The 144,179-nt window shown below is 39.8% G+C and overlaps 3 protein-coding genes and 1 pseudogene across 5 annotated transcripts; 3 read left to right on the top strand and 1 right to left on the bottom strand.

The window, feature by feature from the left end:
• Window positions 1–25,383: 25,383 nt before the first annotated feature.
• rnf38 (ring finger protein 38) lies at window positions 25,384–73,560 on the top strand. Its single transcript, XM_061988227.2, has 13 exons — window positions 25,384–25,545; window positions 27,927–28,547; window positions 47,656–47,717; window positions 67,047–67,249; window positions 67,340–67,694; window positions 67,765–67,926; window positions 69,544–69,714; window positions 69,791–69,976; window positions 70,069–70,172; window positions 70,251–70,335; window positions 70,478–70,599; window positions 70,680–70,779; window positions 72,152–73,560. The coding sequence occupies exons 2-13, from the start codon at window positions 28,007–28,009 to the stop codon at window positions 72,212–72,214; spliced, it is 2,154 nt and encodes a 717-aa protein (XP_061844211.1). The 5' UTR covers window positions 25,384–25,545; window positions 27,927–28,006; the 3' UTR covers window positions 72,215–73,560.
• A 2,859-nt stretch (window positions 73,561–76,419) lies between these two features.
• Window positions 76,420–114,951, top strand: LOC133624555 (interleukin enhancer-binding factor 3-like). 3 transcript variants are annotated; one of them, XM_061988213.1, is made up of 20 exons: window positions 76,420–76,548; window positions 76,819–76,964; window positions 84,329–84,440; window positions 92,153–92,343; window positions 92,464–92,626; window positions 96,236–96,386; window positions 102,534–102,625; window positions 103,016–103,111; window positions 106,160–106,271; window positions 106,348–106,445; window positions 106,533–106,641; window positions 106,733–106,867; window positions 106,965–107,155; window positions 109,858–109,962; window positions 110,045–110,176; window positions 110,291–110,440; window positions 110,549–110,675; window positions 110,767–110,805; window positions 114,114–114,491; window positions 114,572–114,951. In XM_061988213.1, exons 2-20 carry the CDS (start codon window positions 76,864–76,866, stop codon window positions 114,676–114,678), a joined length of 2,589 nt encoding a protein of 862 aa, XP_061844197.1. In that variant the 5' UTR covers window positions 76,420–76,548; window positions 76,819–76,863; the 3' UTR covers window positions 114,679–114,951. The 3 variants fall into 3 exon arrangements, with proteins under 3 accessions (XP_061844197.1, XP_061844199.1, XP_061844200.1); XM_061988215.1 differs by having other exon boundaries at window positions 76,426–76,548; window positions 76,834–76,964; XM_061988216.1 differs by having other exon boundaries at window positions 76,474–76,492; window positions 76,834–76,964.
• A 1,049-nt stretch (window positions 114,952–116,000) lies between these two features.
• LOC133570292 (opioid growth factor receptor pseudogene) lies at window positions 116,001–117,219 on the bottom strand (annotated as a pseudogene).
• A 6,291-nt stretch (window positions 117,220–123,510) lies between these two features.
• On the top strand, window positions 123,511–134,523 carry acp5a (acid phosphatase 5a, tartrate resistant). The gene is made up of 5 exons (XM_061988217.2): window positions 123,511–123,700; window positions 123,776–123,975; window positions 124,051–124,175; window positions 133,735–134,080; window positions 134,142–134,523. Exons 1-5 carry the CDS (start codon window positions 123,613–123,615, stop codon window positions 134,373–134,375), a joined length of 993 nt encoding a protein of 330 aa, XP_061844201.1. The 5' UTR covers window positions 123,511–123,612; the 3' UTR covers window positions 134,376–134,523.
• Window positions 134,524–144,179: the final 9,656 nt, after the last annotated feature.

The following is a 144,179-nucleotide window of genomic DNA, read 5'->3' as shown; positions in this document are numbered from 1 at the left end:
GGGTTTAAGTCTTGGCATCCCCCTCTCTGCTCTGAGCCCAGTGTATGCCACGGCTTTGCATCTCTGCTGCATACACACAAATCAGCCTCACATTACAAGATAAAGACACATTTTGAAAGATTTAACTGATTAAGGACCACATGGTGAATCACTTTTGGATGAATCGAGTCCTTCTTACAACGGCGGGACGCGTTCATGTTGACGCCCCTCGGACTGACATAAGCGGCTATTGACATAAACAAAACTGAAACAGAAACTAGCATCTTTTATTATGGGCGATAATTTTGTTGACGTCGTTTTCCTCCATGTGTGAGTTTTATCCTCAATAATAATAATAATAATACATTTTATTTGTAAAAGCACTTTACATTGAACAAGCAATCTCAAAGTGCTACAGTGGGGGTGAGTTTTTCCTTGCCCTTATGTGGGCTTTGTACCGAGGATGTCGTTGTGGCTTGTGCAGCCCTTTGAGACACTTGTGATTTAGGGCTATATAAATAAACATTGATTGATTGATTGATTGACAGTGCATTTAAAAAATGAAAAAAATAAAACTACAACAACAAATAGCTGCTCCTAACGAGTAAAATAAATAGTAAAATTAAATAAAAACTAGAACAGCCTAATAGCTAGAACTAGCACACAAAAATCTATCAAAAGGCTTTTTTTAAAAGAAGGGTTTTTAAGCCTTTTTTAAAAGCATCCACAGTCTGTGGTGCCCTCAGGTGGTCAGGGAGAGCGTTCCACAGACTGGGAGCGGCATAGCAGAAAGCTCGGTCTCCCATGGTTCGGAGCTTTGTCCTCGGAGGTTGGAGGAGGTTAGCCTGTCCGGAGCGTAGGTGTCGTGTGGAAGATTTGGGGGTGAGCAGTTCTTTGAGGTAGAGGGGGGCATTTCCATGGAGGCACTGGTGGGTTAGTAGGGAGACTTTGTATTCAATCCTGAGTGGAACAGGAAGCCAGTGAAGGGATTTGAGAACCGGTGTGATGTGGTCGTATTTCCGCAGATCAGGATCCTAGCAGCACTATTTTGTATGTACTGCAGCTTCTGGATATTCTTGCTGGGGACCCCGACAAGAAGTGAGTTGCAGTAGTCTAGCCTGGAGGAGACAAAGGCGAGGACGAGCCTCTCGGCATCAGAGCGAGTGAGTGAGGGGCGGAGTTTTGCAATGTTCCTGAGGTGGTATATTGGTATCGGCTGATCTCACTCATGGATGTTCGGAATCGTCAGCATAAAACCTTGATAGGAACATCCCTAAGGCCCCGTTTACACTAAGCCGAATAAGGTTATCCAGGGTAAATCACACCTAACCTTATCCTTGTCAACACACAACAATGCCACCGTTTAAGACCCCCGCCCTCCTCCGTCCGCCGCGCCGGCGCAACGCGGAAAATGCACACGTCATATTAACCTCCAGTGTTGCTTTGTGTGCAAGTTCTTAAATGTAACTTATCTGAACAATATCAAGTGTTGTGGTATTTCAATTAACTGGAATCCAGTGTGCCGTGGGGCCCTATTGTAGTGAATCACACCTGAGCCATCATGAATTAATAAAATATTTATTAGACACGTAAACAATGTTATAAAGAACATTTTACATCAATCAAACTAGGGATCTAGATATCTGGTCAGGACACTCCTCACTCTTTTGCCTTCACCTTCATTGTCGATTCGTTTTTGGTGACTTTATAATATAAAGTCACCAAAAACGCGGACTCAACGTCTAGGTCCAGAATATATAAACCTTATATACTCTGGACCTAGACGTTGAGTCCGCGAAATACATGGCAGACAATAACTGATACAGTCTGCTTTGGCAGTCCAAATGCATTCGCTGTTTTCCGTAGTCTTCCCTCAACAGCCAGGTAATACAAAGCACGCACTACCTTTTTTATCACATCCACGGTAGCTCGCATTCTCGTTGTCTCTCCTTCGACAAATGGACAAAGTTTTTCGCTGAGTAGAATCTCAGCTGACCTGGACATTTGAAAGTTCTCTTGCCGTCCGCGAAGTGTTGTATCCCAAATAGCTGCAATTGCTTTCTCTTAAGGCAGTGGTCCCCAACCTTTTTGTGACTGCGGTCCGGTCAACGCTTGAAAATTTGTCCCACGGACCGGGGTGGGGGGTTTATGGTATTTTTTTTTAGTTAGTTTGTTTGTCATAAAAAAATACCCTCCCTAATTTTTTTGTATCTATTTATTTAATTTTTTTTATTTCTTGTGTGGCCCGGTACCAATCGATCCATGGACCGGTACCGGGCCGCGGACCGGTGGTTGGGGACCACTGTCTTAAAGTATTCATGTGTGATTTCCACAAGCATCTGTACATGTAGAAGAATGAGAAACACGGGCATGTCTGAAAGACTCGCCTTCATATTTCCAGTGGTTAGCTCCGAGTTACGAAACCGCTTTATTATGAAGCTGGCTGTGGCGCGTTCTTTCTGACATCACTTCCTGTGTGGGTGTGGTCTTTCTGGCGTCACTTCCTCTCCGAACTCAGTTTGTAAACGATCAATGAGTCCATACAAAGCTAAGTGCCGGAGAGTCAAGAAATACACGGCGCACTTAGGCGTGTAAAAAATTGTCCGAGGAGGGGGACCTTAAACGCTGGCTGAAACGGGGCTTAGGCTAAATAATTAATCGTTTAACCCTGTAAGACCCCTTGTTGTAAAATTACAACGTTACCTTTAACCATCCTAAAAAACAATGTTATATATATATATATATATATATATATTATTATTATTTTTTACCACATTTACATAGTCATTGGGTCCTATTGTTCAATCTCACAAGGCTATTGGATTGTACATTTGTTTCTAAGTCACGCCTTCTGGCCATGAACTCACACAACCTCTCAAGGTTTCCTTCGAACAACCTCTATTTGTTTCATTGGACTGGATTCATCAGATTCAAGTAAGTAAAATGTCTTTTATATTTTTTTTGGTTGTTATTACAATGTCTAGAGCAGTGGTTCTCAACCTTTTTTCAGTGATGTACCCCCTGTGAACACTTTTTTACTTCAAGTACCCCCTAATCAGAGCAAAGCATTTTTGGTTGGAAAAAAAGAGATAAAGAAGTAAAATACAGCACTATGTCATCAGTTTCTGATTTATTAAATTGTATAACAGTGCAAGATATTGCTCATTTGTTGTGGTCTTTCTTGAACTATTTGGAAAAAAAGATATAAAAATAACCAAAAAATTTGTTGAAAAATAAACAAGTGATTCAATTATATATAAAGATTTCTACACATAGAAGTAATCATCAACTTAAAGTGCCCTCTTTGGGGATTGTAATAGAGATCCATCTGGATTCATGAACTTAATTCTAAACATTTCTTCACAAAAAAATAAATCTTTAACATCAATATTTATGGAACATGTCCACAAAAAATCTAGCTGTCAACACTGAATATTGCATTGTTGCATTTCTTTTCACAGTTCTTTTTGACAGACATTTAAAAAAAATCTCACGTACCCCTTGGCATACCTTCAAGTACCCCCAGGGGTACGCGTACCCCCATTTGAGAACCACTGGTCTAGAGCATGTGCATATGTAGTTATTGTGGAACAGATGCAATGAAATTTCATTTAGAGCTTGTTATATAATTGTTGCAATTATACAACGCTGGGTGAATGTGGTAGTCAAAATAGCTGGCTTGTTACAGTGGGCTCAAACAGGTTGTATTCCCTCCACTACATCACTGCCTGAAGTATTTTCTCCATACATGGATAGTATACATTTTACCCTTGTGTTGTGTTCTGGTGACTGATTTAAAAAGTTGTATCTCTAAAAAATGTAGTTAATTGATTAGCCCGACCTAAAATTCCATGACTTTGTCCAAGGATATCAACAGACAATTCAGTTCTGGGGAAAGGAATGTTCCTGAATGTGTGGATGTAACGGGGGTATGCATGTTTTCCTTTTAGTGTGATAATTAGAGCCATTAAACCATTTACATTTACATTGATGGAATTTGGACACTTTTGTCCAAAGCGACTTACCAGGCAGACACTATTGTCTACCCTGAGCACTCGGTCCACCACCTGTTGCTGATGTGATGCCACGCAACAAGATTCCAATCCCTGTTGACGTCATTACATTTTGTAAACAACATGACAGTATCTGAGACGGAAAAGAAAGACAAAATATGGAAACTCAGACTCTGGCTTGATTCATTCAGAGAGAAATGCCTGCAGGTGGTACCAGAAGAGCACAACTCTGTGGATGAGATGATGATGCTGCAGACACTGCAATACAGGATACGGTACAACAACACACGATGCAGAAAGTGTGATGTTCGCCTTTGTTTTACAGAAGACAGGGACTGTTTTTCGGACTTTCACCACCAATGAAAGTCTTCATGACAAAAGCGTTTTTTAAGAGTTTTATCTTGTTTCATATTTTTTATTTTTGTAATAGATGACTTCATAAAAATATAATTAATGTGTGATTATTATTAATGGTATATACCGTTATAGGAATAAGTAAGCAATCAACCCTGCAAATGAACCCTTAGTTGTTCGGAAAACGTGAGTACAAATACAGAAGTTCTGCTCCCATCAAAGCCCAATGTTGCAATATTACAACATTTCTCTAAAAACATACATAAACATTTTTTTTAACTCTTCAATTTCTGCATCAAATGCCTCCTACAACAATATCTGAAAGGTCAAACTTTTTTTTTTTATAGGTTTTTCTATATTTGGGTCTTACAGGGTTTTAAGGGGTTAAACAACTTAGTGTAGACATGGCTTGAGTCTAACTACAATGACAGTAAAGTTGTCGTACTTGTGCAAATCTTTCTTCAGTAAATTCCAGGGTAATATTACTATGCTTTTTGAAGAAGAAGTGGACGATATTGAATTAAAGAAATAAATCATTGGGGAAAAAAGATGAAGCTTGTGTAGAAGTTTGTGTGTAGCACTATTATAATAATCTATATCCCATATTGAAGAATAAAATTAACGCCAGCCAAGGACATTAAAATAATACATAACGACGAACATTTATCCATGAAAATATAGAAAAGCTGCTGATGGTGTTTTTGACGTAGAAGTAGCTCGCTGGAGATACCGTAGAAGTCTGTAGATTATCATCACATTACTTTATAAAACGACTGTAATTGTTTGTATTACATTCTATTGTATTATCTTTATACAATGTTCATCATCAAGAAGTTAGAATTGAGTTTGAGTTAATTTGGAACATGCATGCATACAACATGATGCGTCACAATTTCCAGTTCCTCTATTCAACATGTTCGAAAAGAAGTAGGAAGAAGCAGAGCCTATTTAATCCTACCCTTTTTCCTTTGCATAGCAGTTGCTAAATCTTTTGTTCACTTCCTGTTCTCAATTTATTCACAATATACTCCATAAGTAATAACAATAAAAATGAATAAATAAATACATAAATAATACTTGATGAGGTAAGTTATATTTCATATGGTGAGATGAGTAAATTTATCTTGAAAATGAATGGATGGATGAGATAAATAGAAATTGAAATTTAATAGAGAACACTGAAGCGGTAGCAAATGGATGGATGGATGGATTTAAAATAGGTGTATTTTGAGTTACGAACTTTACCATGGAACCAATTAATCTCATAAGCCAAGGCACCATTGTATAAAATAAAATAGCTCCCCTTTCAGTGGGCCAACAGCATCTAGACAATGGACATACGTGTATATATCATTATTTTTAATACATGTAGGAGGAACGGTCATTTTTCAATGAAAAACTGCATGAAGCCTGGGGTTGATCATGAAAATTCTGAGTTGCCTTCCTGAAAATGCTTCACCAGGCCTCCACTGTTGCTTGTTTGTCGGGTCTTTCTGCCCTAAGTTGTTGTTTTCAGTAAGTGAAAAATATGTCATGATATCTGCGATATAATCTATATTGTGGTAGTGTCTCGTGGCAAAATCCTAATGGCACTTTCCAAACTTCCGGACCTAACTGAATTTTGAGCAGAGTCCACCAGGAGAAACTTTTCTGGGGTATGTTTGTCACTATATCCCCTCCGTGACAGTATAAAGACTATAATCCTCTACTTAGGCTGTCGGTGGATGGAAAAGTAAGGAAAATAAGTCCTTGTTTTTCACTATTAATCTGCCAAAGCCTATCAATCTCTGTATCCTTCTATATGGTGATATTAATGTGGAATGGTGGCTTTATTAGTAAGGTTGATGTGAATGATGGGGTCAGTCAGATGGCAAGAAGCGTTATTATCCTGTTTAGCAAAACAATGTATCCCGACTGTTCTGTATGGAAATTTTAACTACTGAGAAAAACTATCTCAAACAAATAATTTTAGAAAAACTTAATACAAATATTTTTTCATAATTTTGAAGCATGTACATCACAATTTAAAAAAATATTATTTTCGCTATTAGCAAAATGTTTTTTTTTTCTTGACAATACTGTAATGATAACTAGAAAATGCTGTTTAGGGAGAAATGCTGAAACTATTAAACTATCCCACCCCCCCAAAAAAACCAACCTCACATGCGTGAAAACTTCATACAAATATGTTTTTATTATTTTGGAGCATGTAAATCATAAAAAAAAAAAAAAATGTTTCGTTATTGCCACAAATAAAATTGATTTTCTTGACAATAATGATAACTATAAAATGCAATTTTGGATTAAACTATTAAACTATTAAACTACCTCCACAAAAAAACCAATCTCAAACACGTGAAATTTACAACAACAACAAAAATTTAAACACTTCATACAAATTGGTTTTTATTATTTTTATTATTTTGGAGCATGCAAATCATAAAAATAAAATAAAAAAATATTGTTATTGCCACAAATAAAATAGATTTTCTTGACAATAATGATAACTATAAAATGCAATTTTGGACGAAATACTGAATAGCTGAAGCCAAACTACTAGAAAAAATAGTCTCAAACACATAACATTTACAAAATTTAAAAAAAACTTGATGCAAATGTGTTTTCATTATTTTAGAGCATGCCCATCATAGTAATCAAATGATTATTTTCATTATTACTAAAATTAAGATTTTTATTTTATTCTTTTACAAAAATCACATCTAGAATACGCAATTCCGGGAAAAATGCTGAAAAGCTGTAGCCAAACTGAAATGCTAACAGTCAGCATATCAGCCAAATAGCGTCAATGAAGAGAATATTGCTATTCTAAGGCACGTATCAGCAAAATTATCTAAAAATTCTAATGTGTTTAAGATTTTTTTTTAAAGATAACGTGTTAATGTTTTTCAAAAAAGATGACAGTGATGTTAAATGTTCATTTATCCATTTCATTGTCATTTAAATGTATTTTTCATTATTTTTTGCTTTTAAAACTATGATTATTCTTTATAAAACATGTTTTTGTGTTCATATTTTTGGATGTCTGCAGTGTATTATTTGGATTCACATGATTTCTCTTGGGGAAAGTGGGAACGGATTTAAACGGACTTAAAGCGTAGAAAGTACATCGAGGGAGGGAAATATTTTGTACTGTATACACATAGCTACTAATCTATATTGTCTATTATCTAATTTTGTAAAAAGAAAAAAAGTAAATCATCAGTCCACATACAGTCATGGTCAAAAGTTTACATACACTTGTAAAAAACATAATGTCATGGCTGTCTTTAGTTTCCAATAATTTCATCTGACCACAGAACTTTCCTCCACAAAGTCTTATCTTTGTCCATGTGATGTCAGATGAAACAAAAATCGAGCTGTTTGGCCACAATACGCAGCAATATGTTTGGAGGAGAAAAGGTGAAGCCTTTAATCCCAGGAACACCATCCATACCGTCATGCATGGTGGTGGTAGTATAATGCTCTGGGCCTGTTTGGCTGCCACTGGTGCTTTACAAAGAGTAAATGGGACAATGAAGAAGGAGGATTACCTCCAAATTCTTCAGGACAACCTAAAATCATCAGCCCGGAGGTTGGGTCTTGGGCGCAGTTGGGTGTTCCAACAGGACAATGACCCCCAACACATGTCAAAAGTGGTAAAGGAATGGCTAAATCAGGCTAGAATTAAGGTTTTAGAATGGCCTTCCCAAAGTCCTGACTTAAACATGTAGACAATGCTGAAGAAACAAGTCCATGTCAGAAAACCAACAATTTTAGCTGAACTGCACCACTTTTGTCAAGAGGAGTGGTCAAAAATGTATCCAGAAGCTTGCCAGAAGCTTGTGGATGGCTACCAAAAGCGCCTTATTGCAGTGAAACTTGCCAAGGGACATATAAGCAAATATCAACATTGCTGTATGTATACTTTTGACTCAGCAGATTTGGTCACATTTTCAGTAGACCCATAATGAATTCATAAAAGAACCAAACTTCTTGAATGTTTTTTGTGACCAACAAGTATGTGCTCCAATCACTCTATCACAAAAAAATAAAAGTTGTAGAAATTATTGGAAACTCAAGACAGCCATGACATTATGTTATTTACAAGTGTATGTAAACTTTTGACCACGACTGTATTTATTTGGATTGTACAACCCATCCACAAGTTATCATGGAATTCAGCAAACTAACAAACCACCCAACCAACCAACATGTGTTAAAACAATACCTCTCTATTTTGTGCTTCATGGGTAAATACAGTGGCGCCTAACCTGAAGAGTTCTCCAACTTCAGATTAGTTTGAGATAAGAACGATCCCTCTGCTAATTGTTCTGCTTTAAGTTGCATTAGTTGACATAGCAAATTTTACAAAAAACCTGTAAGATCTGTCCGAAACATCTGATCGTGCTTGCCAGCATTAGTTCATAGCTAGAGATCGACATAACTTTGTTTTCCAACCATGGGAAGAAAGACATTGAGTTGAGTTGAGTTGAGTTGAGTTTGAGTTTATTTCGAACATGCAAGCATATGTAACATGATAAATCATCATTTCCAGTTTGTCTTTTCAACAATGAGTGTGAAGAACAGTACTGGGAAAAATAAGTGGATGATATTCTTTGAATTTAAGAAGTAAATCATCAAAAACATGCCACAGACATGCAGACTACCGAAGCAGACTACCTGCTTCGGTAGTCTGCATCCTACCGAAGCAGGCGGATATCAAACTAATATCCATCTAAACCAAGGGTCGGCAACCCAAAATGTTGGAAGAGCCATATCGGACAAAAAATACAAAACAAAAAACTGTCTGGAGCCGCAAAAAATCAAAAGTGTTATAATGAAGGCAACACATGTTGTAAGTGTCTATATTAGCTATATTAGCCTACTATCAAAGGCTGACGCAAATCTTTGTTGACAGAAATGTTGTATTTTAATTTTTATTCTACACATTTTTACAACATTGGAAATGATTAGTAAAATTGAGGCTTCTCACAGGATGAGATAACTTCTGGAAATTACTGACTCAGAATGGTCAAAGGTATAGATGTGTGTGTCCAAGTTTAAGTAACCCAATTTTAACCCAACTGTCACGGCGCGGATTCGAACCCGCTTTTCCTCGGCAGCTGGAGCTGCCGGGACCTCTGCTGGCAGCACACTTGGACACGCCCCTGCTCACGCTGGGCACAGCACGCCCACGCAGCGACAAGGCTGCAAGCAATTTCGCATCAGCACACCTGGGCCTGATGAGAGGGAGCAACATAAAAGCCAGCGGACCCAAAGGACCTTCGCCAGAACGTAGCCAATCTTCCTGAGTAAGCATCACGTCTGGCACCACTCCCTCGTTCCTTGCTCGCCTTCTTTGTACTCTTCCTCGTTCCCGTGTTTGATGTCCCTTGTGTCTTCCACAGTGTCTTCCCTGTTGCCTGTGATCGTGTCCTGCCTCACGACCTCCACCTGGATCTCTGCTTGCCTCCCTCGACCCTTGACCTCTGCTTGGACTCGGACATCATTGCCTCTCTCCAGCCCCCGACTGCTTGCCTCCCTGCTGACTGCCTCTTCGCCTTGCCCCTTGGATTCGACGAACGATTCATACAACACGCACCGACAACACCCCCTGGTAAAACTTACATTGTTAACACTACACATCGTCTGCACTCATTCACTTGTGGTAGCATACACACCCCACACACTCATCAAGGTTTTCAATAAACCTGATAAACCGCAGTTCTGCCTTGGTGTCGCCTCCTTCTCTTTGCCCGGTACACACCAACTTATTATTAGTTATTTTAATTCAACATTTTGAGTACATTTTTTCAACTCAATTTTTGCATTGAATTATTTAACCAAAAAGTTGAGTTATGATAAATTAATGTTGGGTTATTCCCAGCCTAACCATTGGGTTGAATTATTTAACCAAAAAGTTGAGTTATGTTAACTTAATGTTGGGTTATTCCTAACCAAACTATTGGGTTGAATTATTTCACCCAAAGGTTGAGTTATGCTAACACAATGTTGGTTGATTCATAACCCAACTGTTGGGTTGGATTAATTTAACACAAAAGCTGAGTTAATGCTCACTACAGTGTTGGGTTATTCCAACCCCAACTATTGGGTTGCGCAATTTAGCGCTCCTTGACCAATAGTTGGTTAAAAATTATACATTTACTGCTGGTTTGTCCTACTCCTTCCCAACTACTGATCACAATTATTTTCATTCCATTAAAATATACTCAAAAGAAAGATATGAGTGACATTTTTTTTACAAGAATTGCCGTGTATGGTTATGGTAGTTCTGTACAGCATGCTCAAAAATGTTCATATACATAAGATGTGTGATTGTAAATAATGTTAATGAGATTAATCCTTAATAAAATTCCTTTCAAGAAAAAAGTACCTTTTTAATTAAAAAAAACAAAAAAAGCCTTTTACTCAAAAATGCGTTACTCATTGAAAAACAACCCAAAAATGGTTCAGTTTTTAAAACCCAGAAATAGGGGTTCCTGTCGCTGGCCGGCTTGGCTTCGTGGGGCCGGTGGTCCCTTGGTCCCTGCTGTTTGTTGGTTGGGCTCTCTGGGTGGCTGGGGCCGTACTCTGGCTCCCACACACACTGGGAGTCAAATATATTGTACATACAAATACACATATATACTCACATACAGACCGTTATTCATACATACATACATACATAGGTACCTACGCTCCCGCATACATACAGAAATACAGTACATACCTGCAGTACATAGTCAAAGTCCGTACATCCACAAGCACATTCACTGTACAAACATACATATACACATACTGTATATATACATTCACTGTACAAACATACACATACACATACTGTACATATACATTCACTGTACAAACATACATATACACATACTGTACATATACATTCACTGTACAAACATATATATACACATTCTGTACATATACAAGTACATATACATACATACACTCATGCATATAAATTAACGTTGTTACCCTAGGGTAAACTGGGTAACACATGGCACACTGACGAAGCTTAACCTATTGTTACTATAACAATCTACAAGGTTAATATAGCTGGCTTCTCTTTCTTCCCCTCCATTTATCTGCTTTCTTTTGTATCTCTAGTTATCATTACATAAATGTATTGTTGCATTTGAACAACTGTATTGTTGATAATAGAGGTAAATTATTGGTATTATTTATTATCAAAAGTGCTATTTCTATTGGTATTTGTATTGCTCCATTTGTAGTGTAATAATGCTCATTGTCATTTCTGTATTATTATTCATTTCACTAACTGCTTCTTTGCTATCACTTTTACCATCATATTTGTACATATCCTATTTGCTAATGTTGCTCTATTGTTGTTGTTATTGTTGTGTTTGCTGTTGTTGTTTTTCTCAGCCTGTCTTATCCCCCTCTTGTCTCCACAATTACCCCCTCTGTCTTCCTTTTTTACTCTTTCTATCCCCTACTGCTCCGGCCCGGCTGTACCAAATAATATAAATACATTTAATAAAGCCAAATACAAATAAGGCAACAAGAGAAGTATCCCACACTTTTTTTTTTGTAAAGTAAATTTGTACAGCCAATATGGGCATCTACATCAACAATATGATTAGCCTGAGAAGCTGGACAGGACAAAAAATTAAAAAATTTAAAAAATAAAACTAAAAATTAGAAAAATGGATTGCTCTTCATAAAAATAACTCAAAAATTGAACCCAACACTCGCGACTCATATATTGGGTTAGCAAAATAACCCAGCATTTTTTAGTGTGTAATAGGACTATGTGCGGGGCAGCACGGTGGGAGAGGGGTTAGTGCATCTGCCTCACAATGCGAAGGTCCTGAGTAGTCTTGGGTTCAATCCCGGGCTCGGGATCTTTCTGTGTGGAGTTTGCATGTCCTCCCCGTGACTGTGTGGGTTCCCTCCGGGTACTCCAGTTTCCTCCCACTTCCAAAGACATGCACCTGGGGATAAGTTGATTGGCAACACTAAATTGGCCCTAGTGTGTGAATGTGAGTGTGAATATTGTCTGTCTATCTGTGTTGGCCCTGCGATGAGGTGGCGACTTGTCCAGGGTGTACCTAGCCTTCCGCCTGATAGTAGCTGAGATAGGCTCCAGCGTGACCCGAAAGTGAATAAGCGGTAGAAAATGGATGGATGGAGGACTATGTGCAATAATACCAGCACATTAACTTACTAGACCAAACGAGATGTGTATTTTCTTCCTTCAGCACAATTACTATATGCAACAATCTATTGGGGCGGTATTGCTCGGTTGGTAGAGCGGCCGTGCCAGCAACTTGAGGGTTGCAGGTTCGATCCCCGCTTCCGCCATCCTAGTCATTGCCGTTGTGTCCTTGGGCAAGACACTTTACCCAACTGCTCCCAGTGCCACCCACACTGGTTTAAATGTAACTTGGATATTGGGTTTCACTATGTAAAGCGCTTTGAGTCACTAGAGAAAAGCGCTATATAAATATAATTCACTTCACTTCAATCTAGCACTCCATCTGCCTTTAACTACTATGGTCACTTTGTTCCTGATCTGCCCTGATCTTAGGTCATCAACCTGCCGCAGACTGCAGATGGAACCGAGCTTTTAGCTACAATTTGGCACATTTATATTGTATATGTTTATTAATGAGCATTGTCCCATGTAACAAATATGTAACACATATAGCAAATGGCGACTTCCTATCAGGAGTTTTATAATACATCTATAACCAAGCTTATCGGTGTGTCTGGTGGGACTGGCGAAAGTTAAGTAGGAGACAATGCGGTCGGTTATAAATTATTTAATGTCTCTGTGCGGCCCTGTAGCAAATGCATCACAGAACGGTGCCGGTCCCCGGACCGGTGGTTGGGGACCACTGCTGTACACAATCAGTAAAATGTGAATAGATACTGCATGGACAATGCAGTATACAACATGGCCGCAACCAACTTCAACATTCTCTTAGCTGGCTTCTGTCGGTGACTCCTATTGTTTACATCTGCTTGGGGAAACAGAGAGGCAAGCAGAAGGAATGAACCTAATGTGTTGCTTCATGCCTGTGCATTCTTGGCATAGTTCCTTGCCCTTTTTTTTAATTTTTGACTGTGTGATTTCTTTTCTTGCTGTAATAATGAAGCCAAGGGTCCACAGCCGCCAAGTCCCATCGCTCCATTCTGGCAAAGCCACAGAAAGATTACTTTCTTCTTTCTACTTTCCTATTCTATTGCTTTCCTTACGTCTCTGGGTCTATTGGGGTTATTGGAACTTTGTGTTTTTTTGTTTGTTTTCTATGGTTGGTCTGCCTCTTTGTCCAAATTTCTCCTCAATTCTCCCCCATTCTCTTTTACAATGAAACACCCACACCCACCATAGTCTCAGTTTCCCTGTCAGTCATTCACAGTCAGTGAACTGGTTTAGCAGGCAGGGTTCAGGTGGCATCCAGAAACACATGGCTCCCAATCCGCCTTCTGCTGTGTGTTGGAATTATCTTTTCTGCAAGCATTATGTCTACTCTGGTGTAGGCATGTGCAAATTGACCTAGAAATGCTGAATAGGTCTTCTTTATGTTTCTTGTTTGACAAAACCTGACATTTCCAATGCTAAAATTGAATGTTATCAAGCATATGTCAATTCAACATCAATAAACAATTAGGTATTGGTGAAGGCCCTGACTGCCACACAATATAAAGCAGGGCTATATAGCTGGTGGGCCCAGGGGCCAAATCCGGCTTGGGAATGACACCATGCCAGCCCCAGAGTTCAGTTCAAAACTTTTTTGCAGCAAATGCTTAAAAACCGTATAGTGCACATGTTGCATAGAGGAACTTGAACCACTGTAAAAACATTGGCAGCTCCTTGCATTGACATTTTAACATTGCTAGCAAACGTGTGATTTACATAACTGACGCGTTCACAAAGGCCCTTTTTTTGTCCGATACAATTTTTGCTCCGTAATATGATTTATGTAACTAAAGTGTTGCTGTATCTTGTTTACTTCAGATGTAGTCAGTAGTCATTTGTTCAACTTCTTTAGTTGCATTATTGTTTTAGCAAAAAATGTTACGGGAAAATCAAACATATATTTCTTATTGCAAGTTTGTCCTTAAATAAAATAGCGAACATACTAGACAACCTGTCTTTTATTAGTAAGTAAGCAAACAAAGACTCCTAATTAGTCTGCTGACGTATGCAGTAACATATTGTGTCATTTTCCATTCTATTATTTTGTCAAAATTATTAAGGACAAGTGGTAGAAAATGAATTAATAATCTACTTGTGCATTTACTGTTAATATTTGCTTACTTTCTCTTTTAACAAGTTATATTTTGTTAAAATGTAATAATCACTTATTCTTCTGTTGTTTGGATACTTTACATTAGTTTTGGATGATACCTCAAATTTGGGTATCAATCCAATACCATGTAGTTACAGGATCATACATTGATCATATTCAAAGTCCTCATGTGTCCAGGGACATATTTCCTGAGTTTATAAACATAATATAATTTTTTTTTAAACGAAAGAAGATGTTGTGATGCCAAAAAATATCGACGTAATCATAGTAGTAACGACTAGATACACTCCTGTACTTGGTATCAATACAGTAGATGTTAAGTGTCGATCCACCAATGGCGTTTGTTTACATTTTGACGCCGGTGAGCTATGGTGTGTAGTGAAGCATGTTTAGCTATTCCTCGTCCTGCAGGGATGATACTTGTAAGAAACTTACTTTATTTGTCGCCATGGAGGCGAGGATTAGTGATTTTCTGTCTACACACTGTGTCTGTTTGTAAGTACTCCAAATACCAAGTACCACAAATTTGGGTACCAATCCGATATCAAGTAGTTACAGGATCAAACATTGGTCATATTCAAAGTCTTCATGTGTCCAGAGACATATTTTCTGAGTTTATAAATATAATAAAAATTAAAAAGAAATGGCGGTATAGTACCGAAAATGATTCATTAGTATCGCAGTGCTATACCAATAATGGTATACCGTACAACCCTAAACTAGACTTAACTAAATCCATTTTGGGGACTAAAATATGACTGAAGGCATTATCATCAAAAGACTATGACTAAAACGGCTGTCAAAATTAACACTGCTTGCATGTTGTTGGTGGTGGCAACATAAAACTAAACGCAAAAAAACACTACATTTTCCTCCCTGTCTCTCAAGTAAATTGGAATGACACATCAAGAACCCGAGCCCGTGCAGAATTCTTCCACTCAAACAAAAGCCGGCTCCTTTGTCTGCACCGCGCACTTCTATCTTATCGGCGCCATTCATTCCGCCACTTAAATGGGAATTTAATTAGACCGGAATATCAACATTAAAACACATATCTGCACCCCACGCCCCCTCCCCCTTCACACTCTTTGTTTCCCGTCTACAGCTGGTGAGAGTATGGTCTGTGGCTGCCCCTCCCCAAGCTTTGGAACAGGCCAATAAGAGAGCACGTCAGCAAAATAGAGCCCCTTCCTCCAACACACACATCCCTCCTTTCCCCTTACCACTCACTCCATCCATTCCCTACCCCATCCCCCAGAGGCCTCCGTGCACCCCATCCCCCTTTCCCACTACCTACTACCCCTAACCCACTTACTCATCCCACTCCCATCCCTCCACTTTCCTTCCAGCTCCCCAGTTTTCTGCTTTCCTCCCACTCACCCCTTTTCCTGGACACCCTTTCATCAGGCTCCCTCCCACTCGCCATTTTTCCTCATTCCCAGCTCTGCGGCGTCTCCCCCTTCCCTTTCTACGGCCTTATCTTTTAAATATCAGTCGCACACTGGGTAAAAAATTGATCCTCCCCGCCTGTCTGTGGCCGCTGCCACAGCGCATTAGCCAGTGTGTGTGATGTGTGAGTGTGTGTGCATGTGTGTTGATGCTTGAGGGAGAGAAGAGGGGAGGGAGGAGGAGAGAGGCTTATTTGCATATCATCAAAGTAGAAAGGCGGAGTGTAATGAGGAGAGAATGTCTGTTATGTGTGTATTAGGTGTGGCGCTGATGGATTGGGATTGAGTGTGAAATTCATGAGTGGAACTAAAAGTGTTGGGAGTTGAGGTGGTATGAGCCAGGGTTAAGTATACACACATAAAAGTACCTACTTTCCATCCATCCATCCATTTCTACCACCTGTCCCTTATTGGCCCTAGCACCTACTTTGTGCTTCAAATATTGCGGCTTCACCACATCGCAAATTGATTGGGACTTTCAATCATATTTCGTATTTTTTTGGTCCTGAATCGAACATTTTCAAGCTTAAACATGGCTAAATAAACTGAAAGTATCCATACTGCAGTAGTATATTTATAATGTCTATTTTCTATTTCCTGCTGGATCTACTCTCTATTTTATGCTGCTGCTGTCACATATACTGTATATACTGTAATATTGTACATGTGTTGTATATATTGTATATTGTATATATTGTATATATGTTATAGACATAATATAATATATCTGTATATATATTATTCTGTACACATATTATGTATATATTCGTATATATGTTAGATTTTTTGTCGCTATATTAGTCTATTTATACCTGCATTGTCCTTTCCATCCTTACACTTTCCATCATTGTAACTGAGCTACTGTGTTGAACAATTTCCCTTGTGGATCATTAAAGTTTGTCTAAGTCTAAGTCTATTGGTCACTAGAGGAAAACAAACCAATCAGAGAACGCTGCTCAGTATCGTGGCCACCTATTGGCTTATCCTCAGGCTCTGTTTACACTAAGCCGGATAAGGTTATCCAGAGTAAATCACACCTAACCTTATCCGTGTCCACACACAACAATGCCACCGTTTAGGACCCCCTCCATCCGCCGGCGCAACGCGACATAATATGCATGCGCGGAAAATGCACACGTCACAGTCACCTCCAGTGTTGCTTTGTGTGCAAGTTCTTAAATGTAACTTATCTGAACAATATCCAGTGTTGTGGTAATTCACTTAACTGAAATCCAGTGTGCTGTGGGGCCATATTGTAGTGAATCACACCTGAGACATAAATTAATCAAATCTTTAAAAGTACACAATGTGACAAAGAACATTTTACAACAATCAATCTCGGAATCTAGATATCTGGTTAGGACACTCCTCACTCGTTTGCCGTCACCTTCATTGTCCATTCGTTTTTGGTGACTTTATATACTCTGGACCTAGACGTTGAGTTCGCGACATACATGGCGGACAATAACTGATACAGTTTGCTTTGCCAGTCCAAATGCATTCACTGTTTTCCGTAGTTATTTTTCCCTCGATGGCCAGGTAATACAAAGCACACGCTACCTTTTTTTATCACATCAACAGGAGCTCGCATTCTCGTTGACTCTCCTTCGACAAATGGACGAAAGTTCTCTTGCCGTCTGAGAGATGTTGTATCCCAAATAGCTGCAATCACTTCATCTTAAGTTATTCATGTGTGCTTTCCACAAGCGTCTGTACAGACGGAAGGAGAAACACGGGCATGTCTGGATGACTCGCCTCCATATTTCCAGTGGTTAGCTCCGAGTTACGAAACCGCTTTATTATGAAGCTGGCTGTGGCGCATTCTTTCTAAAGTCACTTCCTGTGTGGGCGCATTCTTTCTGACGTCACTTCCTATGTGGGTGCAGTCTTTCTAGCGTCACTTACTCTCCGAAATCGGAGATTCAAGAAATACACGGCTGACTTACCCGTGTAAAAATTTGTCCGAGGTGGTGGACCTTAAACGCTGGTTTAGTGTGGCTGAAACGGGGCTTAGGCTAAATAATTATTCGTTTAAGGGGTTAAAGGCCTACTGAAATGCGATTTTCTTATTATAAATGGGGATAGCAGGTCCATTCTATGTGTCATACTTGATCATTTCGCGATATTGCCATATTTTTGCTGAAAGGATTTAGTAGAGAACATCGACGATAAAGTTCGCAACTTTTGGTCGCTGATAAAAAAGCCTTGCCTGTACCGGAAGTAGCAGACAAGTAGCGTGACGTCACAGGTTGTGGAGCTCCTCACATCTGCACATTGTTTACAATCATGGCCACCAGCAGTGAGAGCGATTCGGACCGAGAAAGCGACGATTTCCCCATTAATTTGAGCAAGGATGAAAGATTTGTGGATGAGGAAAGTGAGAGTGAAGAACTAGAGGGCAGTGGGAGCGATTCAGATAGGGAAGATGCTGTGAGAGGTGGGTGGGACCTGATATTCAGCTGGGAATGACTAAAACAGTAAATAAACACACGACATATATATACTCTATTAGCCACAACACAACCAGGCTTATATTTAATATGCCACAAATTAATCCCGCATAACAAACACCTCCCCCCTCTCGTCCATATAACCCGCCAATACAACTCAAACACCTGCACAACACACTCAATCCCACAGCCCAAAGTACCGTTCACCTCCCCAAAGTTCATACAGCACATATATTTCCCAAAGTCCCCAAAGTTCCGTACGTGACATGCACATAGCGGCACGCACGTACGGGCAAGCGATCAAATGTTTGGAAGCCGCAGCTGCATGCGTACTCACGGTACCGCGTCTGCGCATCCAACTCAAAGTCCTCCTGGTAAGAGTCTCTGTTGTCCCAGTTCTCCACAGGCCAATGGTAAAGCTTGACTGTCATCTTTCGGGAATGTAAACAATGAAACACCGGCTGTGTTTGTGTTGCTGCAGCCGCCCGCAATACACTGCTTCCCACCTACAGCTTTCTTCTTTGCTGTCTCCATTGTTCATTGAACAAATTGCAAAAGATTCACCAACACAGATGTCCAGAATACTGTGGAATTTTGCGATGAAAACAGACGACTTAATAGCTGGCCACCATGCTGTACCAAAATGTCCTCTACAATCCGTGACATCACGTGCCGGCGTCATCATACCGAGACGTTTTCAGCAGGATATTTCGCGCAAAATTTTAAATTGCACTTTAGTAAGCTAACCCGGCCGTATTGGCATGCGTTGCAATGTTAAGATTTCATCATTGATGTATAAACTATCAGACTGCGTGGTCGGTAGTAGTGGGTTTCAGTTGGCCTTTAAGCGACTTAGTGAAAACGTGGCCTAAAAGTGTTGGGAGTTGAGATGGTATGAGCCAGGGTTAAGTATACACACATAAAAGTACCTACTTTGCTCTTCAAATATTGCAGCTTCACCAGATCGCAAATTAATGGAGATTTTCAATCATATTCCAAATTTTTGGACCTAAATCGAACATTTTCAAGCTTAAACATGGCTAAATAAACTGAAAGTATCCATATTGCAGCAGTATTGGTCACTAGAGGAGACCAAACTAATCAGAGAACGCTGTTCAGTATCGTGGCCACTGATCGATTGTAGCTGAGATAGGCTCAAGCGCCCCCGCGACCCCAAAGGGAATAAGCGGTAGAAAATGGATGGATGGATGGATGATTGGCTCAATGGGTCCTGAAATCAAGTACATTTCATCAACGTAACCAGTTTAAAAACCAGTGAAGAATTTCAGAATATAAAGTCAGTTCAGGCTCATTGTCCTTCATTCAAATTGCCCATAATCTACGGCTTTCATTTATTTTGGGTCTGAAATGTGTGCGGTCCCCTGGACTCGTTTCACAAGCAAGGTTCCCCAGAAAATCAAGCCCATTCCAAACAAATCATCAGGACTCCTCTTCCTCCTATCCGGGAGATCGTAAATAGCCGCTGCCTGACCAGGGCTCAGAAAATCTGACCCCCACCAAGGATTGTTTTCACTGCTGGACTCTGGAAAGAGTTTCCGCAGCCTCCGTAGCAGAACTTCCAGGTTCTGTAACAGCTTCTTCCCTCAGGCCATAAGGCTCTTGAACGCATCATAATAATCCCCTCAATTTCAACCACAAACGGATTAACTGGCTGGAATATAAAGACAATATAACATACATCCGTAAACGTGGATGCATATGCAAAAGTGCAATATATTTATCTGTACAGTAAATCTATTTATATCTGCACTTTATTGCTCTTTTATCCTGCACTACAATGAGCCTAATGCAACAAAACTTTGTTGTTATCTGTACTGTAATGTTCAAATTTAAATGACAATAAAGGAAGTCTATGTCTAAGTCTAACAGGCACAAGACAATAACATTACATTGAGAACTTGTTGAATTAGGTCCTGACGTTGAGCAACTCGAACATAACGTAGAAACAACATGTTTTTTGACAATGTTTAATCATTGTTGGGTTCTGACATTCATTTGACCATTGAAATTTGGTCATTTCCCAAACAATATTCTACAACATATGTACAACGTTGAAACAACGTGCTTCCTGACGACGTTTATTCCATGTCAGGTTGTGACGCGGATTTGACCTTCGGAATTTGATCATTTCCTAAGCAACAACGCGGAGCCAGCGTTTAACGTCAACGCTATCTCAATGTACATATATACAACTATTTTGCAACGCTGTTTCGAAGTCAGCTTTAAAATACATGTACTGTATGTATAATCAATGTTGCAACTATGTCTTGTGTCTACTGGGTTGTTACTTTTAAATGCCGAATATTATACTCATTCATTTTGTGCTTAGCCATGACTAAAATTAAACAGACATGCCGAGTCATACCAAAGACTATAAAAATGGGACCCACTACCTCCCTGCTTGGCACAGAGCATCAAGGGTTGGAATTGGGGGTTAAATCACCAAAATGATTCCCGAGCGTGGCCACCACTGCTGCTCACTGCTCCCCTCACCTCCCAGGGGGTGAAACAAGGGGATGGGTCGAATGTAGAAGTTAATTTCACCACACTTAGTGTGTGTGTGACTATCAGTGGTACTTGGAAATCTGAGCCGCTGTGACTTGTGCAGCCCTTTGAGACACTCGTGATTTAGGGCTTTATAAGTAAACATTGATTAATTGATTGATTGATTTAACTTTAACTTGATTCAAACTCACCAGTCTGAATATGCCGTGAAGACACTAACAAGTCCCATATGATGGCGTTAATAGGGATTTTTGTCGTTTTGTACGACATATTCAAAGCATTCGCCGCCCGTTTCTTTGCTCACTAACATTTGCTTTCGTGCTAGAAATTAGGCAAATCTCACCAAAAATTTTTTTTACCTGAATCAATCATGACAACCATTGTGGCGGTTATTGATGCCGCACATTTGCGACATATTTGGAAAAATTACAACTTTAGGACAGAGTCCTGCATTCAACCCAATTTTAAGATGCTCTACCGATGCAGTAATGATGCATTGCGTTTCCACGTCACGCTTTCAAGCCTTATTGGAATAAAAGAGTGTAAAGGTGACTAATGGGTATTATTTCATGTCTAGACTTATTTAGAAGGTAATAAACTGTTGTTATGCTCTAGCTATGAAAATATTACATTTATAATGAACAATTCATTTTATCGCGGTCATGTCCAGAACCAATTAACATTAATAAACGAGAGACAACTGTACGTGCAACGCAGTATTTACAGTATTTCTTGCAATCTGCAGATTGCCTTTAGAAGCCTTCATATGTCAGGTACTGACTGAGAGCCGAATATAGAACAATGCAAGGATCCGGATTGAAGGGGTCACTGCTTTGATATTTGCCACCTTTTGTGTTCCTAATAACAACAACAACAATTACATATTATTGAAGGAAAAAAACAGCATTTCACAACTTTGTGTTATGGTTGACAAATTGGGGAGGAGATACTGCAAATACTATATAAATAAAGGGGCATTGTCGGCGATACCGATAGTGATACTGGTACTCTTTACTCTAAAATGTTTAATAGAATTGAAATTTTTGCCTTTAATTTGTTGTTCAAGGTTTTAATCAAATTAAAACACTAGAGAACATTTTTTTCTATGAATATAGATATTTGCGAACAATTAAACGCTGTATAAATACGATATTATAAAAATACAGGTGTCAAACTTAAGGCCCATCATTTTATGTGGCTTGGAAATAATAATCATATTTCTTTGTAAATGTATTTCAATTTTGACTGAATTTTTTTTTTCAATATTTGATGCAACAAATCCTTTATTTGGTCATTGTAACACTTTTTGAAATAAACACCACAATAGCCGAACTTTAATATATCCTTGTCACCTTGACTTGTGAGGCCAATGCAGATTTTCCATCAGTTTGTTGGTAAAAAAATTATAATAATCAATCATTTAATATACATGATATTAAATGACTGTAATGAGAATTAATTTGACACCTCTGTAATACAACAGTGTATCAATATCAACAAATAATATAATTATGCCCTAATACATTTTATTACATACAATTGTTTGAACAGGATACAGTCAATATTAACAAAACCTAAAAATCCTACCAGCGTATTGATAGTGGCTTTTCCCCCCAAAGCCTTCATATGTCCAAGAACGTATTCCCTGAGTGTGTAAATCAGGGGTGTCAAAATCAGGGCCCGCTGGCCGGATATGACCCGCGAATAAAATTATCTATGGCCCCCGGGATGATATTTGATTAGTATTAGAACCGGCCCGCAGGCCACAGCCGCCTGCTGCTGTTTTGCACGCACCAATACTCCATCAGTGTTGGCGGTAGGAATTTTCAAAATGAGGTCTCAGGGACCCCATCAAGTCATAAAAATGGGATCCCACAGTAAATTTTTGGGGTCCCACTTTTTTGTAAGCGTTTTGAAAACAAATGATAAATGTATGCATTACCCTGTTACAGCTCACATTTTATATTGTGTTTTGGAAAAAGGTTGTCATAAACGTTACTTAATTTATTTAAAAAAAATAATACAAAAGAAAACACATTTTTATGCATATGTAAATGTATTCAGTTATAAACATTCATTCACTTTCTTCTTTCCTTCATGGGTATAAACTTTACCGCTGCCGGTATTTTTTTCAATATTTTAATGGTAATATGTTCAAAATGTGTTTGTTCTATTTTTGTACAACGTAAGATAAAGAAAACAATCTGAAGTTGTCTTTATTTTTTTAGTTTTAATGCCATGATTTTAATAGTCCGGCCCGCGTGTGCACAGATTTTCCTACATGCGGCCCCTGAGCTAAAATGAGTTTGGCACCCCTGGTGTAAATGATATAACAATACATAAATACAACAAAATCAACAATGTAAAAATATGAACAATACAACATAAAGTACCTATGTTTTTTTTTTAAATAAACAAAGAAAATATACATTTCATATTTTGGTGGTTTTTGGATTGATTCACCCTTAGTGACAAAGCCAATAATTTGTGATTGTTTTAATGTAAAATTAAAATGTATGGTAGTGTTCAGAATCTTCATCACTGAAATGCAACAACAAAGTAGGATTGTACGGTATACCGGTATTAGTAGAGTACCCCGATACTAATGAATCATATTCGGTACTATACCGCCTCTGAAAAGTACCGGTCTGCACCTCTGTCATCGTCACGTCGTGTCATTGCTGGTTTACGAGCAGGCAAGCATGTTCGGCAGCGCACAATCACGGAGTACTTACAAGCAGACACAGTGTGTAGACAGAAAATAGAGAACGGACGCATTTTGGCTTAAAAACTAACGATAAAGTTGAAGTTATAACATTGAAAGGCCCTCACGAAAAGTGCTTTAAGACATGGCTAGCTAGCTAGCGGCTAACGTCCAACCCCAGTCGGCAGTGTTTTAGCTACTGCGCTCGGCGTGGCGCGGTTGGAAGAGTGGCTGTGCCAGCAACCCGAAGGTTCCTGGTTCAATCCCCACCTTCTACCATCCTAGTCACGCCCGTTGAGCAAGACAACTCAACCTTGCTCCTGATGGGTCCTGGTTAGCGTTATCATTGTGTGAATGTATGTGTGAATGTGGAAATAGTGTCAAAGCGCTTTGAGTTCCTTATAAAGGTAGAAAAGCGCTATACAAGTATAAGTATAACCCATAAATCACTAATCCTCGCCTCCATGGCGACAAATAAAGTAAGTTTCTTACAAGTATCATCCCTGCAGGACGAGGAATAGCTAAACATGCTTCACTACACACTGTAGCTCACCGGAGTCAAAATGTAAACAAATGCCTAACATCCACTGTAATGATACCAAGTACAGTAGCGTATCTAGCGATACGACTACGATTATGTCGATATTTTTTTGGCATCACAACATCTTCTTTCGTTTTTTTCAAATATATATCAGGTTTATAAACTCAGGAAATATGTCCCTGGACACATGAGGACTTTGGATATGACCAATGTATGATCCTGTAACGACTTGGTATCGGATTGATACGCAAATTTGTGGTATCATCCAAAACTAATGTAAAGTATCAAACAACAAAAGAATAAGTGATTATTAAATTTTTACAGAAGTGCAGATAGAACATGTTAAAAGAGAAAGTAAGCAGATATTAACAGTAAATGAACAAGTAGATTAATCATTCATTTTCTACCATTTGTCCTTAATAATTTTGACAAAATAATAGAATGGAAAATGACACAATATGTTACTGCATACGTCAGCAGCTAAATTAGGAGCCTTTGTTTGTTTACTTACTACTAAAAGACAAGTTGTCTTGTATGTTCACTATTTTATTTAAGGACAAATTGCAATATGAAACATATGTTTGATGCACCGTAAGCTTTTTTGCTAAAATAAAGCCAATAATTCTATTTTTTGTGGTCAACTTTATTTAGAAAAGTGCCAAAAAGTATCGAAATAATTTTGGTACCTTTACCAAAATATTGGTATCGGGACAACACTACAACAAAGCAACGACAATGTGACTTGACGACATTTAACATCTATTTGGACTACCACGTTGTAACTGTCTTTATCATTAGAAACCAGCAAGGAACTTTTATAAATACATTCAACTTTCAACACTGGATGAAACAGCTGCAATGAGTAGGTCGCTTGGTATTTGTAAATAAATAATTTAAACCCCCCTCGTAGCCTGCCTCTTTTCCATCCAGCTCCTGATTTTAACAGGCATCCCAATCGAACGCAGATCTAAACACCGGTTAACCTGGCTTTTTACATTCATTTTTTTAAGACAGGAGATAATATGGCAAACGTAACCGGCCGTAATTACCTCTTAGCTTTTGTGCTCTTTCACAATGCGGATGTATATAACGGGAAATGTTGAGTGAGTGCTGGACGAATCGGGGATCGGTTGCTCTCGCCTGGTGAAATCCAACTTGAGCGTCGAAGGTCTGACACTGAGAGCTCACGCACACATGCTCTAGTATCGACAGATTGGGAGCGACGTGAGCTCACGTTACCGGTAAGATAAACATTTTATAGACAATATTAGACCCTTAAATATATTCGATTTTGCCATGTGTTCTGTATTAGTAAATGTGGGTTTGTTACTTTTTTTTTTTTTATTCCACCCTCCGTGTGTGCGCTTTTCTGTTTTCGCCTCCGCTAAGAAACATGACGAAGACGATAAAGTTTTTATTCCCGCAATTTTTTCGTTTTTTTCCACTCATAACGACGCATTTTGAAGGTATTTTTAGGCGTGGGTGGTCAGTAACTGGATGTTCTCCTCTTGTGTGTGTAGGAGAAGGAAGAGGAGGAGGAGGGGGGGGTCGCTATAGCTTTTTTTAGCTAGCGAGAGAAATTACGCAGGCCGGTCAAACAAGTTTAAATCCACGCCAAAGTGGCCAAAGTTGTTCTAAAGTCAACTCGCTTATTAACCGGGGTGTGAAAAGTGTGCGTGATTTCTCGTGTGGTGGGGAGAAAAGAGCTTTAGCGCACAATACGTTCCGCGCACTTACGTTAGCATACATTAGCCGTGTGAGAAATAGCGAGTAGTATGTCTTGTTTAAAGTTGTTGTTTTTTACGTCATTTTATTTTTTTTACGTGAGGTGGCGGGTTAAACAATGATAGAATTGCGTTGTTTTTTTTAAATGTATTTATTAATTTATTTTATTTTATTGAACTACAAACATACATTTGTGTACAGCTCCACTAATGGACATTGGAGTGTTACTTTCAAAGGCAAAATTAAAGTATTGCTAGAAACATAATTTTATATGGGACTTTATTGTATTATATGTATAGTTATTACATTATTGTACATGTTCCAAAAAGAAAAAAGCATAAAACACCACCAGAATTAGAGATATTACAAGTCAAAGTGATGAAGCTTAGTGTTACACTCATGACTTGGTGTAACTAAACATTACCCTATAAGATGAAGGCAATTGCATTTTATTGATATTTGAAATGTATTCAATGTTTATAAATGAATATTTAAATATACTAAATGTAAAAAAGGGAATAAATATTCAAAATAAGATCATTAAATGAAATCTAGTTTGATTACGCCATCATGAACTACAATTCTCAAATAAGATGTCAAAAGCAAACTGAAATCAAATACACACAGCTTAAAGATTGATCAATACCTATTTAAATTTAGTAATGCATAAATATGAGGATGTATCAAAATATAAAAGAAATATACCTGAACAGAACGCTCATGATGGTTACACCAAAAAGTAACACTATGAATCGTGTTTTTCCAAGTTTTTGGGGCATTTTTATGCTATTTCCAAGCATGTCCTTTTTATTATCGTTGATTTTAAATGGTCAAACTAATGCATATTATATATGCATGCCCTAGTAAACAAAAAAAAAAGTCATATTTATTTTTGATTGTTACATTTTGAAGTACATTTGTGCAGGTGGGTGCGAATGTACCGTACCCATTACCAGAGCTGTACACATTTATAATGCACACACAAGACAAGGCACTTTCAACATCAGCGAAACATGTCAAGGAAAGAATACAAAAGCAAATACAGAGAGTATTAAATAATAATAATCAAAAATATGAAGAAAAAAAACACTTTAAATGTTTTTAACAAAGATATCAATTTTAAGGGCTTTTGTACTCTTAATCATCCTCCAAGATTTTATTGATAATTGTAAATCCATCCATCCATTTTCTACCGCTTATCCCTTTCGGGGTCGCGGGGGGTGCTGGAGCCTATCTCAGCTACAATCGGGCGGAAGGCGGGGTACACCCTGGACAAGTCGCCACCTCCTCGCAGGGCCAACAGAGATAGGCAGACAACTTTTACACTCACATTCACACACTAGGGCCAATTTAGTGTTGCCAAACAACCTATCCCCAGATCATTAAGCCAATTTGAACATGTAGGCTTTACTTTCATAAATCTACATTTAATGTAATATATCTTGTCCTTATTTTCCTTAGCTCAACTTTTGTAAACTCCTTCAGGATATATTGTCTATGAACTGTGGCCGGAAAATATAATTGCGTTGTTTAGATGCTGAAACCAACCCGAACGCTACAGTCCAGGGTGGCCAAAGTGTGACCCGGGGGCTATTTGCAACACAGAGTTAGTTTTTTATTGGCCCGCATAATTGCAGAAATGCAGTCAAACAGAAAAACAATATGGTGGACAACAGAGCAAAAAAGGCATAATGTAGAGATAAAATACTGATAATTAATAACACAAAGCTTTGTCTACTATTAAATACATACTATTGAAGTGGTACCCCACCATTTTTTGATATTTCAGAACGTAGATCCTGGTGGAATAAAGTTTTAGACACCCCTGTGTAATAGTTGGTCTTTAAACGGTGTGCTGCCGCTTAACTAAGATGTATTTTTTAAATATCTTAAACAGTGCCTACAAGCGTCCTCTGTGAGTGCGAAGCAGTCAAACGCAAAAAAAGAGAGGAAACCGAGGAAATCCCCAGAAAGGAAATGCCAATCGCAGCCACTGGACAGCCGACGACTCAAGATCCCAGAGTTTACCCCCAACTGCCCTCCACCCCGGAGCCGGTCTCTAAAGGGGCTGATTTATTCGACGAGGCGGGGGCGGCGGACTCGGCGGAGCGGACAGAGTACGGGGGCGCAGAGGGGGGCAGAGGAGTCGGGGGCTATAGTTATAGTAGCATTCGGAGCCTACAGCCTGCTTCCACCAACAGCTCTCCGCCGCAGTCTCCAGCTGCATCCTCCTCTTTTCTTTTCCACTCGCTCCACGGCCACCAAATGGCAATGGAGCCCCCCAGGACTCGGTCGCGTTCCCGATCTGGATATTACCAGCAGTATAATGGTGGGAATGGAATTACTGGCAGTGGAGTCATTGGAACTAACCAGCAGTCGCACGTTGCCGGTGGTTGCGCTCTGCTTGGGGCTCACAGCATCCACACAGAGAACCAGCAGCGAGCCCCGGGAAGTAACGCCTCTCCTGGCTTCCAGAGACTTCCCTCATTTCCTGGAGCTCACCGCATCCCGGCTGAAGGTAAATGGTTTAATGTGTCCATCAAGGTTTGAAAGCAAAATGTTTCATTTGACGCTTCTGCTCATACTGCATGTTGTCCTAGATCAGGTACTTTAGTTTAAGATGACCCGTGTGTTGACATAGCAAAGTGTGCCTGTTATAACTTAATTTAAATATAGTGAGGTAATGTTTTGCCACAATCATCATGGTATTCAATTCTAAAGGCACACAAACCATATCACTCTGTATAGTATGGACTCTGACCGCCTGAATCCTATTGAGCCACTGTGCATAGCTTCCTCAACGGTAGCTTTAAGTCAAACATACACATTGAGCACAGTTTTTGAATCCACAGTAAGTGTTTTTTACATAACTAGTAGGGGTGTAAAGATTGATTAATCGATTTATATTCCTTAGTTTCAACTACATCGATCACAGGTATCGATCCAACATTGTTTTAAAAGAAAATCGATCGATTTTTATCGATTCTAGAAAAAATATATGAAGTTTAAAACTTTTAATGATAAGGACGTTAAGCATTATTCAAGTCTGAATGCCTGTCTGTGGCGTCATCGCCATCAATCGGCAAAACAAGTATAGTGGATAGTTACAGTGGATGAGAAAGATCATAGCAAATGCAAACACGACAATATCATGAATTACAACATAACTTTCAGCTACAGCACAATCGCAAAAGCCACAACAAATACAAACGCCAACAACACAATAATATATTGGTATAGCTCGGTTGGTAGAGTGGCCGTGCCATCAACTTGAGGTTCGATCCCCGCTTCCGCCATCATAGTCACTGCCGTTGTGTCCTTGGGCAAGACACTTTACCCACCTGCTCCCAGTGCCACCCACACTGGTTTAAATGTAACTTAGATATTGGGTTTTCACTATGTAAAGCGCTTTGAGTCACTAGAGAAAAGCGCTATATAAATATAATTCACTTCACTTCACTTCACTAATATAAAACTACAACACAACTTCAAACCACATAGTACACAACGGAAGTGACGGCGGAACAAGTTTCGGGGACGAACGAGCTTCGTAAACATAGAATATTAGTATTATTGAAAAAGTAAAAAAAATACATTATTATTGAAAAAGTGGTCAAACTTCACTTTTCAAACTTTGTTTATTACACCGTTTTCAACTTTCCGTCTCAGGAAGTTGGTGAGTTGCCCAAACTTGTCACTTCCGTTCCGTTTTTGTATTGTCGTCGTTTTGATTTATAGTTGTTATGGCTTTATGTTATTGTGTTGTGGCGTTTGCATTTGTTGTTTGTGATTTTTATCTGCTATTGTTAATTAGCTGTTAATCAAAATGAGAGTAGAAGCATGTCAAACCACTGAGATTTGGTTGCATTTAATAGTTTATATTTATTTATGTTCCATTTGTTTTATTTCTATGTCAAAAACAACAGGAAATGTAGCAGCTAAATCTACTGTTAATTCAACCTGAAGATATTTTGGTTGCACTTACCCTTTGATATTGTATTGTTTTATGTTAAAAAAAAACCAAAGCAGCAATAGGTAAATATACTGTTAAAATGTTGGTTACTGTACTTATATTGAAAATGTCTTTAAATGTTGAAAATGAGAGCAGAAAATGTTTCCTCTTGTTAATTCAACCTAAAGTGTTGTTTGCACTTTATTAAAATAAGATGTGAATGCATTTGCCATTTTTTGTTAACTTGCACCCCTAATAACTAGGTGTAACTGCCAAACTAAAGATGCAGTATATACCAGTCAACAGCATCGGTCTATTATTTAAACACTGTTTTTAGGTAGTGTCTTCTATTGAGCTGATGATTGTTGGCACTAACTTTTACTTACTGTAAATATAATGCCTGACAAGACTATTACAACAAGACAAAGTTCAATGTAACATTAATTTAAGAAGTTGTTAATGGCCTTTTCATAAGCAACATGTTGTTGTGCTAGCTGGGCATACTGTACTATGTGTTCTAGTTTGGTTTTGTACTTCCCTTTCGGCGTAAAACCTGTGTGTCCGGCTTAGTGCTGTATGTACTGCATGTGCTGTGCCATGAGTCACACAACTTTGAAACACTTGAACACAAGAGATTCACATTCACGGACACTAAGGGAAGGGTTTACCAAGATTAGGGGGATGCTTAGTTTAGTGTGGTCACATGTGGTGGAAAATATTTGTTGTGAATATATTTGAATGAAACTCAACCAGATACAAAGTTGGGAAGGGTACATTTGGTAATTTGTTATGTTTGTGTGCTACAGAGTAGAATATGTACAACCATATACCATATGAAGTTTTTTTTACCTGACCACACATCTCATACCCAAAAACATATACAAAATATATCCTCTTATTTACATATTAATGCAAGTAACTATGCATTGAAAGTAGACCAGAAGATATAATTGTTGTTTTGAATGCGTGAGTCTTGTTGCCCAATGTACACGTCAGGTCAGGTACAAGGAGATGGGATTTATGGCTCTTTGAAGGTAGCTCTTGAGCAGCAGTTCCTTTCAAAGAGCCGTTCAATTGACTGGTTTGTTATCATAGTTCTTTTTTTTTTGTTTGTTTAACTGTTTTTTATCACAGAAAGAACATTGGTAGCAGTTATAAGATGTGGAACTGAATAATTTAAATGTACACAAATAATACTTTATTGTTGAGAATTAGGGCTGCACAATGAATCTAATTGTAGTCGTGATCACGATTTTGGCCACTACGATTACATGAGGGTGATCGTCGGCAATATCAACATTTAAAAAAACATGCTTCGCTGCATTTCAAACAAAGCACGTTGACAACCAACAGTCAGTCAACCACCAGGGGGCGACTGATAGACAGTGGGCTCATGTGAGAGTGAGTAAGAGTGACTGACAACTAGGGATGTAACAATAAACGGTATAATGATAAACCGCAGTAAAATTCCCCGACGGTTAGTAATACCATTTACATTTTTAACTACCGAAAAAACTTCATTTATTAATGCATTTTAGGCAACACTGCTTACTTCCTGTAAAAGGAATCACAGCAGCGCATGCGGACTAACGTGGTTTGGAACATGGCGGAAAGCAACTACAGGCTTTGCTCTGTAGCCTCTCGGACTAAACAGAGCCGAGCGCTTCGTTTAACTTCCTTTCCCCTCCGTTTATTTCCCTGGAGTCTCGGCGTGCGTTCAAGAGAGCACCGCTGCTATTAGATGACTATAGGTATGTACAATATTGGAGACAGATGCATTTGTTCCACGCTAAAAGTATACCATGGAGGAGATGTTGGTTTCATTTTCTCTATATGGCGTCCATCAGCTGTAACTGAGAGTTAATGAAGTGAGGAAACATGCAGCAGGCGATGTTTAAGGACCGTTGCCACAACTTGTTTATAAAGTCTTTCGTTTGTTTACTGGGATTCTCACTTGTCCTTAATTTAACTGTATACTTTATCAGTGTTAATATAACATAAATACTCGCTAGAATGTTTTGTCATCTCTTTGAATTGTACGCAGGCTGTGTATTAGATGTGAGAGGTATCACTCGTGTTTGTTTTTGTTGGCCAAACTGTTGTGCTGAAACACTCTGTGTTGTTGGAAAAGAACAACACTTGTTTATTAGACTTTATCTTCATTAGCCAAAATGCATTGTGTTTTATATAAGAAATCAAATAGGATACACCATGTTTTTACATGTTGTGGATTTGTTCATTTCATAAAGTTACTTTGAAAACCATTCATGTGACATAGCACTTTGTTAATGTTTTATTGTGTATAGTTAATTCCTATACAACATATTTATGCTGAAACTCTTAATGAATCTATTCTAATACATGTACATGTAAATGTGCATAACTATTAAAAAGACTTCTCTCTATTAAAATATAAACATAGAGATAAAGGCATCATGTAATATGTGTGATAAGGGTGACATGTTGATACTATTAATGAAAATGAAGACAAATATTTGCCTTTTAAATATATGGATTACTATTAGGCCTTATGTTCACACCCCAACCCAACACTGTTTTACCTAACATAAGGATTAATAATCGTGATTTCACTATTGATAAAAAATATATATCTTAATGATTAATTTGGCCATAATTGTGCAGCCCTATGTGTAAGACTAGAACTTACATATAATGAACACATTATTTGTATTTATATGGACAAAAAGTGCAGTTACGTCTTATGGCCATCAGGTGCCATCTTGCAAAATTCTTACGTTGTTTTTTTTTATCTCTTATGTCCATAAGGGGCTATCTTGCACAATTTCCACATTTATTTTTAATTTAATTGTTATTTTATTTCTACCATATTACTTTTTTCATAATGCTTGTGTTTTCATATGCACATACAATTTTTACTTGAGGTACAAGGACAGTGTTCTTGTATACAATAATGTTTCTTCTTCAAAGGAAATCATTTAGAATGTGTTGTTTTTTTTTCAATAAAACTTGGTTAAAAGATTTCAGCATAAGTACTTTTTGAAAATTTTTAACACATTTATAAATACCGCGATAATAATAACCGTGATAAATTAGATTACAATAACCGTGATAAGAAATGTTCATACCGTGACATCCCTAGTGACAACAGAGATTGAATGTAGACCAGCCAGTGGCTCACAAAGTTATTAAGAAAAAAAAAAAAGCCATTATTACATCAGTGCCCTCTCCTCCCGCAGAGTTACCCATAGATTAACAACAGGCACGCATTTTAACCCTGAAACACGACCGCACGCCTCGCCGTTGTCTAGGCACCTATGCTCGTTTCCCGAAACTCGGAAATACACTCGCGCGGATGAACCAACAACCAACGCCACTGGTGTGCACATCCAAACAAATTGAGGTGCGGAGACACGTTAAGCATTAACACTTCCCTTCTTTTTTTAAACCGCCATTGTTTGAGCGTGTTCCTAACAGAGCGGGCGACCTGCCACCAGTGCAAAGCCCAGACGAACAGCTACAAAAGCAGGGGTGCCCAAAACGAAGACAACTGTAACATCAACCGTGCACCGAGGGACACCGTATCGATCCACCTCTCAAAGACACGCCAAAATAACGGACAAAATAACGTTTTATTTGACCAAAGACATATGTGTTCCTTTGTATGTGCCGTTCGTGCATAATCTTATCTTTTCACGTTTTCACTTTCTGATCGCATTCTGCAATGGCATATTTATTTTAATTGCCCTTTGTCTTTTGTACATTTTATTTTATATTAATGAATAGTTTTTTTATAGTTTCATTTTGAAATGAAAACCAAATTTACATGTTTCTTTAAAATAGCAACTGTAATTAAATGTTTACTAACAGTTAATAATTGTGATTAGGGCTGGGCGATATGGCCTTCTTTTAATAGCGCAATATTTTAAGGCCATATTGCGATACACGATATATATCTCAATATTTTGCCTTAGCCTTGAATTAACACTTGATGCATATAATCACAGCAGTATGATGATTCTATGTGTCTACATTAAAACATTATTCTTCATACTGCATTAATATATGCTACTTTTAAACTTTCATGCAGAGAAGGAAAACACAACAAAAAAAAAATCACTATTTTTTTCATACGGTGTTGATCTGGAAATGTTTGCCTCGGCATTTTGATGGTGTGGGCGTGTGGCACCGAACGGAGATGTTGACATGTGGAGTGAGCACTCTTCATTCTCTAGCAGGTGACTTTTCAAATGATGCTACATATTAGCAGTAATGCTATTTTTTATAGCACCGCTTTTGCTCCACACTTGACAAATTACGGTTGTCTGTTCGACATATTCCCACTTGAAGCCAAACCACCGCCAGACGATGGACCCCCTGCTGGTTTGTGGGGGAATTAATTCTTCCTTCTTCCTTCATTTGTTACCAGATTCGCACCATCTTTCTCTCGTATTACCGCTCGCACCACAGCTAACGTTAGCCATGCTGCTACCTCTCTGCTGGGAGAGGCCGTATACGTATTTGACGTATGACGTGACAGTATGTGACGTATGTAAGAAGGTGCGCTTGTCTGTCTGTGAGAAGGAGACACAGGAAAGAGCGAGGAGAGCCTGTAGTGTAATGCCAGCAGCTAAAAGCAACTGCGTGAGAACGTATACTCGAATATCACGATATAGTCATTTTCTATATCGCACAGAGACAAACCCGCGATATATCGAGCATATCGATATATCGCCCAGCCCTAATTGTGATTAATAATTGTGATTTCAGTATTGATGAAAGTAATCCTGATTATTATTTTGGCCATAATCGTTCAGCCCTAGTGGGAGTTATATTTAAATATTGGGTATAATTTTGCTTTTGTTTGTTTTCATTGTAAACATTGGTGGTGCCATATCCACATGCTTTGACATTGACGTTATTTAGAAATTTCCCTCACCTTAAAAACTTTGTAGCACAAGAATATTTGTTAAAAAATACACAAATAATGATTAAGAATAAATTGCATATACGTTTGGGTTTCCCCGAGATTCATGCTGCTGCTACAGATGCGTTTTGTCTCATTGAAAGCAGCCACTGTCCTCTTTGCACATTATACATTTTTTAGCTCGCTGTCCGCCGGTATATATTGGATATATCAAAATATGTCCATAATGCAGACATGCTGCGTCCGCTCCTGACAGTTATGTGTATCTTGCCTACGTCATCGCAACATACTGTTTTGGCAGTGCCATTTTAGTGATCAAAGTCTTGTGGCCGAAAGAGTTGTTTGAAAAACTAATTTTCATTGGTTTATTTGACTCTGTTTGGTAGAGGAAAGCATCCATGCCTGCGTATAAAAGAGAGAATCAAGAACTTTGCCACGAAAAAATAAGAGATGACACATTTTTTCAGTTTTCGAGCATACCATGCAAAGTCTGAGCTGACAAGTTTATTGGGTCACAATTCAACAACTGCCGCATCCATGAAGGGAGAGTGCCTGTGTTCTTTTCCATTCAAATGTATTATTCAAAAGCATTTACATGTGTTTTTTTCCAGCACAAATTCTTAAAGAAGATTCCGCAGTTACTTTTTGTCAAAGGACATATTAGGGTATATTCTAGTTGAATATTTGCTTGCTGCATTGTGACAGCTGGCTGGCGGTCCCATTTTATTGACTCGTCTCTCCACTCCCCTAGAATGAGCCAAGCTTATGTGGAAGGTTGAGCGGAAAGCAGAAATATTTCTTCAAAATCCATTCCTGAAGTGCTAGTTTTCTGCGTGGTTGCATGAAAGCTAATGTTTGCCCCACACTTCTACCCCCTGAAAGTTATTGTAAACTATTTTTGGCCCAATTCTCTTTCCGTATATTGTGAAATCTATTACTATCAGTTCACATAACTTCACCTACCATGTTGGATGATTAACTAACAATCATTCTTGTTTCTTTGTTGGTAATATAAGACGCACGGTGCACTACAACAGAATATAAAACAAAGGCTTTTTACAGCTGTTGGATGGGTCCAAATGTTAGAACATAGTTCTCCTGAGGTCGTCATTCTGACTCGGGACCAGCATGTTTTTTCTTTGCCACATTCATCTCTTGGTCCCCTTTGGATCAAGCAACCCTTTCTGTACCCCACTGGTCTATTTTCACTAGCCTCCAACTGCACATTTGTCTAATGAAAAGATCATTCTAATGGATTGCCTGAAGCAGCAAAGGGACAGACCCCTATGCCACTTTCTCTACCTTTATTCCACCACTCTGTCTATCCGCTCTATCTTTCTGTCTGTAACAGAATTAGAAACATGTACTTTGTTTTGTACTTTCCTTTGTCTTGTCGCCCAGGCAACCCTTTCTGGTTGGAAAAGAAAATCGCTTTTGCTTGGGTTGACCAAGTAGCCAAGGTTCCCATCATCACTCCAAATAAACAAAGCAGAATCTCATTGGTCAGCAACAGAGCATCATGGGGGCGAGGGAAGAAGTGGCCACACGTTAGTCCCAGGTCCAAGGTATGGACTCTCAGCTAGTATGGGGGGGGGGGGGGGTCTTTTCGAAGGGCTGACACAGGGAAGTCAAAGGTCACTAAAAAGATTTAAGCCAAAGAAAGGAGGCCAGAGACAGTGGGAAAATGCAGTGCATAGGTTCAGGCAAGTAGTCACAAAAAATGTCTTTGTCACCCGCCTGCACAATAATCTGACACAATTTACAGTAGTTTGCATTCAAATATGTGTTTTTAGAATGTATCCACTTGCCAATTGCATCTGTTATCAGTAGGTAATAGGTGCCATTTAACCTTTCTCGAAGAAAAATGCCCATGCTTGCATTGCTTTGGCTGTACGAATCGTTCAAATCACAGAAAGGATAAATCTTTCTTCAGAGTTCCTCGAGAGGTAGTTAAGAAGGGTGGAAGACTGCAAGATTTTACAAAAAGGCAACGAGAAAAGTAGCATGCACTACAGTCCAAGGGAGCAGAGTCAAAGAATGCACAAGTTTGCAGGAATCACTTTATTAAAGGTTTGTTTGATATACTTTTAACATTACCATAAGTGTTTCCCATTTAAGTATTATGTTGATATCATTTGTATTTCTTAAAACACATTTTTGCTACGAGTGTTTCGTAAGAATTGAGACACCAGAAGGCAGAAGTGTATAAGCTATTAAACACTAAACAGAGTTGTTTGGGAAACTCTTCATTAAACTGACATGTTGGAAGTGTCAGGATGTTGCCGCACCGTCTGCATTTAAACCAACAACACTAAAGACAAGTTTCTGTTATTGAGTTGACTTATCAAGATATTACAGTTTCTCTTCTCACTCCTTGCAGTGAATCCACAGCGAGACAGAAAGACAGCTCAACCAAACATGGTAGTCGATACTGTCACGTGATTGGCTGTTGGCGTGTTCCTCTCTTTGCTCAGTGACACTTCCTGTTTCCTGTTTGACTTCATGAAATTAATCTTGCTTCATAATCTCTGGTTTCATTCGACCAAAAAATATAAATATTTATCGAATATTTTATCGAAAGCATTTTATATTGATATCGATTATGTGTCTTGATATCGTTTGATCACCCCAGCCCTACTACAGTGCCTGTAACACGACATAAAGCTTACTGGAGAGCACTATCTTCGTCGGTAAGGATACTACTAACAGGAGTTTTAGGAAGAATGGACAAGTGGCAATAATAGGGATTGGATGGAGACCAGAATCGGGAAGTTTCTTATTACAAAAAAAGGCATGAATAATTTTAAATGGGTTAAATAATAAATGATAAATGGGTTGTACTTGTATAGCGCTTTTCTACCTTCAAGGTACTCAAAGCGCTTTGACACTACTTCCACATTTACCCATTCACACACACATTCACACACTGATGGCGGGAGCTGCCATGCAAGGCGCTAACCAGCAGCCATCAGGAGCAAGGGTGAAGTGTCTTGCTCAGGACACAACGGACATGACGAGGTTGGTACTAGGTGGGGATTGAACCAGGGACCCTCGGGTTGCGCACGGCCACTCTTCCACTGGGTTGAAATAGACAAGGTTGATTTTGTCATTTGACAACAATTAGGGAATGTTCCCTATTATTACATACTTTTTTGAGGTGTTACAGTATGTACAGAGGTTCAAACTTTCACTTGCGCTTTTTCTGCAGCGTTGCACTTTCCTGAATAAAAGAGCTGTAAACCAGGAGTGCCTAAAGTGCGACCGAAAAGCCTTTTTAGACTGTAAGCTTGTTTTATATTGGCCGTCAGCATAATCTAAAAATAAAATAAATAAATGATAAATTACTGAATTTTTCGGACTATAAAGCACAATATAAGCCCTACCCACTAAATTTTAGAAGAAAAAAATATGTTTCCATATGTTAGTTGCATCGGACTAAAAGCCATATATATATATATATATATATATATATATATATATATATATATATATAGAGCGAAATTAATATTTACACAGAAAGATTCTGTAAATGATTATTTACATACCTCAATTGTTTTCCAATGGTGCCTGCAACATAGCAGCAAAACTGATCAAACAAAACAGAAGTCATCGTCATGGATCCACTAGCTACGGAAGCTAGGTCTCCAATCACCTAAACAAACTCAGTAACTCCATGGTGACAGCTTGGTGAGTTTACTGAGGAATTTGTAAAACTGAAACAATACAAAAGGGATGCCGTTGTAGTAGGTTAATGATACTAACACAAGCACTCGTGAACGTATTAGCATATTAGCTAATGCTTACAATGCTAGCGTCATTACATTACGATAGCAGGTACAAATATGCATGAAAACACTCCTACAAACATCACACATGAGAAAGTTTAGTAAGTATAAACAGATTTAGGTATACTGTAAAACTTACAAACGTTGCTTGGAGTTATGAATGAAGAATCCATATGAGTATAACGCTATCGATGGCTAGAAGACTAAACGGCATTTCTACTTCCGTTTTTGAAGCACAGAATAAGAGGACACAATCTGCAAATTCGTCCCAAAAATTTGAGCTGTGCTGTAAAACTTACAAACTTTCCTTCGAGTTTTGAATGAAGAATCCATACGAATAGAACGCTATGAACGACGAGAAGACTGAACGGCACGTCTACTTCCGGTTATGAAGCACTAAATAGAAGGACAGTGCAGCACCTCTAGTGGGCGAATTTGTTCAAAAGATGGCACCATAGCACAAACAAACACTTTCCCAGTGTATTTGCTTGACTTTTGGAGAAAAAAAAAAAAGTATTATACTGTCAGCAAAGAAAAATCCATAAATTAGCCGCACAGTTTTATAAGCCGCAGAGTACAAAGTGTAGGAAAAAAGTAGCGGTTTATAGTCCAAAATTTACGGTAGATATATATCAGAACTCACATACTTTATGGTTAAATTTGAGCTGCAATGATTAATCACTTCAATTTATTATTCCGATTGGAAAAAAGCTTTGATTTATATTGTGTTGCTTTAATTAATGAAATTGAGTGTCCTGAACATCAAATAAGCAGACATAGTTTTTGCACAGCTGCTGCAATAGCGCAAATATGATGCCGTGATCTGTGTGGTGGCACAGCACAGATGGGGAAAAAAATTACAAACTTTTTTTATTCTCAACAACGCACACGTTAAAACTGCAATGTCATTGTTGATGGTGTGCATTTATTAAAAAAATATATATAATTTTCCCTAAAATACACATCATGGCTATAAAGTGTGTTTTATCTGATTACTCAAGTAATCAAACAAACTAATCGATAGATTACTCGATTACTATAATAATCGATAGTTGCAGCCCAAGGTTAGCTTAAGTAAAACTGTCAGTAAATGTGCTAAGAGTCACTTTGGTTGGAAGAATAGATTTTAGACTTAAATAGCAGTGTTTTTCTGGCTTTACTCATTGTGTGTTTGCATATGTCCATTGGTTGGCAGAGGCTTGACAGCACTGATGAAAACATACTGTTAAATTACGTAACTGTAGAAACCGTCCTGCCTCTGCACTTAAGTCAACAACCTGACAGAAGGTGAAGTGAGAGAACAATGATGGATGACATGTAATAAGTTATGAAAGGGACACACCAGTCAAAATCTAATCAACTAAGAGAATTTAGTTGACACTGAGACTGTGCTTTCAGACAGGTAGCGATAGATCAGGTAGGCTTTTAAATTAGATGACATTTCTTTTAAAGCTTAATATTTGCAGCAGCATGTTTGTCTTTTGAGATGATTCAAATAAACACATTTTATTTTTGGTGTGGGATGTATAGCAGACAAAAAAAACTGGCATCATCAGTAAAATAAGTGAAAAAGATGAGGAGGATAAATTAACATATGGTGGGCAATGATGTAGGTGAAAAGCAGAAGGTGAAATTCATTGGAAGTCAGGTAATGACTGGGCAGGCGTTACTTAGCTGCCTATTTTGAGCTTGTAGGCCAGCTTGTTACTCGAGTCTTTTTTGCGCCTGGATATGAAGTGTGCCTTGACATGTGTTTGGGAGATGGTGTGACGTGAGGGCTGCATATGTTTGTCTGCATTAATGCTCCTCACATGTCTTTACTTTCCAAGAAATGTAATGTGCAAATACTGCAGGTCACTTTCAATCTCATTTAGATCTGGTTTTATTATGACTATGTTGGTGAGCTATATACAGGACACTTCATTTTGTACAATCTAGTGATGTTCAGGGAGTGGTAGATGAAACATTTGCAATTAGTATTTTGACCGTTTTCATTTCCTTTCATTTCATTGAATTCTTTACTGACCAAATGTATGCATATTCTTGAGGGTACACAATCCAAATTAACATTGTTAGCTCTGCACTCTGCTTGGTAAAAGTGTCATCCTGGTTTCCCACTTATTGTCAATATACTTGTAGCAGTGAGGGCAACGTTGATGCCTATATTATCTTTTAAAAAGGCTAAAAAAAATTATACATACCTTTAAAAACAAATATGTGATATTGTTTTGCTCTATTTTTCAGTTGTTGCTGGTTATTGTACAATGTACTTTGATGATTGATCAATTACATCCTTGTAAAGGTGGACGTTTATCAAATAGGGGTGTAAAGCTTTACATGTTACCTTAATGCATATATTCATATTCTTAATATCCACACTTTGACTTTTACAAAATAGAGATGCTCTCAACAAGTCACTGGTTCTTTGTAAACATTTTAAAGGCCAGAAAACAACAATGGCAGCACAGCAAATCGTTCTACCTTGTTGATAATATGGAATTGGATTGCAATGGCGACTTGTCCAGGGTGTACCCCGCCTTCCGCCCGATTGTAGCTGAGATAGGCTCCAGCGCCCCCCACGACCCCGAAGGGAATAAGCGGTAGAAAATGGATGGATGGATGGATTGCAAATAATGTAAAAAAATATTGATTTTTTGGAATGCTACAAAGTTTACTTTGTACTTATATCATAGTAAACATAACAACCATGTTAACCTACTGTTCATTGAACACACTTTTGGGGTATTACTGGGTTTTATGCAAACAAATGTAAATGTTCATAATTTATATTTTTATGCTAAAAAGGAAATTATTTATTCAAAGGGTCTGAATTGTTTCTTTGCTAAAGTTGACTATATTATCATTGTATTTGTTTATAGCCATAATTCATGAATTCCTGATTTTCTCACAAAAACTCTACTAAAATACTGTAAATGATTCTATTGCTTTATAGCGGATGTCTTCAACAGTGGTTCCGTGACACCTAGGGGCTCTTTAAATACACATGAACATTGACTAGAATTAGCAGTGGCATAAACACCATGCTTAATGTACCTTGTAGGTTTAAAATAAAAACAGGGATAACACTTTTTATTTTTGTATTGTACTAAAACAGCTAGCAATTACCGTGTCAGTTAGCGATTAGCGGTGCAAGCTAGCAAATAGCGCTCTAGTTGTCAGCCAGCGATTAGCACACCAGTTGTCAGCTAGCGATAGGATGCTTGTTGTGAGCTAGAAATTAGAGCACATACAACAGGGATAACATTTTTTATTTTTGTATTGTACTAAAACAGCTAGCAATTACCGTGTCAGTTAGCGATTAGCGGTGCAAGCTAGCAAGTAGCGCTCTAGTTGTCAGCCAGCGATTAGCACACCCGTTGTCAGCTAGCGATAGGATGCTTGTTGTGAGCTAGAAATGAGAGCACTAGTTGTCAGCTAGTGATTATCATGCTTGTTGCCAGCTAGCTATTAGCGGCGCTATACTATATTATCTGAATATCTTATATTTTTATTGCACACTAATAATGTACATTTAGGAGCAGTTTAATGTTAAACATTATTTTGTATAAGATATATAAGTAGCGGTTCCCCACTCCACGGTTCTTTGGCCTGGAAAAACGTTGATGATCCCTGCTTTATAGGCATTAAATTGAATGGTAGATTTTGAATTATGGCATAAAGGAAAATGATACAAATTGAATTGTATATCCTCCTGAGAACCAGCATCGTCTGCAGTGAACATTGCATAACTGTTTTTTGTGTTTTTTGTTACTCTGACAAAAGAAATGGACCAAAACAAATGTTTTTCATCCAGAAGGATAATGATATTGCATAATATTGTGCCTATTGAGTATATCTGACCACTTTTTCTGGCTGCCAATTATCTGCCGCCTGTCACTAACATTAGAGAAAGGGCCATTTTAATGGTTGAAGACTGGAGGAGAGAGTGTCCGTGAAGATCATGGACACAGATGATGTGATAGGGAAAGCATGGAAATGTGGACGCTGTGAGATAAAGCAGCAGGGATGCATGAGAGAGAGACAAGATAGCAGATAGGGAAGGGGGCTGGTGTCAGGGAGGGGGGTGATAAAGTGATGGGGGAGTGTGTGGAGGAGGGGTGTGTGCAAGTAGTATGTCGGAGGGAAGTGCAGAGGGGGTAGAGCGGAATGAAAAAGGGAGGAGAGGTGAAGGAAATGGATAGAAATAGCTGATGCACTCTGAGGCTTACAGAAAATCAATAGCAGTGAAGAGGGGAAGCCACAACCCCACCCTGTGCCCTCTCTCTCTTCTCTTAACTCCTTTCAGTCTTTCAGGTTTTTTCCCCTCAACTCATCCGGTCTTCCTTTTCCCCCTAAGTCGCCATTCGTTCACGTGCATTTTCAACCTTGTCTGCTCCATCTTTTCCTCCACTTTGCGCTCTTTTTGTTGCCCACATCTACCATTCCCGGAACCTGTTAGAGTTCAAATGTGAGGACACAGAAGTGCCCGTCTTCACACTTGTAGCGCACAGCAAGATGCCGCTGTTAACTTTCAGTGCTGTCATTTCTTGGAGATGGGACATTTTTTTTGTATCATCTTGTGAAACCTAGTCACATCCGTTGTGTCCTTGGGCAAGACACTTCACCCCTTGCTCCTGATGGCTGCTGGTTAGCGCCTTGCATGGCAGCTCCCGCCATCAGTGTGTGAATGTGTGTGTGAATGGGTGAATGTGGAAATACTGTCAAAGCGCTTTGAGTACCTTGAAGGTAGAAAAGCGCTATACAAGTATAACCCATTTATCATTTATTATTTATAAAACAATACTTGTTTTTCTGATGCAAATTAGCACCAATTGCTAGAAAGCTCAACTGTCAAGAATTTGCTTGCCAGTGACCAGCTCGTTTCACAAACACAGTCGGCGCCGGATAAGCTGAATTTGTGCTCGAAGCTGGCAGGATTAAGTCTGTTTTTCCTCAATTGGAACACACTGTGTTTTTCACACATAGCTCCTACTTGAGGATAATGTAGACATAAGATTGCAGTATAGTGGGTCCCAGGACCTTGAATATTCGCTGTTTCAGCATTTGCCACTCAAAATTAAAAAAAAACATTTCTATGAAAATAGGCCGCATTTTCCCACAGACAACAAAGCAGGCAGTATCACTTAATGCTAATGTTAGCTTACAACAACAAAACGTCCGGGGAAAAAGAAAAAAACCTGAGGGACTTATTGGTATTACCACCGGATTGATTCTCCGCCTGCTATGAAGTTACAGTATAGAGGCCTTCTCAACTTTTGTTGGTAAAGATTTACCTTCGCACTTGCCGACTTTAAGCGGCTCATTTAGTTGCTCGAAGTGAACCGAACTATGTTATCATGCCACATAAGCATCTGAATAAAATTATTAAAAATGTTTAAAAATAGAATTGAGAGTCTTGTATGAACACCACTGATGTGGGGCAAGCTCACTATAGATTGTTTTCGTCTGACGACACGTCAAGCTAATTAAATTTGCGAGACTCGAATTTGTTGATCAAGCAAGCGTCTGTTGTCAAAGCGTTCTGGGCAGCATTTTGCATTTCTTGAAGAAAAATGCCCAGTGCTTGCTGTGTTTTTGGCTGTTGGAACCGTTCAAATCGCAAGAAGGATCACATTTTATTCAGAGTTCCTCGAGAGGTAAGAGAGGTAATCAAGAGGGTGAAAGATGTCAAGGTTTTACAAAACGATGATAATAAAGGTGACTCTTGAATATAGTTCTCCAGTCCAAGGAAGCAGAGTCAAAGAAGTTTGCAGTGAACACTTCGTTATGGTTTGTTTGATATACTTTTAACGTTTACTATTTCCCATTTAAGTATTATCTTGATATTATTTGTATTATATCTTGTTTCAAAACTCTTAAAACCAATTTTTGCAATGAGTGTTTCATAAACCACTAACTCGGTAAGTCTAAATCAAAGAAAGCAAATGTGAGCAAAACCTAGAAGAGTTAAAACATTTACCAAAAGCAGCAATCATAAATGAAGCTGTCAACACATCAAGCGAGAGAAGGAGAGTGCTACTCCGTTTCTTTACAAGGACGCTTCCTCGCAAGACGCAAAGTTAAATTCAACCTTACCCGAGCAAAACCAATGCACGATTTATTCGGGAGAGTCTTAAAACCAATTTTCTTTTTTTCTTTTATCTGATTTTAGCAGTAAGATCTAGGACCCTTGCGTACTCTGATAGTTTATACGCTGTTTTCTGCACACTAAATATGTTGGTTTGGTTGACCACCACTTTGTTTACTTCCGTTCAAAGGTTACGTGACCTAATACAAGCTACATGAAGGAAAGACGGCAGTCGTAACTTAGGTGGTAATTTTATTTACAAAGCTCTCCATGCGCAGCACGATTGTCAAGTGTGCCAGAAAATCCAAGAGCACACTTCAGGCCTTCACAGTAAAATGGCTGTGTGTTACATCCTGTCTGACTGTGCTAACAAAATAAGGATCTCTGTAAAAATGGATGGAGAAGTTTGTGACAAGAATAAAAAGAAAATAGGAGTTGTCAGCAGAAAGGAAAACAAGTTATAACCAGAATAAAAAGATCCGATCCCGAAGTACGACATAGCATACAAGCATACATCACTGTAAATTCGACTACCGGTATATGTTCAGGAAAAATGAATGCTACTATTCCCTTTAATTGCTTTTGAGAAAACTACAATATAAGCAATATTGTTGTAGATTTTGCACAAAAGAAACCAAAAAATCATAGCTCTTTTTGAAAAAGAAACCGATATAAAGCGGACAAGTGATCAATGTTTACAGTTTTAAAAACATTACAGTAAAAACGCACAACCCAGTAGACCATTTGCACTTTTTTATAACCATACAGACTGAGAAGTTTTGTTTAAATATTACAAATTGACTTCATAAACTTGCCATGGAAATTGGTTTAAGTTGTTGCAGATGTTATCTTAGCTCAATGTATTCATTTACTTTGCTAATAAGGTGATTGTGTGAGTTATTTAACTCACACGGTACAGATAAATAAATGAATAAATATGGTCAATTGGAATTGAGTTTAGGGGTGTCGTGGAAAAATGGGTCATGACAGAAAATAGAGAAGCACTGCCTTAATGCAATTTGCAGTGATTGAATGTTGCATGCAATACAATTACACGTTCACTTGTAATTCCTTTCTTATTTCGAAACTGCACTTTTGAGACGGTGTTGTTTACAGTGCAAGTTTAAACTATCCAAAGTCGTTTATGATGAAGAGAAAAAAAATTAAAAATGATTTTGTAACAGAAATGTCAAGAAAAAAATTGAATCGAATCGTGGTTAATCAATTCAGAATCCTATGAATCAAAATCTAATCGATCTAGTAAATTGGTAATGATACTCAGCCCTATACATATATGACTTTGTATTGTGTTTACTAAGGTATGAGGCATATTTAGGTTCTTAACCTGTATTCTATACATTTAGCTTGTTAGCTTCCTTCTCCACCCGTAAATAAGACAGGGAGGAGCCGAATCTAATCTTATAATTAGAACGGTACCTTTTTTTGCGGATGTTGATCTGAAATTGGCTACAGAGGGACATTTTAATGGATATCTCAATTACAATTTTTTTTTGGAGGGTCTCAGAACGTAAAGCTAGGGAATAACAAGGATCTACTGTGCTCACAGACAGTGCACATTTTCCATCTTAAAATATCATTTTAAATTGTCATTTATTGATTGCTTTCTGAATTGTGTAATCTATAGCATAATGCCACATTTCTACCCTCCTTGAGACCCATTTTAGCAGAGAAGCTAAAGTGTTTGAAGTATACAGTCTCTGTTCATCTACCAGGGGACATGATGTCATCCAAACATTCTAAACCTGTTCCAACTTCTGTGTTGTGCTCCCGAGGGTGGCTGCGACTGAATGACTGGACTCTGACTCAATTTACTGGACCCTAACAATGGGCTAGAAAGACCTTATTCAAGAAAGGAGCAGGATTTTTGCCCATTGTGACTGGTGAATGATTATTCTGCACAAGAGTGCTTTGCAGTGCCAAGATCCAATAAATACTAGCCCCCTTGCCCAAATCATCTCAATAGAAATAGGCTTTTAGTTGCTTTGGTATACTGTTAGGTTTACTTGCCTCAACCTTTTACTTTTACTTTTTCTGCTGTATGAGCAGCAAAGGATTGACATATTTAGTAGTTCAAACCCTCACTCAGACAGCCTCTTCTCTCACCCCCTCTTTTCTGTCAGTCATGGGTTTTCTTCAAAAAGGAGTGCTGTGAGCAGGAAAAAAATCTGCAAACAACCATCAGGTGAAAAATAATAGGCATTATTTGTATGTATTCCCTTTTTAGTTCATTGTTCAATGTCTAGAGTAAAGGTGGCCTTGTGTGGAGTGCCCTTTGAAATTCTTACCCTTGGACTGTACTATTTCCACCATCAGCGGCGAGGACGTCCCCCGCGAAAGACGCACTCATATCAAAAAGAAAAACAACTGCCATACTGAATAGACAACCAAGAGAAGAAAAGATGAAAGGATTGTGGGAAAAAAACAAAAGGGTAAAAGTCTTAGCCATGATGCAACAGGCGCTATCATCAGAAAGCTCCTCTAATCTGGGATTACTGTGTTTATTTTGCGTGTGTGCGGGTGCGCATGCGTCTCTAATGTCTCTGATCTGAGGCAAGACTATGCCATATGTGTTTTGGTCGTTTTGGTACAACCCATTTTGCGCAAACATGTTGTTTTGTTGTTGTGACGTGTTGGTAAAACACCGCATGAGAATATACACAAAAAGATTAAATGTACATTTTTAGATGGAGGTAAACAAGAACATCCCTCCCTGCCTCATATTTTAAATATATAAAAATACATTTCACATCTCAGGGATTCTATTCGGTAAATGGTCTCACCACACATGTGTGGCATTTTATATTAATTTGTGAAATGCCTTAGGATGCCTCATGCCCTGCTCTGTTTAATTCTTCTTATTCCCTCTTTGTTTAGGAGCCCCAGGTGGGTCGTACCACTGCCACCCAGAACATGTTTATGGGGATGAAAGTGACAAGGTAAGCCTCTCACCTTTTGTAACATTTCTTGATTATCATCTTAAAAGCCCTAGTAATAAACAGGGTGAGACCCCTTGGAACTTTGATAACCCTCACTATGTTTATCTGCACTATATTAGTCTGATTTCTCAGATAATTGTGTTTTTTCAATTTTCACACCTACATGTGCAGTCCCGGTTTACATGGTAATTTTTTAATGTGACTGTTGACCATACGCTGTGTGCCTTTCGTAGGGTGATGGAGGTAGCGATTGTGCTCATTTCAGTTTGTTTAGCTATGTGGGAATGTAAGTAAAATAAGAGAATGCTACAGGCGAATAAGATGAAGCTCGTAGCTATCAAGCTCCAAATCGAACCGATAGCTACAACTTTCCACTGCTATTTGGTGTTGTAGGTAATGTTTTAATGTCTTTAAATGACACTTACGGTTATTATTAGAGATGGGGAAAATGATCGATCCTCTGTGCCTCACTGTTAGGAAAAGGAATCTAAAATGCAGCTATAATGCTAATGTTCTCTAAATGTTAGTTATAGATTTGGTTCTAATTAACCACAGGGTAACCATTAGCTAATAATCTTTTAACATTATGTGTGGTCTGGGTTAGCTCGGACACACACGGAGGAGGGAGGAAAAAACAAGCTGTGTTAGCTGTTGTGCTAAGATGGATTGAATGTGAAGTAATGAAACAAGAAAAGAACAGAAGAAGGCTGATAGGAACAACGTTTCAGCAGAGAGTAACCAGCTAAGAGAAAATTACCATTTTATATATAATAATATATGAAAAATTAACAATATAATAACATACAATATGATAATTATAGATGTATAAATAATCTATTTATAATCAAATCGTAGCCACTGAATCGTAATTGAATCGTGAGTTGCCCAAAGATACATCAGAGACCTACCGTATTTTCCGCACCATTAGCCGCACCTAAAAACCACAAATTTACTCAAAAGCTGACAGTGCGGCTTTTAACCCGGTGCGCTTTATATATGGATAAATATTAAGATTCATTTTCATAAAGTTTCGTTCTCGCAACTTCGGTAAACAGCCGCCATCTTTTTTCCCGGTAGAGCAGGAAGCGCTTCTTCTTCTACGCAAGCAACCGCCAAGGTAAGCACCCGCCCCCATAGAACAGGAAGCGCTTCTTCTTGTACTGTAAGCAACCACCCGCCCCCGGAAGAAGAAGAAGCGCGCGGTGCATGCTGGGATATGTGACGTTTCATTTCCATTTGTGTGTTTATGTAAAGACCCCAAAATGGCTCCTATTAAGTGTGTTGTCTGTCTAATTATAAATAATGCAGACGAGGCGTGTTAACTGAGTTCTCAACGTTTACTCACAGCGTGCTCATAACCACATTCTAACTCCCAGCATACAACAACGCTTCTCAGGGCTACCGCGCATGCTCGTAACTATCGTTGCATGCTGGGTAGTGTAGTTGTTATATTTGCTAGCTCATAACATCACAGTAAGAGACACGCTTACGCGCTTAATTCAATACTCGCCGTCATTCCGGGTGGATTGACAAAAGACCTCCAGCCGCTAGATATTGGTGTCAACAGGGCATTCGAAGCTAGACTGCTAACTGCGTGGGAACAGTGGATGACGAAGAAGCGCGCGGTGCATGCTGGGATATGTGACGTTTCATTTCCATTTGTGTGTTTATGTAAAGACCCCAAAATGGCTCCTATTAAGTGTGTTGTCTGTCTAATTATAAATAATGCAGACGAGGCGTGTTAACTGAGTTCTCAACGTTTACTCACAGCGTGCTCATAACCACATTCTAACTCCCAGCATACAACAACGCTTCTCAGGGCTACCGCGCATGCTCGTAACTATCGTTGCATGCTGGGTAGTGTAGTTGTTATATTTGCTAGCTCATAACATCACAGTAAGAGACACGCTTACGCGCTTAATTCAATACTCGCCGTCATTCCGGGTGGATTGACAAAAGACCTCCAGCCGCTAGATATTGGTGTCAACAGGGCATTCGAAGCTAGACTGCTAACTGCGTGGGAACAATGGATGACAGAAGGCGAACACACCTTCACTAAGACGAGGAGGCAGCGCCAGACGACGCCAACATCTGCCAGTGGATCGTAAATGCCTGGGCAGATATTTCGGTCACAACTGTGGTCCGAGCTTTCCGGAAGGCAGGATTCACAGAACTGCTGGATAACAGTGACACTGACTCCGATTACTTCGACGAGACGGAGCCGGCCATTTTGGATCTCACATTTGCCCAACTTTTCACTTCGGACACCGAAGACGAAGGATTTACGAATGAAGAATAACTTCAGAAAGTGAGCGCTATGTTTATTTTGTGTGTTGTGACATTAACGTTCGAGCAACATTATGTTGCTATTGCTCTGCACTATTTTGAATTTTACTATGTTTGTGATTGCACATTTGCGTACATTTTGGGAGTGAACAGAGTTGTTAGAACGCTGGTTTTTAATATATTATTAAAGTTTGACTGACCTATCTGACTGTTTTTTTGACATTCCCTTTAGCGCAGCGTAGGCGCGGCTTATAGTCCGGGGCGGCTTATTGGTGGACAAAGTTATGAAATATGCCATTCATTGAAGGTGCGGCTAATAATCCGGTGCGCCTTATAGTGCGGAAAATACGGTACAAAAAGATTTCTATTGTGGTGAACTGCTTTGACTACTTACTGTTAATACAAACTAAGCAGTTAATACATTGTAGTTGCTGATTTACATGTCAGTGATGTAGGGCTGGGCGATTAATCAAATATACTCAATATATCGCGGGTTTGTCTCTGTGCGATGTAGAAAATTACTATATCGTCAGTATTCGAGTATACGTTCTCACGCAGTTGCTTTTAGTTGCGGGCATTACACGACAGGCGTTTCTCATTCTTTCTTGTCTCTCCTTCTCAGAGAGACATAAAACAAGCACACCTTGTTACATACGTCACATACTGTCGCGCGTGCAACTTCATACGCCCTCGCGGAGCAGAGAAGTAGCGGCATGACTAACGTTAACTGTGGTACTAGCGGAGCGGTGCGAGTGGTAATACGAGAGAGAAGGTGCGAATCTGGTAACAAATGGAGGAAGAATAATTAATTCCCAAGAAAAACAGCACGGGATCAAGCGGGAAGATGTTGAACAGACAACCGTAATATGTCAAGTATGCGGCGAAAGCATTGCTACAAAAAGTAGCAGCACTACTAATTTGTACCATAATTTGAAAAGTCCCCCGCTAGAGAATAAGGAGTGCTTGAAACTCCGCATGTCAACAATCTCGGCCGGTGCCACACTAACAAAATGCCGAATCAACCAGCACTGACCCAATTGAGCCTGGCGTCTTCCATTTCCACATCAACAAAAAATAGTCAACAACAGAAGGAGATAACGTCCGCAGTAACCTACCACATAGCGAAGGTCATACACTATTGGATTTCCTATTATGCAGCTAATTTGTATTTGACAGTTATTGAAATATCTTGTGTGACATCATGCACAAAAGTGCACTTTATTTGTTTTAAACTATTGTAGTGGCACTCTGTACAAAAAGTCCAATTTAATTTAGTGTTGTTTTGATATGTCATCTTAGTGACATCATGCACAAAAGTGCACTAATAGCTTGTTTTAAAATGTCTGACAATCTTGCACTTTCTGTTTTGAAATTACATGAATGTTTGTGCCACTGCTTAATAACTGTTTAATAAATACAGTTTTGGTAAATTGACTTAGTTGTGATTTCCCTCTCTGCATGAAAGTTTAAAATTAGCATATATTAATGCAGTATAAACAAGAATGTTTTAATGTAGACACATAGAATCATCATACTGCTGTGATTATATGCATCAAGTGTTAATTCAAGGCTAAGGCAAAATATCGAGATATATATCGTGTATCGTGACGTGGCCTAAATATATCAAGATATTAATAAAAGGCCATATCGCCCAGCCCTACAACGATGTCTAAATTGTTGGATATGGACTTGATAAATATATCACTTGATAAGGTACGAATAACAAAGTCTTGTGGATATTTTGAATGAATGATATTGATCTACCACAATTTATTATTGTTGTCTACTAACTGACAATACTTTCTCTTTTCAATGTGTCTTTTTTCGAAAATGACAAGGATTTTTCTAATGACCTTTAGTCTTCTTTTAAATGCACATCACATTGAAATTGCATGATGTTGTGTGCTCATTTAACTTTTAGTTACGCCACTGTATAGATACCAGACTCCACACCAAAGGACTTAATGCAATTAGATGCACCTGCCACCATTTTAACAATGACACAGCATTTTCCAATAAACTTTCTGCCGAACAAAGTCTGAATGTGCCAAACGCTTTGAGATATCGACTTTTCGAACACACCGTGAGTGCCTCAAGGCGTTGTGGAACGTTCCATTGTTCTTAGGTTTTCAATAAGTGGGAAAATGGCCGAGTTTGAGCGAGTAAGAAAATGTAAAATTTTGTGTTTTTTTTGGTTATGAGAGCCGACATTTAACATTAGAGTCAATGAGAGATTTTGCTGACTTTTTTTGGCTTTGAGTTCCAACAGAAGCGAAATAATACACATGACCTCCATAAAAGTGACATTTTCTGAGAGATGACGTGTATGTCTATGTTTTCACCGAAACACATGACACTGGGATGAAAGATGTGGCCGTGAGGCAGAATATTTGCGGGAAAAAAAGCATGTTTTCACAGTCTCTCACCCTCTCGAAAGCTGTGTGCCGCTGACTTTAAAGGGCATGGCCTCCTTCCGACGGCCATCCAGCCAAAACCAAACATTGGAAGTAAAAACTTTTTAGCCAGGGTTAAAGTAGACAAGTGTGTGAACAAAATGAGATGTTAAGCACCGAGGTACATGAAAGTATGGCTGAGCTACAGAGGTCATCTTGTCTTGTTTTCTCAAAGCAATCCTCTATTGGAAGGGTATGTATCAATTAATATGGCCGATTTTTTTTTAGACCTGAATAGTGTCGCCATGGTAACACGAAATGTTGCCAACTATAAATAGCGCTGTCGGCGCGAGCGGTACCTTTTCAAAGGTATAAGATTTGTAGGGGTTCGTTGGCCGGTTTGTCTTGAAATTATTCGTGGCAGAACACGGTGGAAGAAGAAAAATAAAGATTAAGTCCAAGGATTATTAATATGGGCCGCTTGCAGTGCTTTGAATTACGGCCGGCCCATAATAAACAATTTAAAAATACATGTACATAAATATTTAGACCCTTGTCTCAATACTTTGTTGATGCACCATTTGCAGCAATTACAGCCTTAGGTCTTCTTGAATACAATGCCACAAGCTTGGCACACCTATCTGTGGGCAGTTTCGCCCATTCCTCTTTGCAGCACCTCTTAAGCTCCATCAGGTTGATGAAAAACGTTGGTTTTCATCACGGATGTCTCTTTACATTGCTGCATTTATCTTTCCCTCTATCCTGACCAGTCTCCGAGTTCCTGTCGCTGAAAACCATCCCCACAGCATGGTGCTGCCACTACAATGCTTCACTGTAGGGATGGTATTGGTCTGGTGATGAGCGGTGCCTGGTTTCCTCCAAACATGACGCCTGGCATCCACATCAAAGAGTTAAATATTTGTCTCATCAGAGAGTGTTTTGTATCAGAAGTTTTTGTTTCTCATGATCTGAGAGTCTTTCAAGTGCATATTTAGCAAACTTTTTTACTAAGAAATGGCTTCCTTCTGGCCACTCTACCATACAGGCTTGATTGGGGGTTTGCTGAAGAGATGGTTGTCCTTCTGGAAGGTTGTCCTCTCCAAAGAGGAATGCTGTAGCTCTGACCGAGTGACCATTGGGTTCTTAGTCACCTCCCTGACTAGACTAAGATGAATGCAGCGGACTAGACTAAGATGAATGTAGCAATGTACAGAGACATCCTGTATGAAAACCAACGATTCACATCCAATCTGATGGAGTTTGAGAGGTGCTGCAAAGAAGAATGAGCGAAACTGTCCAAAGATTGTGGCATTGTATTCAAAAGGACTTGAAGCTGTAATTGCTGCCAAAGGTGCATCAACAAAGTATTGCACAAAGGGTCTGAATTCTTATGTACATGTAATTTTTGAGATTTTTATTTTTAATACATTTGTAAAAATTTCTACATTTCTGTTTTTTATGCCCAAGTGCGGGATAGGCTCCACCAACCCTGTGACACCGAGAGGGACACGTGGTAGAAAATGGATGGATGGAAGATGGGGTGCTGAGTGTACATTAATGAAAAATAAAATTTACTTTTTTTAATTTTAACCAATGGCTGCAATAAAACAGAGTGAACAAAGTAAAGGGGTCGGAATACTTTCCGTACTCACTGTATTTGGGAGGGATCTAATCTTTTTATGGCTTTTAAGTAGAGGCAACACGGACATAAGCGTTGATCTACGTTCGCGTTATTTTTCAACTCACGTAAACAACTTACGCAAAATACGTAACACGTAAGCTAATACGCCAGAACTTCAAATTCTGATCCTTCAGCAATTGCTATTTCTTTGGATTCAAAATATATAGTAATGTATTACATATTGACTATTATTTGCGTACTATTGATTACTGATGCCCTGAAAATTTGGCTGTCGAAAAAAAACTGCTTACCGAAACCGAATGTTGTGATGAAGTATGCACTTCCGCTGGCGAGCTGTGTCTTTCACCGCGCCCAAAACTGACAAAGTCACGTAGGTGTCGCATTTAGGTCACATTGCTGTTTAGACTTAAGTCACATTTGAAATGATAAGATTCCAATCGGATTCAGGCTACCTCCTGATGTGGTCTGAATCTGATGCGAAAATATCAGATTTGAAGCCCTTTGGAGGGTTTAGACTGGCAGAAAAATTTGTTTTGGCAGCGTAAATGGGGCCAAAGTCGACGACTCGATGACAATCAAAATAGTCGTTTGTTGCAGCCCTAGTTTGCAGTCAGTAACATAGTGTTGTCTGTGCATGAAACATGCATTTTTACTTAGTGTATAGTAAGCTCCACATAAATGCCTAGAAACATTGGCTTCCTACAGTATGTTTTCCTACTACACTGATGTTGCTCTGTAACTAAAAGGTCAACTCATTCTACATTTGTGGTCTAATTTCAGTCTTTTTTAAAAAAAAAAAAAGATCTAATAACGTAGCCAAAGCGGTGTATTAAAACAAGCAGATGAGATGCAAAGCAGTGGAGAAGAGGGAGGAAGGCAGGATGCTGAGGAAGGTGTTGCAAAGAGCTTGCAGGGGAGGTGGGGAGGGACAAGAGGCCAAAAGCAAGGAGGGGGTTTTGCTAATGATTTCACCTCCAGCTGTGGGGCTTGCTTAGAGTGAGAGAAGGGAAGGGAGGGGAAGGAAGGGAGGAACAGTGGCAGATGAAACAAAATGAGCTTTGAAATCTTGTTAATGGAAAGAGAATATGTGGGGGAGGGAGAGGTGTTTGTGGAAGCATGCCTGCAAATATTAATGATTCTGTTCAAGCAAATAACCATATTTGCCTTGCGCGCTACACCCACAATTTGTTTTGACTGACAAACTTGGGCCTGTTTCTATTTTAAAGGTGTGTTTTTGCAATCTCTCTTTTTTCGGCTCTCAGCATTAACAGCAATGTCTCAACAGCTGCCTGCCAGTTTGTCTATGTTTGCCGTTGTAGACATAGCCAAACAGAACATATTTGGGTGTGTCTGTTCTCGTGCTTCAGGATATCTTCAATGCCTGATGTTTGCTCTCAGCTGACTGTGGACAGAGTTAAAGCAACGAGGAAGCTTGTGTGTGGTCCTTGTACAGCAGAATGTGCTGTATTACCCCCAGTGCAGTTCATACTGTTTCTAAGATGTTCTGTCAGCAGAGCTGTTTTTCCCCCTTCATGTACATACCCTGGCATTTTGGAAACGTGTTTAGACCAGACATTTGGGTGTGTGTGGTGAACAAGAGCATTCTAGTACAAGGTAAGACGGGTTAAGCCATTTTGCTTTAGGACACACACGCACACACAGTCTTTGTCTGACGACACTTGCCTTCCACTAACATTGTTGGACAGGCCCATCAAACTTTCATACTAATGGACAATTGTGTGTGTGTGTTTGTGTGTGTGTGTGTGTGTGTGTGTGTGTGTGTGTGTGTGTGTGTGTGTGTGCGCACGTTATCTAAAAACATCTTGACTTCTCTTCTCCCCCCCCCTCCCCCGATTTCAGGCTGGGGTCTCGGACAGGACAGTTGGATCTAGCAAAAAGGGGGCAGGGGAGGAAGAATAAGAGGAGTTGAGCTTATCTGGTGTTCTAGCGGTGGTGGGAGAGATGGGGGTCGTTTAATAGGGTTCAGGAGTGAGTGTGGCAGGGGGAAGGAGGGGAATGTCAGGCTTCGGATGGAAGAGGCTTGCTTGGATGTGAAAATGGGCACAGTAGATGTCCCAAGGGTTTTGGGGTTCGGGCAAGCTTGAAATAGGAAGAGAGGGGGTCGTTGGAGGCACATGGAGGTTTGATGGTGGGGGTGGAATGCGGGTGCCCTATGTCCAAGCCATAGATACATTTTAATAAATACAAAACCAAAATAAAGTAGTCCTGTACACTAAAGGTTTGGTAGTAGTATTGACAACAATTGTATTGGTACTAGGGATGTGCCGATCGATGGACCACCTATCAGTATTGGGAGAGTTTCGTGAAAAATGTGATCGTCGTTGCTGGTTACTGCCTCTTAATGCCATTCACAAATGCCTATCCTCTCTGGCTGACACTGTTTTTATTTGTAGTCCCTCAGCTGACAAGCGGCCAGCAGCTAATTATGTGTTTCCATACACCGTGTGGAGCCGCTCTAAGCTAATAAGAATCACCTTGATTACAGCAAATAAACTGCATTACTTCAGCAAAATTCCCCTCTAAGATACTATCGTTCACAATAATTAATAAGGCAAGAACACATGTCTTTTTTAGGAGCCTAAAGATGATCAGTAACGCTTGCAAAATGCGGCTAATTGGAGTCAGTGTTGTAGCCTTTAAAGCCCTTCGTAGCTCGCTCACGACTATTGTCTTAGCATAGCATTCCAAGACGATGTCTTACAACGCTAGGAAAAAAAAGTTCCTGTGTTCGTTTTAACAATAACAATGTCGCTCCAGCATGGTTACTATACAGGTTAAGGAACGTAGGTGAAGTATTGTAGGTGGTTTTTAGATGCATTTTTTTAAGTGATTAGCTGCGTTGCCAGCCATCACGAACTAGCCGGTTTTTACTAATTTAGAATGCGAAAAAACTTGTCTTCTTGTCTCTCATTAAGATTGTGGATGATAGGCAACATTACAAAAAAAAAGTGCAGTTCACCTTTACGTACAATTATCACTGGAGGACGAGGCTAAACATGTTGCAAGCCAGAGGTAGGCCTGCTGATACAAAGCTATCCAATAAACTAGCTTTAAACAACACCAATAAATAAGTGCTTAGTAAAGTATAAGAAGTGAAGAAGAAACTGCCTATAAGGAGCTTTTAACAGGAAATTAGAATTAAATTAATAAGAGTATTGAGCAGGGATCTCATACTCAATTTACCTGGGGACTGCTGGAGTCTCGATGAGGCTGGGCCACATCAGGTATCCCACAATAAAAGCTTTGTTAAAAAAATACCAATCTGCTGAAATGTCTGTATTTTTGTTTTTTTTAAACAAAATAAGGTCCATCCATCTACTTCCGCTTATCTTAGCTTTTATCCACCATCCTCCCCCACCATTGGAGCCGACTCACCACCAGGTGGTGATCGGTTGAAAGCTCCGCCCCTCTCTTCACCCGAGTGTCCAAAACATAAGACCGCAAATCCGATTATACAACCACAAAGTCGATCATCAAATTTCGGCCTAGGGTGGGCTGGTGCCAAGTGTTATTTTTTTGAACATGGCGTTTGTAATGGACAATCTGTGACGAGCACAAAAGTCCAATGACAAAACACCACTCTGGTTCAGATCAGGGCGGTCGTTTCTCCCAGTCACGCCTCTCCAGTTTTCAATGTTGTTGCCAACGTGAGCATTGAAGTCCCCCAGTAGAACAAGGGAATCACCAGAGGGAGCACTCTCCAGTACTCCCTCTAGGGACTCCAAAAAGGGCGGGTACTCTGAACTGCTGCTTTGTGCGTACGCACAAACAACGGTCAGGAATCGTTCCCCCATCGGAAGGCGGAGGGAAGCTACCCTTTCGTCTACCGGGTTAAACTTCAACAAGCAGGCTCTGAGTAATGCCACCCCGGCCCGTGGCCTCTCACTGCTGGCAACGCCAGAGTGAAAGAGAGTCCAGCCCCTATCGAGAGGACTGGTTCCAAAGCTGTGCGTCGAATTGAGACCGACTAGATCCAGCCGAAATTTCTCTACCTCGCACACCAGCTCAGGCTCATTTACTCCCAGCGAGGTGACGTTCCACGTCTCAAGAGCTAGCTTCTGTAGCCGTGGTGGGGACCGCCAAGGGCCCTGTCTTCGGCTGTTGCCCAGCTCACAGGTTACCTAACTTCTATGCCCCCTCCTGTGGGTGGTGAGCCTAATGGAGGGGGCACCACCTCCAGGCCTGGCTCCAGAGGGGGGGGCCAATAAGAAAATAAGTAAATAAATGTCTGGGGGTGTGGAATATAGCTTAATTCCAATTGGTGTCACTGTTGTGTTTATCCGGCGCACGGATAATGCCTCGATGCACGGAGAACATCATTTCCGCAATGTTGTCATTTCCGCTTTTTCTTGTACCACCAGCACGGCGGTCGGCGGATAATAGCCTGGTGGCAGTGTCCTTTGTTTTTGTGCTCGATGTTCATGTCTTTCATGATGACATGAACACCATGGCATTTGTAGATGGTACAATGTACCGAGAGAGCCAGCGCAAATAGGCGACTGCTCATGGAGTGTTGTTGTTGTTGTAAACGTAGCCATAGAGACAAAAACCTACCTACTCAGTGGCCTAGTGGTTAGAGTGTCCGCCCTGAGATCGGTAGGTTGTGGGTTCAAACCCCGGCCGAGTCATACCAAAGACTATAAAAATGGGACCCATTACCTCCCTGCTTGGCACTCAGTATCAAGGGTTGGAATTGGTTGGAATTGGGGGTTAAATCACCAAAAATGATTCCCGGGCGCGGCCACCGCTGCTGCCCACTGCTCCCCTCACCTCCCAGGGGGTGATCAAGGGTGATGGGTTAAATGCAGAGAATAATTTCGCCACACCTAGTGTGTGTGTGACAATCATTGGTACTTTAACTTTAACTTTAACTTTAAAAAAAGACATCATTTAGGAATATATGTACTGCAGTGTTCTTTGTGTGAGACAATGCAAATAGCGCGATGCTAATTAAATATAATGACCCACAAATAACGGTGCGATATAATTGGTCCAGGTTACCGGGGACTGTTACTGCCGACGGACAGGTGTTGCTATGTGAATGCAGACTACATTAAGATACACTGAGTTACTTACTATTCTTTTATCCCGCCGCGAACGCATCACTTTGATTTATTTTGTCAGAGAGAGACAAATAGCAGATATAATGTCCTGCTTGGTTCGGCAGCAACTTGAAAAAGTTTTTATTTTGGAAGTGTTGTGAGCGCAGCACGCTGGGACTAATGTCCGCGTGTGCAAAATAGAAACAAGGCAGCCAGCCAGGCACGGAAGAAAACTCTCCATGGCAACGCTGCTGTCACTTTCACTCGTTGAGAAATGTTTCTCTGCTTGCATCAAACGTGGTTGATGTCCCGCCCCTGAGAACCACATACCCCACCCTTTCAGCTCCGCACACTTCATATAAAACTCACAGGCCGCACTAATATTAAACTTTCATATTAAGGTGGGGGCCACAATATATTGTCTCGTGGGCCGTGAGTTTGATACCACTGGTCTAGAGAGAGGATAATAAAGCAATGTTCTGGTGTTTAAGTAGCGACCAGGCATACAGTATGTAAGGTGAGGGTGGCTTGATCCATAAATGGGTGGTGTACGGATACTAAGGATATAGTATAGATATAGTGTAATATAAATATAGTATATGGTCGACACAAGCGTGATTACGTCAAATGTTTATTGTCTCAAAATCTTTTTTTTGTTTTTTTTAATGTCATCCATCCATTTTTTTTACTGCTTGTCCATTTACCAAAGTGGTAGCGCTTTTAAGTTATTGTGTTCGATTGATGTTGTTTTGCTCAAACAGTTACATTCTATACAGGAAAAGCTGTTAATCCATGTGATTGCTGTTGATATCGGTCTATCTACCTATCGATCGATTGTATTGGAGTCGGCAGCCTAAATCCCTGATCGTATCATCTCTAATTGGAACACATCCATATAATTCCATACATCCATTTTTTAATTCAGTATATCCTATACAACCACCCCACACCCTAGACTGGTGATAAAAAATAGGGGGGGGGGGGGCTCATTTTGTTAAAATACTATAAACTTATGACATTACCCCTTGTCAGCAAAGATACCTTTTAACTTGACTTATTTAATGGAGTGTAGGAGGTTTTGTTTTTATTTAAAAGCACAGGGCACTGTTATCAATATTCTGCTTTATTGTTTTTCTATTAATTTCCTGAGTGTGCTTATCTGACTTATCATTCCTGGCTGCTACCGAGTTTACTCATTGGGCAATTGGACAGTTAGGATTGAGCGTGGAAATTTCTCTGGCAAGAAGTGACTGCACAAATGTATGAGTTGACCAGGAGAAACAATAAAAAAATATATAAGCAAAAAAAAAAAAATTGTATATATGTGCCCTTTAACTAGTTTAAATGTTTTCTAATGAATCATGTGGACTATTTTTTGTTTTGTTTTAGAGGTTCCACTCAATGCTTTTAGCGGAGAAATTAGAAGGCTGACAGCAAGAGTACTTACGTTTTCCAACAGTGTGCCTAATAAATGGATAATGCCGACTTTCAGAATATAAAACCGCCACTGAAGAAGAGCATTCTACTCTCTCTAGGAACGGTACCCAGGACATGTAGCTCAAGATACTGTAGAACCTTGTGGGATTATGCTACATATGTTCCACATCTTTACACATGCACAGTACAAGAAGAATAAATAGAAAAAGGGGTGAGTTTGTTCCTTAAGACTTACACTCTGTTTCTATTCCCTGGCACTGGAAACTAAGATTATGCAGTATTTTTAAATGAGCAACAAAACCAACACAAACAAAATGTGCCAATGTCATTTATTATTTTCTTCTGTCATTGGAGATGCCACCCACTACAGAACTACACATCTCCACCTACACCAAGCAACACCAATGGCAGCCTGGTCCTCTCCCTCATTGCTTCACACTGTATTATATATATATTTTTTATTTTTATTTTTTTCCTCACTGCTGTCACAAAAAAGTGCTGTTTTTGGGTGCCTGGTATTATGTTAAAAGTATTGAAGAACTTTAAAGAAGGATATTGTAAAGAAGTTATTTTGCCAGAAAATAAACTGATAAGGCATGCATTGGGTTTTAATAATTGCTTTGCAGGCTAAGGTTAGCCCCACTTGTCAAAAAGTCCTCTTGTTTCTTGTCTCATCAAAGCTGCTTACACTGACGTTTACATTTCACCAAAAAAGTTAGTTTTTTTTTTCCAGTTTTCACGCTACACTGTGAAGTTCCCACCCACATGTCATGTCAAAAACGTGCGTACGAGTGTGTGCGTAAGCGATTACTGCTTAAGATAACCTGATCAGCCAAACGCTCTGTGCCTCCCATTAGAAATGGGCTGTAATCAATTTATTGCTGATAAACAATGTTATTGTCAACATTAATTAGGACCAAATTAAGCACTAATGTAATCAAAATGAATAATAATACAAGTAACACAATGGACTTCAAATTCTTGTTTGATATTTCTTACCATTGGGATGGCGTGGCTCAGTTGATAGAGCGGCTGTGCCAGCAACCTGAGGGTTCCTGGTTACATCCCGGGCTTCCACCATCCTTGTCACGTCCGTTGTGTCCTTGAGCAAGACACTTCACCCTTGCTCCTGATGGGTCGTGGTTAGGGCCTTGCATGGCAGCTCCCGCCATCAGTGTGTGTGTGTGTGTGTGTGTGTGTGTGTGTGTGTGTGTGTGTGTGTGTGTGTGTGTGTGTGTGTGTGTGTGTGTGTGTGTGTGTGTGTGTGTGTGTGTGTGTGTGTAAATAGTGTCTAAGCGCTTTGAGTACCTTAAAGGTAGAAAAGCGCTATACAAATGTAACCCATTTACCATAATTGGAAGGTCAATAACTTTAACATATCCTGGCTAAGTAAACAAACTATAAAAATAAAACTGACTCTCAATCTCTGTTAGCAAAATTTGCACTTCCATAGATATTGAACATCTTGAATTGCAGTTTTTCCCCTCATTGGAAAAACTGGGTCAAATTAATTGTTTTGTATTTCATTGTTGCCATAATTTTTCCCCAAATTTGGCATACTGGCTTGTTCGTCCTAGTTAATGGGCTCATCTTGCTCATTCAGTTTGAAGCTAAAATACTACCAAAATTCTAATTTGTATAATGTTGTTCTTTTTAGGCCAGATATAAGTTGTTTACAAAAATGTAGCATTGCACATTGCATTCAAATAATCTCCAACATTGAGATCAATGAAGTTCAAACTTCTATCTTAAATAACATACTTCTGTAAATCAAAATATTGTATTATACATTGTATCCAAATAAATAAAGTAAAACATAAAAGGATTATAGTTTGTTTCAGTAAGTGGATAAAGTAAACGCAGCCTTTTTCATTCTCACATCTTGCTGGTGTGCAGAGCAACTGCTTTAGTGATTGCTTTATGCATTGTGCTTCGTTCTCATCGTACATACCTTGTGTAAATGATCCCACCTAAGTAAGCTGCATGTTAAGTCGGTAGTTTGTCTGTTGTTGTTCGCCTCGTAAAGAGTTGTATTTCCCGCACTTGGCTCGAGACTTCGGTTTTAGATGCTGGAACAAGTTTGTTGTGGTGCGGCCTTTTTGAAACAAACTTTGCAGCATGCAGTCATTTGCTCCACGCCTGTTGTCTCAAAACCAAAGTACTGACAACACTTTTCTTTCGAGCGAACATCATGCTCTCGTGAGCATTAGCATCAGCCATGTTTTGCTATGTGTGCCGCTAATGAAGTAAGAGGACAGTACAGCATGTTGTGACCATCGAATCTTTATTATATATATATTGTTTATGAGGTTTATTTTCGACCGTGACTGAAAAAAAATAATGGTGATGTTTGTTTTCAAGACATATCCAGTACAGGCCAAAAGTTTGGACATCAAAAGTTTGGACACACCTTCTCATTCAAGAGGTAGTCACCTGAAATGGTTTTCACTTCACATGTGTGCTTGAAGCTCATCGAGAGAATGCCACGAGTGTGCAAAGTAGTAATCAGAGCAAAGGGTGGTTATTTTGAAGAAACTAGAATATAAAACATGTTTTCAGTTATTTCACCTTTTCTTGTTAAGTACATAACTCCACATGTGTTCATTCATAGTTTTGATGACTTCAGTGACAATCTACAATGTAAATAGTCATGAAAATAAAGACAATGGATTGAATGAGAAGGTGTGTCCAAACTTTGGCCTGTACTGTATTTAACAGTGTATATTTTCAAAAGATAAATTATGACACTTGTAGAGGGTGGAGTGAGAAGAGTTTCATTTGCAATTTGGGAACGCCTCCCCAACACGGTCCGTTTGCATAAAGACTCACAAAAGAGGGTTATAAATATGATTGTAAAGCGTAATTTTCGCTAAATTTACACCAAAGTATATCCAATACATATTATGTAGACTGCAAGAAAGGTGGTAAATGTAGATTAGAATCATTACATGTCCCCTTTAATGTTAAAGGGGAACATTATCACAATTTCAGAAGGGTTAAAACCATTAAAAATCAGTTCCCAGTGGCTTATTTTATTTTTCGAAGTTTTTTTCAAAATTTTACCCATCACGCAATATCCCTAAAAAAGCTTCAAAGTGCCTGATTTTAACCATCGTTATATACACCCGCCCATTTTCCTGTGACGTCACACAGTGATGCCAATACAAACATGGCGGAACGAACAACAAGGTATAGCGACATTAGCTCGGATTCAGACTATGATTTCAGCGGCTTAAGCGATTCAACAGATTACGCATGTATTGAAACGGATGGTTGTAGTGTGGAGGCAGGTAGTGAAAACGAAATTGAAGAAGAAACTGAAGCTATTGAGCCATATCGGTTTGAACCGTATGCAAGCGAAACCGACGAAAGCGACACGGGAGAAAGCGAGGACGAATTCGGCGATCGCCTTCTAACCAACGATTGGTATGTGTTTGTTTGGCATTAAAGGAAACTAACAACTATGAACTAGGTTTACACCATATAAAATACATTTGGCAACAACATGCACTTTGAGAGTGCAGACAGCCCATTTCAGGCGCGCTAAGAACATATATTTTTCCACGATTACAGCACTCAGGTTAATCATACCTAAATAGACACAAAATACTGCATTACACAAGACTACCCGAATGTACTCGAATGATTGAAAAAAATTTATGTTTTTAAGCTAAATTATTGGCAAACACAGTTTATGTATAATAATTTACTTAAAACCGCGAGTAATGAATAAAGTTTTCATCAATTAATATATTCTGTAGACATACCCTCATCCGCTCTCTTTTCCTGAAAGCTAATCTGTCCAGTTTTGGAGTTGATGTCAGCATCTGGTTTGAGTGTCGCAGGATATCCACACATTCTTGCCATCTCTGTCGTAGCATAGCTTCCGTCGGTAAAGTGTGCGGAACAAACGACTGACCATTTCGTCGGCTTTCCCCACAGCCTCGTATTTTGAACAAATTTTGTCCAATTTCTTGCCACTTTCGCATCTTTGGGCCACTGGTGCAACTTGAATCCGTCCCTGTTCGTGTTGTTACACCCTCCGACAACACATCGACGAAAGTGAGAAAATGGCGGATTGCCTTCCGATGTGACGTCACGTTGTGACGTAATTGCTCCGAGAGCGAATAATAGAAAGGCGTTTAATTAGCCAAAATTCACCCATTTAGAGTTCGGAAATCGGTTAAAAAAAAAGGTATTTTTTTCTGCAACATCAAGGTATATATTGACGCTTACATAGGTCTGGTGATAATGTTCCCCTTTAAAGAGCGGAGCCATGATTCTCCATGGAGACTAGCGTATGTGGTTAGGGCCTTGCAAGAAAAAACATCAATCTGTCAATCTTTCCGTGTCCGGGCCAGGTAAAGTTCCCCGTGTTGGGTCAAATTAAGCCGCAGGCTCCACTCCTGGTGGTGCCCTTCCGTTAATTCCTTTAAGTTTCCATCTGAGACAACTGGTTTCCAGTTACATAATCATGCTTTTTGCATGTTTTGTGCCAGTGTCTTCCAATCTTTTTGATTCATGACGATTTTTAACTACTATAAATATTTACTATCTACATTGGCTGAAAACTGGTCAAGCTCAGCTATCTTCCAATGCAACTTGTGGCTAAGAGTCACAAAGCTGTGGCATCTTTGACTCTCGAGTGAAAATATGTCCAGTTCAGGCTTGTTCGAACAGCACGGTGGGCCTCCAAGCCGGTTCAGTAGGTATTGTTCTTTATAGGCTGTAGAACACAAAACAGTGGCAGCTGTCCATGTGTGACTGTATGTCTGCAGGCGTTTCCATAACCGTGTGTGCGTGTGCGTCTTTCTGTTTCTAAAGCCTGTTCTCCAGCTGTTTCCTTTTTGCTATCACACCACTCTCAAGGTTGTAGAGTTTTGTGCATGTGTGTGTTAAAAGTCACAGCCGCTGAGTAATTTTTTATCACACTTTACCAGCGTGTCTCTCCCATAAGAGGGTAGGTGGAAGCAGGGGTTGGGGAAGTGGTGGTGCAGTGTATATGTCAAAGTTGCCAGCCCACATTTTTCTTGTCACTTCAGGTGATAAAACTTGTGACACCTGGTGCACTCAAACTACAGTGGAATCTTGAACACAATACTTTGCAGGATGCTGGTTGGTCATTGATTTGTTAAAATTTTGGAACTGTAAGGGCAATTTTTACATTTACACTTACCAACAGACATAAAATTGGAAAATAATAGCAAGCTAACCACTGTTAATATTAAAACGTTATAAGAATAAAATAAATAAAGGTGTTTTGCAAAGGTGTATATGTTAAAAGGTCTAGTAAAACAATCAGGTGCTATCTTTAAGAAGTTATATTCTACATTTGTAACTTTTCAGACTTATGTACATGTTTAAAACATTGTAAGCCATTCTTCGTACACGATGTGGACACTCTATATCAAGAGATTAACTTAGAGTCCACTCTAGACCCTTGACCAGTCACAATAGAGGGAAGAGGATGTGCAATGCAAGCGTTTGGAAAAGAATGCAGATTTACTCTGTACACAGTTTATTGAAAGAAACTTACTATACATTTCAAAAGGCCCTGTAATGATACATTGGTAACAAGCGTGGCTAGAGTTTCACTGCAAGTGCTTTTACATTACCTAACTTCTGGTGTGTACTTCTCTTATCTCTTCATGTTCTCTCGCTAATGTTGAGATTGATTCATTTGGTTAAACAACCGCCTCAAATAGACAAAAAAAAGCAAAAACACACAGGGTTAAATAATTATTTGATGCTGAACTGAGCTCACAATCCCATGCATGACAAACTTGACAGTGGTTCAAACTGTTCCATGAGTATTTTCTGGGAATTTGAATTGTGTCTAAAAGTTGGCAGTACTTCACTATTTCTCCTCCATGCTGCCGAGCACATGTACTGGAGGGATGTCTAAGTGCTGACACATGAGCTTGAGTCAGTGTTGCGCCACCAAGTGTGAGAGTCATTGGCCTTATAGTAAGGGACATGAGTCACCGATGACTTGATAGTGCTGACTGAGAATCTGTACTCTCCACCTGGATGACTACTTGTGTGTGTGTGTGTGTGTGTGTGTGTGTGTGTGTGTGTGTGTGTGTGTGTGTGTGTGTGCGCGCGCGTGTCTTTATCTGCTCTTTGAGAAAGTTGAGACGTCAAGTTGGGCGTGTGTATGTATGAATGACTCCCTTATGGGCCTGTGAGAGACTGTCTTGCCTCTTGCATTTACTCACTGCTAGAGGAAGTGACTCCGAACCCCGAGGGCGTCTGAACACTTGTGGTGTAATGTGCCCACGCACACAAACGCACATACACTCCGATAACAAACCAACATAGAGGTGTGCACATACAGGAAATACCATGAGTCACAAAGATATTTAGTGTCAAGCAGTTGTATGGATTGTTGGCCAGAGAGATAGGAGAGCACAGTGATATTGATTTGATTGGAGCGCCATGGTCACTAACAGCACCCTCTTCATCCCCCTTTCTCACTCTCCTCCATTTTCCGCCCCTCCTTACACAGAGTGAGGAAAGCCCCAGTCCAAAGCGCCAGAGGCTGTCCAGTCAGGCTGTCTTAGAACAGCTAACCTCTTCCACCCCGCCACCATCCACCCCTTCTCCCCCCATCCGCCCCTGGGAGTCAGGACCTCCAAGCAGGAGAGTGTCTCACCCCCACGCACAGTACAACCAAGAGCGATCTCTTACGCCTGCTCGCCACAGGCGCAGGTACCGTTTTACAGACTTCTTCCACTTATTCCTACTGCTAAATGTTGGCATATATGATCCCTAAATATAAACCCTTTATCCCTCTTTCAGCCCCCCCGCCAGGCGTCCGCGCGGCCGCATGTCGAGACCTTCTCGCCACTTGCCTCCTCATCAGTCCTCTCCGCAAGGACCCACACCCCGCCTGTCCCCATCGGATCTCCAGGACGAAAACTTACACCACAACCCACATCCTTCACTCTACCCCACGCACACTCCCAGCACCTACAGTCAACCCCCCACACCTGGAACTGGTTCAGAGGATCTCCGAGCTTTCCATCCTCCCACCATGTCCCCACGGCTACTGCATCCAGCTGCACATCACCACCATCACCACCATAGTCATCACCAGCAGCAGCATCACGCAACGTCACAGCAAGAGGCCATGGTCTTAGACTTGCATGAACAGGTATGGTACAACTATGTGTGTGTGCGTGAGTGTGTGTGCATGTGTTAACCGTTACATGGCTTATCTTCAGCTCCAGCAGGGCAGTGTACCTGTCTCCTATACTGTGACCCCAGTCGCTCCTCACGGCATTGCAGCACCGCTGTGTAACGGTCACCTTCCCCCCAACTGCTCTACACAACAACAAGTTCCTGCCTGCAGTGTGGTCTTCAGCACTGGACAGCACTACCACCCGGTGAGAGCACAGTTTGACTGTGGGAGTGTGTGGGCTGTTTCTTTAGGAGAAATTAAGTCTGCAATTGTTGGGTTGCACGTGACGCCTCGGAATTGAGCACATGGTGGGTAAATACGCCTAGGCAATAGTCAATTGAAAGCAGAGTGAAAATGCAGCATACATGTACTGTTCTCGCCTGTGGAAATGGTTTCAATAGGGATTCATTTATTTCTGAGTTCATAAGATAGGCCATCACAAAGGGAAAACATGTGTTAACAGACAAAAACTGCAGATAAATGTTGCTTCTTGTCGAGTCGAGCCGAGTCAACAATACGATTGCGTTTGCGGTGACCACTTTGTCAACGTCTGTATGAACTTAAAATAGGCTGTAGAAGTTTATTAGTGTATTAAGTTTATCTTACCGGTACTATTATGTTGGATCCACTATGGACTGGACTCTCACAATATTATGTCAGACCCACTCGACATCCATTGCTTTCGGTCTCCCCTAGAGGGGGGGGGTTACCCACATATGCGGTCCTCTCCAAGGTTTCTCATAGTCATTCACATCGACGTCCCACTGGGGTGAGTTTTTCCTTGCCCGTATGTGGGCTTTGTACCGAGGATGTCGTTGTGGCTTGTGCAGCCCTTTGAGACACTTGTGATTTAGGGCTATATAAATAAAGATTGATTGATTGATTGATTGATTATAATTTAATTGATTGCTTTATTTCCTATGTATTTACATAGGACCAGTTTCCAGTAGGAAACGTCTGCATTCCACACAGTTATTTTTGTAGCACATATGCATCAAGAAAACATCGCCAAAGAGTATTAATAAACTAGTTTAATAAATCCGCTCGTAGGCTGCGTATTCCATAGAAACAACATACCGGTACTGTATCTTGATATCGCTGAATATTGTTGGAAACTAAACATTGTTCAGGGAAGTAGCTAAACATTAAGACAACACATTAACTTCACATCCTTGAAACAACTGAGACACTAAATTACAGAAAACTGCAACATGTATAACTTGCAACAGGAGATTAACTGCAATAATGAAACTTATACAAGTGAATTACCTGACAACATTGATAATGAGCACACGGCAATGGCGGCACTCGTTAACGTCATCAAATATGTTACTTACTGATTTATAAGTCCAGTTTTGTCTTTCATGGCTTAATTTGTGGACCCAAAGAAACCTTTGTGCTTGCAGAATTAAGTTTGGTGGTCCAAAAGGCTTGTACGGTCCACTTTTGCAATGTTAAATTATTTAATCCTTGAGAAAAGTATTTCTTCCAAGAGTGTATGGATCCACTCCATCACATACAGCTATTTCTTGATATAAGTACAAATAATATATTTTATATTCACCACTAAACCTTTAAAATACGCCCACATATGCGCTGTTAAAGGTAAATAAACAGTAGCAATGTTGAATGTTTGCCTTTCATCAGAGCATGTCTCAAGGCCTCAAGGTCACGTGGTTGCAACTCAGCAATACTGTTGCCACTTACAGAACGTGCAATTGCAAGGGTTTTGTTTGACGTTTGTGCCACCTTGTGGCAAAATGTGGTACAGAAGGATCTCCCACTAACACATTCATTTATTGTTTTATGCCTCCTTGTTCAGATGCTGCAGGCATGTTCAATGCAACATTTGCCAGTGCCCTATGCCTTTCCTTCTCTGCTGTCCAGCGACCCTCAGTTCCTTCTTCCCCCTCCACCTCATCTCTCCCATCACCCGCCACACATTCACACCCATGGCCAGTTCTTGCCTTTCCAGACCCAACAGCCACGATCGGTAATACATTTATCTATTATTTAATGTTGATTTGTGTCTTCCCTTGCAAGTATTGATATACATTTTTGTTCCTAAGCCGTTACAGAGGATTGAAAATGAGGTCGAACTTCTGGGAGAGCAGCTGTCGGTAGGTGGAGGTTTCGGCTACGGCCATCACCACCACCATCATCATCACCACCAGCCTCCCACTGCCCTCCCACCCTCAACACCACTCCACTTTCTTTCACACCATGACCCCCTGTCACAGGAGCTCTTCACAATGGTGAGTACATTAAGTTATGTTATGTCAGCAGTAATCTGTGCGGTTCAAAATCATGAGGAATCCACTTTCTCTCTCTCTCCCATCTTTCTCAGCCCTATCCCCACTTCTTGCCTCGACGATTCACCAGCCGGCGCTACCGCTCCCAGCAGACTGTGCCACCTTCAAGCTACCACCCCAGCTTTTTGCCTTACTTCTTGTAAGTAACCTTATTCTGTTGCAACCATGCAGTGGAAGTTATCAAGAAAACAATGACATTATTCCTCTTTTCAACCAGGTCCATGCTCCCTGTCCCACCAAATGTAGCTCCCACTATCAGTCTTGAGCTGGATGTGGACGACGGAGAGGTGGAGAACTATGAGGTAGTTTGGCAATCACTAAAACTTGTTTTGTAATGACAATTGAATTGAAAATCCACACCAAAAAGCCATGTTATTTGTGGAAAGGGAGTGGTTCATTCATGGATTGTTCAAAACATTGACCCTCTGTATGTAAACCTTCCAGGCCTTGCTGAACCTTGCTGAGCGTCTTGGAGAGGCCAAGCCTCGTGGCTTAACTAAGGCAGATATAGAACAGCTCCCATCTTACAGGTTCAACCCCAACAACCATCAGTCTGAGCAAACACTGTGAGTACCTCAAAGTCATGTACTTGTGCTGAAAAACTCTTATTATTATTGTGTAACATGGTTCCAACTTTATTTTCCAGGTGTGTGGTTTGTATGTGTGACTTTGAGTCTCGCCAGCTTTTAAGAGTCCTACCCTGTAATCATGAGTTCCATGCCAAATGTGTAGACAAGTGGCTTAAGGTGAGTTGGAATTTTTATGCGCTTAAAATATTCCAACTTCTTGTTTCCATCCAACACGAGACACTAAGAATGAGATGAGTAATGTACATGCCGTGGTGCAATTGTAAGGGAGCTAACCTTAGTGTAATTGTGTTAGTGTAGACCAGTTGGGGTGTCCCGATCCATTATTGTATATCAGTCCAATTAAAAAAAATTATTAAAATAAAACAATTATTGTCTGCTTGCTTCTAAAATCTTTTATATAAGCAGCCCTGCAACGTGTTTACTTGTGCAAAGCTATACAGCCATTTAGCATTTAAATGTCCTCTAATAAGCTGGTTGATCTTTTCATGTTTTATTTTTTTTTTAGTAAAGTCATTTTAAAAAGATAAACATAGTAGGCTATAGGCTAGTAGGAGCTAACAGATACACAATAGCATGCAAGCTAAACAAACATAATAAGAGTTCTTAAGCAATTTTGCAGTCTAAAACACCACATTTGCATGGAATAATTATAGTTGCTTATTACTTACACATACAAGGCAGAAGCGTATTGGAAAGTATTCAGTAACAAACGTGTCCGCATCATTCAACTTACTGCTTCATGGTCTTTATGAATTATTATGACTACTTGTGTCGTCAAAACAAATTATCACTCCACTTTAAAACCATAAATCTGTCATAAAGTTAGTGGAATGAATGAAATGACTTCATTTCGGTCATATAATCAACCATTTTGTGTGATCAATTTAACAGTACAGATTAGACATATTTAACAACCATACACATTTACACAAAAAGAAAAGAAAAAGAATGACCGAAAAGGAATAGGCTGAAACCAAGGCTTATATTTGCCTATCCTATACATTCACTGAAAATAAGATTACCTGGAACATCAACGTTCAAAAAATCAATAGGATGAAAGTAATTGTTACTAGACATTGTTCTGTGAGTAATTTCACTTGATCAAGCCTGTTTTAACATTACACACCACACCATAAAGTATGTACTTTTATGCTGTTAGGTTAGTGTTTTTTACCCATTTTTATCTGTTTGACTAATTTTACTTGATCTAACCTTTTCCAACAATCCACACGACAAAATAATAAAAGTATGTATTATGATTCCTGCTGATATATCGGATTAATATTGGTATAGGCCAACACTCAAGGCTCTGACTCTGATATGGCTATCGGAAGGGGAAAAAGTTGTATCGTAACACCCCTACAGAGCAGGGTAGGTAATAAAGACATACAATATCCTAAAGCAGAATATACTCTTTATTTGGAGCAAGTGCTAGTCAACAACAAGCTTGACACAATTGAAAAATTATGATAAGGTTCTCAATAGTATTTAAATTGTGACCCATCTGTTTATTCTGTCTTCGGCCCAGGCTAACCGTACTTGTCCTATTTGTCGAGCTGATGCATCGGAGGTCCAACGGGATTCTGAGTGACCATCCCACCGCCCCACAATCCTTCACTTGTTTTTGGGTGCACTAAACGGACATCGTCAAGGACATACATTGGACCGGTATTCCTTTGTGGCACATCCCAGATGGCAATGAACTGTACAACTTTCTACTGATAGTTGCAAGCTGGACTATATTTTGCCCTCCACTCCGCTCTGCCTTGTGTGCGCACACTTTACAAAAAAATTAAATGGCCTTCGAAAACACAGCGTGCACAACAGACTCACAGACGCCGAACAGAAAAGACTTGTTTGAAAGATTTTGTACTGTTTTCGTAACACATTACAGGAGGAATGGCAGTCCAAAGATTTTGTGTGCGCCATTCTAGTGAAATGTACTGGAAGTATCTCCACCTCTGACCGCACATCCTGTCCTCCCGACGTATTTCAGTTGACGTACTCTGTTCATTTTTATTTTGGTATGTGTATTCTGGCATTCCTCCGAATGAGATCAGCTTGTGTGGGGTAACAAAAATATTGTGCACTGTGAGTGAATGCTGGGGAGACCGACTTTGCAACGGCAAATAATATACTTTTTGTGTGCCTGCGTGCTTCTTTCTGTATGTATGGAGTCCCTTCCACAACAGCCCACATGCATAAACTATGATCTCTGCAAGGCCATTTCCCCTATGCTATAATGTAACTCCTATTCACCCAGGACAGGATTTGTGATGTAACGTATCACTATTAATCACACGTCATTTGTCTCCGTATGGCAACCGAACGCAGGCCTTACACAAAAAGTGCATCAGAGTTGATGGAAATTGATTTTTATTTCAGTTGCAGTGCAATGTTACCATATGAGGATGGAGCAAATGTCGTTTTTGTAGATCAAAAATCATGTTTACTGAAAGGTGTTTTCTTACGTACCAATCATGTCATGTCCATGGAAAAGAGTTATTTTGTTTTACCCTGTGTATTTAAAGGTGACTGGATGTATCTTTTGTGTTTTTGAAATGTTTTGTTTAATGTTGCCTGATACACTAGCAATTACCTCAGTCCCACTATTTATGGCTTCCCTAGAAATGTTGCAACAGTTATGATTTATTGCATTTTGCTGACTTTTTTTCTTCTTTCATGCAAATTGCTGTTTGTTTTTTTTACTATGAAATACCGTTAATATGGTGTTGTAGTAGTTACATGATGCATTGTATGTGTAACCAAAATCCATTTGAAGGCCTGTTATGATGAAATTTTTAACAAACATTTGTACATTTTGTATGAGAGTTATTAGTAATACTTTATCAAGTAGTGCAATGAACTTCTTTAATCCCTTGCCCTGCCTTTTGTAATGCAAACGCTGGTTCAATAATAAATGTATAACATCATCTTCTAAAATGGAAGCATTTAAGTCCCATCTTAAAACTCATTTGTATACACTATAGCCTTTAATATGACCCTCCTTTTAGGCCAGTTGACCTGCCGTCTCTCTTCTGCTCTGCCCCCCTCTCCTGCGTGGAGAGGTTATTAGGTGACCACAGATGACGCGCTAGCTGTTCAAAGTCGGGACCCGGGGTGGACCACTCATCTGTGCATCAGTTGATGACGTTTCTGCGATGCTGACTTGTCTCCACTCAAGATGATCCCCTGCTGGCCCCACTATGGACTGGACTCTCACACTATTAACTACAAACCCTGTTTCCATATGAGTTGGGAAATTGTGTTAGATGTAAATATAAACAGAATACAATGATTTGCAAATTATTTTCAACCCATATTCAGTTGAATATGCTACAAAGACAACATATTTGATGTTCAAACTGATAAACATTTTTTTTTTGCAAATCATTAACTTTAGAATTTGATGCCAGCAACACGTGACAAAGAAGTTGGGAAAGGTGGCAATAAATACTGATAAAGTTGAGGAATGCTCATCAAACACTTATTTGGAACATCCCACAGGTGAACAGGCAAATTGGGAGGTGGGTGCCATGATTGGATATAAAAGTAAATTCCATGAAATGCTCAGTCATTCACAAACAAGAATGGGGCGAGGGTCACCACTTTGTCAACAAATGCGTGAGCAAATTGTTGAACAGTTTAAGAAAAACCTTTCTCAACCAGCTATTGCAAGGAATTTAGGGATTTCACCATCTACGGTCCGTAATATCATCAAAGGGTTCAGAGAATCTGGAGAAATCACTGCATGTAAGCAGCTAAACCCGTGACCTTTGATCCCTCAGGCTGTACTGCATCAACAAGTGACAGTGTGTAAAGGATATCACCACATGGGCTCAGGAACACTTCAGAAACCCACTGTCAGTAACTACAGTTGGTCGCTACATCTGTAATAGCAAGTTAAAACTCTCCTTTGCAAGGCGAAAACCGTTTATCGACAACACCCAGAAACGCCGTCGGCTTCGCTGGGCCTGAGCTCATCTAAGATGGATTGATACAAAGTGGAAAAGTGTTCTGTGGTCTGACGAGTCCACATTTCAAATTGTTTTTGGAAACTGTGGACGTCGTGTCCTCCGGACCAAAGAGGAAAAGAACCATCCGGATTGTTAGAGGCGCAAAGTTGAAAAGCCAGCATCTGTGCTGGTATGGGGGTGTATTAGTGCCCAAGACATGGGTAACTTACACATCTGTGAAGGTGCCATTAATGCTGAACGGTACATACAGGTTTTGGAGCAACATATGTTGCCATCTAAGCATTGTTACCGTGGACGCCCCTGCTTATTTCAGCAAGACAATGCCAAGCCATGTGTTACATCAACGTGGCTTCATAGTAAAAGAGTGTGGGTACTAGACTGGCCTGCCTGTAGTCCAGACCTGTCTCCCATTGAAAATGTGTGGTGCATTATGAAGCCTAAAATACCACAACGGAGACCCCCGGACTGTTGAACAACTTAAACTGTACATCAAGCAAGAATGGGAAAGAATTCCACCTGAGAAGCTTAAAAAATGTGTCTCCTCAGTTCCCAAACGTTTACTAAGTGTTGTTAAAAGGAAAGGCCATGTAACACAGTGGTGAACATGCCGTTTCCCAACTACTTTGGCACATGTTGCAGCCATGAAATTCTAAGTTAATTATTATTTGCAAAAAAAAAAAAAAAAAGTTTATGAGTTTGAACATCAAATATCTTGTCTTTGTAGTGCATTCAATTGAATATAGGTTGAAAAGGATTTGCAAATCATTGTATTCCGTTTATATTTACATCTAACACAATTTCCCAACTCATATGGAAACAGGGTTTGTAGATCCACTCCACGTCCATTGCACCGGTCGCCCAGGGGGTGGGGGTGCCCGGGTCTCCACATCTGCGGTCCCCTCCAAGGTTTCCCAGTGTATCCCATTGGGTTGAGTTTTTCCTTGCCCTGATGTGGGATCTGAGCCGAGGATCTTTGTGGCTTGTGCAGCCATTTGAGACGATCGTGATTTAGGGCTGTGTAAATAAACTTTGATTGATTGATTAAAATAGTGTTCCTTTCTATGGGTAAGAATTTGCGACTGGCTTTCATGTCGCAAAATAAGTTTTAAATTTGAAAGAATTGATGGCCGCATGCGCAGACCAATAATTGATTTACTTATCATGAATTGATTTACGTGGACCCCGACTTAAACAAGTTGAAAAACGTATTCGGGTGTTACCATTTAGTGGTAAATTGTACGGAATATGTACTATACTGTGCAGTTTACTAATAAAAGTTTCAATCAATCAGAATGGCGGTTAGGTGGCGATAGATGACAACTTCCTGTGATTACAAAATAGCCATTCGTAGCAATGTAAAACAAAATAAAAGCAAAGATAATGCATCCCTTTTTTGAACTGTTAATATTATGATTGTTTTTTATGTATAAATCCGACGTTCTCATTTTTTCTTACGACATTAAGTCTGTCGTCTATCTGTAATATAAATGCAGTTAACGCTGTCGACGTTAAAATCGGAAGATATCAAGACATTGGTAAAACGTTAGTGTAGATTATCGTCGTTTATTGTCATATTTTGACCATTGGCTTTCCGAAATGGCGGATACGCAGTCAAAGATGTTATCACAGTGAGAGATAACTCGGGGTGCTATTTTTGTTCAATCTTCAATTGTTAGAATGAAACCAACTAGATATCGTTCTTTAATTTTATTTTTTAAACTTCTATACGCACATGTAAATGTAAAAATATTGGTTTAATGAGGTTGTGTGACAAATAATTTATGTCGGATCCTCCTAAATTTACAATCTTTCGTTTAGAATGTATCTGACGAGCACGCTGTTTATGACGTCAAATGTCAGCGACTCGTCACCGACTGCTAAGCGACAAAAAGGTATCCGCGTCAAAAAGGTCGGCAGTGTAAACTGATTTACTCGGTTTTTGACCAAGGTAAGCCCTGAACATATAGAGGAGAGTGTAAACACCTTGCAGGGACGGACATTACCAAATAAGAATGGCCGCAGTTCAAAGCAACATGACCCGAGATAATCGTGCCAGATAATAGCCAACTGGCTAGCAAAGAAATGCGCCAGTGCTATAAACACTAGCCTTCGCTCGTTTCGAAGACAACGAGCTATACAATGAATAACGTCATAATACCAGCATATTTTTTGTTTTTAAAAAATATAACCCAAATGATTTTCACTTTTTTGACTTAAGACATTTCCAATACAGGTGAAAGCTTCGTAAGGAGAACGTGCTAGCATGGCGGCTAGGTGGGACGAGCACCACGCTTATGAGGAGCTTCTCCACTGGGACAACCTGATCCAACAAGGCCACCGGCTTCACCCGCATGAGTTTGAGAGGTAAACTAACATGTTATTGATTGTTTACCCCTAAAATGACTTAGCAATCATATCAGATGTGTTGCACTTTTTGGGTTGACACCAATAGTCAAAAATCAAACACTCCACCCCTTTGGTATTCAACAATGTAATATAATTAAGGATATTTAATCTCAATGGGACTTGTCCTGGATAAACAAAGGTTAAAAAAACATTCCTTGATGAAGATGTTTCAAAATGTGTGTAATGTTATGCCTGTAATGTATCTAAAAGCATCAACTGACCTTTAATTGGATACCTTAATCACTTCCCTAACTAAAACAAAAGCTGTGATCATTAACTATAAACTCTGTATCATATTGTTTATCCCATATTAATCAAATGTTGAACTTGTGTGGTGTTCGGGTCTGTGGGACCCGTTTTCATTTTTTATTAAAAGAAAAATTATACAATTAATTAATTTTTCAAACTGAGACTCACTGACTTTGGCTCACTTTCTGTGAAGAACATCTATCAGAATACATATTTAATGACCACACACCATACACCCCCCCTACATATTTCTATTACATATAAGATGTCTTTCCACACTTCTATTAGCCCCGGGTCCACTGGACCCGGGGCTAATAGAAGTGTGGAAATTGATGTTTTGTGTAACACACACACACACACACAGCAGGCATAGACAGGAGGACAGAGTGTTTTTTCAATTTTATTTAGCTTTTATTTAACCAGGTAAAATCCCATTGAGATCAAATATCTCTTTTCCAAGGGAGACCTGGCCAAAAGGGCAGCAGCAAGGTTACATTAAAAACAGTAAATAATACATCAAATTTACAACATTACAATTTGCTCACATGACACATGTGCATACAGACAAGGTAGACTGCAATCCTTTCACAGAAGCTTTAAACTCACTTTTATGTTAAAATACCGAACAGATGTTTACCTTATCCCAATAAACATCTGTATTTTAACATAAAAGTATTTGATTGTGAGGCATTAAAAGCCACAAAATGCAACGGGTCCATCAGACCCACAAACGCTGGCTGAGTAACAACAATATGAGCATTACACAAGGGATAAGGGTTTTCCCCAGCCTGTCATAATACTAACCTGACTCTCGCCAGATCCTTGTAGTTCACTGAGCTCCACACAAGGATCTGGGACTTCTCAATAGGAGATGTATTTCAGAAGGCAGGGCCTTGTAAAAAAAAAAATCAGTGTAGGTGATTGGATAAACCACTTGTCCGTTATCTTGAATGACGTGCTACTTCAACCACTCAAATCAAAATCAACCCGTGACGCTGATGAACGTGACGCTGGGAAATCCAAAACAGAACATCTGACATATTAGATAACGACAGAGCGAAAAGTTAGAGAACTTTTACTGGAACAACGCAGCAATGTCAGTAGACGATCGATGTCGTTTGTGCAAAGAAAATATGTCAGCACACGACTCCTCGCTGCGAGCCACCTTTGTTGTTTGAACCAATCAATTAATCAATGTTTACTTAGATAGCCCTAAATCACGAGTGTCTCAAAGAGCTGCATAAGCCACAACATCCTCGGCTCAGATCCCACATCAGGGCAAGGAAAAACTCAACCCAATGGGACAATGAGAAACTTTGGAGGGGACCCCCCCCTCCGGCCGACGGGTGCAATGGACGTCGAGTGGATCTAGCATAATATTGTAAGAGTACAGTCCATAGTGGATCTAACATAATAGTGAGAGTCCAGTCCATAGTCAACGTCACATCTATGAAATCCCGCCCGGCGATCCTGATTGGTTCATTATTTTTTGCTATTTTGAAGGAGTTTGCATTGCCTTCGAGCCCAGATCCTTGTGTGGAGCTCAGCGAACTACAAGGATCTGGGGAGAGTCAGGTTACCATTATACTTGTGCAGGCCTAGAATTTTAACTTTTTAAGGTCAAGGCAAGTGTTGCCTTAAAGGAGGCTCATATTTTAGGGCACCAAGGCAAGTTGGAAAGGCACCAAGACAAACATTATTTTCTTTCGCGGCAGGGGCTCCAAAGCGCACATATATATACATATACCGGTATATATATATATATATATATATATATATATGTATATGTATATGTATATATATATATATATATATATATATATATATATATATATATATATATATATATATATATATATGTGTATGTATATGTATATATACATATATATGTATGTATATGTATATATATATATACATACATATATATGTATATATATATAATAACGGTTATTATTATCGCGGTCATTTTAAATGTGCCTAAAATTTTCAAAAACGACTTATACTGAAATGATAAATGATAAATGGGTTGTACTTGTATAGCGCTTTTCTACCTTCAAGGTACTCAAAGCGCTTTGACATTACTTCCACATTTACCCATTCACACACACATTCACACACTGATGGAGGGAGCTGCCATGCAAGGCGCTAACCAGCACCCATCAGGAGCAAGGGTGAAGTGTCTTGCTCAGGACACAACGGACATGACAAGGTTGGTACTAGGTGGGGATTGAACCAGGGACCCTCGGGTCGCGCACGGCCACTCTTCCACTGCGCCACGCCGTCCCAAACCCTTTAACCAATTTTTTTTTTTTTTTTAAACACACATTCAAAATTTATATACCTTATGTGCCTCAAGTAGAAAGCTGAATGTGCATATGAAAGCAACACAAGCATTATAAACAAAGTAATATGGCAGAAACAAAAGAATACTATAAAGAAATGAAAATAAATGTGGAAAAACTCGCAAGATGGCATCTTATGGATATAAGACGTAACTGCACTTTTTGTCGATATAGATAAAAATAGTGTTAATATGAGGTCAAGTCTTATGCATAGGACTGCACGATTATGGACAAAATAATGATTAAGATTATTTTTATCAATATTGAAATCACAATTATTAATCATGACTATTAACTATGTTTGGTAAAGCAGTGTTTGGGTGTAAATGCGACGCCATCATGTAATTTGTAATATCTAGTAAAAATGTTCTACATTCTGGATCTATATATTTTTAAAGACAAATATTTGTGTTTTTGTTCATTAATAGTATCAGCGTGTCAGATTTTTTTATTACATGATGCCTTTATCTCTAGTTTTACATTTTCATAGAGAGATGTATTTTTTTAAGTTATTTACATTTAAATGTCCTAATGTGTGTACATGTACATGCTGTATCAGAACAGCTCCATTGAGTAGAAATATGTCATATAAGAATTAATTATACACCATAAAACATTAACAAAATGCTATGTCACATAAATGTTTTGTAAAGTAATTACTTTGTGGGATGGAAAAAAAACAAGTAATGTAAAAAAAAAACATGGTGTTTACTCTTTTGATATCAATATAAAACAAAGCAGTTTGACTAATAAAGATAAAGTCAACTAAACAAGCTTTGTTTTTCAACAACAACCATGTACTTCAGTGCAACAGTTTGGCCAACAAAAATAAAGAGAAGTGATACCTCACCTCTAACACACAATCTTTGTGCCTCACGGACAACTCAGCCTGCGTTCAATTCGGTGAGATGACAAAACATTTGAGCTAGTATTGATGTTATTGGAACACTAACAAAGTTAGCTGTTAAATAAAGGACGGGTGAACATCCCAGTAAACAAACTAAAGACTTTATAAATAAGTTGTGACTACGTTCCCGACGCATCGCCTTATGCATGGTAACTCTCAGTCCCAGCAGCTGGCGGAAGGACGCCAGCTGCACGTTCAAAATGAAACTGCAACATCAAATATTGTTCTCCTTGAGCTTTTAATAGCACACCAAGACTCCACTGAAGTAGAAGCGATTGAAACGAAGCGATCGGCTCCGTTAGCTCGGAGGGAACACTTTCAAAACAAAGTCCATGGAGTCGCCGCCATGTTTCCCGAGCCGAATGGCTCAAGTGCGCATGCGCAGACTCTGCGGCGCTTCAGTATTCATAAAGTAAGCAGTTGCCTAAAATGCATTACTAAATGACGGCTTTTCGGTAAATAAAAATTTAAACGGTGTGACTAACCTTCTGGAATTTTACCGCTGTCTATCATTATACCATTTATCGTTACATCCCTACTCCATTAACAAGTAAAAAGTCAAGGGTCAATTTTTAGGGCATTACAGCAAATCACAAGGGCGGTCGTGTTTAAATTCGACCCCTGAGATGTGTTACACTTGTGGATTGATACCAATAGTCAAATCAAACACTCCACCCCTTTGGTATTCAATAAGGTAATATACTAAAGGATATTTAATCTCAATGGGACTTTTCTTGGAAGGTTTAAAAAAAACATTCCTCGATGAAGATATGTTTCAAAATGTGTGTAATATGCCTATAATGTATCGAAAAGCATCAACAGGCCTTTAATTTGATACCTTAATCACTTCCCTAACTTTTTTTTTTCATGTATATATTCGTTTCACACCATATTCATTGCACTTCTACATTTTTTATATTTTTATATATTTGCACATTGTTTTTCTAGCATGCACACATCGCACTGTATGGAATGGCCTCAATCTCGTTACCTTGCGTAATGACAATAAAGCTGATTCTGATTCTGATTCTGATTCTGATTCTAAAAGAAAAGCTGTGATCAATAACATTAAACTCTGTATCTTAGGCCCCGTTTACACTAAGCCGGCCGGATAAGGTTATCCAGGGTAAATCCCACCTAACTTTATCCGTGTCCACACACAAAAATGCCACCGTTTAAGAACCCTTTCCCTCCTCCGTCCGCCGGCGCAATGCGACATGATAAGCATGCACGGAAAATGCGCACTTCATAGTCACAAGTGTTACTTTGTGTGCAAGTTCTGAAATGTAACTTATCTGAACAATGTCCAGTGTTGTGGTATCTCAATTAACTGGAATCCAGTGTGCTGTGGGGCCCTTTTGTAGTGAATCACACCTGAGCCATCATAAATTAATCAAATCTTTAATTAACACGTAAAAGTACACTAAGTGATAAAGAACATTTTACAACAATCAATCTCCGGCTCTAGATATCTAGTTAGGACACTCCTCACTCTTCTGCCTTCACCTTCATTGTCCATTAGTTTTTGGTGACTTTATATACTCTGGACCTAGACGTTGAGTACGCGACATACATGGCGGACAATAACTAATACAGTCTGCTTTGCCAGTCCAAAAGCTTTCGCCGTTTTCCGTAGTCGTCTCTCGACGACCAGGTAATACAAAGCACACGCTACCTTTTTTATCACATCCACGGGAGCTCGCATTCTCGTTGTTTCTCCTTCGACAAATGGACAAAGTTTTTCGCTAAGTAGAATCACAGCTGACCTGGACATTCGAATTAGCTGCAATCACTTTCTTTTAAGGTATTCATGTGTGATTTCCACAGGCGTCTGTACAAACGGAAGGAGAAACACGGGCATGTTTGGATGACTCGCCTTCATATTTCCAGTGGTTAGCTCCAAGTTACGAAACCGCTTTATTATGAAGCTGGCTGTGGCGCGTTTTTTCTGACGTCACTTCCTGTGTGGAGCGCGGTCTTTCTGACTTCACTTCCTCTCCGAACCCAGTTTGTAAACAATCAACGAGTCCATACAAAGCTAAGAGTCGGAGATTCAAGAAATACACGGCGCACTTACCCGTGTAAAAAATTATCCAAGGCTGAAACGGGGCTTAAGCTAAATAATTATTTGTTTAAGGGGTTATCCGGCTTAGTGTAGACATGGCCTTATTGTTGATCCCATATTGATAAAATGTTGAACTCTTAAGGGTTTCCCCCAGCCTGCCATTATACTTTTGGTGGTGGAGGTGCGTCCTATAATTTGCCTAATCGTTGATGATGCATATACTGTATATTTATTTAAAAAAAGGCTAAACAAAGGTTTAACATACAAAACATACAGACAAATATCTGTTATTATCAATCAATCAATCAGTCAAAGTTTATTTATATAGCCCTTAATCACAAGTGGGCACAACGACATCCACGGCTCCGATCCCACATCAGGGCAAGAAAAAACTCAACCCAATGGGCTACAATGAGAAACTTTGGAGGGGACCGGTGCAATGGACGTCGAATGGATCTAGTTAATAGTGTGAGAGTTTGAGTATATTAGTCAGTAGTGTTAATGTCTATTTTTTCCTATATTATATCGTTTTCCTCTATTTATCAATTATGTGACCAGTGGCAGCTGCTGGTCTTTCAAGTAGGGAAGCTCATTTTTTCAAACACGAGTACAGTCTCCAATAACAGATAAAATATTTAAAGATGTTAGATTTTGCAAAGAAAACGTCACTTGCAGGATAGTAAAATTCTCCATATCAAAACAAAACAACGGAAGAAAACTTGAAAAATGCTCTGGCAGTGGTTTATATTTCAAGATTGCTGATTGATTTGATTCCTTCCAATCAAAAAGGATTCAGTGGGTTCAGCAGGGGCTGAGCCCACTTCTCGTTTACCTCCAGAGACGCTCGGCGTCCATAGGCGGGACATAGCTGAGCATTTATCCAATGATGGTCTAATTTGGCTGCAGTGGAACAACCCACTCTATGCTCCCCTGCTCTAGTCAATGCATTGTGACGCTACCACAGTCGATGAGAATAAAGTCGTGGTAGCTGTCGCAAATCGCCTTGCCAACGTCACACAACCTCCTTTTTTGGTGACCAAAGTCTTTCAGTGGCCGAATTTTTGGTACATCAATATTCAATAGTGCGTAAATAATAGGCTATATATATATATATATATGTATCCATTCGTGTCTTACTTTAATTTGTTTTCACGTAAAAGAGTCACGCTACGATCAATTGTAGGGGAATACCTGAACTTTGCTGCGTTATACAAAAGCAAGTATTGAATGTTGAACATGTTGCTTCAGATAATATAAAATAAATAAAACAGACCCATCAGTCAAAGTGCTGTAAGTTAGAACATAAAAAATATAATTGTTTATCATCACAGAATGAAGTGATGCAGTCAATCTAGTATAATACATTTAATACAATACAATATGTTCCACAGTGTGACAAAAATATCTATTGTAAAGATCCTACTTATACTGTAGGATTAATACTATCTAACTATAATATTGGGATCTTTCTGAATGGGTATAATTTAAGCTTTACTTTTTTGGGCCATTTGCCATGATTTAAGTCTGCATATGAATGTTACACCAAGTTGAAGGGAAATGTTTAATAACTTTGATAAAGACCGAGAATATAGACTTGAAATGTCTTCTGACCAATTTTTTGATTATTGCAAATATCTTACAGTACCTACATACTAAGGCAAAGCCTGATACCATGTATGTCAAGTTACAAAATATGCGGTTTAGCAGCCTCTTGTTGGAACAGTTACAAAATCTTCAATGTATTCTACGCACTTTGCAGATATGAGGAGCTGCGTTACTGGTATGACTGTCGGTGCTACGAGGACGAGCTGAGACACTACCACCACTATATTGCTGAAATAGAGCCAGCGAATCATCCACAGTATCACAAGGTACCCCTCTTTACCTGATTAATCTTACCTCAGTCCCTTATTTTTAGAATCTTCTACAAAGTTATTCATTGTTGTGCCTATGTTGGTTCTTGGAGACACTTTTAGGTCAAGTCTGACTCCAAAATAAATTTGGACAATATGGCCTAAAATTTATATCGCGATACGAAGGTCCTGAGTAGTCCTGAGTTCAATCCCGGGCTCGGGATCTTTCTGTGTGGAGTTTGCATGTTCTCCCCGTGACTGCGTGGGTTCCCTCCGGGTACTCCGGCTTCCTCCCACCGCCAAAAACATGCACCTGGGGGTAGGGTGATTGGCAACACTAAATTGGCCCTAGTGTGTGAATGTTGTCTGTCTATCTGTGTTGGCCCTGCGATGAGGTAGCGACTTGTTCAGGGTGTACGCCGCCTTCCGCCCGAATGCAGCTGAGATAGACTCCAGCACCCCCCGCTACTCCAAAAGGGACAAGCGGTAGAAAATGGATGGATGGATATTAGGCATGTAACGGTATCAAAATATCATAGTACAATGTTATCACGGCATTAAGCCCACGATACGGTGATATTGTGCTATACTTCCAAAAAAAAATACTTAAAAATATTAATGTGTACGGTAAATTGAAGTGGCAAGAATGTTTTGGATAGGCCTCAGATTTTTTTCACAAAAAATTTGATTTACAATTAGTACAGATTTTGTTTTTCCTTACCTTTTTTGAAGAAACCATTGAATACAAATGACAGAGATAATTCAATCAATCAAATTTTATTTATATAGCCCTTAATCACAAGTGTGATTAATTCAAAACAAGGTTTTCTTTTTTTGATCAAAAAGTAGTAGTTTGAAATGACACTGCATACACTCCATCTTACTCTCAGCAAAATTAAAATTTGAATAATGGTTGTTCTTTTTAGTCCATATAGAAATTGTGATTTTTATAGAATAATTTTAAAAATAACTAATTTAAGAGCATCCTCTGGGAAGCAATACTTTTGTCTTGAACAAAAGACTTCTGTAAACAACAAATATAACATGGCACTTTGCATGCATATAAAAACTGCCCTAATATATACAGGGTTTCCCCTACAACGCCACTGAGAGATTAAAGCCACCAGACCTTCAAAATAAGTTTTTTCTTCTTTTTTTTTTTCAAACATAAAAACACATTTTTATGATATATTGTATGAATGGATATAGTCTACTGTATATGTACTATTGGCTATAATAAGTTAAAAAAAACAGCTCAAATATCATAAACATTCCTCATTGCTTTATTTTGGGGGGGAAAAGTGCATCTAAATCGCCTGTAAGCGTCAGCAGCTGGTCGCACACCTAAACAAGTTCACACCTGGCAAAAGTAAGGAGAGAAAGTTGAAGAGTAAGGTAATTTAAGCTAATTAATGCATTTCTTGTTCAAGCCAGTGGTTATTACCCCAATTATTTTGAAATAATTGACGTTCAAGACGATGGTCAATCTCCATGCAAGATCTCACCTCGTGGAGCATCAATGATCATGAGAACGGTGACGGATCAGCTCAAAACTACACAGCAGGAACTGGTCAACGACCTGAGGAGAGCTGAGACCACAATCTCAAAATGATCAGTTATACACTACGCCGTCATGGATTTGAATCCTACATTGCACCCATGGTCCCCTTTCTCAAGCCAGCGCATGGCAAGGCCTGTTTAAAGTTTGCCAATGACCATCTTGATGATCCAGAGGAAGAATAGGAGAAGGTCATGCCTACGGATACGACAAAAATAGAGCTTTTTGATCTAAACTCCACCCGTGGTATTTGGAGGAAGAGGAAGGATGAATACAATCCCAAGAACACCATCCCAACCATGAAGCACGGAGGTGGCAACATCATTTTTTGGGGATGCTTTTCTGCAAAGCAGACAGGGCCATTGCATCGTATTGAGGGAAGGATGGAGGGGGCCATGTATTGCGAGATGTTGGCCAACAATCTACTTCCCTCAGTTAGATAATTGAAATTGGGCTGCCGTTGGGTCATCCAGCATAACAACGACCCGAAACACACAGCCATGGCCACTAAGGAGTGGCTGTGTAAGAAGCATCTCAAGGTCCTAGATTGGCCTAGCTCAGGGGTCGGCAACCCGCGGCTCCGTAGCCGCATGCAGCTCTTTGATTACTCTGATGCGGCTCAGCTGCATACTTGTCGACCCCCCGATTTTCCCGGGAGACTTCCGGACTTCAGTGCCTCTCGCAGAAAACTCCCGGCGGGATTAATATTCCCCGATTTTCACCCTTACAATAATAATAAGGGCGTGCCATGATGGTACAGTATTTAGCACCCTCTACAGTCTGTTTTAACAGCGTGCCAGCCCAGCCTCTTGTTGTATGCATCTTCTGCTTGCACACGTAAGTGACAGCAAGGCATACTTGGTCAACAGCCACACAGGTTACACTGACGGTGGCCATATAAAAGAACTTTAACACTCTTACTAATAATATGCCACACTTTGAACCAAAACCAAACAAGAATGACAAACACATTTCGAGAGAACATCTGCACCTTAACACAACATAAACACAACAGAACAAATACCCAGAATCACATGCAGCCCTGACTCTTCCGGGCTACCCCCCCCCCCCCCCCCCCCCCCCCCGTGCGTCGGTTGAGGTAGGCGGGGTTTGGTAGCGAGGGGTGTATAATGTAGCCCGGAAGAGTTAGGGCTGCATGGGATTCTGGGTATTTGTTCTGTTGTGTTTATGTTGTGTTACGGTGCAGATGTTCTCCCGGAATGTGTTTGTCATTATTGTTTGGTGTGGGTTCACAGTGTGGTGCATTATTAGTAAGTGTTAAAGTTTTTTATACCGCGACCGTCAGTGTAACCTGTGTGGTTGTTGAGCAAGTATGTCTTGCTGTCATTTACGTGGGCAAGCAGAAGCCCTGTACAACGTTTCGCCGGGCCGGCACGCTTGTTGTAGTGGGCGCTAAATGCTGTACCATCACGGCACGTCCGAGAGAATAGATGCCCTGAAATTCGTAGTCTGCCGGAAAAACCGGGAGAGTTGACAAGTATGACGCTGTCAAGCGCCATTCATATAAAACTTGCGGGCCGCACTAACAATCAATTTTCATATTAAGGTGTGGGCCGCATGTCTGAGACCCTTGGTTTATACATAGCACAAAGCAAAAAAAAAACTTTGTATGCAGTGTTATTTCATTTTAAATTTCAAAAGATTTTTGTGGCTCCCATTGTTTTTTGAAACTGTTCAAAATGGCTCTTTGACTAGTAAAGGTTGCCGACCCCTGGCCTAGCTAGTCTCCAGACCTGAACACAAATGGAAAATCTTTAGAAAGAGGAAGGTCCGTATTGCACTGCGACAGCCCCAAAACCTGAAAGATCTCAATAGGATCTGTATGGAGGAGTGGGCCAAAATCCCTCCTGCAGTGTGTGCAAAACAGGTCAAGAACTATAGGAAATGTCTAACCTCTGCAATTGTAAACAAAGATTTATTTACCAAATATTAAGTTCTGTTTTTCTGACATATCAAATACTTATGTGATGCAATAAAAGGCATATTAATTACCTATTAACCAGAAAGTATAATTTTCTGTATTTTTGTTTTTGATTCTGTCACTTGCCGTTGTAGAGTACCTATGATAAAGATTACAGACTTCTACATGCTTTGTAAGTGGGAAAACTTGCAAAATCAGCAGCGTATCAAATACTTCCTCTCCTCACTTTAGGTAGCTGTTTAAATAGTCAATGCACCCTGTGGTTTTTCAAGGCACAGTGCCTATTAAAGCGAAGACCACATGCTAATTTTTACCACTGTGTTACATGGCCTTTCCTTTTAACAACACTCAGTAAACCTTTGGGAACTGAGTAGACCATTTTTTTAAGCTTTTCAGGTGGAATTATTTCCCATTCTTGCTTGATGTACAGCTTAAGTTGTTCAACAGTCTGGGGTCTCCGTTGTCGTATTTTACGCTTCATAATGTGCCACACATTTTCAATGGGAGGCAGGTCTGCACTATAGGTCCTTTACCCGCACTCTTTTACTACGAAGCCACGCTGTTGTGACACGTGCAGAATGTGGCCTGGCATTGTCTTGCTGAAATAAGCAGGGGCGTCCATGAAAAAGATGTTGCTTGGATGGCAACATATGTTGCTCCAAAACCTGTATGTACCTTTCAGCATTAATGGTGCTTTCACAGATGTGTAGGTTACCCATGCCTTGGGCACTAATACACTCCCATACCATCACAGATGCTGGCATTTTAACTTTGTGCCTATCAGTTAGGGCTGAAACGACGCGTCGACATAGTCGACGTCATCGGTTACGTAAATACGTCGAGGACGTTTTTGTTCGTCGACGCGTCGCATATTTACGTCACACTACCGTCATGGCGGAGCGCAAAGCAGACGGTGCGAGCGAGGGGAAAAAAGCACGCCAAAAGTCGTCAAAAGTGTGGGAATATTTCAATAAACGGCCTAAGAAGAAACGCTACTTTTACTCCGCTACTTTTACTCCGCTACTTTTATCTACATTCAACTCGCTACTAATTTTTATCGATCTGTTAATGCACGCTTTGTTTGTTTTGGTCTGTCAGACAGACCTTCAAAGTGCCTGCCTTACTGGTGACGTTTCACTTCGTTCCACCAATCAGATGCAGTCACTGGTGACGTTGGACCAATCAAACAGAGCCAGGGGTCACATGACCTGACTGGCTCCGAGCTAACTTCGGGTGTTACCATTTAGTGGTCAATTGTACGGAATATGTACTGTACTGTGCAATCTACTAATAAAAGTTCCAATCAATCAATCAATCAAAAGTGTGAAGGAAAAAAGACTCTTTTTTTATTTCAACCGTAAAGACTGACTGCACAGTTCCTGTCTTCACAATAAAAGTCCCGCTCCATCGCGCCTGCGCTTTCAAAATAAGAGTCTCCGAAAGCCAGCGCAAACAAGCTAGCAAGCTATGGAGTTTGCCGCCAATGTATTTCTTGTAAAGGGTATAAAAACGAATATGGAAGGTGGACAAATAAGATGCCAAATAACAACCACTTTCATGTGGTATTAGACAGAAAGGAGGAACTTTTTTTCTCCTCCATTTGAAAACGTGGACGTTACCAGCACTGCTTCCTGATTACAATCAATGCAAGTCATCAGAATCAGGTAATACACCAACTTATATTCTTGTCTTCATGAAAGAAAGGAATCTATATGTTAAACATGCATGTATAGTTATTAAAACACCTTTAACATGTAAACAAAAACGGCAAAATAAATAAATATAAATTATATACTGTATATATAAATGTATGTATGTATATATATATATATATATATATATATATATATATATATATATATATATATATATATATATGTGTGTGTGTGTGTGTGTGTGTGTGTGTGTGTGTGTGTGTGTGTGTGTGTATATATATATATATATATATATATACACATATATATATATATATGATATGTGTGTGTATGTTACTCAGTACTTGAGTAGTTTTTTCACAACATACTTTTTACTTTTACTCAAGTAAATATTTGGGTGACTACTCCTTACTTTTACTTGAGTAATAAATCTCTAAAGTAACAGTACTCTTACTTGAGTACAATTTCTGGCTACTCTACCCACCTCTGCTAATAATGTTGTTGTATGCACACTGTGTCGAGCGGAAATGGCCTATCATAGCAGCACAACGGCAGCGTTCTTGCCATCACCATCAACTAGTCAATCGTCCGCGTGAGTATACGTTGTCATCATTACACAAAAACATGAATGTGTCATTTGTATCTGCGTTGTAAATTCATAAACTAAAGCACCGTTTCGCTCTGAGAGGAGCGTTTGGCGTGCCTGTTCAGTGTTTACAAAGACGCGCTCCTCTTTAACGCTAACGTTAATTAGTTGTGCAAATACCTTTTACAACATTAACAATTACGTATACTATGTACAAACGAACAATTAACTTTCACTTTAATCATACTATCATTGTTGTGTTATTAAGCAAAATAAGCAAAAGTTTTACTTTTGTTGAAATGTTTACACTGTTGTTACAGAATATTTCGTTTTGCACTTTTTTGTATTGGATGTTTATCTTTATTTTTGCACATTTTAGCAAATAAGCAATACTTTTACTTTTGTTGAAATGTTTACACTGTTGTTACAGAATATTTCTGTTTTGCACTTTTTTGAATTGGATGTTTATCTTTATTTTTGCACATTTTAAAGCAAAATAAGCAATACTTTTACTTTTGAAATGCTTATACTATTGCAGAATAATAAGATTTGCACTGGATGTTTACTTTTATATTTGCGCATTAAAAGCAAATAAGCTACTTTTAATTTTGTTAAATGTTTACATTGTTACAGAATATTTTGTCATGTTGTTGTCAATGTTGACTGAGTGGCCATACTTTTTTTTTTGTAAATAAAAGCCATGCCTTTTGAAAAAACTGGCCTACATTTATTTTTTCATCTTCATTTTAAATAAAAAAAATAATCGGTAAAAGGAAAAATAATCTATAGATTAATCGAAAAATAATCTATAGATTAACCGATTAATCGAAAAAATAATCTATAGATTAATCAATAGAAAAATAATCGTTAGCTGCAGCCTTAATCACAGTCCAGATGGTTCTTTTCCTCTCTGGTCCGGAGGACCTCGATGTCCACAGTTTCCAAAAACAATTTGGAAATGTGGACTCGTCAGACAACAGAACCCTTTTCCACTTTGTATCAGTCCATTTTAGATGAGCTCAGGCACAGCGAAGCCTGCGGCGTTTCTGGGTGTTGTTGATAAATGGCTTTCGCTTTGCATATTGGTGTTTTAACTTGCACTTACAGATGTATTGACAAACTGTAGTTACTGACAGTGGTTTTCTGAAGTGTTTCTGAGCCCATGTGGTGATATCTTTTACACACTGATGTCTGTTTTTGATGCAGTACCGCCTGAGGGATCGAAGGTCATGGGCATTGCCGCTTAGGGACAGTAATTTCTCAAGATTCTCTGAACCTTTTTATGATATTACGGACAGTAGATGGTGAAATCCCTAAATTCCTAGCAATAGCTCGTTGACTAATGTTGTTCTTAAACTGTTGGACAATTTGTTCATGCATTTGTTCACTAAGTGGAAACCCTTGCCCCATCCTTGTTTGTGAATGACTGAGCATTTCATGGAAGCTGCTTTTATACCCAATCATGTCACCCACCTGTTCCCAATTAGCCTGTTCACCTGTGGGATGTTTCAAATAAGTGTTTGATGAGCATTCCTCAACTTTCTCAGTCTTTTTTGCCACTTGTGCCAGCTTTTTTTTAAAACATGTTGAAGGCATCAAATTCCAAATGAGCTAATATTTGCAAAAAATAACAAAGTTTACCAGTTCTAACTTTAAGTATCTTGTCTTTGCAGTCTATTCAATTGAATATACGTTGAAAAGGATTTGCAAATCAATGTATTCTGTTTTTATTTAGATTTACACAACATGCCAACTTCACTGGTTTTGGGTTTTGTACTTGATGCCACACGTGCCGCACATAAGTCCGATATGCCAATTAATTCACTACCAATCAGTCCACTATGTTCCTGGCGTCTCACTCTGTCTACAAGGATAGCTTTAGCTTCCCTGTGACCCTTAGCAGGAAAACGGTAAAACATTGGTTCGATGCAATGCTAATTTTGATGACGATAAATATGTGCTCCATTCTTCCCTGCTCTTCCCCCAAAGGCTGCTTTGCCTAGCCCGATATTCATGGGGCCAAACGATCACCGCATGATGGCCAAACATGCCGAGATTTACCCCTCTGCAGTGGAGCTAGAGGCGGTGCAGACAATTGTCTCCCATGTGGAATGCGCACTAAAAAATGTGCCCGAAGAAATTGATAAACAGATTATCAAAGGAAATCAAGAGGCCAAAAGGTAAGTCAACCAAATGGTAGGTTTGTAATTTGTTTATATGATAAACTTTGAACTAACCTGGATTCATTTTTTTCTTTCTTTTCTCTTTCATGTTAATTTTTGCCTCCTCCACTACGCAAGTGCACAAAAACGTGTCCTGCATGGGATCATGAGGGTGGGTCTGCTGGCCAAAGGACTTCTGCTCAAAGGAGACATGAACCTGGAACTGGTGCTCTTATGTTTCAACAAGCCCACCATCACTTTGCTTCAACAAGTGGCCGAAAGTCTGGGCAGCCAGTTAGAGGTACAGTTGCAAATGCTTCATGTCATTCTTTGCTAAAAATTAGGCTTTTTAGATAAAAACAACAGTTGGTCCACACTAGCGCTGCACAAAAAATGTAAGTTTTGTTTGAATCTTACGTGTTAGATTGTAACATTCACTGTACATGATGATCAATGTTTCCTCGTCTCGAGCCTCGCTGGACAGGCTGGATTGTTGCAGTTACACTATATTGCCAAAAGTTTGGCCACCTGCCTTGACTCACACATAAACTTGTGCCATCCCATTCCTAACCAATAGGGTTCAATATGATGTCAGTCCACCTTTTGCAGCTATTACAGCTTCAACTGTTCTGGTAAGGCTGTCCACAAGGTTGCGGATTGTGTTTATAGGAATTTTCGACCATTCTTTCAAAAGCGCATTGGTGAGGTCACACACTGATGTTGGTCGAGAAGGCCTGGCTCTGTCTCCGTTCTAATTCATACCAAAGGTGTTCAGATCAAGACTCTGTGCAGGCCAGTCAAGTTCATCCACACCAGACTCTGTCATCCATGTTTTTATGGACCTTGCTTTGTGCACAGTCATGTTGGAAGAGGAAGGGGCCCGCTCCAAACTGTTCCCACAATTCCATGGGAGCATGGAATTGTCCAAAATGTTTTGGTATCCTGGAGCATTCAAAGTTTCTTTCACTGAAACTGAGGGGCCAAACCCAACTCCTGAAAAACAACCCCACACCATAATTCCTCCTCTACCAAATTTCACACTCGGCACAATGCAGTTCGAAATGTACCGTTCTCCTGGCAACCTCCAAACCCAGACTCGTCCATCAGATTGCCAGATGGAAAAGCATAATTCATCACTCCAGAGAAGGCGTCTCCACTGCTCTAGAGTCCAGTGGCAACGTGCTTTACACCACTGCATCCGACGCTTTGCCATAGACTTGGTGATATATGGCTTAGATGCAGCTGCTCAGCCATGGAAATCCATTCAATGAAGCTCTCTGCATACTGTATGTGGGCTAATTGGAAGGTCACATGAAGTTTGGAGCTCTGTAGCAACTGACTGTGCAGAAAGTCGGCGACCTCTTTGCACTATGCGCTTCAGCATCCGCTGACCCCTCTCTGTCAGTTTGCGTGGCCTACCACTTCCTGGCTGAGTTGCTGTTGTTCCCAAACTCTTCCATTTTCTTATAATAAAGCCGACAGTTGACTTTGGAATATTTAGGAGCGAGGAAATTTCATGACTGGATTTGTTGCACAGGTGGCATCCTATGACAGTTCCACGCTGGAAATCACTGAGCTCCTGAGAGTAGCCCATTCTTTCACAAATGTTTGTAGAAACAGTTTCCATGCCTAAGTGCTTGATTTTATACACCTGTGGCCGGGCCAAGTAATTAGGACACCTGATTCTGATCATTTGGATGGGTGGCCAAACATTTTTGGCAATATAGTGTATGATTTATCAACTCATGGAAGAAGCGAAGTATCATCTTTTAAATAAATTGTGAATACTCACTGATCCCCGCTCCTGTGCCTTATTAGACCAGGTGTGTAAAGAAGCATAGTTAACATGTCATCTACCATACAGAGTTGTAACAAAATGTTGCATTCACAAAGACTTGTGAATGCAGTGAATGTGTTTATGAGCGAGAAAGTAACAGGTTTCCAAATTGTTCTAAATTTTATGTATGGGCAGCACTATCATGGTCATAAACATTTATATGTATGAAATAAAAATGTTTTCTCACAAAACAGTAGAGAAGACTTGCTTTTTAATAATATATCTGTCCACATTAGTACACATTTACTAGCTATAATGTGCAAATTTACACCATCCAACATCTGAAAAACAATAGGAACTTTCTATTCTACAATTTACAGTATTTGGAGATCACATTTGCTTTAAGAGGAACTTTACTTTTTAAAATTTTGCCTATCGTTCACAATCATTATGAAAGACATGACGATGGATGGAATTGTTTTTTATGCATTCCAAATACTAAATAAACGTAAATAAAAGTCTGCTTACAGAGCAGCCAAAGGGAGGTCGTCTATTTTGCCCATAAAATCTAATAAATAACCATTCAAAAAGTGCCAACATTACTCCATTTACATTTCGTGACTTGAATATAAACCAAGTATTAGTGATAATATTATGTTGTTTTATGCAGACAAACAATTTATAGCGGCGTTGTGCTCACAATCGTGTGTCCCTATGTTTACATCATCAAGTGGGTCTGCTGCTTTCTCGCTTTCTTGCTCCCTTGAAGTTTGTTGTAGATCATAAATCATGCATCTCACCTGGACAGAAGAAGTTTGAGGAGGTAATCCGACCGCTGGTATACTTTGACAGCCGTTTAGTGTCCGGAAATGGCGAGAAAAACATTTGGTTCCCCCCGCCCTCCCACCCTGTTACATCTAGAGGATTATGGTCATTCTTCATTTAAATGGAAATATATGAATTTGACAGTGATGTTTTATTACATGTTTGTTTGCTCTCATAAAGTTGGCAATGAGCAGTAATCAGTGATAAAGAAAAAAAAAACAGCAAAGGTTGTGATGCGTTTTTGAAATCAATGCTTAAAATGATCAAAATACGTTAATATTAAATACAAACCAAAACTACGTTACCAGGGTTTCCCCTTAATGGAACTGAATGTGGCGAGCCGCCACAGCATTTTTATTATTGCCACCCCTTGAAAATAAGGGCTTTTTTTGTACTTGCCAACAAATAAAGTAATATAATATTGTAGCTCCCAGAAAAAATCACATAAACGCCGACACTCTTTTTATCTTTTATTATTATTATTATTATTAGCCTTTATTTAACCAGGTAAAATCCCATTGAGATCAAAGATCTCTTTTCCAAGGGAGACCTGGCCATGATAACAAACAGCACAATTCCAACCGGTTCAGAGTCTCCAAACACGAGTACATTTTATAGTAACACCAGAAGATGCTAGATGTATTGCTCGTTGTTTTAAATATTAAAAAAGTCTGTAAACACACAAAAAATCTCAACAAAGTACCTTGTACAAAAAGCAACAACAATTTAAAATACGACAACACGATATATATTTTTTTAATACTAATAATAAAAAACGATTTTTTTTTTTTTTTAGCCTTTTCTAAGAAAATCATATCGTTGCAAAGTACTCATGATATCATTGTGACCACGCCCTCACCGCCACAGGAAATCCTGATTACATATATACTTACATCATGTATAAAACATCAATGGAGGTGTTTGGATGTTTTTTTAAGGGCTGTATGGGCGGAACCCATAGGCTCCATTGTAAGCAAACTTTTGATCGCATTTATTTAATATTTAGAATGAGAAATACATATATATTACATCCATCGTCATGTTACGCATGATGATTGTGGACAACAGGCAAAATTCCAAAAATAGTGGTTTATTTTTAACATCCACAGTTGTAAGGCAATACAAATTAAATTTTTTCCAATTACTGTGTGTCAAATTGGCTCATGTGAGGCGATTATGTCATTGTACACATTCTGCTGTTAACTGTTCTGGGGCAAAGATGCACAGACAACCTTTTTAAATTAATATTCGGGGTGAGTGTATCAGTCTGTCTTTGGTATTTTAATGTGCTGTTCCTCTTTGTAACAGACCGATTCTGCCGGGTTGTACACAGTGGTCCCATGTCCAATGGATGCAGCCATCATTGTAAAAAGCACCAAGGAGTCAGCTCTGACTCTCACCCTGCATCTCACGTCACCCCAGGTCAGGGTGGAACCGCAGAGTGAGACGTCAGATGCAAGTGAGTGTGCCCTACCTAAAAAGGTTCTATCACAGGTCTGATCTGTGCGCACACATCTTGCACTGTTCTACCGACTTTGGAATTCAAACGTCACATTTTCGATTATCCTCTTCCATTTGAGGTCAGTAGCACTTGTATAGGTCAGTGAACAACAAATGAATGTTGGCTCTTCACTGTTCTGAGTGTTCTGTAAGTACTAATTGATAACAGTGCCCTAGTCTTGTACATATTTCTATGTGTTAATGCTTAAACTGAAGTCTTTCCAGCGCGCTTTGCATGTCCTTGATACTAAAATTTTGTATTTGCGGCGACTGCAGCAAAACTGATCACCAAAAAAATGCTCTAAAAAGTTTTGGTAGAGTATGAGTGAAATGACTCATAAAGTTCAGATTAGAGATGTCCGATAATATCGGCCGATAAATGCTTTAAAATGTAATATCGGAAATTATCGGTATCTGTTTCAAAAAGTCAAATTAATTACTTTTTAAAACGCAGCTGTACTGAGCGGTACATATCCGGTAAAACACGGACGTAGGCATACTTGCCAAACCTCACGATTTTCCCGGGAGACTCCCGAATTTCAGTGCCCCTCCCGAAAATCTCCAGGGGCAACCATTCTCCCGAATTTCTCCCGATTTACACCCGGACAACAATATTGGGGGCGTGCCTTTAAGGCACTGCCTTTAGCGTCCTCTACAACCTGTCGTCACGTCTGCTTTTCCTCCATACAAACAGCGTGCCAGACCAGTCACATAATATATGCGGCTTTTACACACACATAAGTGAATGCGAGGCATACTTGATCAACAGCCATACAGGTCAACTGAGGGTGGCCATATTAAAAACTCTAACACTGTTACAAATATGCACCACACTGTGAACCCACACCAAACAAGAATGACACACATTTCCGGAGAACATCCGCACCGTAACACAACATAAACACAACAGAACAAATACCCAGAACCCCTTGCAGCACTAACTCTTCCGGGACGCTACAATATACACCCCCGCTACCACCAAACCCCGTCCCCCCAACCCCGCCCACCGCAAACCATTATCGGACATCTCTAGTTCAGATTATTTGCATTAGTCAAATGGGATGTACTCGAGCGCTGCACGTAGTGCCATTTTACTCGCAAATACCACACATCAATGTATTTCAATAAAAGTATTGCAAACTTTTGTTACTTTCTATGAGTCATGGATCAGGGTGTACAAATCCAAGGGATGGTTTCTGCCAACATAATTATTAGTTATAAGTAAGTAGGAACTACAACAAATGTGTGCTACTAAAAGGAGTTTCTCTAGCTGCGTTTCCATTATCCTTAGAAATCTGCAAAACCTAACTATCGCAGTAATAAACTGGTAATGAAAACACCTATATTAAATTTTTTTTTTTAAACTCTCAAATATCGTTAATTAACTTGTGCGCTCTTGTGAGGTGGTTTTGAGACGTTTGGATATTGAAATGTTTTGCAAAAGCAGGATGGAAACACTTTTTTCGCATTTACAGCTGGTCACATATAAACACTGAACCGGCAGGGCGCCAACGCAGGGCAACTAGGGCAGACGGGTAGTCTTATCTCGCTTCTGATCGGTTGGCTTGGGGGAGCGAGGCGGCACCGGCGCAGTGGGCCGTCTCACGGATTCCTTCCCAGCAATAGAGGCCGACCCACATGCTTGAACAATGTCAAGGGGGCCGTTAGGACGTTGCCTTTGAGCGATCACCCGCTGCCTTCGACATCTATTGACATCACGGCAACAACGGTGGCAGCAATATTTTCCTAAAAGTGGAGTCTTGCAGGATGAGATTTTACAAGAATTACGGCTCAAGACGCAAAACACTCTTTAATGGAAACTCGTTCAAGTTGCAAATGTACTTTGTTGAAATTTTGGATATATTTATTTTTTCAAAAAACTGCAATGGAAACACAGCTATTGACAGACAAACATCTGTTTTCTTCTGCTTACCCAGGTTTTGGTTGGTTGGGCAGCAAACTCAATAAAGGCTGGTAGACACATAAAGGTTTTCTAAATCTGTTCAGTGGTCCTTAAACACACCATAAAAATACCCCCGTCTCGTAATCCTCTTGAGTATCGAACGATCACTCCGTTCTAAGAGCACAGCTTGTAGATTCAAAATGCTCAATTGAATAGATTAGTCGCTCAGACAATAATGTGTTTATACAAGTTTAGATTGGGGTACACTCAAAGTTCAATACAACAAGGTTCAATATAATGCAATGTTTATATAACGCGATCGTGTCATGAACCCTGATCTTTTCCCCGTTTTCTTTTCCACTAAAGTCACTTGCTTCATTTTTCACCAAAATATAGCTTATTTAGAAACTTACTGTCATGACCAGTCCCTACTGGTCTTATCCTGTGTTGGTTTATTTACTCTACGCAACAGCCACACGTCTTCATTGCTGCACTTATCCCAGATTTCTACAGGAAGTGTCACGGCTGCGGTGCGTAATCGCCACAGACTGGTGCCGCCACCTGTCGTCCGGCAATCCTCACCGCCGTTCTGTTACGGCGCCGCCGTATAGCGTAATAGCGTGAACTTCTACGAGATCTTGCAAATCCGCGCATAATCATGTGATCAAGTAAACACTGAAATAGGGTTGAACGGTATACTGGTATTAGTATACCGGTAGTACCGCGATACTAATGAATCATATTCGGTACTATACCGCCTCCAAAAAGTATGTCTAAAAAAAGCTTTCACAAATTGAATTCATGTCCATCCCCTCCCATCAGCCAATGACTTCCCGTCCAACACAAGCAGATTTTAGCTGAATTGATCAGTGTTGCGGCGAACGGCCAAAAATAGAAGCTCTGCGTATATTTAGGGAATGGATCCGGAACGGCAATGCCATGGCGGTTCCGTACCGCAGGCTGTGGAAACTGACACATTGACTTGAATAAAAACGGAAAGAGTAGTGATGACACAGCACAGCCGTGATGCATCCTGGGGACATTAGGGATTAGACTCTCTTGTTGTTCGCCGTTGGCGACCCTTTGAGTTCAGGTAGCTTCAGGTTAGGCCAGGGGTCGGCAACCCGCGGCTCCGGAGCCGCATGCGGCTCTTTGATCACTCTGATGCGGCTCAGCAGTTTACTTGCTGAACCCCCCAATTTTCCCGTGAGACTTCCGGATTTCAGTGCCTCTCGCAGAAAACTCCCGGGATTAATATTCACCGATTTTCACCCTTGAGGCTATAATAAGGGCGTGCCATGATGGTACAACATTTGGCGCCCTCTACAATCTGTATTAACAGAGTGCCAGCCCAACACTTGTTATACAATATACATCTTTTGCTTGCACACGTACGTGACAGCAAGGCATACTTGGTCAACAGCCACACAGGTTACACTGACGGTGGTCATATAAAACAACTTTAACACTCTTACTAATAATGCGCCACACTTTGAACCAAAACCAAACAAGAATGACAAACACATTTCGGGAGAACATCTGCACCTTAACACAACATAAACACAACAGAACAAACACCCAGAATCCCATGCAGCCCAGACTCTTCCGGGCTACATTATACACTCCTGCTACCACCAAACCCCGCCCCCACCCCAACCCTGCTCCCTCACACATCAACCCCCCCCCCTCTCTCTGTGCGTCGGTTGAGGTGGGCGGGGTTTGGTAGCGGGGGTGTATAATGTATCCCGGAAGAGTTAGGGCTGCATGGGATTCTGGGTATTTGTCCTGTTGTGTTTATGTTGTGTTACGGTGCAGATGTTCTCCCGAAATTTGTTGGTCATTCTTGTTTGGTGTGGGTTCACAGTGTGGCGCATTATTAGTAAGAGTGTTAAAGTTTTTTGTTTTTTTTATACCGTCAGTGTGAGCTGTGTGGTTGTTGACCAAGTATGCCTTGCTGTTGCCCACGTGAGCAAAGCGGAAGCCCCATAGAACGTGTGGCTGATCAGGCACGCTGACTGGAGTGGGTGCTGTATGCTGTACCATCATGGCACGCATGACGCTGACAAGCGCCAGTCAATTAAAACTTGCGTGCCGCACCAGCGTTCAAATTCCACATAAAGGTGCGGGCAGCGTGTCTGAGACCCCTGGTTATACATAGCACAAAGCAAAAAAAAAAACTTCGTATGCAGTGTTATTTCATTTAATATTTCAAAAAAATTTTGCGGCTCCCAATGTTTTCTATAATTTGTGAAACTGGTCAAAATGGCTCTTTGACTGGTAAAGGTTGCCGACCCCTGGGTTAGGCTAATGCCCTGTATGTTTTCGTGCCTCGTACTGGAATTAAACAAGCATTCTTACCTGCAAGCTGCTTCCTGCCGTCCATTGCAACCATCCGGAGAGACATGACCTTCGCAAATGTGCGACCAGATCGTAACACTTACAAAGTAAATCTATATGAAACTCTCCAAAAAGAAAAAAAATATTAATAATAAATAAATAAAAATAACAAAATTTCGACCCAGTAATGTCCAAATCTACTGGTATATAGTGCCCGACCTATTCTGTGATGTGAGAGCAAAATCTATCACTTAAGTCATGTCACGTGGAGTCACTATCCACCAAACAGGTTTAAGCAGCCGAGTTACAGGTCATAACGTTTTCTAAAAGAAAAGGGTTAAAAAAAAAAAGGATCTCTGGAATAAAGTGATCTGTATTTTATGGCCCCCATCAACCGCGTTATATCGAACTTTGAGTGTATGTCGTTTTTTAATGGAGTAAGATGTTAATGTTTCTTTAATTCATGTCTCTTTTTTTCATGTTAGCATTTAAGTAACCGAGCCTGCGCCAGTCAGTCAGTGAGTTTTTTAAAGTGCAGTTATCAAAATCAGTTTTTTTTAATCATTTTAATCTAAAATGTCAATACTGATCTCCAGGAGTTTTACTGCGGTTGTCATTAATACTGTTTATTGTTACATCCCTAATTCAGTTGATTTTCATGTAGATGGAATTGTTTTAAAGACAATATGAATCTAACAGAGGGTATATTTCACTCATCTTGTAAAATATACAGTGGATAGTGTCAGTTTAGTGCCCTAATAAAAACAACATTCATCTGCAGCTCAGTTAAAGCAAATTATGAGCAGTCACCACTTAATTTTAGGGTCCTAAACCTGACTGATGCATTGGTGCCCCAATGTGACTGGATGAAATCCCAGCCCCTCAATGGTCATATTATTTGAGAATATCTCTTGTTTGCATACATTTTTATGAACATTAGAAGCTGACTACCAATGGCCAAAACATCAATACATGTATATTGTCTAATGGAATAAGCATTTCCACAAGGACAATTAAAGTCTTCGGGCCCATGTGTAAATATAAATTTTAATAGTTATATCCTAAAAACCAGCGTTCACTGCATTGGATAATTGTTTGTGGTCTATTTCTTTCTTATGTTACAACTTTTGGTGAAACTGGACATGCTGGAAAAAAAAAATGCCTACTGCAGAGTATGCTGGAGTATTTGCATATATGCATATCACTTTTGCTCAAAACAATTAATTGTATAATTAGGACATTATTGCTCTATTTTGTTTTATCATTATTTATTTAATCTTAGTACAGTTGGGTTGTCACTGCAGGATATTTCATACTTTTTAAACAATCTTGTCATCTACAAGTTTAGAAAAGAGATACAGTATTTAGAAAAAATAAAATAAAACTACTGCAGGGTGTGTTCAGACTTTATGCCATCAGTTTTGCTGCAGAGTGTCGTAGACGTGAAGGTTTTGACTGTGATTCACCTCTGATTGACTTCTAGTTTGTGAAGTTTTTTTTTTAGGACAACTGGACCTTTGACCAACTGGACACACTGTCTCATGAGGGGAAAGCAGCCAACCCAAGCCAAGGAACTGCAGGAAAGGGGTCTTTATAGTAGTTTACAATGGGAGAATAGTCACCAATTTGCTGCAGAATTAGCAAAAGTGGGGGTATTATTAGGGCACAATCTCTGTTAAGGTTAGCTGGGATTCCCAACTAGTGACCATTTGACTTAAAGGTAGCTCTAAAATGACCACACAAGTATAAGATCTCCTCTCCCTGCTGCTTGTGGTTTGTGGAAAGCTGCTGTTCCTTGAGCTGCACGACAGAGCCAACCCCCTTGGTCAAACTGTACCTTTTCTTCTAACTCCACCTCGTCAATAGAATCGCGAACAGACAACGATCTGCCGGACGTTCTGGACAGACAGAAATGCCTAACTTCCTTGGCGTCTCTCCGCCACGCCAAGTGGTTCCAGGTTTGCATTCACGTCATTATTTGTACGTAAGGTTCAACTGTGCCTTTGAATGTCTTTGGGTTTTTCTCCCTAAGGAGAAAAACAGAACATTTGAGTGTAAGTTGTTGATCTAGTCGTTTATCTTTGAAGTTGCGCTTTCACTAATTGAAGTCAAGAGAAGTGATTGACTGTTTCATTCCAAATTGCACACTTACATCAGTTTTTATTCACTAGTCAATTTTGACTTGTATTTGATAACAACTGGCAGCGTATCTTAAAAGTAGCACTCAATGATATCTTAACGGCTCAACATTTTCCGCCTCTCTATGCTTTCCTCTCGGGTGAACTAAGAGTGGAGATGACCTTAGATGCTGCAAGTCCTTAAGTCAAATATCTTATTTGTGTCTTCAGGCAAAAGTCAATAACCTGAAATCTGCTGTTATTGTGATCCGGGTCTTGAGGGATTTGTGTATTCGGGTTCCTACCTGGGCACCACTCAACGGATGGGTAAGCAAACTGTTGAAGACTATATTTTTTTAATTCAGTAGTTCCTCAACTCACGAGTGTTTTTGACATGCAAGGTATCTTAGCTAATTGTTATGCTGTAAGTTGTGAGCAAAAAAATGTGTTACGATGTTCCCCACCACTAGTTGGTGTAGCGATTTTCAGAATGAACCCCCGGAAAATAAGATCCAAACAAAACATCTGGTCTTACATGCTAGTAATATATAGCTGGAGATTGACATGACTTTGTTTTCCAACCATTGGAACAAAGAAAGTGAGTTTGAAGGACAGTGCTTGGATTAAGTAGATTTTATTCATTAAACAAAGAAATCCATAACAACATGACCGAACGTGTAGCCAACTAAAGGTGCAGTTTGTGTGTAACACTGCTAGTCTACACAATATTGAAGAAGGAAGAGTCAGAACACCAGCCAAGGATGATAAAATAATATCTAAACGGTGGCCATTGATCCATGAAAATATGAAAAAGCTGCTAATGGTGTATTTGACAAGAAGGATCTCAAAAGACATACTGTTAAAGTCCACTCTCAGAAGTAAATTAATTACATCATACAACTGCTGTAGTAATTTTCTATTGTGTTGTTTTGATACAATATACAACTGCTGTAGTACTTTCTATTGTATTGTTTTGATACATGTCCTATCTAAAAGTTAGTGTTTCTTTTTAAAAAGCATGTTACTTGTTACAATTGTGCTGTTTCGTGGGGCCAAGCATTAAATAAGACGTTGATTTGGGACAAGCGGTAGAAAAATGGATGGATGGATGGATTTGAGATACAAAGGCCCTGCGATGAGGTGGTGACTTGTCCAGGGTGTACCCCGCCTTCCGCCCGATTGTAGCTGAGATAGGCTCCAGCGCCCCCCGCGACCCCAAAGGGAATAAGCGGTAGAAAATGGATGGATGGAAGTTTTGAGTTAAGAGCGCTGTCACAGAACCAATTCCAGCTGGTAAGTTGAGGTATTACAGCACTGTCATTTCTTTATATTGGTTGTTTCTCTACAATTGTTGATAAATAAACTTGGATTTTTGGGACAATGTAAAATTAACTTATCAAATCTTTTCAGAAGTAAGTTTGTATTTCCACCAAGTGGTCCAGCTCAGTTTTCTTTGTCACTGTTTTTCGGACGGTTATGATTCCGTCACAATTCTTGATTGCAATTATTTTAAGAGGCAAGGTAAAAAATTAACTCTGAATTTGTCACGTGGCTATTTTCAACCAGTAAATAAATATCAATCCTTTAAACTTGAATATAAATTACAGGAAGTTTATTTCCACAAGAATACACTTTCACTGAAGTTTTACTTTATCTTTGAAAACCTCATAAAAATATTTACAAATATCCTGTTGGTTATGTTTTAATGATAGCTCAGGGCTTTATGCTACCGGTTCAGATATCGATCATCCATGAGTGAAATCGGCCAATACAATCACATGTGTTAACCGCATCGTTATTTATTAATGACAGTTTAACAATGTCAGCACAATATTTAAACTTTTATTTATTTTTTATTACGTACAATTGTTTGGGCAAAACAAAATCATTTATACACAATAACTAAACAAAAGCAAAAACTACTATCTATTACTCAATCTTAAGTTTTTACCCTTAGTTTTCCTGGTCCCTTATTCCCTGAAGTTGTAAACCTTAACAAAAACAAGAAAGATTTTGGGAAATTAAAAATATCGATCTAATCACTGTAGTATTTAACATACCGTATACTAAAACACCCCTTGGTATGAACAATAATAATTTATGGATCAATCCTTTTTCACCTTACACATTTGACTTTGTTAACTAATCTAATTATTCAACATATTAATTTCCTGTTACTGTAATGCTCTCCCGTCTCAACTTCTTAAAGTTTACTAAGCAGTTTAACGCTGAGCTTAACGATTAACTCCCCTTCTCCTGCTTGTTCTTCCTCTGTGTCACATGTTAAATGTAATGTACTTTATTTGCCTCAATGGAGAATTATTGACTTAGGAATGAGCGCAGCTCCAAACGGTGTATGGCGATGCACAGTTAGCCTTATAGCCACCTTTGTGGCAGTTATTTCTTCCGGTCGATGTACCGAGCATATAAATAGGAATCAACGTTTAAAAATGTAGATAGTTCCAGGAGAATCGGAATATAAGACCCGGTTCTAATCGATGCTTGATGCCCAACCCTGCGTCGTCTAATTTTCATAATTGGCCATGACACAAAACTGGAGTAAAACTGAGGTTTTTGGTCTGTTTCATAAGTAATGCGTGACATTATCTCTCATGTTATCTTCTACGGGTGTTGGTTTCATTTAGTGCGGCAGTTGACGTTTATGTGTGCGCCTCATAACGCACACCGATGATTAAAAACATTCATGTTGTTTCCTGGGATCGAAGTAAGACAATTTACACTTAATTAAACGTCTGATTAATCACTATATTAATGAACAGATGCATTATAATGCAGGGCTAAGTCAGCGGTTTTATGTGAATAAGTGAGTTAAGGAGCAGAGCTTTGACGTCATCTACTGTATAAAGTTGCAAAGACAGGACAGTCCTATTATAAGGTGTTTGATACCAAGGGTGAACATGTGAAATTAAAAAAATTAATAAAACAACGTAAGCCTAATCTCTGAATAGCGGTCTAAAGTTGTGATGGGTCGCACAAATGAATGTATGGGAAATGCTGGCATATAATGGCTCAGATGGTAGAGCCAGAAGGGTTGCTTGCTCCAATCCAGCTTCCGCTATCCTAGTCACCGTCGTTGTGTACTTGGGCAAGACACTTTACCCACATTGCTCCCAGCACCACAGCCACTTAGTGTATATGTAGCTTAATGTAGATAATGGGTTTCTCTATGTAAAGCGCTTTGAGTCACTAGAGAGAAACGGATATAAAAATATAATTAACTTAATTTCACTACTATATTCCATCTGGAGAACAAAATGTTATTGCGATCGTCTAAGACACTTAAGCAGGTGACATATTTTAAGCCTTGGTGTAGGTCTGTGCTATAATTCTGTCTGTGTGCACTGTTATTTACAGCCTCTTGAGCTGCTGGCAGAGAAGGCCATGAGTACATCTGAGAGGCCATTGGGCCCAGGCGAAGCTTTCCGCAGAGTTCTGGAGTGCATTGCCTCTGGAATCCTCTTGAATGGTGAGCCTTGATCTTTTCTTTGTTAGGCCATTGGCTTGAGTGCTGCAATGCCAATATGAATTGCATTTGTGCACAGATGGTCCTGGAATTAAAGATCCCTGTGAGAAGGAACCATTGGATGTCCTTGGGTGTCTCACCTTACAGCAGCGTGAAGACACTACACAGAGTGCCCAGGTAAGATTGTGTCACAAACAGATGTAGGCGTAAATACAGTACAAGTGTATATTCATGTTTCCTCATTATTTGAAATATTTGATGTAGTTGGCATTGAGACTGTGTGCATTTGGAATGATGTACAAAGTTTTGGGGATCAATGCAAGGCCTGGCAAGCCCTGGAAACCAATGGGAGCACGTGCAAAAACTGGACTAGGTAATGTGTCGTTATTATGATCAATTAATGTTGTATTAAACATATATGGGTATCAGTTCTTGCATTGTTATAATGTCTTCATTTAATACAGGCCTGGCAAAAACAGCTAAAGCCTCTCTGCCAGCCAAGAGATCCTACACCGAAGTGGCGAAAGGAAAGGAGGACTCATTAAATAGCAAGCAGAGGAAGTTCCTCAAATTTCAGAAGCGGTTTCCACGCAAATCATGTAAGTAACAAGTTTGAGAGGTCTGTCTTTTTCCACACTATTTTTCTTTTAAGGAAAAAAACAAAAAAATGACTTGTTTTTTCATGTTCTCCATCAGTGACTGATGATTTAAGCATGAATGCTGTAATGCGTCTGAACCAGTACCGACCTGGCCTTGAGTACCGGCTCACCTCTCAGACTGGTCCAGTCCATGAGCCGGTTTTCACCATGTCTGTGGATGTAAACGGGAAAACCCACGAGTCTACTGGGCCTTCAAAACGAGCAGCCAAGCTTAATGTAGCCACCAAGGCAAGACTTTCAATATTAGTTCTTTTTACAATGACACAAGCAATCCAATACTCTGTGAGCCAGTTAATGCTCCTTTTTCTGATATATTCAGGGTTTCCGCAGGGCTTTAAAATTAATTAAATGTATTATTTTGAAAATCAGGCCTTAAATGGCATTAAAAAGCATTAAATGCGATGTCCAAAGGCCTTAAAAAATGTAATACAACTGTAGGACTTGGCCGATACGTCAATCCATCAAACTATAAATGAAAATGAATATAATACTGTTGCGTTCATCGATAAATTGCTACGTCTGTGTGTTTCTTTCTTTGTCTCTGGCTTTCAAACTGGATATAAGAGGTCTTTGTAAGGTCTGAACGCAAGAAAAGTGCTGGTTCCATAGTGGACATTCCGCTGGACGGCAAAATCAAACGGCTCTGGGGACCCAAACTTTGTCATCCTTGTGTCACTGTGGGCATGTCGTCATTACTCTGACACTACGTCATGTTCATGAGGAAGCTCTGCTTGTTTCATACACGACTCCTTATTTCAGACAGTCGCCTCCGCTTCAACACACGAGCTAACCTGGCTAACAACTCTCATTACGGTGGCCTAGGATGGACAACCAAGGCAATTCTCACAACCGACCACAACTCTTTTTATTCTCATAGTAAATACGTTATTATTCCTTTATACATGACACTTTATACATAACTTGCTATCTACTGTATCCATTTTAAACAACTGAGAGGGTGTTAAATACAATCTATTAAAAGATGTTCAATTGACTGTTTATTTTTAATGCTAATTGGCATTTTTCCAAATATCGTTTCATCACATGCATTTAAAAAATATATTTAAATCAATAATCTATTTCCATCATTTCGGACATCGGCATTAAGTTTTTTATTGGTGGCATTAAAAAGCAGTAAATTAGATTTGCTGATACCTGTAGAAACTCAGATATAACACTATTTATATTTAGGGATGGCAAACCATTGTGCATATTTAGCGCAATGTTTTTTAATCCCGTTAATCAAACTTTTAATCTCTAACACTCTCTGTATGCCTCACCATCTTCTAGTACTTGACTGGGAGCAACAACACACTACCACCATGCGACACAAAGATAGTATAGTCACAGTGAGAAGTTGATCTCACTCTGTCACGAGACTGATGTTAGTGGCTTTAGATAGCGAGGATATGATGAATTATATCTTACAAATAGTGTAAAATATTCATAATAATCCTAAAGACGTATCAAAAGATTTTTATAGTCTGTCCAAGTTCAAAGTAGTCTTTTTTTTTTTTTTTTAGCATAGACAATGCTTCTTTTTTTCCCCATCTATTTCAGCGAGCATTGTAAAAATGTTGTCACTTCCGGGTGGGTTTTGACACACATTAAACTGACTTTATACTATTATAACACATTTGTATATCAATATAGTGATGTATTACATATACCGTATTTTTGGGACTATAAGTCGCAGTTTTTTTCATAGTTTGGCCGTGGGTGCGACATATACTCCAGAGCGACTTATGTGTGAAATTATCAACACATTACTGTAAATATAAAATAATATTATTTAGCTCATTCACGTAAGAGACTAGACGTACAAGATTTCATGGGATTTAGCGATTAGGAGTGACAGATTGTTTGGTAAACGTATAGCATGTTCTATATGTTAGTTATTTGAATGACTCTTGCCATAATATGTTACGTTAACATACCAGGCACGTTCTCAGTGGGTTATTTATGCGTCATATAATGTACACTTATTCAGCCTGTTGTTCACTATTCTTTATTTATTTTAAATTGCCTTTCAAATGTCTATTCTTGGTGTTGGGTTTTATCAAATAAATTTCCCCCAAAAATGCGACTTATACTCCAGTGCGACTTATATGTTTTTTTCCTTCTTTATTATGCATTTTCGGCCGGCGCGACTTATACTTCGGAGCGACCTATACTCCGAAAAATACGGTAAAGTGATGTGTACATTATATTTAAAATCAGAGCATACTTACATAGTGGGCGAGAATGTTTTAATCACTCGTGTGTGTCATAAGGCGCATACTTGCATGCCTGCCGCTAGATGAAATGATGCCTTATTCAAGTAAGTAAATATCTTCAGGTTCGGTCGTAATATAGATTAAAAATATTAGTGTTGCACATTGGTATACGTGTATGAGACATACGTGATTGACAGTCAAGAAAATCATTGAAGCCAACATTTCCTCCAATCTGTTTTACAAAGTTTAACATTAATTTTGATAATTATAAATATTATCTTAAACCAATATTGGTATAATGCATGCACTGTGATTGATGGGTCTGTTTTATTTGTTTTATATTATCTGAAGCAGAGGAAAAGCAACAAGTTAAAAATCCAATATCTATTACTTAGAAAAGTAATGTTACTGTTTGTTGATGTTTTACCACTGTATAAACCATGTTTTATTTTGGTAAATACTTCTGTCCTTCTGTTCAAGTTGGTTAAAAACAACAAATGGCTTTATGAAACTGCTTTTTTGTGATATATCTATCCTAATAATAAATTAATACATTTTAATTGATTAATTGTTTTTTCTCAGCATTTTTTAGGTGAGATTAAAATAGAGGTTAATTACAAATCCTAACTAATTACTAATATTTTTAATTGCTTGACAATACTGTTTATAATCGCACAAAGGGCAACTATTACACAGTTTGTTTGTCTTTTCCAGGTCCTGCAAGATCTCGGTCTTCCAACAGGCTCAGAAACCAAGGCTGAGCCCAAAGTTGATGGCGGCCAGGATGTAACTGCAAGTGCCGCCAATGCATCAGAAGACGTACGTTGGAGCTCCTTTTTAGTATATGTATCCAATCAATTAACCAAATTATTGCCTGACTGTTCACCATGTTATGGTTTAGAGTGCTCAGGGTCCTATCCTGACCAAGAATGGGAAGAACCCCGTCATGGAACTGAATGAGAAAAGACGCAGTCTGAAGTACGAACTCTCTGCAGAGACGGGTGGCTCCCATGAGAAGTGCTTTGTTATGGAGGTGACTTGATAGTAACACACTTTGTCTCAGTCTATACTGATTATTGAAGTCAACAAAACACTTAAAAGCACTTGGAAAAAACAGTTGACACGTCCCGCTTATTTTGTCTGCTAGGTGGATGTTGATGGACAGAAGTTCAAAGGAAGAGGTTCCAACAAGAAGGAAGCAAAGGCCTACGCCGCCCTAGCCGCTCTGGAGAAGCTGTTCCCAGACACCCCTGTCATGTCCAAGAAAACGTCGAAAAAGCTGACTTACACCGACATGGTAAACACAATACACACTATTCTGACACTGAACCAGCACTTTCGTTGCAATGGCTATGTGCAGTAGCGGTAAATCAACCCTTAATCGGCTGTTTTTTGCGTTCAACAGCACATCCCTGGTTTCGGTACTATTCGAGGGATTCCTTCAGATTCCGCATCACCCAGCTGGGGTTTTGGCAGAGGTCGAGGAAGGGGCCGAGGCAAACCCTTTGCTTCAGGACCTACTTACAACAAAAGTAAAGTTCTCTTTTGGTTAGCCTGATTTATGAATAGGCTTCTTGGCCAATGAGTAATGTGCCATTTTATATATTTTTTATTTTTTATTAGCCAACTTCAGTTACGAGGGCAACTCCGGAAAAGGCTATCGTAAGTATCCATATACCCCTATGTGTCATTGTGTGTTTATATTTTACTCCGCATGTCAGATTGGACTTTACAAAAGCATTGTGACGAAGGGAAAACAATTGATTAAAATGTATTATTCTCTGATATCCGTACTTTAATGAGCAACATGGCTCTTTTTCAAGAGAATAACCTGCTATGTTTGACCATTGAAGATGAAGTTACATTAAATTGAATTAATTATGTCTGTCATTGTATGTACATTTGGCAATGCCTTTGCTATACAGTTAATTTAAAAGCGGACCTAGCTTTTGGTGCGCGTTATAAAATTCTTATCAAACAAACCACACAGATTTCCTTTGACTTGAACAAAGCCTGTCAGGTGAAAATACACCCACCAGGCTATCATACAGCAGTGTTTATTAACCATAGGGCCATAAATTATGTTTCTCAGCTGTGGTCTGTATGGCTGGCTGCGGTACTCGGTTGCAATACACTTTTCCACCACTTGAGGCAGTAATGACAATATCAAACAAATAAAAGAAGTCTAGAGCTGAAGTCCTAATGAAGTTTCTTAATGCAAAATTTATGACTAAAGTGGTGAAACTGTATTTTCATTTACACTTTCATTTTATTAACAGTTTAAGAAACATGTATATTTTATTAAGGTTTAATTTATTTTAGCACTGCAAGATTGTATGTACATGGATTTTCTTAATCAGTTTTTATGAGTCTTGTATGCAGTTTATTTGATTAGTGTTTTTGTAATCGGCCTGACCTAATCCTTAATGATAATTAATGATAATTGTGATTAACACATGCTTTCATATCATTTGACAAGATTTATCCTGTTCAACTGTAAGTAGATTAGATTTAATGATTAAATACGATTGAAATCAATAGTAAGGTTGATGATTAAGTGTTATTATTATAGCGGTGTAATCACTGCTGTAGATTATTTAATGAAGAAAACACAGATCTCAGTTTTCTTTCAAATTTAGTGTGTACATTGTAAAGATGTATATGTTTCCTTCTGTTAACCCTTGTGCAACCTTGAAGGGGAACTGCACTATTTTTAAAATGTTGCCTATCGTTCACAATCGTTATGAAAGACATGACGACGAATGGATTTTTTTTAGTGCATTCTAAATATTAAATAAACATGAATAAAATGCATCTTACAGCGGAGCCAATGGGAGCTCCACTATTCCGCCCATAAAATAACCATTCAAAAAGCGGCAACAATACTCTACATTTTCTCTCACCTGGACAGACTGTAGTTATAATAATCCGACAAGTTGGCACATGCTGACAGCCATACAGGACCTGGAACTGGCGAAGATGACACGAAAAGCACTTGTTCACCCCCCACACCCTTTTTTTTTCACGAAGATTATGAGAATTTTTTTATGTAAATGGAAATATATGAACATCCTAGCAGTCGGCATCCTAATGACAGCGGACCTTAGTAAGTGATGTTTTATTATGTTTGTTGGCGCTCATAAAGTCTGCAGTGAGCAGACATCAGTGATGAAGAAAAAAAAGCAAACGTGATGCGTTTTTAAAATTAATGTGCCGCATATGCTTAAAATGATCAAAATACGTGAATATTAAATGTTTTTATAAATGTACCTGTTACTACATTACATATACAGTATACGTACATTATGTATATTGTAAGAGGACCTTATAATGCATTTAAAAAAAATCCATCCCTCATGTCTTTCATTAACATTGTGAACAATTCCAAAATTCCAAAAAAAAGTGCAGTTCCCCTTTTAGATTAACTATACACACTTACTTAGGGTCTAAAAGTGATCCCTTTTAATAAAAGGCATAAGTCAGCAATACATTTTTTTTTACTCTAAATGCCTAAATTCAAAAAAAAAATTAAGATCTATATATTGATACAAACTTGTTATATTTTTTTAACATTTTATTTGCACAATACAATTTTTATTGCATTTAAACGATGTATGCATTTATGTGATGGGTCTGCACAAGATAACCTAAATTGGCGAAGTGAAATGACAAAATATATATGACGAAACAGTTTAAGAAAATTTAAAAAAGGAAATTGGCATGTTCATATGTATTCCCCCTTTGCTATGAAGCCCCTTAAAATGTTCCAGTGTAATCTTCAGAAGTCACATAATTAGTTAGGGTTGGGTTCTAAAGAAATATCCACATCTTTGGTAATCCCTCAGAGCACCATCATATACATAGTCTTCAAACGGAAAGAACATGGAAACACAACAAACCTGCCAAAACAGGGCCTTCCACCAAAACTCACCGAACTGGAGGGCATTAATCAGTGTGGCAACAGAGAGACCAAAAGTAACCCTGAAGCAGCTACAGAAAGCAAAGACTTGAGTGTCTGTGCATAGGACTACAATAAGCTGTACACTCCTTGGAGCTGGGCTTTACGGAAGAGTGGCCAGAAAAAAGCTGAGACACTAAGTAACATTAAGGCACATTTTGAGTTTGCCAAAAGACGTGGCAAATTTAAGACATGCCTTCTTATTTTTACCACTAAGTGATGGCTTTTTTCTGAGGGATCATCAAACATGGATATATTTTTTTATAACCCAATCATAACTAATTGTGACTTTCGGAGGTAATATATTGCCCCAGAATAATTTAAGGGGCTTTATAGTAAATGATGAATAAATATGCACATTTCAATTACATGTTTTTTATTTTCTTAAATCCCTTTTGTATATTTATTTTTTGTATTTGACTTCGCCAACTTCGTTTGTTTTTTTTGTCCAGATCCATCACATAAAATTTAGATTTAAAACATTCAAATTGCAGTTTGTAATGTAACAAAATAGGTTAGAATCTAAAGGGAATGAATACTTAGTTTTTCACAAAGGTTAAAATAGTTAATGTATTTTCAAGAGCTTGTTTTATTTACATTTAATTAGAATAGTTTTTTTCTGTTAAGCATTACTCCCGAATAGCATTTAGCTAAATGTTTGCAGTAGGTACTATGCATCTGCACTGCGTCATACTGTAAGGGCTGTTAAAATGTTGTTTACCTCATTTAAATGCAATAATATGGGCAACATGTACACTACGACTAAGTACTACCACAAGAATACACATTGTCTAATTTAAACCTCTCTGACTCTACCTCAAAACTAACATAAAATAGGAATAAATGCAAGTCGCCATAAAGTTGCGACCAGTTTGTGTACATGTAAGAAGAGAGCTCTCATGTAACTTACATTTTTCATAGAGTAATAATCAGACAGCAACAATTGGACAATGTTGTAATCTATTTTAAACCCCGCTCAGTATCATTGAGAAATGTCCTGTTTTTCTTCCAGATAAATTGTACAGCAACAATGGAGCCGGGACCACAAATCCCACCAAAGTCCCTGCTGCTGACACCAGTGCTGCTTATGGCACCATAGGAAGCAATGCTGGCTATGGCACGTTTTACCCCGAGACCAGCGTCACCACCTACTCTGCCCCGCCCGTCTCTAACACCAGTACCAACACCAGCACTACCACAGCGAGCAGCTACAAGTCAATGCCGCCGCCCGCCGACCAACAGAGTCCTTACAGTTACGGTTACGGGGATGAGAAGAAGAAGCTGCTCACTCAAGGCCAGACTGAGGTTTCGGCGCAGGGAACAGACTACTCCGTGTACAGCACCGCATACCCCAACACAGTGGTGGGGAACCAAGCCTATACTAATTATGGTGAGTAAAAGCTTGCTGAGTGAGTAATACATTCATGTTTGTGAGCGAGGCAGATCTTCTGATTGGATCCCCCCCTACAGGATGGTCGAATCAGACAACTTGGGGAAGTCAGCAGGGCTATGGCTCATACCAGACTTACGGAGAACAAAACCAGACCTCATTCCCTGGAAACAGCGGCACAAATTAGTAGTCATCCCCTTGTACATACGGTCTTTCCTGCCCCCAGTGTTCAACTTTGATGACAGTCCTGGAATTGGAAGATCTGTTGTTTGTTGTCATCATTTTTGTTCATTGCATCTTTTAACCAATTTTACTGGCTGCGTAGCTTCACCATAAGTTTTGTTTTCAAGCTGTAGTTTAACTTTGCTTGGTGTGATTATGTCCCACTGTGGCTTCTCTATTATTAACTGTGACAAAAACTGTACTACACCTTAATAAATCACTTTCCTTTTGGAGCCAAGTTTTGTGTAATGGTGACAAGTGCAGCATTTAGGGCAAAGTTGAGACTTCAAAGTGTTGGTGTTTGTTGACAAGTTAAATCCAAGCCTGTGAAAAATACCGAAGATAGCTCGTCATATCAGCTTTTCATGCAAGTGTTTTGTAAGAGGTTTCTTCCCTCCCTCCATGCACACACTTCACAATAACACTTTGCATGCACAAAGTACATGTAACACATGTCGAACCACGTTTTGTCCCACTGACTCTCTGGGAGGGAAGGTGATCTATAATCAACTGGGAAGAAATTCCATCAATTGGCGCAGTGGATAGTGCTTGTGCCTCACAATAAGAAGGTCCTGGGTTTGATCCCCTGGCTCGGGGTCTTTCTGTGTGGAATTTGCATGTTCTCCCCGAGACTGCGGGGGTTCTCTCCGGGTACTCCAGTTTCCTACCACCTCCAAAGACATGCACCTGGGGATAGGTTGATCAGCAACACTAACTTGGCCGTAGTGTGTAAATGTTGTTACGGCTACTCTTGCGTTCAAAAAGTTCGAAAAACTAAACATAAAGATAGAGTAGTCCTGAGGAGGAGGTGTTTGACTCACTAAATTCCTTAATAAGCACTCGCGGAGATATGTCGAGATTCCAAATGATAAATAAATAAATAAATGATAAATGGGTTGTACTTGTATAGCGCTTTTCTACCTTCAAGGTACTCAAAGCGCTTTGACACTACTTCCACATTTACCCATTCACACACACATTCACACACTGATGGAGGGAGCTGCCATGCAAGGCGCTAACCAGCACCCATCAGGAGCAAGGGTGAAGTGTCTTGCTCAGGACACAACGGACATGACGAGGTTGGTACTAGGTGGGGATTGAACCAGGGACCCTCGGGTCGCGCACGGCCATTCTTCCAAACCGAATCCCCCCTCAGTCCATCAAGCTGCTTCCATTGGCAGGCAGAGTTCATCTATTGGTCGTTGAACCGTGTTGGTCTTGGTTTTAACCAAAACACTTCTCACAAAGCCTTTGGCATCTGGAAATGTCTTTACTTGTTCCATGGTCTTAGGTCCATGGTCTTGTTATGTTTCCTTGTTCCATGGTCCATGGTGTTATATGTTTCCTTGTTCCATGGTCCATGGTCTTGTCCTTGGTGGAGTCCTTGATTTTCTTATTTTTCTCCTTTTCGATTGTTCTGTGCACGTCTTTGCCATCACCTTTTCCGCCGTATGGGAATGTGTAAGGATTAGCCTCTAAGCACATTGGCTCTTGGTCAAAAGGTAAGCTTCCCCTTCGACCGTACAGGTCTCTGATTTCCTCCGTTTTGTCACGTTTGTCTCCTTTGTCCTTCTTGACCTTTTCTTTATCTTTGTCATGACTTTTTTTGGAAGAAGAAGAGGAGGAATGCTGATGTCTTTCTTTCTCTCTGAACTTCTTAAACTGCTTCTGAATCTTCCTGGGACACCACACAAATGTATCCTTTGGTTCAAAGTGAAGGTAGGCATAGCGCACCAACTCCTGGCGTTTTTGTTTATCCAGAATCGCAAACAGGAAGTAGTCAAGTACGCTGCGTTTAACACTGGTGAGGTTTTTCTTGACCAGAGTCTCCTCGAGGAAGAAGCGAACGAGCGGCGCCTGATAGTGCACAAAACCTAGTTCGCCCAGGCTCTTTAGGATGCGAGTGATGCGCAGGTTGTTGTGCATGTTCCGCTCAAGGTTCTCGAAGCGCTCTTTCCAGTTGTCTGCTCGTGTCACTTCACCCGTCTCTTTGTTAACCAGGCGGACGCCGTAGAAGCCCAACATGAGTTCATAGGACTCCACTAGTCTCTTTTTTGCATCCTCATTACTCTTAAAGGCCTCAATTTCCTTCTTGGTGAGTTCAGAAGCCATGTGGTTTACCCCTGGTTCTCGGAGGGGAAACAGCCACTGAATGTATGAGTGAACTCTCTCCAGCTTTTTGTAGTCATTCTTCCATTCTTTGAGGAATGATTCAATGTACACATCATCAGGTGAAGAGGGGAATTTATTGAGGTAAAACTGCAAATTGTTCATTTGGTCCTCTGAGCACTCTTCATTTGCAAGATTAGGGTATCCTCTTCTGTAGTTCTGCATGTCTTTTGCTGCCCTCGTGTTTCTGGGCGTGTGATGCCACGGTTATAAAGTCCAACCAGATTTATTTTTGTCTTGACTGGATCGACGAGGTTGGCCATCTCCGGCCGGGTCCTCTCCATCACTCTCTGTGTCCCAGGTTGAGTCGTAATCACACACACAGTCGTCCTCCATGATTGCCGTGCTGCCTGGATCGGGGAAGGCATAGGTCTGAACATACCGGTTTCCTTTTCCCGTCTTAACTCTGACTGGCATGATTGCAAGTGCACAGTCTTTCCCGGCCCCGGTTGCATCACCGGCTGAAACAAGAGCACTGCTTATAGGGGTTTCTTCTGTCTCAGCAGTAGGCTTTGCTTGATTTTCCTGCCTTGGGCCTTTTTCACTTGGAATATATACAGTAGGATGTTTCATTTTGCAAACATGACACATTAATCTTCTTTTACAATTTTTGCTTAAATGACCTTTTAGTAGGCAACCAAAACAATATCCATGCCTTCTTAAAAATGTAACCTTGTTGTCATGTGACTGTGTTTTGAATTGTGAGCAGTCAATCAGGGCATGTTTGCCATGACAATATCCACATGAAGGGATGATACCACTGGGTGTGGTTTGAGCAGGTTGTTGTGGTACAGATGATTGTTTTACAGTGCATGCTGCTGACTCTGTATTCACAGCTACTGAAGTAGCAAAGCTGCTTTTTCTTTGGCTGGTTGGTTTTAGTTCACTTGTGCTTCTTGGAAGAGGCCTTTTCATTGTTGTTTGGTCCTGAATGTCTCCAAACAACGGATCCAAAAGCATCTTGGCATGCTTTTCCACAAAATCCACAAAGTTGTGAAATCTGATTCTCCTGCCGGTTCTCTGTTGTGTCTCATAAGCTGTGCTTCGCCACCTTTCTCTGAGTTTGTAGGGTAGTTTGGATGTAATTAGCCTTAGGTTTGATGGGATATCAAGTTCCTCCAAATACTGTAAGTCTTGCATTACATTACAGCATCCTCTCAAATACAGTGCATATGCATGCAGCATTTTCCCATCCTCAGCTTTAATCGCTGGCCAATTCAAGGCTTTTTCCAAGTAAGCTCCTGAAATTTTCATTTCATTTCCAAAATGTTCTTTTAAGAGGCGCCTTGCTTCATTATAGCCCCTACTGGCTTCCATGTGCAAACAGCTGCGAACTAAGTCTCTTGGCAAACTAGAGGTAAACTGCTCAAGGTAGTAGAGTCGGTCTTGATTATTCTCAGTCTTGTCTTCAATCAAGTGTTCAAATGCATGGATAAAAGACTGATATGCCAGTGGGTTCCCATCAAACACAGAAATCTCTCTTGCTGGTAGTAGAGACAGTTTTTGCTGTGAGACAATGAGTTTTGCAATGTCACTTTGTCTTTGAATAACCATTTCCAAGTTATCATGAGGAGCATTAATAACCACATTATCTTGTGCAGAGTGATTTATTATTTGAGTCCGATTTACACTCTGGGTCTTGTATCCTTCAGTTGCGTTTTTGTTTTGAGGTTTATTTAGATCTTCTGATGTGTTGGTGTTCCTTTTAAGTAGAGGTCTGTGGAGACTTAAGATGGTTTGGTGAAGTGGGGTCTTGGGTATTGCACCGAACTCTATAAAGTCCACGTTGCTCTCCATAGTTTCTGTATCATGGTGAGAATCATAATACTCAGTCATGCCATCACCTGGAGGTTCCTGAGCCACATCATGGCTTTCATGAATTAAATCACTTTGAAGGATTTCAATTTTAGCAGTTGATGCTGCGAGGTCTGCTTCCAACTCCATTTGCTCCATCTTTGCTTTAAGCTTTGTTTCCTCCAGTTGCAAGGTGTGTTTTTCCTTCAGTGCAGCAGCTCGAGCCATTGTAGCAGCTTGTTCCGCTTTGGCAGTTTTTAATTCTGAGGATACTGAGGAAGATCTAGAGGCTTTTGATCCAGTGGCAGACTTTGATTTGTAAGATACATTTGATATGCTGTCCAGTGGTCCAACTTTTGCTTGTGCAATTTCTTGTTTCCATGTTTCAACATCTTTCATGAAATAATTCAAATGTATTATTCTGGGTTCATACCAGTCATAATAATCATTTTCCTTTTCCTCTTCTGAAAATAGTTCTTGCACAAAGTTGTGAGCATTCATCCACTGCTCCTTTAAACACTTCAAATTCATCATTGACTTTATCAGCATTTCCAACATCAGTCATCAAAGTCTTTATTTCATTTAGCCTCCTCGTGCACGTGCCCAGTCTGCCTCTGCGCGAAGCAATGCGCGTTCTGAGCATGTCCTCGTGTGCCGTCTCAGGTGTGCCAGACATCATTCCAGATAATTACACAGCTCAATTAAATGTCCACTTATTTAATTCTTAAATGTCCTTCCAACATCCTGTTTTATTGCATTTCACATCCACATTCTGCCAGAGCCGGCCCAAGGCATAAGCGTACTAAGCGCTTGCTTAGGGCCCCGCGGCCACCAGGGGGCCCCAAAAGCAATTAACAAAAAAATATTATTTTTTATTTTTTGCATGTACGAGTCTGACTGATGATTTCTAAGTGATCAAAGATATATTATTGTACAAAAACACAATTTTAGGTCAACATTTTTGCACATTGCTGTTTCAGGTTTTTGTTACCAAAAATAATAAAGTGAATCAGAATCAGCTTTATTGTCCAGTTATGTTTAACACGCATGGAATTTAACTTCAGTAGACTGCGCTCTCTTTGTACAAAGTAAACATTAAATATGAACAATTAACTAAAAATATAAACTAGTAATTAAAGACTAATATGTACAAGACTGATGAGACAAGATGACACTTTTACTGTAAATACAAAGCTTTATCACTTGGACTGTTCAATCCCAGGCCACTCTTGTAGCTGAATGTTTTCTACATATTAAGATTAGGAACCATATGTGGCACTCTGGACATCATTCGTTCATTCATTGGTATTATTTATGTTCTTAACTGGGCCACCCCCATATCTTTATAAATGGCATGTCATTTGTAAAGACATGCCAGGCTGACAATAGGATAATGTAAACAACACTGCCAGAGCCGCAATGAGTTTATATATTATTTATATATTATTGGCAGAAATAGAGGGCCCCAAAATCAAATTTTGCTTAGGGCCCCATGGAGGCTTGGGCCGGCACTGCATTCTGCAACTTTCCTTTCCATAGCGTTCGAATGATTCCATTCAGCGCAGCGGCGCGTTCATTCGTTCATTCATGACGTCATCAGTTGATTTTACTCACGGCCCGCCCGCTGCTTGCTGTCCTCGGTGCAGAGCGATCGTGGTTGGTCTTTTGGGTCTTCAGTGGAGTTTGTTTACTTGTTACGGCTACTCTTGCGTTCAAAAAGTTCGAAAAAATAAACATAAAGATAGCAGAGTAGTCCTGAAGAGGAGGTGTTTGACTCACTAAATTCCTTAATAAGCACTCGCGGAGATATGTCGAGATTCCAAATGATCATAATTTATTTTCACAAACAAAACATATTCTCCGTGGTTGACTTTCAACATAATCAAAATAACTTTTTTAGCGTGGCTTCAAAATAATTTAGCGTGGCTTCCAAATAGTTTAGCGGTAAACAAACTGTTTCACTCCTCACTCTTTCAACATGATAGACAGTAGAGATGCGCGGATAGGCAATTTATTTCATCCGCAACCGCGTCAGAAAGTCGTCAACCATCCGCCATCCACCCGATGTAACGTTTGATCAGAACTGCACCCGCCCGCCATCCGCCCGTTGTTATATATCTAATATTAATTTAAAAAAAAAAAAAGGGTGAAAACTACGCGAATTGCACTTTGTGCAGACAAGATTTTTCGATCGGACACGGAGGAATTAGCGATGTAAAAGACCACGTTGGGACAAAAAAACACAAGTCTAATGCCGTTGCTAGCGATACAAGTGGAAAACTTTCAACGTTTTTCGTCGCCCAAACAGATTCTTTGGATGTGATAAATGCCGAAGTTTTATTTACGGAGGCAATAATTGAGCATGGACTTCCAATCGCACTGGCTGATCACATGGGACAGTTAATAATGTAATGCAACCTTTAAAAATCATTACGCGGTGATCGCGATCCCAAAAATAAACTTTTCTTGCATGATAATGTCCAGAAAAATTCGCTTTATATTACTATAGAGTCCTTTTAACGAATGAGTTTGATGGTTTATCACAAACCTTAAATGAAATTCCATGGCCACCGTCCTGCTCTCTATATCAACCAGGGTGAGCCCCACCCCTTTCGTGAGCGCACTGCGCGCGGAGTGACCCCTGTTACGCGCCCCCGGCAACAGGGGTGGCAAGCAGGTAAGCTGCGCGGGCGGAGCGCGCGGAGTGACCCATGTTACGAGCCCCCGGCCACGGGGGTGGCGGGCAGGTAAGCTGCTTACCTGCTGCGCGTGACGCCGGCCGCGGCGAAAGCGGACGAGGCGGGGTGTCGGTGCGGTGGGCGCGGTAGTGACCCTGGACGTGCGTCGGGCCCTTCTCGCGGATCGCCTCAGCTACGGCTCCCGGTGGGGCCCTCTCGGGGGAAGGGGCCTCGGTCCCGGACCCCGGCGAGGCGTCCCTTCTCCGCTCTGTAAAAGTGTCCATCTCTTTTCTTTTTTTTCTTCTGTTGTGGCATATGCAGCAGGTGCCTGCTCGTTTTTCGTATGTGGGTAACAACATTTAACTATGTATATATATTTCCGAATTGGTTTAACTGCCACCCGCAAAAAAAAAAAAAAATCTAATTAATCCGCCCGACCCGACCTGCGAGCGGATAAAATCTTATTTTTTTTAAATTTCATCCGCCCGATCCGCGGATAATCCGCGGACTCCGCGGTTGTGTCCGCAAACCGCGCATCTCTAATAGACAGACAAAGGGCACCCAGCTGTCCCGTCTTCTTAATTATAGGAGGAGGAAGTGGCTCACCAGTAGGAGCGTGAGCAGCTGAAAACAATCAGTCAATCACAATGAAATCTAAAACATCCAATAATTCATCAACATCATTATTGACATTATTTGATTTCATTGTCAAAACAATTAATAAATAAATAATATAGATAGGCTCCAACAGTTGTCTATCTGTGTTGGTCGTGCGATGAGGTAGCGACTTGTCCAGGGTGTACGCTGCCTTCTGCCTGAGTGCAGCTGGCACTCAAGTTGGTTACGACGACAAACTGCAGTCTGGATGAGGACGGAGAGCATGCAGATGAGCTTCTCTGAGACAGTTTCTCAGTTTGTGCAGAAATTATTTGGTTATGCAAACCAATTGTTGCAGCAGCTGTACGGGTGCCTGGTCTCGGACGATCATGGAAGTGCACCTGCTGGATGTGGAGGTCCTGGGCTGGTGTGGTTACACATGGTCTGCGGTTGTGAGGCCGGTTGGATGTACTGCCAAATTCTCCGAAACGCCTTATGGTAGAGAAATGAACATTCAATTCCCGGGCAACAGCTCTGGTGGACATACATTCCTGCAGTCTGCATGCTGAATGCAAAAATATGCATTTTTTTGGATCAGACCTTTGAATTTGGATTTCCTGATGGGTGCTGGTAGCGCCTTGCATGGCAGCTCCCTCCATCAGTGTGTGAATGTGTGTGTGAATGGGTAAATGTGGAAGTAGTGTCAAAGCGCTTTGAGTACCTTGAAGGTAGAAAAGCGCTATACAAGTACAACCCATTTATCATTTATCATTTATTTACATATCACTCACTTGCATACATTTTTTTATTAACTTAAAAAAAGAGCTCAATATTTGTACACTATTTTTTTGTCGTCAATCACATTAGTTAACTTGTTTATTTTGACAGCCCTAATATATAGTGTCCCTTTTGGTGTCGCGGGGGGGATGCTGGAGCCTATCCCAGCTGCACTCGGGCGGAGAGCAGGATACATCCTGGACAAATCGCCACCTCATCACAGGGCCATGGATCGGTCAGTGGCAAGACTGCTTCCTTCATGGTTTTAGTCATCTCTATAAAGTGTCCACAAAATGACGCAAGCACAGCTAAAAGTGGTTCAAAATGAAGAAGAGCCAAATGGAAATAATGGTGTCTGGACGAGAATAATAAATAGGACATCACGAGGGTGAGGCCGACTGGCTGGTCCCCATGAGTCCCAAGATCATGTCAGTCAGGGTGTGAGCATTGCTCATGCTCCTGTGGCCCATCTGATAAAAAGCAGCAGGAGGAGCTCGGTGCACGACAGAAGCTTCCGTTGGGTTCTCCTGCTCGTGGCACGTCAACTGTGAGTGATTCTAGCTTCTATCATCTCTTCCAACCTCTTGCATGTTTTTGTTTTGATAATCAGGAAACACGCTCTCCTTCTGACCTTATCTGCCTCGCTCAGCGACCGGCTTATGAACTTCAGCCCGTAGATATGTCAAGTTCAGCCAATCAGGAGTTGAGGCAGTAAAGCGAGAAAGGCATGTTGTCACAGGACCTGTTTAGAGGAAGTGTAGGCGTGCACAGTAAGCATGCAAATCTGTCACACTTTTCTTTCTCTTCCTGTTGACTTGTGCATGTTGTTTGTCTTGAGTTCCATTGTTGAGGCTCATCTTAACTGATCTACTTGACCTTTGAAGATGGCGCTGATTCTGGTCGTCGTGCTGGCTGTCATTCCTGCCGCCTGCTGCTATCCTACTACCTTCCAAGACCTGGATGTAGGTCGCAGTGAGTATCTCCTCACACAGACTTGAGTTAGAAGCACTTCTCTTTAAGAAGACTTTCCTCCCCATCACCTGACAGGCAACAGGACCTCCATTAAGTTCCTGGCCCTAGGAGACTGGGGTGGTGTTCCTCAACCTCCTTACATGACGGTGGTGCAGACAGCGACTGCTCAGGAGATGAGTAAAATAGCCCATCAGATGGGGACGGACTTTGTTCTGGCGCTCGGTGATAACTTCTACACCAACGGTGTGGACAGTGTGGATTCTCCCAGATTTAAGGTCAGACATTATAGTACAAGTCGTCAGTGTGGAGTCCATGGCACTGACGTTCTGTCCTCTGTTTCTGTGACCCAGCACACCTTTGAGGATGTGTACACAAGCAAGTCTCTCAATGTACCCTGGTATGTACTTGCTGGCAACCATGACCACAAGGGGAATGTCAAAGCCCAGATTGACTACACTCACAAGTCTGCAAGATGGTAAGGGAATGATGCTTTGTTGCTACTCGTGCTGTATCGCCCTGCTAATCGCCTAAGTCAGGGGTGTCAAACGTACAGGTTTTATCCGGCCCGCGGGATGAGTTTGCTAAGTATAAAAATGAGCCGAAATGTTTTAATGGAAAAAATTGCTGTTTCAAATGTGTCCACTAGATGTCGCAATAGCAATTCTTTGTATCTTTGCAGATGATGCTACATATGTAAAAAAAAAAAAAAAAAAAGTAAGTAAATAAACCACATGATGTTAGTGTACCAGTCGAGGAAAATGAGCAAACTACATAAATAACATCCTGTAATTTGATTTTAATATTGAATTTGCTCGAAGAAAACACTTTGAAGTTGTCTTTATTTATAAAGCACATGCTCCTTTACTTTAACTGTGCATGGCTACCTGAAAGGCACCAGGGGTTGTTATTGGGTCAGTAATCAGGTCAATACATACTCTATGTGGAGATGAGTGTGGAGAATATAAATGGTGTGCCCACTGCAAATTTAAAAGGTTACATTTCCTTCTTATTCCTTGATTAGTTTTTATTTATTTAAGTTTTTGTACACAATGATTTAAAGAAAAAGTATGCTAGGAGTTTTTTAGCACATGCTCTGTGTGACGAGTTCAACCAGACCGACGGGATGAGAGCTGCAACATTTTTAAGAAAGTCAAGCAAATCAAGTTCATCCACAGTCACTTTTATAACCCCCTTTTTTTTAGTCTCTCTGTAAGATGTTTGATTCTGGAGGCATTCCCTGATTGCAAATGAAACCATGCCCCACATGCATTATAATTAATTGTGTGAAAATGTACACTTTAATATACAGTACAGGCCAGAAGTTTGGACACACCACTTCCTCATTCAATGTGTTTTCTTTATTTTCATGACTATTTGCATTGTAGATTGCCACTCAAACTATGAATGAACACATGTGGAGTTATGTACTTAACCAAAGGTGAAATAACTGAAAACTTGTTTTAATTATAGTTTCTTCAAAATAGCTCTGATTACTGCTTTGCACATTCTTGGCATTCTCTCAATGAGCTTCAAGCACACCTGTGAAGTAAAAGCCATTTCAGGTGACTACCTCTTGAAGCTCATCGAGAGAATGCCAAAAGTGTGCAAAACAGTAATCAGAGCAAACGGTGGCTATTTTGAAGAAACTAGAATATACAACATTTTTTCAGTTATTTAACCTTCTTTTGTTAAGTACATAAATCCACATGTGTTCATTCATAGTTTTGATACCTTCAGTGACAATCTACAATGTAAATAGTCGTGAAAATAAAGAAAAGGCATTGAATGAGAAGGTGTGTCCAAACTTTGGGCTTGTACTGTATATCCTGAAGACACATTTTACCGCTATTTTTTTCCAGACACAGTCGAAACTTCATAAACATTACATAGATTCACCTAGTCACAATATTAAGTAAACCTGCCCACGTGACGATCAATACAGAGTTGCATTTTAAAAAAAAGCTGCTTTTGCAAAATTGACATCACAGTATGTCACACTTTATCCTACCTTCTCTTGTGGTGCCTCAAACCAAGTTGTGATGTCGTCATCTTTTTTGGCAAAGCCAAATTCCGCACTGGTCCATCCTGGCCAAACAGTCCCACGTAAAATGTCATGGAAGTATTTGTTTTTCACATCAGAGCAGGTGGGAAGGGCATTATACGAGAAGGAATAACACGCAAGGCTGCAGGTTGCTGCCATAATATTCTTACAGCCTGAAACGTTAATGTCCAAATAGGTACGTCCACCACATTGTGACATCACACTGTATCCATTGTTAAAAAAAGACACTGTCAGATTCAAACACTGATGACATCTATTAAACAAGACAAGAAGCAAGGAATTAAACAGACAGAATTCAATTTGGCTCAATTGAGGAGAAACGTCTGGACTGTACTCTTTGTACAGTCCCACCACGCTCTGACGAAAGATTGTACGCCTCCTCTTTTATTTGGACTTAACCTGATTACATGGCAACAGCTGTTTCTAAAGGGACGGGGGTCATAAACAGCCATCGCCTTTGGTTACAACCTAGGTTCAAAGGTCGTTTCAAAGAAAAGGTCGTAAACAGCCGTTGCCCTCGGTCACAAAACAGTTCAAAGAAAAGGTCCCTGGAGGGGGGTCAGGCCCTGCCTCCTCTCCATTTTGTAGATCTCGGGTCAAGATAAACTCTTCCTGTGGATTACAATACATCAAAGAAACCAACGCCTTCATGTCGCTCCCCATCCTACACAGTGGAGTTTTACAAGCCTTCTGCTTGGTAGGATCAAAGACAGCTTTTGTCCTCTCGCCGGGAACAAATGGCAACACAACGTTTTGTGATAACTTAGATACAATTATTCTGACAGACACAGCGTTCACATGCATCCAAAATTGCGTCCAAACGCATGAGCCTTATGATTTGACGCGTTGGACATGGGTATCCAACATTGTGACAATATTTATAAGTCAGAAAAGACAAAAATCATCAGTGGTCTTCTTTAACTTTCCGAGTTGTCTTGCAACACAAGGTGAGCTGCAGTGGTAAGACGCTGCATTCACAGATTGAAATGAAGCTGCTGCTTTTTCACGGGGGACCCGCTACCAACTTTTGGAAGAGCAACTCTGCACATCTCTGGGTGTCTTTCACTTTGTCAAAATCTAGACCTCTCTGTTCCTCTTCCTCTTGTTCCTCTTTCAGTTTCAGTTCCTCTTGATCAAAATCTGCACCTTTTCTTTGCACATTGCCCTGTGTGAGGACCACTGATGCCAGTAGCGAGGTTTCATTGACGACAAATCTAACGCGTTACTATTTCCACCAGTAGTCAGATTAAAGTTGTTGTTTTTTTTCTTCCTGTCCAGCTTCTCAGGCAAATCATATAGTTGATGTAGATGCCCATATCGGCTGTACAGATTTACTTTACAAAGGAGAAGTGTGGGATACTTCTCCTGTTGCCTTATTTGTATTTGACTTTATTAAATGGATTTATATTATCATTTGGTGCAGCCGGGCCGGAGCAGGAGGGGATGGAAAGAGAAAAAAAGGAAGACAGAGGGGGAAATTGTGGGGACAAGAGGGGGATAAGACAGAGAGACAACAACAATAGAGCAACATCAGCAAATACGATATGTAAGATTAAAGTTTATTTAATCCAAGTCACTGTGCGTTCAATCAATCAATCAATCAATGTTTATTTATATAGCCCTAAATCACAAGTGTCTCAAAGGGCTGCACAAGCCACAACGACATCCTCGGTATAGCCCACATAAGGGCAAGGAAAAACTCACCCCAGTGGGACGTCGATGTGAATGACTATGAGAAACCTTGGAGAGGACCGCATATGTGGGTAACCCCCCCCCTCTAGGGAGACCGAATGCAATGGATGTCGAGTGGGTCTAACATAATATTGTGAGAGTCCAGTCCATAGTGGATCCAGCATAACAGTAAGAGTCCAGTCCACAGTGGGGTCAGCAGGAAACCATCCCGAGCGGAGACGGGTCAGCAGCGCAGAGATGTTCCCAACCAATATACAGGCGAGCGGTCCACCCCGGGTCCCGACCCCGGACAGCCAGATGGCCACCGGATCTGTGTGTCTTCCCCTCCACAAGGGATAGGGGGGAGCAGAGGAGAAAAGAAAAGAAACGGCAGATCAACTGGTCTAAAAAAAGGGGGGCTATTCAAAGGCTAGAGTATACAAATGAGTTTTGAGATGGGACTTAAATGTTTCTACTGAGGTAGCATCTCTAACTGCTACCGGGAGGGCATTCCATAGTGCTGGAGCCCGAATAGAAAACGCTCTACAGCCCGCAGACTTTTTTTGGGCTCTGGGAATCACTAATAAGCCGGAGCTCTTTGAACGCAGATTTCTTGCCGGGACATATGGTACAATACAATCGGTAAGATAGGCTGGAGCTAGACCGTGTAGTATTTTATACGTAAGTAGTAAAACCTTAAAGTCGCATCTTAAGTGCACAGGAAGCCAGTGCAGGTGAGCCAGTATAGGCGTAATATGATCAAACTTTCTTGTTCTTGTCAAAAGTCTAGCAGCCGCATTTTGTACCAACTGTAATCTTTTAATGCTAGACATAGGGAGACCCGAAAATAATACGTTACAGTAATCGAGACGAGACGTAACGAACGCATGAATAATGATCTCAGCGTCGCTAGTGGACAAAATGGAACGAATTTTAGCGATATTACGGAGATGAAAGAAGGCCGTTTTAGTAACACTCTTAATGTGTGACTCAAAGGAGAGAGTTGGGTCGAAGATAATACCCAGATTCTTTACTGAGTCGCTTTGTGTTACTATTTTATTTTATTTTTTTAATTTTCCCTCGTAAAAATAAATTGTTTTTCTTCTTGCCGTCTTGGAAAGTGACGTCACGAAAGCGGCAAGTCAGGTTTTTAGCATGAGGATGACACAGGTGTGCGACGCCCAAGTAAACAACAATGTAGGGCGGAGAGAGAAGCGCGTTTTCAAGTTGGAAATGCAGTCATTATTTCGAGTTTCTGTCCGTTAAAGACAGCGATATAAAGGTTCGCTGTACATTCTGTCCTGGAGACTAAGTGGACAGAGTGAAGGGTCCCAGGGACCCCATCAAGTCATAAAAAAGGGGTCCCACAGTAAATTTTTGGAGTCCCACTTTTTTGTAACCGTTTTGAAAACAAATGATAAATGTATGCATTATCCTGTTATATCTCACATTCTATATTGTTTTGGAAAAAGGTTGTCATAAAAGTTACTTAATTCATTAAAAAAAAAATATATATATAAACATTCATTCACTTTCTTTTTTCCTTCATGGATCTAAACTTTTCCGCTGCCGGTATTTTTTCCCTCTATTTTTGTTGTAATATTTTTAGATTGTGTTTGTTCTATTTTTGGCCAAAGTAAGACAAAGAAAACAATCTGAAGTTGTCTTCATTATTTAGTTTTTTAATGCCATGATTTTAATAGTCCGGCCCGCGTGTGCACATATTTTCCACCATGCGGCCCCTGAGCTAAAATGAGTTTGACACCCCTGTAGTATGATATCAGTACTGTATATAAACAATACTAAAATGGTTAGATCGATATTTATCGTTTTATTGTTCTTACAAACACATTTTTGGGGTGTTTTTTATTATTGTTTACAAACTCAGGGAGTAAAGTCTCTGGATCCAGGAAAGCTTTGAGGTCAAAACCCAACTGATTGAAATGGGAGCCAATGGTAGTTTTTGCTTTTGTTTAATAATTGGGAACTCGCCACTTTATTTTGTTTTAAAATTATAGATGTGGTGATTTACAACAATATAGCAACTTCTAAATTTAATTGTACTTGCTAGAAAACTATTTCAGTTCTATAATCTATTGTCAAATTATCGGATCGGGGCTCAAAATCGTATCAGATCTGAAGCCAAAGAAATCAGATCTGTATCTGTGGCCAAAAATGCTGATTAAGACATCCTCTTGGATGACCGTAACAAAACAGAAATACAGTCAATGTGCTGTGTTGATACAGCTGGTGAGTGTGCCACACACTCACTGAGGCGTCATTTACCTATCACTGCTTTTTAGTGAACTTTTTAAACTTTCACCGCCGTCATGTCTCTTCTCTGTTGGCGGCGTTTAAAAAAAAAAAGAAAAAAAAGAAAAAGGAAACCATCAAGGATGAAGATGATATCTATGAACATGTCAGTGAATCTAACTTTATACACTTATAAAAAAAAAAAGGAAGAAAACACAGCATTATTTAAAATAAAGAAGCATGGCACTAAGGACTCAGGAAAAATGGCACCTTTGAGGCGCCCACAATGGAGCATGACTAAAAAATTAACATTATTTAGAAAATAATCTTAAATATATGTAAAAAATAAATAAATAATAAACAATAACCTAAAATAGTGAGAATAATATCAGTAATAATAGGGTATGGGGAACATATTCTAAGTAACAAAGACTTAATTTAAAGTTATTTGGTTAGGGTTGGGGTTAGGGTTACTGGTTGTATAATAAGGCCATGCAGAATAAGGCATTAATAAGTACTTAATAATGACTAATTAAGAGCCAATATGTTACTAATTGGCATGTTAATAAGCAACTAATTAATGGTGAATATGTGTTCCCCATACTAAAGTGTTACCAATAATAGTAATAAACTAAATAGAAAGTAACATAACAAAAATGAAGAAGTTAGGAAGAGTTTAAAATGATCAGTAAAAAAGGCTTGATTAAAAAGGTGTGCCTTTAACCTTTTTTGTAAAAAAAAAAAAAAAAAAGCTATCAACGGTCACTGTAGTCCTGGGGCTTTCTGGCAGGATGTTCCACAGGCGGAGGTCATAGTGGCTAAATTCTGCCAGGACTTTTTGAACAACGGCGTGGCGCAGTGGAAGAATGGCCGTGCGCGACCCGAGGGTCCCTGGTTCAAGCCCCACCTAGTACCAACCTCGTCATGTCCGTTGTGTCCTGAGCAAGACACTTCACCCTTGCTCCTGATGGGTGCTGGTTAGCGCCTTGCATGGCAGCTCCCTCCATCAGTGTGTGAATGTGTGTGTGAATGGGTAAATGTGGAAGTAGTGTCAAAGCGCTTTGAGTACCTTGAAGGTAGAAAAGCGCTATACAAGTACAACCCATTTATCATTTATCATTTAATTGTTATATTCCGAAATGGACGGTGATGACTGAAGCAGCGTAGGAATGTCATTATTAAGTCTCTCCCTCCCTGCAACCAAAACTCTCTAATAGACTCTGTAAACGTACTTATTATCCATCCATCCATTTTCTACCGCTTGTGACTTTTGGGGTGCTGGAGCCTATCTCAGCATATTATATTATATTATATTATATTATATTATACCAAAGGACAGCACACACCCTGGCTTCCACCTGTTCGACCATGCTACCATCGGGCAGGCGCTACAGGTGCATCAGAGCCAGAACAAACAGGCTCAGAGACATCTTCTTTCCCAGAGCTGTCACCATCTTCAGCTCAAACTTGTAATAAGTAATTCACCCCTATAACCCTCCCAAGTAAAAGCATATAATTATAACTACACAATACAGAAACAAATAAAAGCATCAATAAGAAAACCAGCAAACAATTTACAGTCACAGAATAATAATTACCATATAAATATAACTACCGGTACACACCCTATACAATAATTACCATATAAATATAACTACACAATACAAAACCAAACAAAATCATCAACAAGCAAACTAATTTAAAGACTCAGATAAAATATTACTTTTCCTTTTAAAAACCTGTTTACTTTCAATGCCGGTGAGAATTCGAGGCAGGTTATTCCAGAGCGATACAGATCTATAAATAAAAGATGTCCGCAAAGCATTCTTCCTGGGACGAGGGAGTACAAAATGCCCCTTACTAGACGCCCTGGTATTATGATTATGTGTAGTGCTACTGTAAACTATTTGGGCCATGAGAAAAGCAGGAGTTTTACTACCGGTTACTGATTTGAACAATATTACCTCCCTGCTGAGTGCCCAGCAGGGAGGTAATGGGTCCCATTTTTATAGTCTTTGCTATGACTCGGCCGGGGTTTGAACTCACGACTTACCGATCTCAGGGTGGACACTCTATTTGATTGATTGATTGATTGAGAAGTTTTTTGACATCTTATAGAATTGAATCCATACTTTAAAAAGGCAAATGGACGGCACAAAAACCCAAAAGGCTTGTTTCCGTTGTGGTCTATTCATCACGTTTGATACAATTCAATAATAAAAGATATATAACCTGTAACATGTATATAAAAAATTACGTTAAAATTTTTTTTTATACATTATGTTATGTTATGTTATGTTATATTATGGTCGTGGAACTGTGGACCAGCTCTATACTCTCGGCAGGGTCCTTGAGGGTGCATGGGAGTTTGCCCAACCAGTCTACATGTGCTTTGTGGACTTGGAGAAGGCATTCGACCGTGTCCCTCGGGAGGTCCTGTGGGGAGTGCTCAGAGAGTATGGGGTATCGGACTGTCTGATTGTGGCTGTCCGCTCCCTGTATGATCAGTGTCAGAGCTTGGTCCGCATTGCCGGCAGTAAGTCGGACACGTTTCCAGTGAGGGTTGGACTCCGCCAAGGCTGCCCTTTGTCACCGATTCTGTTCATAACTTTTATGGACAGAATTTCTAGGCGCAGTCAAGGCGTTGAGGGGATCTGGTTTGGTGGCTGCAGGATTAGGTCTCTGCTTTTTGCGGATGATGTGGTCCTGATGGCTTCATCTGGCCAGGATCTTCAGCTCTCGCTGGATCGGTTCGCAGCCGAGTGTGAAGCGACTGGGATGAGAATCGGCACCTCCAAGTCAGAGTCCATGGTTCTCGCCCGGAAAAGGGTGGAGTGCCATCTCCGGGTTGGGGAGGAGATCTTGCCCCAAGTGGAGGAGTTCAAGTACCTAGGAGTCTTGTTCACGAGTGGGGGAAGAGTGGATCGTGAGATCGACAGGCGGATCGGTGCGGCGTCTTCAGTAATGCAGACGCTGTATCGATCCGTTGTGGTGAAGAAGGAGCTGAGCCGGAAGGCAAAGCTCTCAATTTACCGGTCGATCTACGTTCCCATCCTCACCTATGGTCATGAGCTTTGGGTTATGACCGAAAGGACAAGATCACGGGTACAAGCGGCCGAAATGAGTTTCCTCCGCCGGGTGGCGGGGCTCTCCCTTAGAGATAGGGTGAGAAGCTCTGCCATCCGGGGGGAGCTCAAAGTAAAGCCGCTGCTCCTCCACATCGAGAGGAGCCAGATGAGGTGGTTCGGGCATGTGGTCAGGATGCCACCCGAACGCCTCCCTCGGGAGGTGTTTAGGGCACGTCCAACCGGTAGGAGGCCACGGGGAAGACCCAGGACACGTTGGGAAGACTATGTCTCCCGGCTGGCCTGGGAACGCCTCGGGATCCCCCGGGAAGAGCTGGACGAAGTGGCTGGGGAGAGGAAAGTCTGGGCTTCCCTGCTTAGGCTGCTGCCCCCGCGACCCGACCTCGGATAAGCGGAAGAAGATGGATGGATGGATGGATACATTATGTACATATACACAGTATACATGTCAGGTGATTTGTGTGATTTATTTTTATTCCATACTTGTTTCCACTACCGCACCTTAATCTCGTTGTATGCAAATATACATGACATTAAAGTCCATTCTATTCTATTCTATTCTATATTATATTATTACCTATTGCCAAGACTGCCCCTCGTCATCCTGTTACATCCATCCATCCATCCATCCATCTTCTTCCGCTTATCCGAGGTCGGGTCGCGGGGGCAGCAGCCTAAGCAGAGAAGCCCAGACTTCCTTGTCTCCAGCTACTTCGTCCAGCTCCTCCCGGGGGATCCCGAGGCATTCTCAGGCCAGCCGGGAGACATAGTCTTCCCAACGTGTCCTGGGTCTTCCCCGTGGCCTCCTACCGGTTGGACGTGCCCTAAACACCTCCCTAGGGAGGCGTTCGGGTGGCATCCTGACATTTAATCATTATATTTATTTTCAGTTCGGCCATTAATGTGTTGCACTGTTCTCCATCCATTAGTGTGTTTACTTGACCAGTCGTTGTGCACTTTAGGAACTTTCCTTCCTACTACTATGAACTGGACTTCCGCATCCCCAACACGGACAAGACGCTGACCATCATCATGCTGGACACGGTGATACTATGCGGGAACTCTCTGGACTTTGCGGACCAGAAGCCCGAAAGCCCGCCGAATGCGGTGGAGGCCAACCGCCAGGTGACTTGGCTCCAGGAGAGGTTGGCTCGATCCAAGGCTGACTTCCTCCTGGTGGCGGGTCACTACCCAGTGTGGTCCGTGTCGGCACACGGGCCCACCGAGTGTCTCCAGCAAAGGGTTCGCCCCCTGCTGCTTAAACACAACACCACCGCCTACTTCTGCGGCCACGACCACAACCTGCAGGTACGCTCGATTTAAATCTGAGCTCTATTTCTTCATCTCAAGCCCTACTCCTCGCTTGCAGTACATCGAGGAGTCAGGGGTGGGCTACGTCGTGAGCGGCGCCGGAAACTTCCTGGATGCTGACATCCGACACTGGAACAATGTCCCCAAAGGTTCTGTGAAGTTCTTCACCGGCCAAGCGTCCACGCTGGGAGGCTTTGTGCATGCAGAAGTCACCAAGAGCCAAATGATCCTCACCTTCTACCAGGCTAAAGGCACGTCGCTCTATCGCACCGTGCTCTCGCAAAGGAACTAGACTAAGTTTTGTATCATCTGGCAATATATTTTTTAATATCTTTTTTTTTTAATTGCATAGAGAGAAAAAAAGAAACATTTGGTCTTAAAAAGATCAAGATAACTGTTGTTCTATAGCTCTGAAAATAAAGGTTATATACTAATTAGAATTTTGATTGATTAGCACTACCTAACTGCTCTGAATGAAACTTCATTGATTAACTCACTCAATAAGTGTGTGAATGCTCCAAAGCAGTGGTGTCCAAACAATCAATCAATCAAAGTGTATTTATATAGTCCTAAATCACAAGTGTCTCAAAGGGCTGCACAAGCCAAACGACATGCTCGGTTCAGATCCCACATCAGGGCAAGGAAAAACTCAACCCAATGGGACAATGAGAAACCTTGGAGAGGACCGGTGCAATGGATGTCAAATGGGTCTGACATAATATTGTGAGAGTCCAGTCCATAGTGGATCTAACATAATAGTGAGAGTCCAGTCCATAGTGGGGCCAGCAGGAGATCATCCCGAGCGGAGACGGGTCAGCAGCGCAGAGACGTCCCCAACTGATGCACAGGCGAGCGGTCCACCCCGGGTCCCGACTTTGGACAGCCAGCACTTCATCCGTGGCCACCGAACCACAAGGGAGAGGGGGCCAGAGCAGAAAATAAAATAAACGGCAGATCAACTGTTCTAAAATGGGTCTATTTAAAGGCTAGAGCATTACAAATGAGTTTTAAGATGGGACTTAAATGCTTCTACTGAGGTAGCATCTCTAACTGTTACCGGGAGGGCATTCCAGAGTACTGGAGCCCGAATAGAAAACGCTCTATAGCCCGCAGGCTTTTTTACTACTAGCTACGGCCCGCGAGACGTCGAGTTCAATAAGGATTCAAATTTAGTATAATTGCTGCGACTTTGTTGTCGTCTTGTGGACAATGTCAGTAATTTTATGTTAATGACCATGAATTGCGCATTGAAACATACGCAGCACAGCATCTACATGTACCACCCGATCCAAACAACTTTCCCACTCATGGCGCAAGGAAACCAACACAAAAAGTAAACACGCATAACACGGGGACGGCGTGGCGCAGTTGGGAGAGTGGTTGTGCCAGCAACTTGAGGGTGCCTGGTTCGATCCCCACCTTCTACCGACCTAGTCACGTCCGTTGTGTCCTTGAGCAAGACACTTCACCCTTGCTCCTGATGGGTCGTGGTTAGGGCCTTGCATGGCAGCTCCCGCCATCAGTGTGTGGACGTGTGTGTGAATGTGGAAATAGTGTCAAAGCGCTTTGAGTAGCTTGAAGGTAGAAAAGCGCTATACAAGTATAACCCATTTACCATTTACAACCTGCTCACTAAACTTTGTGGATATTAATCACAAAGTCCAGGGGTATCCCAGGGGATACTGAAAGCAATGGATGTCAAGTGGGTCTGACATATTAAAAATGTCCAAGCACAACACATAATTCAAAATTACACTCATTTAATTTCCTTAAAAAGCATGATGGGGAAAAAAACACTCTCTCCACACTAATCCATGTTTGCCGCATTTTAGCTGCTTGATATTTGTGATTGATTACAAAACTTTAAGAAGGTCGTCACGGAAGTAAACAAGGTAGGAGTCGAAGTTTCACATACTCTTAATATCCAATCATATTAATTATATATCCATTATATTAATATAATCTGTATATATATATACATATATATAAATATGTACACAAACATATATAAGTTGTTACTAGGGATGTCCGATAATGGCTTTTTACCGATATTCCGATATTGTCCAACTCTTTGAATTACCGATACCGATATCAACCGATACCGATATATACAGTCGTGGAATTAACACATTATTATGCCTAATTTGGACAACCAGGTATGGTGAAGATATGGTCCTTTTTTAAAAAATTAATAAAATAAAATAAAATTAATTAATTAAAAATATTTTCTTGAATAAAAAAGAAAGTAAAACAATATAAAAACAGTTACATAGAAACGAGTAATTAATGAAAATTTGTAAAATTAACTGTTAAAGGTTAATACTATTAGTGGACCAGCAGCACGCACAATCATGTGTGCTTACGGACTGTATCCCTTGCAGACTGTATTGATATATATTGATATATAATGTAGGAACCAGAATATTAATAACAGAAAGAAACAACCCTTTTGTGTGAATGAGTGTAAATGGGGGAGGGAGGTTTTTTGGGTTGGGGCTCTAATTGTAAGTGTATATTATGTTTTTTATGTTGATTTAATAAAAACTATAAATAAATAAAAAACAAACGATAAAAAAAACGATATCGATAATTTTCGATATTACATTTTAAAGCATTTATAGGCCGATAATACCTGCCGACATCTCTATACATATTGCATCATTATGCCTCATTTGTAGCTGTTGGGGTAATTTAGTTTCCTTTAAGTCCTCTTAATTCAGTTTATAGCTCATGACACACTATATGTAATATGGCTTTTAATTTTTTGCGGCTCCAGACAGATTTGTTTTTGTATTTTTGGTCCAATATGGCTCCTTCAACATTTTGGGTTGCCGACCCCTGCCCTAGGGGATACTGAAAGCAATGGATGTCAAGTGGGTCTGACATATTAAAAATGTCCAAGCACAACACATAATTCAAAATTACACCCATTTAATTTCCTTAAAAAGCATGATGGGGGAAAAAAACACTCTCTCCACACTAATCCATGTTTGCCGCATTTTAGCTGCTTGATATTTCTGATTGATTACAAAACTTTAAGAAGGTCATCACGGAAGTAAACAAGGTAGGAGTCGAAGTTTCACGTACTCTTAATATCCAATCATATTAATTATATATCCGTGATATTAATATAATCTGTATATATATATACATATATATAAATATGTACACAAACCTATATATGTTGTTACTAGGGATGTCCGATAATGGCTTTTTGCCGATATTCCGATATTGTCCAACTCTTTGAATTACCGATACCGATATCAACCGATATGTACAGTCGTGGAATTAACACATTATTATGCCTAATTTGGACAACCAGGTATGGTGAAGATAAGGTACTTTTAAAATGTTTTAATAAAATAAGATAAATAAATTAAAAACATTTTCTTGAATAAAAAAGAAAGTAAAACAATATAAAAACAGTTACATAGAAACGAGTAATTAATGAAAATTAGTAAAATTAACTGTTAAAGGTTAATACTATTAGTGGACCAGCAGCACGCACAATCATGTGTGCTTACGGACTGTATCCCTTGCAGACTGTATTGATATATATTGATATATAATGTAGGAACCAGAATATTAATAACAGAAAGAAACAACCCTTTTGTGTGAATGAGTGTAAATGGGGGAGGGAGGTTTTTTGGGTTGGGGCTCTAATTGTAAGTGTATATTATGTTTTTTATGTTGATTTAATAAAAACTATAAATAAATAAAAAACAAACGATAAAAAAAACGATATCGATGATTTTCGATATTACATTTTAAAGCATTTATAGGCCGATAATACCTGCCGACATCTCTATACATATTGCATCATTATGCCTCATTTGTAGCTGTTGGGGTAATTTAGTTTCCTTTAAGTCCTCTTAATTCAGTTTATAGCTCATGACACACTATATGTAATATGGCTTTTAATTTTTTGCGGCTCCAGACAGATTTGTTTTTGTATTTTTGGTCCAATATGGCTCCTTCAACATTTTGGGTTGCCGACCCCTGCCCTAGGGGATACTGAAAGCAATGGATGTCAAGTGGGTCTGACATATTAAAAATGTCCAAGCACAACACATAATTCAAAATTACACCCATTTAATTTCCTTAAAAAGCATGATGGGGGAAAAAAACACTCTCTCCACACTAATCCATGTTTGCCGCATTTTAGCTGCTTGATATTTCTGATTGATTACAAAACTTTAAGAAGGTCATCACGGAAGTAAACAAGGTAGGAGTCGAAGTTTCACGTACTCTTAATATCCAATCATATTAATTATATATCCGTGATATTAATATAATCTGTATATATATATACATATATATAAATATGTACACAAACCTATATATGTTGTTACTAGGGATGTCCGATAATGGCTTTTTGCCGATATTCCGATATTGTCCAACTCTTTGAATTACCGATACCGATATCAACCGATATGTACAGTCGTGGAATTAACACATTATTATGCCTAATTTGGACAACCAGGTATGGTGAAGATAAGGTACTTTTAAAATGTTTTAATAAAATAAGATAAATAAATTAAAAACATTTTCTTGAATAAAAAAGAAAGTAAAACAATATAAAAACAGTTACATAGAAACGAGTAATTAATGAAAATTAGTAAAATTAACTGTTAAAGGTTAATACTATTAGTGGACCAGCAGCACGCACAATCATGTGTGCTTACGGACTGTATCCCTTGCAGACTGTATTGATATATATTGATATATAATGTAGGAACCAGAATATTAATAACAGAAAGAAACAACCCTTTTGTGTGAATGAGTGTAAATGGGGGAGGGAGGTTTTTTGGGTTGGGGCTCTAATTGTAAGTGTATATTATGTTTTTTATGTTGATTTAATAAAAACTATAAATAAATAAAAAACAAACGATAAAAAAAACGATATCGATGATTTTCGATATTACATTTTAAAGCATTTATAGGCCGATAATACCTGCCGACATCTCTATACATATTGCATCATTATGCCTCATTTGTAGCTGTTGGGGTAATTTAGTTTCCTTTAAGTCCTCTTAATTCAGTTTATAGCTCATGACACACTATATGTAATATGGCTTTTAATTTTTTGCGGCTCCAGACAGATTTGTTTTTGTATTTTTGGTCCAATATGGCTCCTTCAACATTTTGGGTTGCCGACCCCTGCCCTAGGGGATACTGAAAGCAATGGACGTCAAGTGGGTCTGACATATTAAAAATGTCCAAGCACAACACATAATTCAAAATTACACCCATTTAATTTCCTTAAAAAGCATGATGGGGGAAAAAACACTCTCTCCACACTAATCCATGTTTGCCGCATTTTAGCTGCTTGATATTTCTGATTGATTACAAAACTTTAAGAAGGTCATCACGGAAGTAAACAAGGTAGGAGTCGAAGTTTCACGTACTCTTAATATCCAATCATATTAATTATATATCCGTGATATTAATATAATCTGTATATATATATATACATATATGTAAATATGTACACAAACCTATGTATGTTGTTACTAGGGATGTCCGATAATGGCTTTTTGCCGATATTCCGATATTGTCCAACTCTTTGAATTACCGATACCGATATCAACCGATATATACAGTCGTGGAATTAACACATTATTATGCCTAATTTGGACAACCAGGTATGGTGAAGATAAGGTACTTTTAAAAAATTTTAATAAAATAAGATAAATAAATTTAAAACATTTTCTTGAATAAAAAAGAAAGTAAAACAATATAAAAACAGTTACATTGAAACTAGTAATTAATGAAAATGAGTCAAATTAACTGTTAAAGGTTAGTACTATTAGTGGACCAGCAGCACGCACAATCATGTGTGCTTACGGACTTTATCCCTTGCAGACTGTATTGATATATATTGATATATAATGTAGGAACCAGAATATTAATAACAGAAAGAAACAACCCTTTTGTGTGAATGAGTGTAAATGGGGGAGGGAGGTTTTTTGGGTTGGTGCACTAATTGTAAGTGTATCTTGTGTTTTTTATGTTGATTTAATTAAAAAAAAAAAAACAAAAAAAAACGATACCGATAATTTCCGATATTACATTTTAACGCATTTATCGGCCGATAATATCGGCAGGCACATCTCTAGTTGTTACTTTGATGCAGTCTGCTTTAGGCCCCCGGACAAACATTTTTTAGCCTAATGCGGCCCCCAAGTCAAAAGGTTTGGACACCCCTGCTCCAAAGCATTCACACATGTTTTTTCTTCTTCTTCTTCTCCAGATTTTGGCGCACTCTAACTCCCACATTTTTCACCCGATTCAAACCGTTCCAACTTCAAATTGTTCAGCCTATTCGGAAATCGCGGGCTTTTCCTTGACAAATTCCAAAAATTCTCAAGATTTCCCATAATTCTAGGTTTTCCCCGAGACATTTTTCCCATTCAAAATGAATTGGCCATTTTTCAAACTTCCACCATTTCCACATTTTCCAACCGATTCAAACCATTCCACCCTCAACACATTCCACCATCCTGGAAATTCAAACTATAATTTTTTTCAAGTTAAAAAAATCTCAGGATTTTCCAGAACTCCTGGTTTTGCAAAGCTCTATTTCCACCCTTTTTTCTGGCGACTACTCCTTCCACATTTTTCAACGCGTTTCAACCGTCCCACCGTCACAACACTCCTCTTAATGAGGACAAAAAACAAATTTGTTTTTTGAACTGTAAAAATTCTCGAAATTCCAGGAATTCCATAATACCATTTCTCAATTCAACATGTTACTACTTCAACATTTCTCGACCGATTTGAAAAATTCCAACACCAACCATTTCAACTCATTCAGACCATTCAAGTTTTTGACAATTTAAAAAAAAAAAAAAAATTGCAGCTTTTCCCGAAATTCCCATATTTTTGGAAATCCCCATTGAAATCAATGGGACATTCTTCAAAGTTCCCCAATTCCCACATTTTCCATCTGATTCAAACTGTTCCAACTTCAAAATATTCCGCCTGTTTGGGAATTGTGTGCTCTACTTCAAGAATTCTAAAAAAAATCCTGGATGTCAGTTCAGCATTAGAGCATTCACACGCAGTTCCTTCAGGAATTGCCTCATTCATTTATGTAATCCTTGTGAATAGGGATGGGTATTAAATTAGATTTTTTTAAAGTTATCGACCGAATATCGATTCACAAAAAACTCCAACAGTGCCATATATCAATAATTTTGTTGGCTCAAACACTTGGCGGGCAAACAAGCACTCTGATCGGACTCAGTCGGACGACATCTAGGTAATGCTGCAATTTTACATGCCAATTAACCCTAGAATACTATCGCTCAAATTCAGAACACCATCACTAACGCTGGGGGATTTTTACCTGAGATAATTATGCACCTGGGGATAGGTTGATTGGCAACACTAAATTGGCCATAGTGTGTGAATGTGAGTGTGAATGTTGTCTGTCTATCTGTGTTGGCCCTGCAATGAGGTGGCGACTTGTCCAGGGTGTACCCCGCCTTCTGCCCGAATGCAGCTGAGATAGGCTCCAGCACCCCCCGCGACCCCAAAAGGGTCAAGCGGTAGAAAATGGATGGATGGATAATTCATCCAATAAAATAGTGTTCTTTTATTTCAAACTGTGTCATGTCTAACAACATGAAAGAAAAGTATCATGAGGGGACCATATAAAAATGCTTCAAAATTACTGGAAAATGAGGACTTTGGGAACAAAACATTCCTTAAAAAACAAAAAAAACAATGAAAATGGAAACTTGGTTTTAGGTCCACCTGTTCCTGTGATATATGAGACTTCTCTGGTGGAGCCTGATTTTATACACAAACACTTTCCCTGGGTAGAACCCACCCAGAACCTACTTTACCTTCTGTCACTATTGCTGGGTGAAAAACAGTCGCCCATAGAAATGTATTTAAATTAATTTAACACAATATTGGCATGTATCATACCTTTTAAAAATAAAAACAAACTTTTGACAATAAATATTGTTTGAAAAACAATACATTAGAATAGAGTACGAACAACTACAGTAGTTTTATGAAGTAATGCAGCAATATTGTGCAGCATTCACCTTGGAGAATCTCATTCCTGCTGCTTCTTTGTCAAACACACCATCAGCAGCTCATCCATTTTTTATGGATGCTTTAGATATTATTTTAACATTCCTGGCTGGCAGTCTGCTTCACTGTGTTGCAGGACAGCAGTGATACGCTCAAATTGCTTTGTCAAGTCGACAACACTCTTTTTGATGATTTCTTTCTTTATTTCAGTGAATATCATCGAGATCCAATTAACCCTAGAATACTGTCACTCAAATTCAGAACACCATCACGAACGCCGGGTGATTTTTACCTGACATAGTTTACCCAATAAAATAGTGTTCTTTTATTTCAAACTGTGTCATGTCTAGGCTGCCCTTTGTCACCGATTCTGTTCATAACTTTTATGGACAGAATTTCTAGGCGCAGTCAAGGCGTTGAGGGGATCCGGTTTGGTGGCTGCAGGATTAGGTCTCTGCTTTTTGCAGATGATTTGGTCCTGAGGGCTTCATCTGGCCAGGATCTTCAGCTCTCACTGGATCGGTTCGCAGCTGAGTGTGAAGCGACTGGGATGAGAATCAGCACCTCCAAGTCCGAGTCCATGGTTCTCGCCCGGAAAAGGGTGGAGTGCCATCTCCGGGTTGGGGAGGAGATCTTGCCCCAAGTGGAGGAGTTCAAGTACCTCGGAGTCTTGTTCACGAGTGAGGGAAGAGTGGATCGTGAGATCGACAGGCGGATCGGTGCGGCGTCTTCAGTAATGCGGACGCTGTATCGATCCGTTGTGGTGAAGAAGGAGCTGAGCCGGAAGGCAAAGCTCTCAATTTACCGGTCGATCTACGTTCCCATCCTCACCTATGGTCATGAGCTTTGGGTTATGACCGAAAGGACAAGATCACGGGTACAAGCGGCTGAAATGAGTTTCCTCCGCCGGGTGGCGGGGCTCTCCCTTAGAGATAGGGTGAGAAGCTCTGTCATCCGGGGGGAGCTCAAAGTAAAGCCGCTGCTCCTCCACATCGAGAGGAGCCAGATGAGGTGGTTCGGGCATCTGGTCAGGATGCCACCCGAGCGCCTCCCTAAGGAGGTGTTTAGGGCATGTCCGACCGGTAGGAGGCCACGAGGAAGACCCAGGACACGTTGGGAAGACTATGTCTCCCGGCTGGCCTGGGAACGCCTCGGGATCCCCCGGGAGGAGCTGGACGAAGTGGCTGAGGAGAGGGAAGTCTGGGCTTCCCTGCTTAGGCTGCTGCCCCCGCGGCCCGACCTCGGATAAGCGGAAGAAGATGGATGGATGGATGGATGGATGGATGTGTCATGTCTAACAAAATGGAAGAAAAGCATCATGCTCCAAAATTACTGGAAAATTAGAAATTTGGGAACAAAAAAATTCCTTAAAAAAAAAAAACGATGAAGATGGAAACTTGGTTTTAGGTCAACCTGTTCCTGGGATATTTGAGACTTCCCTGGTAAAGCCTGATTTTATACACTAACACTTTCCCTGGGTAGAATCCACCCAGAACCTACTTTACCTTCTGTCACTATTACTGGGTGAAAATCACCCAAACATGGAAAAAGTGTGTTTTGGATAAGTAAAACACTACCTAGAGACCCATGACACTCAGATGAACCTCCTATTAGGTTGTTGTCAGGTATACACGGCTCTGTGTCGCCCCCAAGAGGACAGTGGTGCATCGCTCCATCATGTTGTCGTTTTAATGAACGTTGGATGGAAAATGACGAATACAAACTGTGGATAAAACGTGGACCAGATTCACGTGTAACCTGCTGCAAAGTATGCAAAAAGGAAATCCAGCTTTTCGCAATGGGAGAGTCTGCTCTCTACAGTCATATGAAAGGTAAGCCACAGAGATTAGTAGCCCCAGAACAGTGGTTTTTAACCTGGGTTCGGTGAGTCGGCCTCGGGGGTTCGGCGGAGGTCAAAACACACGTGACTCATCGTGTAAATATAAACTTCTCCCTATGGGCGTATTATGGATACGGCAACAGCTGACTGGTTGGCAGGTGTGTAATTTGTTGTGAGTTTATGCACTGTGTTGGTTTTGTTGTTTGA

The sequence above is a fragment of the Nerophis lumbriciformis genome, linkage group LG27 (assembly GCF_033978685.3).
Source record: "Nerophis lumbriciformis linkage group LG27, RoL_Nlum_v2.1, whole genome shotgun sequence".
NCBI lineage: Eukaryota > Metazoa > Chordata > Actinopteri > Syngnathiformes > Syngnathidae > Nerophis > Nerophis lumbriciformis.
The sequence above is the reverse complement of the archived record's forward strand: the minus strand, read 5'-3'. Positions and strand labels throughout refer to the sequence as shown.

What these genes read in the sequence shown, in the direction of transcription:
- acp5a (XM_061988217.2), top strand. Translation starts at nt 123,613, where the DNA reads ATGGCGCTGATTCTGGTCGTCGTGCTGGCTGTCATTCCTGCCGCCTGC. An exon ending in AGACCTGGATGTAGGTCGCA is followed by an intron (nt 123,701 to 123,775) that starts GTGAGTATCTCC and finishes ATCACCTGACAG; the next exon opens with GCAACAGGACCTCCATTAAG. An exon ending in ACTCACAAGTCTGCAAGATG is followed by an intron (nt 124,176 to 133,734) that starts GTAAGGGAATGA and finishes TGTGCACTTTAG; the next exon opens with GAACTTTCCTTCCTACTACT.
- rnf38 (XM_061988227.2), top strand. Translation starts at nt 28,007, where the DNA reads ATGCCAATCGCAGCCACTGGACAGCCGACGACTCAAGATCCCAGAGTT. An exon ending in TCACCGCATCCCGGCTGAAG is followed by an intron (nt 28,548 to 47,655) that starts GTAAATGGTTTA and finishes CTCTTTGTTTAG; the next exon opens with GAGCCCCAGGTGGGTCGTAC. An exon ending in AGACCCAACAGCCACGATCG is followed by an intron (nt 69,715 to 69,790) that starts GTAATACATTTA and finishes TTTGTTCCTAAG; the next exon opens with CCGTTACAGAGGATTGAAAA.
- LOC133624555 (XM_061988213.1), top strand. Translation starts at nt 76,864, where the DNA reads ATGGCGGCTAGGTGGGACGAGCACCACGCTTATGAGGAGCTTCTCCAC. An exon ending in GGAAATCAAGAGGCCAAAAG is followed by an intron (nt 92,344 to 92,463) that starts GTAAGTCAACCA and finishes CCACTACGCAAG; the next exon opens with TGCACAAAAACGTGTCCTGC. An exon ending in GTCTGGGCAGCCAGTTAGAG is followed by an intron (nt 92,627 to 96,235) that starts GTACAGTTGCAA and finishes TCTTTGTAACAG; the next exon opens with ACCGATTCTGCCGGGTTGTA.